We start from the raw sequence: 144,179 nt of genomic DNA on the forward strand, positions 1-144,179 counted from the left end.
ATGGGCGGGCGTTCATTTCCGAAGGCTGGATGTATTTCCAATGGTAGCTGCATTGCCGCAAAACGCCACCGTAGGACACTCAAAAAATTGGCGGTTGTTCATTTCGAACGGCGGGATGTACTTCCAATGGACGCTGCATTGCCGCAAAAATGCCACCTGAGGGCACTCATTAAATTCGCAGGCATTCATTTCCAACGGCTGGATGTATTTACGATGATAGCTGCATTGCCGCAAAAACTCCACCGGAGGACAGTCATTAAATCGGCGGCTGTTAATTTTCAAAGGCTGGATGAATTTCCAAAGGTAGCTACATTGCCGCAAAAACTCCACCAAAAGGTCACTCATTAAATCAGCGGCCGTTCATTTCGAATGGCTAGATGTATTTTCAATGGTAGCTGCATTGCCCCAACAACACCACCGGAAGGCACTCTTTTAGTCGGCAGCCATCCATTTCGAACGGCTGGATGTATTTCCAATGGTAGCTGTATTGGGGCAAAAATGCCAACGGATGGCACTCATTAAATCGGAACCATTGATTTTCAACGGCTCAATGTAATTCCAATGGTAACTGCATTTCCGCAAAACGCCACCGTAGGACACTCAAAAAATTGGCGGTTGTTCATTTCGAACGGCGGGATGTACTTCCAATGGACGCTGCATTGCCGCAAAAACGCCACCTGAGGGCACTCATTAAATTGGCAGGCATTCATTTCCAACGGCTGGATGTATTTCCGATGATAGCTGCATTGCCGCAAAAACTCCACCGGAGGACAGTCATTAAATCGGCGGCCGTTAATTTCCAAAGGCTGGATGAATTTCCAAAGGTAGCTACATTGCCGCAAAAACGCCACCGGAGGGCATTCATTAAATCGGTGGCCGTTCATTTTGAACGGCTGGATGTATTTCCAATGGTAGCTGCATTTCCGCAAACACGCCGCCGAAGTGCACTCATTAAATCGGCAGCTGTTCATTTCCGACGGCTGGATATATTTCCAATGGTACCTGTATTGGGGCAAAAATGCCAACAGAGGGCACTCATTAAATCGGTTGCCGTTAATTTCAAACGGCTCAATGTATTTCCAATGGTAGCTGCATTGCCACAAAAACGCAACCGAAGGGCACTCATTAAATCGGCGGCCGTTCATTTTGAACGGCTTGATGTATTTCCAATGATAGCTGCATTGCCGCAAAAATGCCACTGGAGGAGACTCTTTAAATCGGCGGCTGTTCATTTCCGACGGCTGGATGTATTTCCAATGGTTGCTATATTGGGGCAAAAATGCCAACGGATGGCACTCATTAAATCGAAACCGTTGATTTTCAACGGCTCAATGTAATTCCAATTCTAGCTGCATTGCCACAAAAACGCCAACTGACTGGACTCATTAAATCGGTGGCCGTTCATTTCGAATGGCTGGATGTAATTCCAATGGTAGCTGCATTGCCGCAAACAGGCCACCGGAGGGAGCTCATTAAATGGCGGCCGTTCATTACCATCGGCTCAATGTATTTTTAATGGTAGCTGCATTGCCCAAACAAAGCCACCGGAGGGCACTCATTTAATCGGCGGCTGTTCATTTCCGATGGCTGGATGTATTTCCAATGGTAGCTGTATTGGGGCAAAAATGCCAACGGATGGCACTCAATAAATCGGAACCGTTGATTTTCAACGGCTCAATGTAATTCCAATTGTAGCTGCATTGCCACAAAAACGCCAACTGAGGGGACTCATTAAATCGGTGGCCGTTCAATTCGAATGGCTGGATGTATTTGCAATGGTTGCTGCATTGCCGCAAAAACGCCACCGGAGGGCACTCATAAAAATGGCGGCCGTTTAATTCCAACGGCGGGATTATTTCAAATGGTTGCTGCATTTCCGCAAAAACGCCACCGAAGGGTACTCATTAAATCGGCGGCCGTTCATTTCGAACGGTTTGATATATTACCAATGGTAGCTGCATTGCCGCAAAACGCCACCGTAGGACACTCAAAAAATTGGCGGTTGTTCATTTCGAACGGCGGGATGTACTTCCAATGGACGCTGCATTGCCGCAAAAACGCCACCGGAGGGCACTCATTAAATCGGCGGCGGTTAATTTCAAACGGCTCGATGTATTTCCAATGGTAGCTGCATTGCCGCAAGAACGCCACCGGAGGGCACTCATTAAATCGGCGGTCGTTCATTTCCAACGGCTCGATGTAATTCCAACAGTAGCTGCATTGCCGCAAAAACGCCACCGGAGGGCACTCATTAAGTCGGCGGCCGTTCATTTTGAATGGCTGGATGTATTTCAAATGGTAGCTGCATTGCCGCAAGAACGCCACCGGAGGGCACTCATTCAATTGGCGGCCATTCATTTCCAACGGCTTATTACATTTCCAATGGTAGCTGATTTGGGGCAAAAATGCCAACGGAGGGCAAACATTAAATGGGCGGTTGTTCATTTCCAAAGGCTGGTTGTTATTCCAATGGTAGCTGCATTGCCGCAAAACGCCACCGGAGGACACTCATTGAATTGGCGGTTGTTCATTTCGAACGGCGGGATGTACTTCCAATGGTATTGCTGCAAAAACGCCACCTGAGGGAACTCATTAAATGGGCAGGCGTTCATTTCGAAAGATTGGATGTATTTCCAATGGTAGCTGAATTTCCCTAACAATGCCACAGAGGGCACTCATTATATAGGCGGCCATTTATTTCGAATGGCTGGATGTATTTCCAATGGTAGCTGCATTGCCGCAAAAACACCACGAAAAGGTCACTCATTAAATCAGCGGCCGTTCATTTCGAATGGCTAAGTGTATTTCCAATGGTAGCTGCATTGCCGCAAAAACGCCACCGGAGGGAGCTCATTAAATCGGCGGCCGTTCATTTCCAACAGCTCAATGTATTTTCAATGGTAGCTGCATTGCCCCAACAACACCACCGGAAGGCACTCTTTTAGTCGGCAGCCATCCATTTCGAACGGCTGGATGTATTTCCAATGGTAGCTGCATTGCCACAAAAACGCCAACTGAGGGGACTCATTAAATCGGTGGCCGTTCATTTTGAATGGCTGGATGTATTTCCAATGGTAGCTGCATTGCTGCGAAAACGCCACGGGAGGGAGTTCATTAAATCGGCGGCCGTTCATTTCCAACGGCTCTATGTATTTTCAATGGTAGCTGCATTGCCCAAACAACGCCACCAGAGGGCACTCTTTAAGTCAGCTGCCATTCATTTCGAACGGCTGGATGTATTTGCAATGGTTGCTGCATTGCCGCAAAAACGCCACCGGAGGGCACTCATTAAATTGGCGGCCGTTCAATTCCAACGGCTGGATGTATTTCAAATGGTTGCTGCATTTCCGCAAAAACGCCACCGGAGGATCCTCATTAAATCGGCGGCCGTTCATTTCGAACGGCTGGATGTTATTTCAATGGTAGCTGCATTGCCGCAAAACGCCATCGGAGGACACTCATTGAATTGGTGGTTGTTCATTTCGAACGGCGGGATGTACTTCCAATGGTAACTGCATTGCCGCAAAAATGCCACCTGAGGGAACTCATTAAATTGGCAGGCATTCATTTCCAACGGCTGGATGTATTTCCAATGGTAGTTCTATTTGGGCAAAAATGCCAACGGATGGCACTCATTAAATCGGAGCCGTTCATTTCCAACGGCTCAATGTATTTCCAATGGTAGCTGCATTGCCACAACAACGCCAACTAAGGGGACCCATTAAATCGGTGGCCGTTCATTTTGAATGACTGGATGTATTTCCAATGGTAGCTGCATTGCCGCAAAAAAGCCACTGGAGGGAGCTCATTAAATGGCGGCCATTCATTTCCAACGGCTCAATGTATTTTTAATGGTAGCTGCATCGCCCCAACAATGCCACCGTAGGGCACTCATTAATTCGGCTGCCGTTCATTTCCAACGGCTCATTGTATTTCCGATGGTAGCTGCATTGCCGCAAATACGCCACCCAGGGCACTCATTAAATCGGCTGCCGTTCATTTAAAACGGCTCGATGTATTTCCGATGCTAGCTGCATTTCCGCAAATACGCCACCCAGGGCACTCATTAAATCGGCTGCCGTTCATTTACAACGGCTCGATGTATTTCCAATGGTAGCTGCATTGCTGCAAAAACGCCATCGGAGGGCACTCATTAAATCAAATGCCGTTCATTTCCAACGGCTCGATGTATTTCCATTGGTAGCTGCATTGCCGCAATAATGCAACCGAAGTGCACTCATTAAATCGGTGGGCGTTAATTTCGAACGGCTGGATGTATTTCCAATGGAAGCTGCATTGCCGCAAGAACACCACTGGAGGGCACTCAGTAAATTGGCGGCCGTTCATTTCCAAAGGCTAAATGTATTTTTAAAGCTAGCTAGATTGCCCCAAAAACGCAACCGAAGTGCACTCATTAAATCGGTGGGCGTTAATTTCGAACGGCTGCATGTATTTCCAGTGGTAGATGCATTGCCGCAAGAACGCCACCGGAGGGCACTCATTAAATTGGCGGCCGTTCTTTTCCAACGGCTGGATGTATTTCCAATGGTAGCTGCATTGCCGCAAGAACGCCACCGGAGGGCACTCATTAAATTGGCGGCTGTTCTTTTCGAACAGCTTGACGAATTTCCAATGGTAGTTTCATTGCCCCAAAAACGCCACCGGAGGGCACTCATTAAATCGGCGGCGGTTAATTTGAAACGGCTCGATGTATTTCCAATGGTAGCTGCATTGCCGCAAGAACGCCACCGGAGGGCACTCATTAAATCGGCGGTCGTTCATTTCCAACGGCTCGATGTAATTCCAACAGTAGCTGCATTGCCGCAAAAACGCCACCGGAGGGCACTCATTAAGTCGGCGGCCGTTCATTTTGAATGGCTGGATGTATTTCAAATGGTAGCTGCATTGCCGCAAGAACGCCACCGGAGGGCACTCATTCAATTGGCGGCCATTCATTTCCAACGGCTTATTACATTTCCAATGGTAGCTGCATTGCTGCAAAAACGCCACCAGAGACACTCATTAAAATGGCTGCCATTCATTTTCAACGGCTCGATGTAGTTCCAATGGTAGCTGCATTGCCGCAAAAAGCGACCGGAGGGCAGTCATTAAATCGGCAGATGTTCATTTCCAACAGCTCGATGTATTTCCAATGGTAGCTGCATTGCCGCAAAAACGCCACCGGAGGGCACTCACTAAATCGGCGGGCGTTCATTTCGAATGGCTGGATGTATATCCAATTGTACCTGCATTGCCGCAAAAACGCCACCGGAGAGCACTCATTAAATCGGCGGCTGTCCATTTCGGATGACTGGATGTATTTCCAATGGTAGCTGCATTGCCGCAAAATACCACTATAGGGAATACATTGAATGGGCAGGTGTTCATTTCGAAAGGTTGGATGTATTTCCAATGGTAGCTGCATTGCCACAAAAACGCCACCGGAGGGCACTCATTAATTCGGCGGCCGTTCATTTCAAATGGCTAGATGTATTTCCAATGGTAGCTGCATATCCGCAAAAACGCCACCGCAGGGAGCTTATTAAATCGGCGGCCGTTCATTTCCAACGGCTCAATGTATTTTTAACGGTGGCTGCATTGCCCCAACAACGCCACCGGAAGGCAATCTTTTAGTCAGCAGCCATTCATTTCGAACGGCTGGATGTATTACCAATGGTAGCTGCATTGCCCCAAAAACGCCACCGGAGGGCACTCATTAAATCGGCAGACGTTCATTTCCAACAGCTCGATGTATTACCAATGGTAGTTGCATTGCCCCAAAAACGCCACCGGAGGGCACTCATTAAATCAGCAGCGATTCATTTCCAACTCCTCGATGTATTTCCAATGGTAGCTGCATTGCCGCAAAAACAAAACCGGAGGGCACTCATTAAATCGGCGGCCGTTCATTTCGAATGGCTGGATGTATTTCCAATGGTAGCTGCATTGCCGCAAAAACGCCACCGGAGGGAACTCACTAAATCGGTGGGCGTTGATTTCGAATGGCTGGATGTATTTCCAATGGTAGCTGCATTGCCGCAAAAACGCCACCGGATGGAACTCACTAAATCGGCGGGCGTTCATTTCCAACGTCTCAATGTATTTTCAATGGTAGCTGCATTGCAGGAAAAAGGCAACCGGGGGGCTCTCATTAAATTGGCGGCCGTTCATTTCCAACGGCTGGATGTATTTCCATTGGTAGCTGCATTGCCGCATAAACGCCACCCGAGGGCACTCATTTAATCGGCGGGCGTTCATTTCGAACGGCTGCATGTATTTCCAATGGTAGCTGCATTGCCGCAAAAACGCCACCGGATGGAACTCACTAAATCGGCGGGCGTTCATTTCCAACGTCTCAATGTATTTTCAATGGTAGCTGCATTGCAGGAAAAAGGCAACCGGGGGGCTCTCATTAAATTGGCGGCCGTTCATTTCCAACGGCTGGATGTATTTCCATTGGTAGCTGCATTGCCGCATAAACGCCACCCGAGGGCACTCATTTAATCGGCGGGCGTTCATTTCGAACGGCTGGATGTATTTCCGATGATAGCTGCATTGACGCAAAAACTCCACCGGGGGGCAGTCATTAAATCGGCGGCCGTTATTTTCCAACTGAGGGGACTCATTAAACTGATGGCTGTTCATTTTGAATTGCTGGATGTATTTCAAACGGTAGCTGCAATGACGCAAAAACGCCACCTGAGGGCACTCATTAAATCGGCTGGCATTCATTTCCAACGGCTGGATGTATATCCAATGGTAGCTGCATTGCCACAAAAACGCCACCGGAGGGCAGTCATTAAATCGGCGGCCATTAATTTCCAACGGCTTGATGAATTTCCAATAGTAGCTGCATTGCCGCAAGAACGCCACCGGGGGGCACTCATTAAATCGGCGGCCGTTCATTTTGAACGGCTTGATGTATTTCCTTATGTAGCTGCAATGCCGCAAAAACGCCACCGGAAGGCACTCTTTAAATCGGCGGCTGTTCATTTCCGACGGCTGGATGTATTTCCAATGGTAGCTGTTTTTGGGCAAAAATGCCAACGGATGGCACTCATTAAATGGCGGCCGTTCATTTCCATCGGCTCAATGTATTTTTAATGGTAGTTGCATTGCCCCAACAAAGCCACCGGAGGGCACTCATTAAATCGGCGGCTGTTCATTTCCGACGGCTGGATGTTTTCCAGTGGTAGCTGATTTGGGGCAAAAATGCCAACGGAGGGCAAACATTAAATGGGCGGTTGTTCATTTCCAAAGGCTGGTTGTTATTCCAATGGTAGCTGCATTGCCGCAAAACGCCACCGGAGGACACTCATTGAATTGGCGGTTGTTCATTTCGAACGGCGGGATGTACTTCCAATGGTAACTGCATTGCTGCAAAAACGCCACCTGAGGGAACTCATTAAATGGGCAGGCGTTCATTTCGAAAGATTGGATGTATTTCCAATGGTAGCTGCATTTCCCTAACAATGCCACAGAGGGCACTCATTATATAGGCGGCCATTTATTTCGAATGGCTGGATGTATTTCCAATGGTAGCTGCATTGCCGCAAAAACACCACGAAAAGGTCACTCATTAAATCAGCGGCCGTTCATTTCGAATGGCTAAGTGTATTTCCAATGGTAGCTGCATTGCCGCAAAAACGCCACCGGAGGGAGCTCATTAAATCGGCGGCCGTTCATTTCCAACAGCTCAATGTATTTTCAATGGTAGCTGCATTGCCCCAACAACACCACCGGAAGGCACTCTTTTAGTCGGCAGCCATCCATTTCGAACGGCTGGATGTATTTCCAATGGTAGCTGCATTGCCACAAAAACGCCAACTGAGGGGACTCATTAAATCGGTGGCCGTTCATTTTGAATGGCTGGATGTATTTCCAATGGTAGCTGCATTGCTGCGAAAAGGCCACGGGAGGGAGTTCATTAAATCGGCGGCCGTTCATTTCCAACGGCTCTATGTATTTTCAATGGTAGCTGCATTGCCCAAACAACGCCACCAGAGGGCACTCTTTAAGTCAGCTGCCATTCATTTCGAACGGCTGGATGTATTTGCAATGGTTGCTGCATTGCCGCAAAAACGCCACCGGAGGGCACTCATTAAATTGGCGGCCGTTCAATTCCAACGGCTGGATGTATTTCAAATGGTTGCTGCATTTCCGCAAAAACGCCACCGGAGGATCCTCATTAAATCGGCGGCCGTTCATTTCGAACGGCTGGATGTTATTTCAATGGTAGCTGCATTGCCGCAAAACGCCATCGGAGGACACTCATTGAATTGGTGGTTGTTCATTTCGAACGGCGGGATGTACTTCCAATGGTAACTGCATTGCCGCAAAAATGCCACCTGAGGGAACTCATTAAATTGGCAGGCATTCATTTCCAACGGCTGGATGTATTTCCAATGGTAGTTCTATTTGGGCAAAAATGCCAACGGATGGCACTCATTAAATCGGAGCCGTTCATTTCCAACGGCTCAATGTATTTCCAATGGTAGCTGCATTGCCACAACAACGCCAACTAAGGGGACCCATTAAATCGGTGGCCGTTCATTTTGAATGACTGGATGTATTTCCAATGGTAGCTGCATTGCCGCAAAAAAGCCACTGGAGGGAGCTCATTAAATGGCGGCCATTCATTTCCAACGGCTCAATGTATTTTTAATGGTAGCTGCATCGCCCCAACAATGCCACCGGAGGGCACTCATTAATTCGGCTGCTGTTCATTTCCGACGGCTGGATGTATTTCCAATGGTAGCTGCATTGCCCTAACAACGCCACAGAGGTCAATCATGATATAGGCGGCCATTCATTTCGAATGGCTGGATGTATTCCCAATGGTAGCCACATTGCCGCAGAAACGCAACCGGAGGGCACTTATTAAATAAGCAGCCGTTCATTTCCAACGGCTGGATGTATTTTCAATGGTAGCTGCATTGCCCCAAAATACCACTGGAGGGAACACATTAAAAGGGCAGGCGTTCATTTCGAAAGGCTGGATGTTTTTCCAATGGTAGCTGCATTGCCGCAAAAACGCCACCGGAGGGCACTCATTAATTCGGCGGCTGTTCATTTCGAATGGCTAGATGTATTTCTAATGTTAGCTGCATTGCCGCAAAAACGCCACCGGAGGGAGCTCATTAAATCGGTGGCCATTCATTTCCAACGGCTCAATGTATTTTTAATGGTGGCTGCATTGCCCCAACAACGCCACCAGAGGGCACTCTTTAAGTCAGCTGCCATTCATTTCGAACGGCACGATGTAATTGCAATGGTTGCTGCATTGCCGCAAAAACGCCACCGGAGGGCACTCATTAAATTGGCGGCCGTTTAATTCCAACGGCTGGATGTATTTCAAATGGTTGCTGCATTTCCGCAAAAACGCCACCCGAGGGTACTCATTAAATTGGCGGCCGTTCATTTCGAACGGCTTGATATATTACCAATGGTAGCTGCATTGCCGAAAAACGCCACCGTAGGACACTCAAAAAATTGGCGGTGTTTCATTTTGAACGGCGGGATGTACTTCCAATGGACGCTGCATTGCTGCAAAAACGCCACCTGAGGGCGCTCATTAAATTGGCAGGCATTCATTTCCAACGGCTGGATGTATTTCCGATGATAGCTGCATTGCCGCAAAAATCCACCGGAGGACAGTCATTAAATTGGCGGCCGTTAATTTCGAATGGCTAGATGTATTTCCAATGGTAGCTGCATTGCCGCAAAAACGCCACCGGAGGGAGCTCATTAAATCGGCGGCCGTTCATTTCCAATGGCTCAATGTATTTTCAATGGTAGCTGCATTGCCCCAACAACACCACCGGAAGGCACTCTTTTAGTCGGCAGCCATCCATTTCGAACGGCTGGATGTATTTCCAATGGTAGCTGCATTGCCACGAAAACGCCAACTGAGGGGACTCATTAAATCGGTGGCCGTTAATTTTGAATGGCTGGATATATATCCAATGGTAGCTGCATTGCTGCGAAAACGCCACCGGAGGGAGCTCATTAAATCGACGGCCGTTCATTTCCAACGGCTCTATGTATTTTCAATGGTAGCTGCATTGCCCAAACAACACCTCCAGAGGGCACTCTAAGTCAGCTGCCATTCATTGTGAACGGCTGGATGTATTTGCAATGGTTGCTGCATTGCCGCAAAAACGCCACTGGAGGGCACTCATTGAATTGGCGGCCGTTCAATTCCAACGGCTGGATGTATTTCAAATGGTTGCTGCATTTCCACAGAAACGCCACCGGAGGGTACTCATTAAATTGGCGGCCGTTCATTTTGAACGGCTAAATGTATTACCAATGGTAACTGCATTGCCGCAAAACGCCACCGTAGGACACTCAAAAAATTGGCGGTTGTTCATTTCGAACGGCGGGATGTACTTCCAATGGACGCTGCATTGCCGCAAAAACACCACCTGAGGGTACTCATTAAATTGGCAGGCATTCATATCCAACGGCTGGATGTATTTCCGATGATAGCTGCATTGCCGCAAAAACTCCACCGGAGGACAGTCATTAAATCGGCGGCCGTTAATTTCCAAAGGCTGGATGAATTTCCATAGGTAGCTACATTGCCGCAAAAACGCCACCGGAGGGCACTCATTAAATCGTCGGCCGTTCATCTTGAACGGCTGGATGTTTTTCCAATGGTAGCTGCATTTCCTCAAACACGCCACCGAAGTGAACTCATTAAATCGGCAGCTGTTCATTTCCGACGGCTGGATGTATTTCCAATGGTACCTGTATTGGGGCAAATATGCCAACAGAGGGCACTCATTAAATCGATGGCCGTTAATTTCCAACGGCTCAATGTATTTCCAATGGTAGCTGCATTGCCACAAAAACGCCAACTGAGGGGACTCATTAAACTGGTGGCCGTTCATTTTGAATGGCTGGATGTATTTCCGATGGTAGCTGCATTGCTGCAAAAACGCCACCTGAGGGCACTCATTAAATTGGCGAGCATTCATTTCCAACGGCTGGATGTATATAATAATAATAATAATAATAATAATTTCCTTGTATTGTCATTCTGTGTAACAATGTACACAGAACGAAATGTCGATTGCACCTGACCCGTTGTAGCGAGCCGATGCAGCCGCAGCCAACAGAGGGCGCCGCCGACCACGTTATCCAATGGTAGCTGCATTGCCACAAAAACGCCACCGGAGGAGACTCTTAAAATCGGCGGCTGTTCATTTCCGACGGTTGGATGTATTTCCAATGGTAGCTGTATTGGGGCAAAAATGCCAACGGATGGCACTCAATAAATCGGAACCGTTGATTTTCAACGGCTCAATGTAATTCCAATTGTAGCTGCATTGCCACAAAAACGCCAACTGAGGGGACTCATTAAATCGGTGGCCGTTCAATTCGAATGGCTGGATGTATTTGCAATGGTTGCTGCATTGCCGCAAAAACGCCACCGGAGGGCACTCATAAAAATGGCGGCCGTTTAATTCCAACGGCGGGATTATTTCAAATGGTTGCTGCATTTCCGCAAAAACGCCACCGAAGGGTACTCATTAAATCGGCGGCCGTTCATTTCGAACGGTTTGATATATTACCAATGGTAGCTGCATTGCCGCAAAACGCCACCGTAGGACACTCAAAAAATTGGCGGTTGTTCATTTCGAACGGCGGGATGTACTTCCAATGGACGCTGCATTGCCGCAAAAACGCCACCTGAGGGCACTCATTAAATTCGCAGGCATTCATTTCCAACGGCTGGATGTATTTACGATGATAGCTGCATTGCCGCAAAAACTCCACCGGAGGACAGTCATTAAATCGGCGGCCGTTAATTTTCAAAGGCTGGATGAATTTCCAAAGGTAGCTACATTGCCGCAAAAACGCCACTAAAAGGTCACTAATTAAATCAGCGGCCGTTCATTTCGAATGGCTAGATGTATTTTCAATGGTAGCTGCATTGCCCCAACAACACCACCGGAAGCCACTCTTTTAGTCGGCAGCCATCCATTTCGAACGGCTGGATGTATTTCCAATGGTAGCTGTATTGGGGCAAAAATGCCAACGGATGGCACTCATTAAATCGGAACCGTTGATTTTCAACGGCTCAATGTAATTCCAATGGTAACTGCATTGCCGCAAAACGCCACCGTAGGACACTCAAAAAATTGGCGGTTGTTCATTTCGAACGGCGGGATGTACTTCCAATGGACGCTGCATTGCCGCAAAAACGCCACCTGAGGGCACTCATTAAATTGGCAGGCATTCATTTCCAACGGCTGGAAGTATTTCCGATGATAGCTGCATTGCCGCAAAAACTCCACCGGAGGACAGTCATTAATTTGGCGGCCGTTAATTTCCAAAGGCTGGATGAATTTCCAAAGGTAGCTACATTGCCGCAAAAACGCCACCGGAGGGCATTCATTAAATCGGCGGCCGTTCATTTTGAACGGCTGGATGTATTTCCAATGGTAGCTGCATTTCCGCAAACACGCCACCAAAGTGCACTCATTAAATCGGCAGCTGTTCATTTCCGACGGCTGGATGTAATTCCAATGGTACCTGTATTGGGGCAAAAATGCCAACAGAGGGCACTCATTAAATCGGTTGCCGTTAATTTCCAACGGCTCAATGTATTTCCAATGGTAGCTGCATTGCCACAAAAACGCAACCGAAGGGCACTCATTAAATCGGCGGCCGTTCATTTTGAACTAATTAAATAAGCAGCCGTTTATTTCCAACGGCTGACTGTATTTCCAATGGTAGCTGCATTGCCCCAAAATACCACTGGAGGGAACACATTGAATGGGCAGGCGTTCATTTCCAACGGCTGGATGTATTTCCAATGGTAGCTGCATTGCCGCAAAAACTCCACCGGAGGGCACTCATTGAATTGGGCGCTGTTCATCTCCAAAGGATCGATTTATTTCCAATGGTAGCAGTGTGGCCGCAAAAACGCCACCAGAGGGCACTCATTAAATAGGCGGTTGTTCATTTCAAACGGCGGGATGTACTTCCAAGGGTAGCTGCACTGCCGCAAAAACGCCACCTGAGGGCACTCATTAAATTGGCGGGCGTTCATTTCCAACGGCTGGATGTATTTCCAATGGTAGCTGCATTGCCGCAAAAACGCCACCGGAGGGAGCTCATTAAATCGGCAGCCGTTCATTTCCAACGGTTCAATATATTTCCAATGGTAGCTGCATTGCCCCATCAACGCCAACAGAGGGAACTCTTTAAGTCAGCTGCCATTCATTTCGAAACGGCTGGATGTATTTGCAATGGTAGCTGCATTGCCACAAAAATGCCACCGGAGGGCACTCATTAAATTGGCGGTCGTTCAATTCCAACGGCTGGATGTTTTTCCAATGGTTGCTGCATTTCCGCAAAAACGCCATCAGAGGGCACACATTAAATGGGCGGGCGTTCATTTCGAAAGATTGGATGTATTTCCAATGGTAGCTGCATTGCCCCAACAACACCACAGAGGGCACTCATTATATGGGCGGCCATTCATTTCGAATGGCTGGATGTATTTCCAATGGTAGCTGCATTGCCCCAAAAACGTCACCGGAGGGCACTCATTAAATAAGCAGCCGTTCATTTCCAATGGATGGATGTATTTCCAATGGTAGCTGCATTGCCCCAAAATACCACTGGAGGGAACACATTAAATGGGTAGGCGTTCATTTCGAAAGGCTGGATGTATTTCCAATGGTAGCTGCATTGCCGCAAAAACGCCACCGAAAGGCACTCTTTTAGTCGGCAGCCATTCATTTCGAACGGCTGGATGTAATTCCAATGGTAGCTGCATTGCCACAAAAATGCCAACTGAGGGGACTCTTTAAATCGGCGGCTGTTCATTTCCGACGGTTGGATGTATTTCCAATGGTAGCTGTATTGGGGCAAAAATGCCAACGGATGGCACTCATTAAATCGGAACCGTTGATTTTCAACGGCTCAATGTAATTCCAAATGTAGCTGCATTGCCACAAAAACGCCAACTGAGGGGACTCATTAAATCGGTGGCCGTTCATTTCGAATGGCTGGATGTATTTGCAATGGTTGCTGCATTGCCGCAAAAACGCCACCGGAGGGCACTCATTAAAATGGCGGCCGATTAATTCCAACGGCTGGATCTATTTCAAATGGTTGCTGCATTTCCGCAAAAACGCCACCGAAGGGTACTCATTAAATCGGCGGCCGTTCATTTCGAACGGCTTGATATATTACCAATGGTAGCTGCATTGCCGCAAAAACACCTCCGGAGGGCACACATTAAATGGGCGGGCGTTCATTTCCGAAGGCTGGATGTATTTCCAATGGTAGCTGCATTGCCGCAAAACGCCACCGTAGGACACTCAAAAAATTGGCGGTTGTTCATTTCGAACGGCGGGATGTACTTCCAATGGACGCTGCATTGCCGCAAAAATGCCACCTGAGGGCACTCATTAAATTCGCAGGCATTCATTTCCAACGGCTGGATGTATTTACGATGATAGCTGCATTGCCGCAAAAACTCCACCGGAGGACAGTCATTAAATCGGCGGCTGTTAATTTTCAAAGGCTGGATGAATTTCCAAAGGTAGCTACATTGCCGCAAAAACTCCACCAAAAGGTCACTCATTAAATCAGCGGCCGTTCATTTCGAATGGCTAGATGTATTTTCAATGGTAGCTGCATTGCCCCAACAACACCACCGGAAGGCACTCTTTTAGTCGGCAGCCATCCATTTCGAACGGCTGGATGTATTTCCAATGGTAGCTGTATTGGGGCAAAAATGCCAACGGATGGCACTCATTAAATCGGAACCATTGATTTTCAACGGCTCAATGTAATTCCAATGGTAACTGCATTTCCGCAAAACGCCACCGTAGGACACTCAAAAAATTGGCGGTTGTTCATTTCGAACGGCGGGATGTACTTCCAATGGACGCTGCATTGCCGCAAAAACGCCACCTGAGGGCACTCATTAAATTGGCAGGCATTCATTTCCAACGGCTGGATGTATTTCCGATGATAGCTGCATTGCCGCAAAAACTCCACCGGAGGACAGTCATTAAATCGGCGGCCGTTAATTTCCAAAGGCTGGATGAATTTCCAAAGGTAGCTACATTGCCGCAAAAACGCCACCGGAGGGCATTCATTAAATCGGTGGCCGTTCATTTTGAACGGCTGGATGTATTTCCAATGGTAGCTGCATTTCCGCAAACACGCCGCCGAAGTGCACTCATTAAATCGGCAGCTGTTCATTTCCGACGGCTGGATATATTTCCAATGGTACCTGTATTGGGGCAAAAATGCCAACAGAGGGCACTCATTAAATCGGTTGCCGTTAATTTCAAACGGCTCAATGTATTTCCAATGGTAGCTGCATTGCCACAAAAACGCAACCGAAGGGCACTCATTAAATCGGCGGCCGTTCATTTTGAACGGCTTGATGTATTTCCAATGATAGCTGCATTGCCGCAAAAATGCCACTGGAGGAGACTCTTTAAATCGGCGGCTGTTCATTTCCGACGGCTGGATGTATTTCCAATGGTTGCTATATTGGGGCAAAAATGCCAACGGATGGCACTCATTAAATCGAAACCGTTGATTTTCAACGGCTCAATGTAATTCCAATTCTAGCTGCATTGCCACAAAAACGCCAACTGACTGGACTCATTAAATCGGTGGCCGTTCATTTCGAATGGCTGGATGTAATTCCAATGGTAGCTGCATTGCCGCAAACAGGCCACCGGAGGGAGCTCATTAAATGGCGGCCGTTCATTACCATCGGCTCAATGTATTTTTAATGGTAGCTGCATTGCCCAAACAAAGCCACCGGAGGGCACTCATTTAATCGGCGGCTGTTCATTTCCGATGGCTGGATGTATTTCCAATGGTAGCTGTATTGGGGCAAAAATGCCAACGGATGGCACTCAATAAATCGGAACCGTTGATTTTCAACGGCTCAATGTAATTCCAATTGTAGCTGCATTGCCACAAAAACGCCAACTGAGGGGACTCATTAAATCGGTGGCCGTTCAATTCGAATGGCTGGATGTATTTGCAATGGTTGCTGCATTGCCGCAAAAACGCCACCGGAGGGCACTCATAAAAATGGCGGCCGTTTAATTCCAACGGCGGGATTATTTCAAATGGTTGCTGCATTTCCGCAAAAACGCCACCGAAGGGTACTCATTAAATCGGCGGCCGTTCATTTCGAACGGTTTGATATATTACCAATGGTAGCTGCATTGCCGCAAAACGCCACCGTAGGACACTCAAAAAATTGGCGGTTGTTCATTTCGAACGGCGGGATGTACTTCCAATGGACGCTGCATTGCCGCAAAAACGCCACCGGAGGGCACTCATTAAATCGGCGGCGGTTAATTTCAAACGGCTCGATGTATTTCCAATGGTAGCTGCATTGCCGCAAGAACGCCACCGGAGGGCACTCATTAAATCGGCGGTCGTTCATTTCCAACGGCTCGATGTAATTCCAACAGTAGCTGCATTGCCGCAAAAACGCCACCGGAGGGCACTCATTAAGTCGGCGGCCGTTCATTTTGAATGGCTGGATGTATTTCAAATGGTAGCTGCATTGCCGCAAGAACGCCACCGGAGGGCACTCATTCAATTGGCGGCCATTCATTTCCAACGGCTTATTACATTTCCAATGGTAGCTGCATTGCTGCAAAAACGCCACCAGAGACACTCATTAAAATGGCTGCCATTCATTTTAGAAGGCTCGATGTAGTTCCAATGGTAGCTGCATTGCCGCAAAACGCGACCGGAGGGCAGTCATTAAATCGGCAGATGTTCATTTCCAACAGCTCGATGTATTTCCAATGGTAGCTGCATTGCCGCAAAAAGGCCACCGGAGGGCACTCACTAAATCGGCGGGCGTTCATTTCGAATGGCTGGATGTATATCCAATTGTACCTGCATTGCCGCAAAAACGCCACCGGAGAGCACTCATTAAATCGGCGGCTGTCCATTTCGGATGACTGGATGTATTTCCAATGGTAGCTGCATTGCCGCAAAATACCACTATAGGGAACACATTGAATGGGCAGGTGTTCATTTCGAAAGGTTGGATGTATTTCCAATGGTAGCTGCATTGCCACAAAAACGCCACCGGAGGGCACTCATTAATTCGGCGGCCGTTCATTTCAAATGGCTAGATGTATTTCCAATGGTAGCTGCATATCCGCAAAAACGCCACCGCAGGGAGCTTATTAAATCGGCGGCCGTTCATTTCCAACGGCTCAATGTATTTTTAACGGTGGCTGCATTGCCCCAACAACGCCACCGGAAGGCAATCTTTTAGTCAGCAGCCATTCATTTCGAACGGCTGGACTTATTACCAATGGTAGCTGCATTGCCCCAAAAACGCCACCGGAGGGCACTCATTAAATCGGCAGACGTTCATTTCCAACAGCTCGATGTATTACCAATGGTAGTTGCATTGCCCCAAAAACGCCACCGGAGGGCACTCATTAAATCAGCAGCGATTCATTTCCAACTCCTCGATGTATTTCCAATGGTAGCTGCATTGCCGCAAAAACAAAACCGGAGGGCACTCATTAAATCGGCGGCCGTTCATTTCGAATGGCTGGATGTATTTCCAATGGTAGCTGCATTGCCGCAAAAACGCCACCGGAGGGAACTCACTAAATCGGTGGGCGTTGATTTCGAATGGCTGGATGTATTTCCAATGGTAGCTGCATTGCCGCAAAAACGCCACCGGATGGAACTCACTAAATCGGCGGGCGTTCATTTCCAACGTCTCAATGTATTTTCAATGGTAGCTGCATTGCAGGAAAAAGGCAACCGGGGGGCTCTCATTAAATTGGCGGCCGTTCATTTCCAACGGCTGGATGTATTTCCATTGGTAGCTGCATTGCCGCATAAACGCCACCCGAGGGCACTCATTTAATCGGCGGGCGTTCATTTCGAACGGCTGCATGTATTTCCAATGGTAGCTGCATTGCCGCAAAAACGCCACCGGATGGAACTCACTAAATCGGCGGGCGTTCATTTCCAACGTCTCAATGTATTTTCAATGGTAGCTGCATTGCAGGAAAAAGGCAACCGGGGGGCTCTCATTAAATTGGCGGCCGTTCATTTCCAACGGCTGGATGTATTTCCATTGGTAGCTGCATTGCCGCATAAACGCCACCCGAGGGCACTCATTTAATCGGCGGGCGTTCATTTCGAACGGCTGGATGTATTTCCGATGATAGCTGCATTGACGCAAAAACTCCACCGGGGGGCAGTCATTAAATCGGCGGCCGTTATTTTCCAACTGAGGGGACTCATTAAACTGATGGCTGTTCATTTTGAATTGCTGGATGTATTTCAAACGGTAGCTGCAATGACGCAAAAACGCCACCTGAGGGCACTCATTAAATCGGCTGGCATTCATTTCCAACGGCTGGATGTATATCCAATGGTAGCTGCATTGCCACAAAAACGCCACCGGAGGGCAGTCATTAAATCGGCGGCCATTAATTTCCAACGGCTTGATGAATTTCCAATAGTAGCTGCATTGCCGCAAGAACGCCACCGGGGGGCACTCATTAAATCGGCGGCCGTTCATTTTGAACGGCTTGATGTATTTCCTTATGTAGCTGCAATGCCGCAAAAACGCCACCGGAAGGCACTCTTTAAATCGGCGGCTGTTCATTTCCGACGGCTGGATGTATTTCCAATGGTAGCTGTTTTTGGGCAAAAATGCCAACGGATGGCACTCATTAAATGGCGGCCGTTCATTTCCATCGGCTCAATGTATTTTTAATGGTAGTTGCATTGCCCCAACAAAGCCACCGGAGGGCACTCATTAAATCGGCGGCTGTTCATTTCCGACGGCTGGATGTTTTCCAGTGGTAGCTGATTTGGGGCAAAAATGCCAACGGAGGGCAAACATTAAATGGGCGGTTGTTCATTTCCAAAGACTGGTTGTTATTCCAATGGTAGCTGCATTGCCGCAAAACGCCACCGGAGGACACTCATTGAATTTGCGGTTGTTCATTTCGAACGGCGGGATGTACTTCCAATGGTAACTGCATTGCTGCAAAAACGCCACCTGAGGGAACTCATTAAATGGGCAGGCGTTCATTTCGAAAGATTGGATGTATTTCCAATGGTAGCTGCATTTCCCTAACAATGCCACAGAGGGCACTCATTATATAGGCGGCCATTTATTTCGAATGGCTGGATGTATTTCCAATGGTAGCTGCATTGCCGCAAAAACACCACGAAAAGGTCACTCATTAAATCAGCGGCCGTTCATTTCGAATGGCTAAGTGTATTTCCAATGGTAGCTGCATTGCCGCAAAAACGCCACCGGAGGGAGCTCATTAAATCGGCGGCCGTTCATTTCCAACAGCTCAATGTATTTTCAATGGTAGCTGCATTGCCCCAACAACACCACCGGAAGGCACTCTTTTAGTCGGCAGCCATCCATTTCGAACGGCTGGATGTATTTCCAATGGTAGCTGCATTGCCACAAAAACGCCAACTGAGGGGACTCATTAAATCGGTGGCCGTTCATTTTGAATGGCTGGATGTATTTCCAATGGTAGCTGCATTGCTGCGAAAACGCCACGGGAGGGAGTTCATTAAATCGGCGGCCGTTCATTTCCAACGGCTCTATGTATTTTCAATGGTAGCTGCATTGCCCAAACAACGCCACCAGAGGGCACTCTTTAAGTCAGCTGCCATTCATTTCGAACGGCTGGATGTATTTGCAATGGTTGCTGCATTGCCGCAAAAACGCCACCGGAGGGCACTCATTAAATTGGCGGCCGTTCAATTCCAACGGCTGGATGTATTTCAAATGGTTGCTGCATTTCCGCAAAAACGCCACCGGAGGATCCTCATTAAATCGGCGGCCGTTCATTTCGAACGGCTGGATGTTATTTCAATGGTAGCTGCATTGCCGCAAAACGCCATCGGAGGACACTCATTGAATTGGTGGTTGTTCATTTCGAACGGCGGGATGTACTTCCAATGGTAACTGCATTGCCGCAAAAATGCCACCTGAGGGAACTCATTAAATTGGCAGGCATTCATTTCCAACGGCTGGATGTATTTCCAATGGTAGTTCTATTTGGGCAAAAATGCCAACGGATGGCACTCATTAAATCGGAGCCGTTCATTTCCAACGGCTCAATGTATTTCCAATGGTAGCTGCATTGCCACAACAACGCCAACTAAGGGGACCCATTAAATCGGTGGCCGTTCATTTTGAATGACTGGATGTATTTCCAATGGTAGCTGCATTGCCGCAAAAAAGCCACTGGAGGGAGCTCATTAAATGGCGGCCATTCATTTCCAACGGCTCAATGTATTTTTAATGGTAGCTGCATCGCCCCAACAATGCCACCGGAGGGCACTCATTAATTCGGCTGCTGTTCATTTCCGACGGCTGGATGTATTTCCAATGGTAGCTGCATTGCCCTAACAACGCCACAGAGGTCAATCATGATATAGGCGGCCATTCATTTCGAATGGCTGGATGTATTCCCAATGGTAGCCACATTGCCGCAGAAACGCAACCGGAGGGCACTTATTAAATAAGCAGCCGTTCATTTCCAACGGCTGGATGTATTTTCAATGGTAGCTGCATTGCCCCAAAATACCACTGGAGGGAACACATTAAAAGGGCAGGCGTTCATTTCGAAAGGCTGGATGTTTTTCCAATGGTAGCTGCATTGCCGCAAAAACGCCACCGGAGGGCACTCATTAATTCGGCGGCTGTTCATTTCGAATGGCTAGATGTATTTCTAATGTTAGCTGCATTGCCGCAAAAACGCCACCGGAGGGAGCTCATTAAATCGGTGGCCATTCATTTCCAACGGCTCAATGTATTTTTAATGGTGGCTGCATTGCCCCAACAACGCCACCAGAGGGCACTCTTTAAGTCAGCTGCCATTCATTTCGAACGGCACGATGTAATTGCAATGGTTGCTGCATTGCCGCAAAAACGCCACCGGAGGGCACTCATTAAATTGGCGGCCGTTTAATTCCAACGGCTGGATGTATTTCAAATGGTTGCTGCATTTCCGCAAAAACGCCACCCGAGGGTACTCATTAAATTGGCGGCCGTTCATTTCGAACGGCTTGATATATTACCAATGGTAGCTGCATTGCCGAAAAACGCCACCGTAGGACACTCAAAAAATTGGCGGTGTTTCATTTTGAACGGCGGGATGTACTTCCAATGGACGCTGCATTGCTGCAAAAACGCCACCTGAGGGCGCTCATTAAATTGGCAGGCATTCATTTCCAACGGCTGGATGTATTTCCGATGATAGCTGCATTGCCGCAAAAACTCCACCGGAGGACAGTCATTAAATTGGCGGCCGTTAATTTCGAATGGCTAGATGTATTTCCAATGGTAGCTGCATTGCCGCAAAAACGCCACCGGAGGGAGCTCATTAAATCGGCGGCCGTTCATTTCCAATGGCTCAATGTATTTTCAATGGTAGCTGCATTGCCCCAACAACACCACCGGAAGGCACTCTTTTAGTCGGCAGCCATCCATTTCGAACGGCTGGATGTATTTCCAATGGTAGCTGCATTGCCACGAAAACGCCAACTGAGGGGACTCATTAAATCGGTGGCCGTTAATTTTGAATGGCTGGATATATATCCAATGGTAGCTGCATTGCTGCAAAAACGCCACCGGAGGGAGCTCATTAAATCGACGGCCGTTCATTTCCAACGGCTCTATGTATTTTCAATGGTAGCTGCATTGCCCAAACAACACCTCCAGAGGGCACTCTAAGTCAGCTGCCATTCATTGTGAACGGCTGGATGTATTTGCAATGGTTGCTGCATTGCCGCAAAAACGCCACTGGAGGGCACTCATTGAATTGGCGGCCGTTCAATTCCAACGGCTGGATGTATTTCAAATGGTTGCTGCATTTCCACAGAAACGCCACCGGAGGGTACTCATTAAATTGGCGGCCGTTCATTTTGAACGGCTAAATGTATTACCAATGGTAACTGCATTGCCGCAAAACGCCACCGTAGGACACTCAAAAAATTGGCGGTTGTTCATTTCGAACGGCGGGATGTACTTCCAATGGACGCTGCATTGCCGCAAAAACACCACCTGAGGGCACTCATTAAATTGGCAGGCATTCATATCCAACGGCTGGATGTATTTCCGATGATAGCTGCATTGCCGCAAAAACTCCACCGGAGGACAGTCATTAAATCGGCGGCCGTTAATTTCCAAAGGCTGGATGAATTTCCATAGGTAGCTACATTGCCGCAAAAACGCCACCGGAGGGCACTCATTAAATCGTCGGCCGTTCATCTTGAACGGCTGGATGTTTTTCCAATGGTAGCTGCATTTCCTCAAACACGCCACCGAAGTGAACTCATTAAATCGGCAGCTGTTCATTTCCGACGGCTGGATGTATTTCCAATGGTACCTGTATTGGGGCAAATATGCCAACAGAGGGCACTCATTAAATCGATGGCCGTTAATTTCCAACGGCTCAATGTATTTCCAATGGTAGCTGCATTGCCACAAAAACGCCAACTGAGGGGACTCATTAAACTGGTGGCCGTTCATTTTGAATGGCTGGATGTATTTCCGATGGTAGCTGCATTGCTGCAAAAACGCCACCTGAGGGCACTCATTAAATTGGCGAGCATTCATTTCCAACGGCTGGATGTATATAATAATAATAATAATAATAATAATTTCCTTGTATTGTCATTCTGTGTAACAATGTACACAGAACGAAATGTCGATTGCACCTGACCCGTTGTAGCGAGCCGATGCAGCCGCAGCCAACAGAGGGCGCCGCCGACCACGTTATCCAATGGTAGCTGCATTGCCACAAAAACGCCACCGGAGGAGACTCTTTAAATCGGCGGCTGTTCATTTCCGACGGTTGGATGTATTTCCAATGGTAGCTGTATTGGGGCAAAAATGCCAACGGATGGCACTCAATAAATCGGAACCGTTGATTTTCAACGGCTCAATGTAATTCCAATTGTAGCTGCATTGCCACAAAAACGCCAACTGAGGGGACTCATTAAATCGGTGGCCGTTCAATTCGAATGGCTGGATGTATTTGCAATGGTTGCTGCATTGCCGCAAAAACGCCACCGGAGGGCACTCATAAAAATGGCGGCCGTTTAATTCCAACGGCGGGATTATTTCAAATGGTTGCTGCATTTCCGCAAAAACGCCACCGAAGGGTACTCATTAAATCGGCGGCCGTTCATTTCGAACGGTTTGATATATTACCAATGGTAGCTGCATTGCCGCAAAACGCCACCGTAGGACACTCAAAAAATTGGCGGTTGTTCATTTCGAACGGCGGGATGTACTTCCAATGGACGCTGCATTGCCGCAAAAACGCCACCTGAGGGCACTCATTAAATTCGCAGGCATTCATTTCCAACGGCTGGATGTATTTACGATGATAGCTGCATTGCCGCAAAAACTCCACCGGAGGACAGTCATTAAATCGGCGGCCGTTAATTTTCAAAGGCTGGATGAATTTCCAAAGGTAGCTACATTGCCGCAAAAACGCCACTAAAAGGTCACTAATTAAATCAGCGGCCGTTCATTTCGAATGGCTAGATGTATTTTCAATGGTAGCTGCATTGCCCCAACAACACCACCGGAAGCCACTCTTTTAGTCGGCAGCCATCCATTTCGAACGGCTGGATGTATTTCCAATGGTAGCTGTATTGGGGCAAAAATGCCAACGGATGGCACTCATTAAATCGGAACCGTTGATTTTCAACGGCTCAATGTAATTCCAATGGTAACTGCATTGCCGCAAAACGCCACCGTAGGACACTCAAAAAATTGGCGGTTGTTCATTTCGAACGGCGGGATGTACTTCCAATGGACGCTGCATTGCCGCAAAAACGCCACCTGAGGGCACTCATTAAATTGGCAGGCATTCATTTCCAACGGCTGGAAGTATTTCCGATGATAGCTGCATTGCCGCAAAAACTCCACCGGAGGACAGTCATTAATTTGGCGGCCGTTAATTTCCAAAGGCTGGATGAATTTCCAAAGGTAGCTACATTGCCGCAAAAACGCCACCGGAGGGCATTCATTAAATCGGCGGCCGTTCATTTTGAACGGCTGGATGTATTTCCAATGGTAGCTGCATTTCCGCAAACACGCCACCAAAGTGCACTCATTAAATCGGCAGCTGTTCATTTCCGACGGCTGGATGTAATTCCAATGGTACCTGTATTGGGGCAAAAATGCCAACAGAGGGCACTCATTAAATCGGTTGCCGTTAATTTCCAACGGCTCAATGTATTTCCAATGGTAGCTGCATTGCCACAAAAACGCAACCGAAGGGCACTCATTATATCGGCGGCCGTTCATTTTGAACTAATTAAATAAGCAGCCGTTTATTTCCAACGGCTGACTGTATTTCCAATGGTAGCTGCATTGCCCCAAAATACCACTGGAGGGAACACATTGAATGGGCAGGCGTTCATTTCCAACGGCTGGATGTATTTCCAATGGTAGCTGCATTGCCGCAAAAACTCCACCGGAGGGCACTCATTGAATTGGGCGCTGTTCATCTCCAAAGGATCGATTTATTTCCAATGGTAGCAGTGTGGCCGCAAAAACGCCACCAGAGGGCACTCATTAAATAGGCGGTTGTTCATTTCAAACGGCGGGATGTACTTCCAAGGGTAGCTGCACTGCCGCAAAAACGCCACCTGAGGGCACTCATTAAATTGGCGGGCGTTCATTTCCAACGGCTGGATGTATTTCCAATGGTAGCTGCATTGCCGCAAAAACGCCACCGGAGGGAGCTCATTAAATCGGCAGCCGTTCATTTCCAACGGTTCAATATATTTCCAATGGTAGCTGCATTGCCCCATCAACGCCAACAGAGGGAACTCTTTAAGTCAGCTGCCATTCATTTCGAAACGGCTGGATGTATTTGCAATGGTAGCTGCATTGCCACAAAAATGCCACCGGAGGGCACTCATTAAATTGGCGGTCGTTCAATTCCAACGGCTGGATGTTTTTCCAATGGTTGCTGCATTTCCGCAAAAACGCCATCAGAGGGCACACATTAAATGGGCGGGCGTTCATTTCGAAAGATTGGATGTATTTCCAATGGTAGCTGCATTGCCCCAACAACACCACAGAGGGCACTCATTATATGGGCGGCCATTCATTTCGAATGGCTGGATGTATTTCCAATGGTAGCTGCATTGCCCCAAAAACGTCACCGGAGGGCACTCATTAAATAAGCAGCCGTTCATTTCCAATGGATGGATGTATTTCCAATGGTAGCTGCATTGCCCCAAAATACCACTGGAGGGAACACATTAAATGGGTAGGCGTTCATTTCGAAAGGCTGGATGTATTTCCAATGGTAGCTGCATTGCCGCAAAAACGCCACCGAAAGGCACTCTTTTAGTCGGCAGCCATTCATTTCGAACGGCTGGATGTAATTCCAATGGTAGCTGCATTGCCACAAAAATGCCAACTGAGGGGACTCTTTAAATCGGCGGCTGTTCATTTCCGACGGTTGGATGTATTTCCAATGGTAGCTGTATTGGGGCAAAAATGCCAACGGATGGCACTCATTAAATCGGAACCGTTGATTTTCAACGGCTCAATGTAATTCCAAATGTAGCTGCATTGCCACAAAAACGCCAACTGAGGGGACTCATTAAATCGGTGGCCGTTCATTTCGAATGGCTGGATGTATTTGCAATGGTTGCTGCATTGCCGCAAAAACGCCACCGGAGGGCACTCATTAAAATGGCGGCCGATTAATTCCAACGGCTGGATGTATTTCAAATGGTTGCTGCATTTCCGCAAAAACGCCACCGAAGGGTACTCATTAAATCGGCGGCCGTTCATTTCGAACGGCTTGATATATTACCAATGGTAGCTGCATTGCCGCAAAAACACCTCCGGAGGGCACACATTAAATGGGCGGGCGTTCATTTCCGAAGGCTGGATGTATTTCCAATGGTAGCTGCATTGCCGCAAAACGCCACCGTAGGACACTCAAAAAATTGGCGGTTGTTCATTTCGAACGGCGGGATGTACTTCCAATGGACGCTGCATTGCCGCAAAAATGCCACCTGAGGGCACTCATTAAATTCGCAGGCATTCATTTCCAACGGCTGGATGTATTTACGATGATAGCTGCATTGCCGCAAAAACTCCACCGGAGGACAGTCATTAAATCGGCGGCTGTTAATTTTCAAAGGCTGGATGAATTTCCAAAGGTAGCTACATTGCCGCAAAAACTCCACCAAAAGGTCACTCATTAAATCAGCGGCCGTTCATTTCGAATGGCTAGATGTATTTTCAATGGTAGCTGCATTGCCCCAACAACACCACCGGAAGGCACTCTTTTAGTCGGCAGCCATCCATTTCGAACGGCTGGATGTATTTCCAATGGTAGCTGTATTGGGGCAAAAATGCCAACGGATGGCACTCATTAAATCGGAACCATTGATTTTCAACGGCTCAATGTAATTCCAATGGTAACTGCATTTCCGCAAAACGCCACCGTAGGACACTCAAAAAATTGGCGGTTGTTCATTTCGAACGGCGGGATGTACTTCCAATGGACGCTGCATTGCCGCAAAAACGCCACCTGAGGGCACTCATTAAATTGGCAGGCATTCATTTCCAACGGCTGGATGTATTTCCGATGATAGCTGCATTGCCGCAAAAACTCCACCGGAGGACAGTCATTAAATCGGCGGCCGTTAATTTCCAAAGGCTGGATGAATTTCCAAAGGTAGCTACATTGCCGCAAAAACGCCACCGGAGGGCATTCATTAAATCGGTGGCCGTTCATTTTGAACGGCTGAATGTATTTCCAATGGTAGCTGCATTTCCGCAAACACGCCGCCGAAGTGCACTCATTAAATCGGCAGCTGTTCATTTCCGACGGCTGGATATATTTCCAATGGTACCTGTATTGGGGCAAAAATGCCAACAGAGGGCACTCATTAAATCGGTTGCCGTTAATTTCAAACGGCTCAATGTATTTCCAATGGTAGCTGCATTGCCACAAAAACGCAACCGAAGGGCACTCATTAAATCGGCGGCCGTTCATTTTGAACGGCTTGATGTATTTCCAATGATAGCTGCATTGCCGCAAAAATGCCACTGGAGGAGACTCTTTAAATCGGCGGCTGTTCATTTCCGACGGCTGGATGTATTTCCAATGGTTGCTATATTGGGGCAAAAATGCCAACGGATGGCACTCATTAAATCGAAACCGTTGATTTTCAACGGCTCAATGTAATTCCAATTCTAGCTGCATTGCCACAAAAACGCCAACTGACTGGACTCATTAAATCGGTGGCCGTTCATTTCGAATGGCTGGATGTAATTCCAATGGTAGCTGCATTGCCGCAAACAGGCCACCGGAGGGAGCTCATTAAATGGCGGCCGTTCATTACCATCGGCTCAATGTATTTTTAATGGTAGCTGCATTGCCCAAACAAAGCCACCGGAGGGCACTCATTTAATCGGCGGCTGTTCATTTCCGATGGCTGGATGTATTTCCAATGGTAGCTGTATTGGGGCAAAAATGCCAACGGATGGCACTCAATAAATCGGAACCGTTGATTTTCAACGGCTCAATGTAATTCCAATTGTAGCTGCATTGCCACAAAAACGCCAACTGAGGGGACTCATTAAATCGGTGGCCGTTCAATTCGAATGGCTGGATGTATTTGCAATGGTTGCTGCATTGCCGCAAAAACGCCACCGGAGGGCACTCATAAAAATGGCGGCCGTTTAATTCCAACGGCGGGATTATTTCAAATGGTTGCTGCATTTCCGCAAAAACGCCACCGAAGGGTACTCATTAAATCGGCGGCCGTTCATTTCGAACGGTTTGATATATTACCAATGGTAGCTGCATTGCCGCAAAACGCCACCGTAGGACACTCAAAAAATTGGCGGTTGTTCATTTCGAACGGCGGGATGTACTTCCAATGGACGCTGCATTGCCGCAAAAACGCCACCGGAGGGCACTCATTAAATCGGCGGCGGTTAATTTCAAACGGCTCGATGTATTTCCAATGGTAGCTGCATTGCCGCAAGAACGCCACCGGAGGGCACTCATTAAATCGGCGGTCGTTCATTTCCAACGGCTCGATGTAATTCCAACAGTAGCTGCATTGCCGCAAAAACGCCACCGGAGGGCACTCATTAAGTCGGCGGCCGTTCATTTTGAATGGCTGGATGTATTTCAAATGGTAGCTGCATTGCCGCAAGAACGCCACCGGAGGGCACTCATTCAATTGGCGGCCATTCATTTCCAACGGCTTATTACATTTCCAATGGTAGCTGCATTGCTGCAAAAACGCCACCAGAGACACTCATTAAAATGGCTGCCATTCATTTTCAACGGCTCGATGTAGTTCCAATGGTAGCTGCATTGCCGCAAAACGCGACCGGAGGGCAGTCATTAAATCGGCAGATGTTCATTTCCAACAGCTCGATGTATTTCCAATGGTAGCTGCATTGCCGCAAAAAGGCCACCGGAGGGCACTCACTAAATCGGCGGGCGTTCATTTCGAATGGCTGGATGTATATCCAATTGTACCTGCATTGCCGCAAAAACGCCACCGGAGAGCACTCATTAAATCGGCGGCTGTCCATTTCGGATGACTGGATGTATTTCCAATGGTAGCTGCATTGCCGCAAAATACCACTATAGGGAACACATTGAATGGGCAGGTGTTCATTTCGAAAGGTTGGATGTATTTCCAATGGTAGCTGCATTGCCACAAAAACGCCACCGGAGGGCACTCATTAATTCGGCGGCCGTTCATTTCAAATGGCTAGATGTATTTCCAATGGTAGCTGCATATCCGCAAAAACGCCACCGCAGGGAGCTTATTAAATCGGCGGCCGTTCATTTCCAACGGCTCAATGTATTTTTAACGGTGGCTGCATTGCCCCAACAACGCCACCGGAAGGCAATCTTTTAGTCAGCAGCCATTCATTTCGAACGGCTGGACTTATTACCAATGGTAGCTGCATTGCCCCAAAAACGCCACCGGAGGGCACTCATTAAATCGGCAGACGTTCATTTCCAACAGCTCGATGTATTACCAATGGTAGTTGCATTGCCCCAAAAACGCCACCGGAGGGCACTCATTAAATCAGCAGCGATTCATTTCCAACTCCTCGATGTATTTCCAATGGTAGCTGCATTGCCGCAAAAACAAAACCGGAGGGCACTCATTAAATCGGCGGCCGTTCATTTCGAATGGCTGGATGTATTTCCAATGGTAGCTGCATTGCCGCAAAAACGCCACCGGAGGGAACTCACTAAATCGGTGGGCGTTGATTTCGAATGGCTGGATGTATTTCCAATGGTAGCTGCATTGCCGCAAAAACGCCACCGGATGGAACTCACTAAATCGGCGGGCGTTCATTTCCAACGTCTCAATGTATTTTCAATGGTAGCTGCATTGCAGGAAAAAGGCAACCGGGGGGCTCTCATTAAATTGGCGGCCGTTCATTTCCAACGGCTGGATGTATTTCCATTGGTAGCTGCATTGCCGCATAAACGCCACCCGAGGGCACTCATTTAATCGGCGGGCGTTAATTTCGAACGGCTGCATGTATTTCCAATGGTAGCTGCATTGCCGCAAAAACGCCACCGGATGGAACTCACTAAATCGGCGGGCGTTCATTTCCAACGTCTCAATGTATTTTCAATGGTAGCTGCATTGCAGGAAAAAGGCAACCGGGGGGCTCTCATTAAATTGGCGGCCGTTCATTTCCAACGGCTGGATGTATTTCCATTGGTAGCTGCATTGCCGCATAAACGCCACCCGAGGGCACTCATTTAATCGGCGGGCGTTCATTTCGAACGGCTGGATGTATTTCCGATGATAGCTGCATTGACGCAAAAACTCCACCGGGGGGCAGTCATTAAATCGGCGGCCGTTATTTTCCAACTGAGGGGACTCATTAAACTGATGGCTGTTCATTTTGAATTGCTGGATGTATTTCAAACGGTAGCTGCAATGACGCAAAAACGCCACCTGAGGGCACTCATTAAATCGGCTGGCATTCATTTCCAACGGCTGGATGTATATCCAATGGTAGCTGCATTGCCACAAAAACGCCACCGGAGGGCAGTCATTAAATCGGCGGCCATTAATTTCCAACGGCTTGATGAATTTCCAATAGTAGCTGCATTGCCGCAAGAACGCCACCGGGGGGCACTCATTAAATCGGCGGCCGTTCATTTTGAACGGCTTGATGTATTTCCTTATGTAGCTGCAATGCCGCAAAAACGCCACCGGAAGGCACTCTTTAAATCGGCGGCTGATCATTTCCGACGGCTGGATGTATTTCCAATGGTAGCTGTTTTTGGGCAAAAATGCCAACGGATGGCACTCATTAAATGGCGGCCGTTCATTTCCATCGGCTCAATGTATTTTTAATGGTAGTTGCATTGCCCCAACAAAGCCACCGGAGGGCACTCATTAAATCGGCGGCTGTTCATTTCCGACGGCTGGATGTTTTCCAGTGGTAGCTGATTTGGGGCAAAAATGCCAACGGAGGGCAAACATTAAATGGGCGGTTGTTCATTTCCAAAGGCTGGTTGTTATTCCAATGGTAGCTGCATTGCCGCAAAACGCCACCGGAGGACACTCATTGAATTTGCGGTTGTTCATTTCGAACGGCGGGATGTACTTCCAATGGTAACTGCATTGCTGCAAAAACGCCACCTGAGGGAACTCATTAAATGGGCAGGCGTTCATTTCGAAAGATTGGATGTATTTCCAATGGTAGCTGCATTTCCCTAACAATGCCACAGAGGGCACTCATTATATAGGCGGCCATTTATTTCGAATGGCTGGATGTATTTCCAATGGTAGCTGCATTGCCGCAAAAACACCACGAAAAGGTCACTCATTAAATCAGCGGCCGTTCATTTCGAATGGCTAAGTGTATTTCCAATGGTAGCTGCATTGCCGCAAAAACGCCACCGGAGGGAGCTCATTAAATCGGCGGCCGTTCATTTCCAACAGCTCAATGTATTTTCAATGGTAGCTGCATTGCCCCAACAACACCACCGGAAGGCACTCTTTTAGTCGGCAGCCATCCATTTCGAACGGCTGGATGTATTTCCAATGGTAGCTGCATTGCCACAAAAACGCCAACTGAGGGGACTCATTAAATCGGTGGCCGTTCATTTTGAATGGCTGGATGTATTTCCAATGGTAGCTGCATTGCTGCAAAAACGCCACGGGAGGGAGTTCATTAAATCGGCGGCCGTTCATTTCCAACGGCTCTATGTATTTTCAATGGTAGCTGCATTGCCCAAACAACGCCACCAGAGGGCACTCTTTAAGTCAGCTGCCATTCATTTCGAACGGCTGGATGTATTTGCAATGGTTGCTGCATTGCCGCAAAAACGCCACCGGAGGGCACTCATTAAATTGGCGGCCGTTCAATTCCAACGGCTGGATGTATTTCAAATGGTTGCTGCATTTCCGCAAAAACGCCACCGGAGGATCCTCATTAAATCGGCGGCCGTTCATTTCGAACGGCTGGATGTTATTTCAATGGTAGCTGCATTGCCGCAAAACGCCATCGGAGGACACTCATTGAATTGGTGGTTGTTCATTTCGAACGGCGGGATGTACTTCCAATGGTAACTGCATTGCCGCAAAAATGCCACCTGAGGGAACTCATTAAATTGGCAGGCATTCATTTCCAACGGCTGGATGTATTTCCAATGGTAGTTCTATTTGGGCAAAAATGCCAACGGATGGCACTCATTAAATCGGAGCCGTTCATTTCCAACGGCTCAATGTATTTCCAATGGTAGCTGCATTGCCACAACAACGCCAACTAAGGGGACCCATTAAATCGGTGGCCGTTCATTTTGAATGACTGGATGTATTTCCAATGGTAGCTGCATTGCCGCAAAAAAGCCACTGGAGGGAGCTCATTAAATGGCGGCCATTCATTTCCAACGCCTCAATGTATTTTTAATGGTAGCTGCATCGCCCCAACAATGCCACCGGAGGGCACTCATTAATTCGGCTGCTGTTCATTTCCGACGGCTGGATGTATTTCCAATGGTAGCTGCATTGCCCTAACAACGCCACAGAGGTCAATCATGATATAGGCGGCCATTCATTTCGAATGGCTGGATGTATTCCCAATGGTAGCCACATTGCCGCAGAAACGCAACCGGAGGGCACTTATTAAATAAGCAGCCGTTCATTTCCAACGGCTGGATGTATTTTCAATGGTAGCTGCATTGCCCCAAAATACCACTGGAGGGAACACATTAAAAGGGCAGGCGTTCATTTCGAAAGGCTGGATGTTTTTCCAATGGTAGCTGCATTGCCGCAAAAACGCCACCGGAGGGCACTCATTAATTCGGCGGCTGTTCATTTCGAATGGCTAGATGTATTTCTAATGTTAGCTGCATTGCCGCAAAAACGCCACCGGAGGGAGCTCATTAAATCGGTGGCCATTCATTTCCAACGGCGCAATGTATTTTTAATGGTGGCTGCATTGCCCCAACAACGCCACCAGAGGGCACTCTTTAAGTCAGCTGCCATTCATTTCGAACGGCACGATGTAATTGCAATGGTTGCTGCATTGCCGCAAAAACGCCACCGGAGGGCACTCATTAAATTGGCGGCCGTTTAATTCCAACGGCTGGATGTATTTCAAATGGTTGCTGCATTTCCGCAAAAACGCCACCCGAGGGTACTCATTAAATTGGCGGCCGTTCATTTCGAACGGCTTGATATATTACCAATGGTAGCTGCATTGCCGAAAAACGCCACCGTAGGACACTCAAAAAATTGGCGGTGTTTCATTTTGAACGGCGGGATGTACTTCCAATGGACGCTGCATTGCTGCAAAAACGCCACCTGAGGGCGCTCATTAAATTGGCAGGCATTCATTTCCAACGGCTGGATGTATTTCCGATGATAGCTGCATTGCCGCAAAAACTCCACCGGAGGACAGTCATTAAATTGGCGGCCGTTAATTTCGAATGGCTAGATGTATTTCCAATGGTAGCTGCATTGCCGCAAAAACGCCACCGGAGGGAGCTCATTAAATCGGCGGCCGTTCATTTCCAATGGCTCAATGTATTTTCAATGGTAGCTGCATTGCCCCAACAACACCACCGGAAGGCACTCTTTTAGTCGGCAGCCATCCATTTCGAACGGCTGGATGTATTTCCAATGGTAGCTGCATTGCCACGAAAACGCCAACTGAGGGGACTCATTAAATCGGTGGCCGTTAATTTTGAATGGCTGGATATATATCCAATGGTAGCTGCATTGCTGCGAAAACGCCACCGGAGGGAGCTCATTAAATCGACGGCCGTTCATTTCCAACGGCTCTATGTATTTTCAATGGTAGCTGCATTGCCCAAACAACACCTCCAGAGGGCACTCTAAGTCAGCTGCCATTCATTGTGAACGGCTGGATGTATTTGCAATGGTTGCTGCATTGCCGCAAAAACACCACTGGAGGGCACTCATTGAATTGGCGGCCGTTCAATTCCAACGGCTGGATGTATTTCAAATGGTTGCTGCATTTCCACAGAAACGCCACCGGAGGGTACTCATTAATTTGGCGGCCGTTCATTTTGAACGGCTAAATGTATTACCAATGGTAACTGCATTGCCGCAAAACGCCACCGTAGGACACTCAAAAAATTGGCGGTTGTTCATTTCGAACGGCGGGATGTACTTCCAATGGACGCTGCATTGCCGCAAAAACACCACCTGAGGGCACTCATTAAATTGGCAGGCATTCATATCCAACGGCTGGATGTATTTCCGATGATAGCTGCATTGCCGCAAAAACTCCACCGGAGGACAGTCATTAAATCGGCGGCCGTTAATTTCCAAAGGCTGGATGAATTTCCATAGGTAGCTACATTGCCGCAAAAACGCCACCGGAGGGCACTCATTAAATCGTCGGCCGTTCATCTTGAACGGCTGGATGTTTTTCCAATGGTAGCTGCATTTCCTCAAACACGCCACCGAAGTGAACTCATTAAATCGGCAGCTGTTCATTTCCGACGGCTGGATGTATTTCCAATGGTACCTGTATTGGGGCAAATATGCCAACAGAGGGCACTCATTAAATCGATGGCCGTTAATTTCCAACGGCTCAATGTATTTCCAATGGTAGCTGCATTGCCACAAAAACGCCAACTGAGGGGACTCATTAAACTGGTGGCCGTTCATTTTGAATGGCTGGATGTATTTCCGATGGTAGCTGCATTGCTGCAAAAACGCCACCTGAGGGCACTCATTAAATTGGCGAGCATTCATTTCCAACGGCTGGATGTATATAATAATAATAATAATAATAATAATTTCCTTGTATTGTCATTCTGTGTAACAATGTACACAGAACGAAATGTCGATTGCACCTGACCCGTTGTAGCGAGCCGATGCAGCCGCAGCCAACAGAGGGCGCCGCCGACCACGTTATCCAATGGTAGCTGCATTGCCACAAAAACGCCACCGGAGGAGACTCTTTAAATCGGCGGCTGTTCATTTCCGACGGTTGGATGTATTTCCAATGGTAGCTGTATTGGGGCAAAAATGCCAACGGATGGCACTCAATAAATCGGAACCGTTGATTTTCAACGGCTCAATGTAATTCCAATTGTAGCTGCATTGCCACAAAAACGCCAACTGAGGGGACTCATTAAATCGGTGGCCGTTCAATTCGAATGGCTGGATGTATTTGCAATGGTTGCTGCATTGCCGCAAAAACGCCACCGGAGGGCACTCATAAAAATGGCGGCCGTTTAATTCCAACGGCGGGATTATTTCAAATGGTTGCTGCATTTCCGCAAAAACGCCACCGAAGGGTACTCATTAAATCGGCGGCCGTTCATTTCGAACGGTTTGATATATTACCAATGGTAGCTGCATTGCCGCAAAACGCCACCGTAGGACACTCAAAAAATTGGCGGTTGTTCATTTCGAACGGCGGGATGTACTTCCAATGGACGCTGCATTGCCGCAAAAACGCCACCTGAGGGCACTCATTAAATTCGCAGGCATTCATTTCCAACGGCTGGATGTATTTACGATGATAGCTGCATTGCCGCAAAAACTCCACCGGAGGACAGTCATTAAATCGGCGGCCGTTAATTTTCAAAGGCTGGATGAATTTCCAAAGGTAGCTACATTGCCGCAAAAACGCCACTAAAAGGTCACTAATTAAATCAGCGGCCGTTCATTTCGAATGGCTAGATGTATTTTCAATGGTAGCTGCATTGCCCCAACAACACCACCGGAAGCCACTCTTTTAGTCGGCAGCCATCCATTTCGAACGGCTGGATGTATTTCCAATGGTAGCTGTATTGGGGCAAAAATGCCAACGGATGGCACTCATTAAATCGGAACCGTTGATTTTCAACGGCTCAATGTAATTCCAATGGTAACTGCATTGCCGCAAAACGCCACCGTAGGACACTCAAAAAATTGGCGGTTGTTCATTTCGAACGGCGGGATGTACTTCCAATGGACGCTGCATTGCCGCAAAAACGCCACCTGAGGGCACTCATTAAATTGGCAGGCATTCATTTCCAACGGCTGGAAGTATTTCCGATGATAGCTGCATTGCCGCAAAAACTCCACCGGAGGACAGTCATTAATTTGGCGGCCGTTAATTTCCAAAGGCTGGATGAATTTCCAAAGGTAGCTACATTGCCGCAAAAACGCCACCGGAGGGCATTCATTAAATCGGCGGCCGTTCATTTTGAACGGCTGGATGTATTTCCAATGGTAGCTGCATTTCCGCAAACACGCCACCAAAGTGCACTCATTAAATCGGCAGCTGTTCATTTCCGACGGCTGGATGTAATTCCAATGGTACCTGTATTGGGGCAAAAATGCCAACAGAGGGCACTCATTAAATCGGTTGCCGTTAATTTCCAACGGCTCAATGTATTTCCGATGGTAGCTGCATTGCCACAAAAACGCAACCGAAGGGCACTCATTAAATCGGCGGCCGTTCATTTTGAACTAATTAAATAAGCAGCCGTTTATTTCCAACGGCTGACTGTATTTCCAATGGTAGCTGCATTGCCCCAAAATACCACTGGAGGGAACACATTGAATGGGCAGGCGTTCATTTCCAACGGCTGGATGTATTTCCAATGGTAGCTGCATTGCCGCAAAAACTCCACCGGAGGGCACTCATTGAATTGGGCGCTGTTCATCTCCAAAGGATCGATTTATTTCCAATGGTAGCAGTGTGGCCGCAAAAACGCCACCAGAGGGCACTCATTAAATAGGCGGTTGTTCATTTCAAACGGCGGGATGTACTTCCAAGGGTAGCTGCACTGCCGCAAAAACGCCACCTGAGGGCACTCATTAAATTGGCGGGCGTTCATTTCCAACGGCTGGATGTATTTCCAATGGTAGCTGCATTGCCGCAAAAACGCCACCGGAGGGAGCTCATTAAATCGGCAGCCGTTCATTTCCAACGGTTCAATATATTTCCAATGGTAGCTGCATTGCCCCATCAACGCCAACAGAGGGAACTCTTTAAGTCAGCTGCCATTCATTTCGAAACGGCTGGATGTATTTGCAATGGTAGCTGCATTGCCACAAAAATGCCACCGGAGGGCACTCATTAAATTGGCGGTCGTTCAATTCCAACGGCTGGATGTTTTTCCAATGGTTGCTGCATTTCCGCAAAAACGGCATCAGAGGGCACACATTAAATGGGCGGGCGTTCATTTCGAAAGATTGGATGTATTTCCAATGGTAGCTGCATTGCCCCAACAACACCACAGAGGGCACTCATTATATGGGCGGCCATTCATTTCGAATGGCTGGATGTATTTCCAATGGTAGCTGCATTGCCCCAAAAACGTCACCGGAGGGCACTCATTAAATAAGCAGCCGTTCATTTCCAATGGATGGATGTATTTCCAATGGTAGCTGCATTGCCCCAAAATACCACTGGAGGGAACACATTAAATGGGTAGGCGTTCATTTCGAAAGGCTGGATGTATTTCCAATGGTAGCTGCATTGCCGCAAAAACGCCACCGAAAGGCACTCTTTTAGTCGGCAGCCATTCATTTCGAACGGCTGGATGTATTTCCAATGGTAGCTGCATTGCCACAAAAATGCCAACTGAGGGGACTCTTTAAATCGGCGGCTGTTCATTTCCGACGGTTGGATGTATTTCCAATGGTAGCTGTATTGGGGCAAAAATGCCAACGGATGGCACTCATTAAATCGGAACCGTTGATTTTCAACGGCTCAATGTAATTCCAAATGTAGCTGCATTGCCACAAAAACGCCAACTGAGGGGACTCATTAAATCGGTGGCCGTTCATTTCGAATGGCTGGATGTATTTGCAATGGTTGCTGCATTGCCGCAAAAACGCCACCGGAGGGCACTCATTAAAATGGCGGCCGATTAATTCCAACGGCTGGATGTATTTCAAATGGTTGCTGCATTTCCGCAAAAACGCCACCGAAGGGTACTCATTAAATCGGCGGCCGTTCATTTCGAACGGCTTGATATATTACCAATGGTAGCTGCATTGCCGCAAAAACACCTCCGGAGGGCACACATTAAATGGGCGGGCGTTCATTTCCGAAGGCTGGATGTATTTCCAATGGTAGCTGCATTGCCGCAAAACGCCACCGTAGGACACTCAAAAAATTGGCGGTTGTTCATTTCGAACGGCGGGATGTACTTCCAATGGACGCTGCATTGCCGCAAAAATGCCACCTGAGGGCACTCATTAAATTCGCAGGCATTCATTTCCAACGGCTGGATGTATTTACGATGATAGCTGCATTGCCGCAAAAACTCCACCGGAGGACAGTCATTAAATCGGCGGCTGTTAATTTTCAAAGGCTGGATGAATTTCCAAAGGTAGCTACATTGCCGCAAAAACTCCACCAAAAGGTCACTCATTAAATCAGCGGCCGTTCATTTCGAATGGCTAGATGTATTTTCAATGGTAGCTGCATTGCCCCAACAACACCACCGGAAGGCACTCTTTTAGTCGGCAGCCATCCATTTCGAACGGCTGGATGTATTTCCAATGGTAGCTGTATTGGGGCAAAAATGCCAACGGATGGCACTCATTAAATCGGAACCATTGATTTTCAACGGCTCAATGTAATTCCAATGGTAACTGCATTTCCGCAAAACGCCACCGTAGGACACTCAAAAAATTGGCGGTTGTTCATTTCGAACGGCGGGATGTACTTCCAATGGACGCTGCATTGCCGCAAAAACGCCACCTGAGGGCACTCATTAAATTGGCAGGCATTCATTTCCAACGGCTGGATGTATTTCCGATGATAGCTGCATTGCCGCAAAAACTCCACCGGAGGACAGTCATTAAATCGGCGGCCGTTAATTTCCAAAGGCTGGATGAATTTCCAAAGGTAGCTACATTGCCGCAAAAACGCCACCGGAGGGCATTCATTAAATCGGTGGCCGTTCATTTTGAACGGCTGGATGTATTTCCAATGGTAGCTGCATTTCCGCAAACACGCCGCCGAAGTGCACTCATTAAATCGGCAGCTGTTCATTTCCGACGGCTGGATATATTTCCAATGGTACCTGTATTGGGGCAAAAATGCCAACAGAGGGCACTCATTAAATCGGTTGCCGTTAATTTCAAACGGCTCAATGTATTTCCAATGGTAGCTGCATTGCCACAAAAACGCAACCGAAGGGCACTCATTAAATCGGCGGCCGTTCATTTTGAACGGCTTGATGTATTTCCAATGATAGCTGCATTGCCGCAAAAATGCCACTGGAGGAGACTCTTTAAATCGGCGGCTGTTCATTTCCGACGGCTGGATGTATTTCCAATGGTAGCTATATTGGGGCAAAAATGCCAACGGATGGCACTCATTAAATCGAAACCGTTGATTTTCAACGGCTCAATGTAATTCCAATTCTAGCTGCATTGCCACAAAAACGCCAACTGACTGGACTCATTAAATCGGTGGCCGTTCATTTCGAATGGCTGGATGTAATTCCAATGGTAGCTGCATTGCCGCAAACAGGCCACCGGAGGGAGCTCATTAAATGGCGGCCGTTCATTACCATCGGCTCAATGTATTTTTAATGGTAGCTGCATTGCCCAAACAAAGCCACCGGAGGGCACTCATTTAATCGGCGGCTGTTCATTTCCGATGGCTGGATGTATTTCCAATGGTAGCTGTATTGGGGCAAAAATGCCAACGGATGGCACTCAATAAATCGGAACCGTTGATTTTCAACGGCTCAATGTAATTCCAATTGTAGCTGCATTGCCACAAAAACGCCAACTGAGGGGACTCATTAAATCGGTGGCCGTTCAATTCGAATGGCTGGATGTATTTGCAATGGTTGCTGCATTGCCGCAAAAACGCCACCGGAGGGCACTCATAAAAATGGCGGCCGTTTAATTCCAACGGCGGGATTATTTCAAATGGTTGCTGCATTTCCGCAAAAACGCCACCGAAGGGTACTCATTAAATCGGCGGCCGTTCATTTCGAACGGTTTGATATATTACCAATGGTAGCTGCATTGCCGCAAAACGCCACCGTAGGACACTCAAAAAATTGGCGGTTGTTCATTTCGAACGGCGGGATGTACTTCCAATGGACGCTGCATTGCCGCAAAAACGCCACCTGAGGGCACTCATTAAATTCGCAGGCATTCATTTCCAACGGCTGGATGTATTTACGATGATAGCTGCATTGCCGCAAAAACTCCACCGGAGGACAGTCATTAAATCGGCGGCCGTTAATTTTCAAAGGCTGGATGAATTTCCAAAGGTAGCTACATTGCCGCAAAAACGCCACCAAAAAGTCACTAATTAAATCAGCGGCCGTTCATTTCGAATGGCTAGATGTATTTTCAATGGTAGCTGCATTGCCCCAACAACACCACCGGAAGCCACTCTTTTAGTCGGCAGCCATCCATTTCGAACGGCTGGATGTATTTCCAATGGTAGCTGTATTGGGGCAAAAATGCCAACGGATGGCACTCATTAAATCGGAACCGTTGATTTTCAACGGCTCAATGTAATTCCAATGGTAACTGCATTGCCGCAAAACGCCACCGTAGTACACTCAAAAAATTGGCGGTTGTTCATTTCGAACGGCGGGATGTACTTCCAATGGACGCTGCATTGCCGCAAAAACGCCACCTGAGGGCACTCATTAAATTGGCAGGCATTCATTTCCAACGGCTGGAAGTATTTCCGATGATAGCTGCATTGCCGCAAAAACTCCACCGGAGGACAGTCATTAATTTGGCGGCCGTTAATTTCCAAAGGCTGGATGAATTTCCAAAGGTAGCTACATTGCCGCAAAAACGCCACCGGAGGGCATTCATTAAATCGGCGGCCGTTCATTTTGAACGGCTGGATGTATTTCCAATGGTAGCTGCATTTCCGCAAACACGCCACCAAAGTGCACTCATTAAATCGGCAGCTGTTCATTTCCGACGGCTGGATGTAATTCCAATGGTACCTGTATTGGGGCAAAAATGCCAACAGAGGGCACTCATTAAATCGGTTGCCGTTAATTTCCAACGGCTCAATGTATTTCCAATGGTAGCTGCATTGCCACAAAAACGCAACCGAAGGGCACTCATTAAATCGGCGGCCGTTCATTTTGAACTAATTAAATAAGCAGCCGTTTATTTCCAACGGCTGACTGTATTTCCAATGGTAGCTGCATTGCCCCAAAATACCACTGGAGGGAACACATTGAATGGGCAGGCGTTCATTTCCAACGGCTGGATGTATTTCCAATGGTAGCTGCATTGCCGCAAAAACTCCACCGGAGGGCACTCATTGAATTGGGCGCTGTTCATCTCCAAAGGATCGATTTATTTCCAATGGTAGCAGTGTGGCCGCAAAAACGCCACCAGAGGGCACTCATTAAATAGGCGGTTGTTCATTTCAAACGGCGGGATGTACTTCCAAGGGTAGCTGCACTGCCGCAAAAACGCCACCTGAGGGCACTCATTAGATTGGCGGGCGTTCATTTCCAACGGCTGGATGTATTTCCAATGGTAGCTGCATTGCCGCAAAAACGCCACCGGAGGGAGCTCATTAAATCGGCAGCCGTTCATTTCCAACGGTTCAATATATTTCCAATGGTAGCTGCATTGCCCCATCAACGCCAACAGAGGGAACTCTTTAAGTCAGCTGCCATTCATTTCGAAACGGCTGGATGTATTTGCAATGGTAGCTGCATTGCTACAAAAATGCCACCGGAGGGCACTCATTAAATTGGCGGTCGTTCAATTCCAACGGCTGGATGTTTTTCCAATGGTTGCTGCATTTCCGCAAAAACGCCATCAGAGGGCACACATTAAATGGGCGGGCGTTCATTTCGAAAGATTGGATGTATTTCCAATGGTAGCTGCATTGCCCCAACAACACCACAGAGGGCACTCATTATATGGGCGGCCATTCATTTCGAATGGCTGGATGTATTTCCAATGGTAGCTGCATTGCCCCAAAAACGTCACCGGAGGGCACTCATTAAATAAGCAGCCGTTCATTTCCAATGGATGGATGTATTTCCAATGGTAGCTGCATTGCCCCAAAATACCACTGGAGGGAACACATTAAATGGGTAGGCGTTCATTTCGAAAGGCTGGATGTATTTCCAATGGTAGCTGCATTGCCGCAAAAACGCCACCGAAAGGCACTCTTTTAGTCGGCAGCCATTCATTTCGAACGGCTGGATGTATTTCCAATGGTAGCTGCATTGCCACAAAAATGCCAACTGAGGGGACTCTTTAAATCGGCGGCTGTTCATTTCCGACGGTTGGATGTATTTCCAATGGTAGCTGTATTGGGGCAAAAATGCCAACGGATGGCACTCATTAAATCGGAACCGTTGATTTTCAACGGCTCAATGTAATTCCAAATGTAGCTGCATTGCCACAAAAACGCCAACTGAGGGGACTCATTAAATCGGTGGCCGTTCATTTCGAATGGCTGGATGTATTTGCAATGGTTGCTGCATTGCCGCAAAAACGCCACCGGAGGGCACTCATTAAAATGGCGGCCGATTAATTCCAACGGCTGGATGTATTTCAAATGGTTGCTGCATTTCCGCAAAAACGCCACCGAAGGGTACTCATTAAATCGGCGGCCGTTCATTTCGAACGGCTTGATATATTACCAATGGTAGCTGCATTGCCGCAAAAACACCTCCGGAGGGCACACATTAAATGGGCGGGCGTTCATTTCCGAAGGCTGGATGTATTTCCAATGGTAGCTGCATTGCCGCAAAACGCCACCGTAGGACACTCAAAAAATTGGCGGTTGTTCATTTCGAACGGCGGGATGTACTTCCAATGGACGCTGCATTGCCGCAAAAATGCCACCTGAGGGCACTCATTAAATTCGCAGGCATTCATTTCCAACGGCTGGATGTATTTACGATGATAGCTGCATTGCCGCAAAAACTCCACCGGAGGACAGTCATTAAATCGGCGGCTGTTAATTTTCAAAGACTGGATGAATTTCCAAAGGTAGCTACATTGCCGCAAAAACTCCACCAAAAGGTCACTCATTAAATCAGCGGCCGTTCATTTCGAATGGCTAGATGTATTTTCAATTGTAGCTGCATTGCCCCAACAACACCACCGGAAGGCACTCTTTTAGTCGGCAGCCATCCATTTCGAACGGCTGGATGTATTTCCAATGGTAGCTGTATTGGTGCAAAAATGCCAACGGATGGCACTCATTAAATCGGAACCATTGATTTTCAACGGCTCAATGTAATTCCAATGGTAACTGCATTCCCGCAAAACGCCACCGTAGGACACTCAAAAAATTGGCGGTTGTTCATTTCGAACGGCGGGATGTACTTCCAATGGACGCTGCATTGCCGCAAAAACGCCACCTGAGGGCACTCATTAAATTGGCAGGCATTCATTTCCAACGGCTGGATGTATTTCCGATGATAGCTGCATTGCCGCAAAAACTCCACCGGAGGACAGTCATTAAATCGGCGGCCGTTAATTTCCAAAGGCTGGATGAATTTCCAAAGGTAGCTACATTGCCGCAAAAACGCCACCGGAGGGCATTCATTAAATCGGTGGCCGTTCATTTTGAACGGCTGGATGTATTTCCAATGGTAGCTGCATTTCCGCAAACACGCCGCCGAAGTGCACTCATTAAATCGGCAGCTGTTCATTTCCGACGGCTGGATATATTTCCAATGGTACCTGTATTGGGGCAAAAATGCCAACAGAGGGCACTCATTAAATCGGTTGCCGTTAATTTCAAACGGCTCAATGTATTTCCAATGGTAGCTGCATTGCCACAAAAACGCAACCGAAGGGCACTCATTAAATCGGCGGCCGTTCATTTTGAACGGCTTGATGTATTTCCAATGATAGCTGCATTGCCGCAAAAATGCCACTGGAGGAGACTCTTTAAATCGGCGGCTGTTCATTTCCGACGGCTGGATGTATTTCCAATGGTAGCTATATTGGGGCAAAAATGCCAACGGATGGCACTCATTAAATCGAAACCGTTGATTTTCAACGGCTCAATGTAATTCCAATTGTAGCTGCATTGCCACAAAAACGCCAACTGACTGGACTCATTAAATCGGTGGCTGTTCATTTCGAATGGCTGGATGTAATTCCAATGGTAGCTGCATTGCCGCAAACAGGCCACCGGAGGGAGCTCATTAAATGGCGGCCGTTCATTTCCATCGGCTCAATGTATTTTTAATGGTAGCTGCATTGCCCAAACAAAGCCACCGGAGGGCACTCATTTAATCGGTGGCTGTTCATTTCCGATGGCTGGATGTATTTCCAATGGTAGCTGTATTGGGGCAAAAATGCCAACGGAGGGCACTCATTAAATCGGTGGCCGTTACTTTCCAACGGCTCAATGTATTTCCAATGGTAGCTGCATTGCCACAAAAACGCCAACTGAGGGGATTCATTAAATCGGTGGCCGTTCATTTCGAATGGCTGGATGTATTTCCAATGGTAGCTGCATTGACCCAAAAACGCCACCTGAGAGCACTCATTAAATGGGCGGCTGTTCATTTCGAATGGCTGGATGTATTTCCAATGGTAGCTGCATTGCCGCAAAAACGCCACCGGGGGGGTATCATTCAATCGGCTGCCGTTCATTTCCAACGGCTGGATGTATTTCCAATGGTAGCTGCATTGCCCCAAAATACCACTGGAGGGAACACATTGAATGGGCAGGCGTTCATTTCCAACGGCTGGATGTATTTCCAATGGTAGCTGCATTGCCGCAAAAACTGCACCGGAGGGCACTCATTGAATTGGGCGCTGTTCATCTCCAAAGGCTCGATTTATTTCCAATGGTAGCAGTGTGGCCGCAAAAACGCCACCAGAGGGCACTCATTAAATAGGCGGTTGTTCATTTCAAACGGCGGGATGTACTTCCAAGGGTAGCTGCACTGCCGCAAAAACGCCACCTGAGGGCACTCATTAAATTGGCGGGCGTTCATTTCCAACGGCTGGATGTATTTCCAATGGTAGCTGCATTGCCGCAAAAACGCCACCGGAGGGAGCTCATTAAATCGGCAGCCGTTCATTTCCAACGGTTCAATATATTTCCAATGGTAGCTGCATTGCCCCATCAACGCCAACAGAGGGAACTCTTTAAGTCAGCTGCCATTCATTTCGAAACGGCTGGATGTATTTGCAATGGTAGCTGCATTGCCACAAAAATGCCACCGGAGGGCACTCATTAAATTGGCGGTCGTTCAATTCCAACGGCTGGATGTTTTTCCAATGGTTGCTGCATTTCCGCAAAAACGCCATCAGAGGGCACACATTAAATGGGCGGGCGTTCATTTCGAAAGATTGGATGTATTTCCAATGGTAGCTGCATTGCCCCAACAACACCACAGAGGGCACTCATTATATGGGCGGCCATTCATTTCGAATGGCTGGATGTATTTCCAATGGTAGCTGCATTGCCCCAAAAACGTCACCGGAGGGCACTCATTAAATAAGCAGCCGTTCATTTCCAATGGATGGATGTATTTCCAATGGTAGCTGCATTGCCCCAAAATACCACTGGAGGGAACACATTAAATGGGTAGGCGTTCATTTCGAAAGGCTGGATGTATTTCCAATGGTAGCTGCATTGCCGCAAAAACGCCACCGAAAGGCACTCTTTTAGTCGGCAGCCATTCATTTCGAACGGCTGGATGTATTTCCAATGGTAGCTGCATTGCCACAAAAATGCCAACTGAGGGGACTCTTTAAATCGGCGGCTGTTCATTTCCGACGGTTGGATGTATTTCCAATGGTAGCTGTATTGGGGCAAAAATGCCAACGGATGGCACTCATTAAATCGGAACCGTTGATTTTCAACGGCTCAATGTAATTCCAAATGTAGCTGCATTGCCACAAAAACGCCAACTGAGGGGACTCATTAAATCGGTGGCCGTTCATTTCGAATGGCTGGATGTATTTGCAATGGTTGCTGCATTGCCGCAAAAACGCCACCGGAGGGCACTCATTAAAATGGCGGCCGATTAATTCCAACGGCTGGATGTATTTCAAATGGTTGCTGCATTTCCGCAAAAACGCCACCGAAGGGTACTCATTAAATCGGCGGCCGTTCATTTCGAACGGCTTGATATATTACCAATGGTAGCTGCATTGCCGCAAAAACACCTCCGGAGGGCACACATTAAATGGGCGGGCTTTCATTTCCGAAGGCTGGATGTATTTCCAATGGTAGCTGCATTGCCGCAAAACGCCACCGTAGGACACTCAAAAAATTGGCGGTTGTTCATTTCGAACGGCGGGATGTACTTCCAATGGACGCTGCATTGCCGCAAAAATGCCACCTGAGGGCACTCATTAAATTCGCAGGCATTCATTCCCAACGGCTGGATGTATTTACGATGATAGCTGCATTGCCGCAAAAACTCCACCGGAGGACAGTCATTAAATCGGCGGCTGTTAATTTTCAAAGGCTGGATGAATTTCCAAAGGTAGCTACATTGCCGCAAAAACTCCACCAAAAGGTCACTCATTAAATCAGCGGCCGTTCATTTCGAATGGCTAGATGTATTTTCAATTGTAGCTGCATTGCCCCAACAACACCACCGGAAGGCACTCTTTTAGTCGGCAGCCATCCATTTCGAACGGCTGGATGTATTTCCAATGGTAGCTGTATTGGGGCAAAAATGCCAACGGATGGCACTCATTAAATCGGAACCATTGATTTTCAACGGCTCAATGTAATTCCAATGGTAACTGCATTTCCGCAAAACGCCACCGTAGGACACTCAAAAAAATGGCGGTTGTTCATTTCGAACGGCGGGATGTACTTCCAATGGACGCTGCATTGCCGCAAAAACGCCACCTGAGGGCACTCATTAAATTGGCAGGCATTCATTTCCAACGGCTGGATGTATTTCCGATGATAGCTGCATTGCCGCAAAAACTCCACCGGAGGACAGTCATTAAATCGGCGGCCGTTAATTTCCAAAGGCTGGATGAATTTCCAAAGGTAGCTACATTGCCGCAAAAACGCCACCGGAGGGCATTCATTAAATCGGTGGCCGTTCATTTTGAACGGCTGGATGTATTTCCAATGGTAGCTGCATTTCCGCAAACACGCCGCCGAAGTGCACTCATTAAATCGGCAGCTGTTCATTTCCGACGGCTGGATATATTTCCAATGGTACCTGTATTGGGGCAAAAATGCCAACAGAGGGCACTCATTAAATCGGTTGCCGTTAATTTCAAACGGCTCAATGTATTTCCAATGGTAGCTGCATTGCCACAAAAACGCAACCGAAGGGCACTCATTAAATCGGCGGCCGTTCATTTTGAACGGCTTGATGTATTTCCAATGATAGCTGCATTGCCGCAAAAATGCCACTGGAGGAGACTCTTTAAATCGGCGGCTGTTCATTTCCGACGGCTGGATGTATTTCCAATGGTAGCTATATTGGGGCAAAAATGCCAACGGATGGCACTCATTAAATCGAAACCGTTGATTTTCAACGGCTCAATGTAATTCCAATTGTAGCTGCATTGCCACAAAAACGCCAACTGACTGGACTCATTAAATCGGTGGCCGTTCATTTCGAATGGCTGGATGTAATTCCAATGGTAGCTGCATTGCCGCAAACAGGCCACCGGAGGGAGCTCATTAAATGGCGGCCGTTCATTTCCATCGGCTCAATGTATTTTTAATGGTAGCTGCATTGCCCAAACAAAGCCACCGGAGGGCACTCATTTAATCGGCGGCTGTTCATTTCCGATGGCTGGATGTATTTCCAATGGTAGCTGTATTGGGGCAAAAATGCCAACGGAGGGCACTCATTAAATCGGTGGCCGTTACTTTCCAACGGCTCAATGTATTTCCAATGGTAGCAGTGTGGCCGCAAAAACGCCACCAGAGGGCACTCATTAAATAGGCGGTTGTTCATTTCAAACGGCGGGATGTACTTCCAAGGGTAGCTGCACTGCCGCAAAAACGCCACCTGAGGGCACTCATTAAATTGGCGGGCGTTCATTTCCAACGGCTGGATGTATTTCCAATGGTAGCTGCATTGCCGCAAAAACGCCACCGGAGGGAGCTCATTAAATCGGCGGCCGTTCATTTCGAATGGCTGGATGTATTTCCAATGGTAGCTGCATTGACCCAAAAACGCCACCTGAGAGCACTCATTAAATGGGCAGCTGTTCATTTCGAATGGCTGGATGTATTTCCAATGGTAGCTGCATTGCCGCAAAAACGCCACCGGGGGGGTATCATTCAATCGGCTGCCGTTCATTTCCAACGGCTGGATGTATTTCCAATGGTAGCTGCATTGCCCCAAAATACCACTGGAGGGAACACATTGAATGGGCAGGCGTTCATTTCCAACGGCTGGATGTATTTCCAATGGTAGCTGCATTGCCGCAAAAACTGCACCGGAGGGCACTCATTGAATTGGGCGCTGTTCATCTCCAAAGGCTCGATTTATTTCCAATGGTAGCAGTGTGGCCGCAAAAACGCCACCAGAGGGCACTCATTAAATAGGCGGTTGTTCATTTCAAACGGCGGGATGTACTTCCAAGGGTAGCTGCACTGCCGCAAAAACGCCACCTGAGGGCACTCATTAAATTGGCGGGCGTTCATTTCCAACGGCTGGATGTATTTCCAATGGTAGCTGCATTGCCGCAAAAACGCCACCGGAGGGAGCTCATTAAATCGGCGGCCGTTCATTTCCAACGGCTCAATATATTTCCAATGGTAGCTGCATTGCCCCATCAACGCCAACAGAGGGCACTCTTTAAGTCAGCTGCCATTCATTTCGAAACGGCTGGATGTATTTGCAATGGTAGCTGCATTGCCCCATCAACGCCAACAGAGGGCACTCTTTAAGTCAGCTGCCATTCATTTCGAAACGGCTGGATGTATTTGCAATGGTAGCTGCATTGCCGCAAAAACGCCACCGGAGGGCACTCATTAAATAAGCAGCCGTTCATTTCCAACGGATGGATGTATTTCCAATGGTAGCTGCATTGCCCCAAAATACCACTGGAGGGAACACATTAAATGGGCAGGCGTTCATTTCGAAAGGCTGGATGTATTTCCAATGGTAGCTGCATTGCCGCAAAAACGCCACCGAAAGGCACTCTTTTAGTCGGCAGCCATTCATTTCGAACGGCTGGATGTATTTCCAATGGTAGCTGCATTGCCACAAAAATGCCAACTGAGGGGACTCATTAAATCGGTGGCCGTTCATTTTGAATGGCTGGATGATTTCCAATGGTAGCTGCATTGCTGCGAAAACGCCACCGAAGGGAGTTCATTAAATCGGCGGCCGTTCATTTCCACCGGCTCAATGTATTTTCAATGGTAGCTGCATTGCCCCAACAACGCCACCAGAGGGCACTCTTTAAGTAGCTGCCATTCATTTCGAACGGCTGGATGTATTTGCAATGGTTGCTGCATTGCCGCAAAAACGCCACCGGAGGGCACTCATTAAATTGGCAGCCATTCAATTCTAACGGCTGGATGTATTTAAAATGGTTTCTGCATTTCCGCGAAAACGCCACCGGTGGGTCCTCATTAAATCGGCGGCCGTTAATTTCGAACGGCTGGATGTATTACCAATGGTAGCTGCATTGCCGCAAAAACGCCTCCGGAGGACACACATTAAATGGGCGGGCGTGTATTTCCAATGGCTGGATGCATTTCCAATTGTAGCTGCATTGCCGCAAAATGCCACCGGAGGGCACTCATTAAATTGGGGGTTGTTCATTTCGAACGGCGGGATGTACTTCCAATGTTAGCTGCATTGCCGCAAAAACGCCACCTGAGGGCACTCATTAAATTGGCGCGCAATAATTTCCAACGGCTGGATGTATTTCCAATGGTAGCTGCATTGCTAAAAACGCCACCGGAGGGCAGTCATTAAATCGGCGGCCGTTAAATTCCAACGGCTGGATATATTTCCAATGGTAGCTACATTACCAGAAAATACGCCACCGGAGGGCACTCATTAAATCGGCGGCTGTTCATTTCCGACGGCTGGATGTATTTCCAATGAAGCTGTATTGGGGCAAAAATGCTAACGGAGGGCACTCATTAAATCGGTGGCTTATAATTTCCAACGGCTCAATGTATTTCCAATGGTAGCTGCATTGCCACAAAAACGCCAACTGAGGGCACTGATTAAATCGGTGGCCGTTCATTTCGAACGGCTGGATGTATGCTAATGGTAGCTGCATTGCCGCAAAAACGCCACCGGAGGGCACTCATTAAATCGGCGGCCGTTCATTTTGAATGGCTGGATGTCTTTCCAATGGTAGCTGCATTGCCGCAAAAACGCCACCGGAGGGAACTCATTGGTGGCCGTTGTTTGCCCAATTCCGACTCCCGTACAGAATCCCACCTCTCGCGTGAAAGCACATTCTGCTCCGCTTCCAACAAAAGCGATCGTATTCTATATAAAACGCTTATTAAAACAATAAAGCGAGCTATTCATAACAATGGGGGTTGTCTAGATAACGCGTTTATTTAAACATTAAAGCGTGATCGTATTCTACAAAATGCGTTTGTTCATGCGGATGAAAAAGTCACCAACGTCAATGGACGCTTCCGACAAATGCAATCGTATTCTATATAATACGCTTTTTAAAAAAATAAAGCGAGCTAATTGTAATAATTGGGAGATCCTAGTCTATATAACGCGTGTATTCAAATAATAAAGTGCGATCGTATTCTACAAAATGCGATTGTTATCGTGGATGAAAAATTCACCAACGTCAATGTACGCTATGATTTCCGCAATCACAACTAATTGTACACAAATAGCATTTATTTGATGTACTATAATAGCCTTATGTAATGTCTTTTTTATTGTGAATGAAACCGTGGTTGCATTGGATCCCGCGGTGTAAACAAATGGTTGTTGTTTTTTTCATTTAAAATTGGACTTCCCTGCCTATACTGTTTGCAAAATAAGACACGCTTTAAACCTTATGTTTTGGGGTTTTGGGATCCAACTACAGAGGAATACCTCCACTTTGCGATGTGTTACTGAATAGGTGTTCGACAGATCTAGTTCGTTTTTATTACTACTATTAATAATAATAATAGTAGTATTATGAGAAACGTCTGAAAGTTTTCAAATTCACTGTGCTGACATATTGATGCCACAGAAGGTTACTCTACAAGTTACAAGTCTGTATCTCCAACAGAGTCTATTTTAGCAAGGTAGTCAGATTTTTGCCTGCCCAAATTCCCCCCGCTAACTCCTGAATAAAAACTCCAAATGACCACAAATTCACTGTGATGACTTATTGATGCCACAGGAGGTTGCTCTTGAAAGTACAAGTCTGTATCTCCAACAGAGTATATTTTAGCAGGGGAGTCAGATTTTGGTGGGTATGATGCCTGCCCATCCCCCCCCCTGCTAACTCCTGAATTAAAACTCCAAATGACCCCAAATTCACTGTGCTGACTTATTGATGCCACAGAAGGTTACTCTAGAAATTACAAGTCTGTATCTCCAACAGAGTCTATTTTAGCAGGGGAGTCAGATTTTGGTAGGTAAGATGCCTGCCCATCCCCCCCCCCTGCTAACTCCTGAATTAAAACTCAAAATGACCCCAAATTCACTGTGCTGACTTATTGATGCCACAGAAGGTTACTCTAGAACAGGGGTCGGGAACCTATGGCTGGCGAGCCATATATGGCTCTTTCTATGAGTATCTGTGGCTCAGAGACCAATTTGATTGCATGCAAAATTTCTCCATCTTGTTCAAAACCGGAGTTGTCTATCCTATTCAGGTACACGTAGACCAAATCAAAACTAAATCCGAAGGTAACACTTCACAGTATATATAGGGCACGTTTTTCACTACAATTTACAGTCAAAGTGTCACACAAAAAAAGGGGGAAAAAAAACTCGTTTTGGCTGTACAACGCTAAAGAATCCTTTATTTAAAAGTTCACTATACAATCTGTGTTCAGTGTTCAGATACTTTATGATGAATCCACAGAACTGTAAATACGCCAAAACACCGGAAGAGAACTTAGTCATTTGATTGGGTGAGTGGGAGGGATGGGTGGAGCTATGCAAAAAGTACAAGCATTCCCTCCCATCTCTCGCCAAAGGTAAGCACATAAGGCTCCCTATTCTCAGAATGTTGTGACGTTTTTACAAAATAAATGCTTGCATCTGGTTTTGAAACCAATATGTATGAAAAAAAAAGGTCAAAAGGAGTTGAACCGATCTTGAGTAATTGCAAGAAAGAGACAAGTTTAAAGTGGTCTGTTTGTTGAATTTGGGACAGGGGCTCTGGCATTATTCTCTTTTCATAATTTTTATCAAATCATCAAAAATAAATGTGCTGAAGACTAAGCTTTTGTCTGGGGCGCCAGTTTAGCAATTTAGTAAATTTGTCTTATAATATATGGTGTGGCTCTTTCCCAAAATAAAATTAATATTTTTTGCTTTTATGGCTCTTTGAGTCAAAAAGGTTCCCGACCCCTGCTCTAGAAGTTACAAGTTTGTATCTCCAACAGAGTCTATTTTAGCAGGGGAGTCAGATTTTTTTGCCTGCCCAAATCCTACCACCAATGCTAACTCCTGACTAAAAACTCCAAATGACCCCAAATTCACTGTGCTTACTTATTTATGCCACAGAAGGTTACTCTTCAAGTCACAAGTCTGTATCTCAAACAGGATCTATTTTAGCAGGGGAGTCAGATTTTGGCAGGTAAAATGCCTGCCCAATTTCTCCCCCCCCATGCTAACTCCTGAATTAAACCTCGGAATGACCCCAAGTGTGGTGTCGTGTAATACACTTCCTTTCCTGCGGTGTCGCTGTATACTAATGTGCAGCCTTGTACTTGTGCTTGAGAACTACCGAGGAAGAAGTTAAGTAGACACTCTATGGATGTACCGTCCGTGCCTGTCCTGAATCTATTACTACAATCCTACTACATAAACAACATATCGGCGACGAAGATGACTTGGATCAGAATCTCACAACCACTTGCTTTGCTTGAAACCCCAGGTGAGCGTACAATGTTGTACATCACGTGGATTTAGATGTTCGAAAATTAGCTGCTAGCATTGACTGCAAACAACATACCGGACAAACGAAAACGTGCACTACTGCTGCACTGTTCAGGCACAGAAGGTCAGAGAATTTTTCTTTCCCTTCCCGACACTGGCACTTCTTACAAATCCGCCTGTGATGCGCCAGAAAACTTTCTTTGTACCGAAGATGAATGTCGTGGCTGAGAGTAGCAAGTTCCGTCAGCGTGCTCAGAGACCGGGCGAGACGACTGGTCAGTTCATTGCTGCATTGAGGGAATTAATTACAAACTGTGACTTGGCACGTTTGCTGATGATATGATTAGGGATCAATTCATTGATCGAGGATCAGAGAACGCTTGCATTGCAGCAAAAACGCCACCGGAGGGCACTCATTAAATCGGCAGCCATTCATTTCCAACGGCTGGATCTATTTCCAATGGTAGCTGCATAGCAGCATAAACGCCACCGGAGGGATCTCATTAAATCGGTGGCCATTCATTTCAAACGGCTGGATGTATTTCCAATGGTAGCTGGCATGCCGCAAAAACGCCACCAGAAGGCACTCATCAAATTGGGCGCCGTTGATTTCCAGAGGCTCGATGTATTTCGAATGGTAGCTGCATTGCCGCAAAACGCCACCGAAGGGCACTCATTAAATCCGCGGTTGTTCATTTCGAACGGCGGGATGTACTTTCAATGGTAGCTGCATTGTAGCAAAAACGCCACCTGAGGGCACTCATTAAATCAGCGGTTGTTCATTTCCAGCGGCTGGATGTAATTCCAATGGTAGCTGCATTGCCGCAAAAACGCCACCGGAGGGCACTCATTAAATCGGCGGTTGTTCATTTCGAACGGCGGGATGTACTTCCAATGGTAGCTGCATTGCCGCAAAAACGCCACCTGAGGGCACTCATTAAATTGGCGGGCATTTATTTCCAACGGCTGGATGTATTTCCAATGGTAGCTGCATTGCCGCAAAAACGCCACCGGAGGGCAGTCATTAAATCGGAGGCCGTTAATTTCCAACGGCTGGTTGAATTTCCAATTGTAGCTGCATTGCGGCAAAAACACCACCGGAGGGTACTCATTAAATTGGTGGCCGTTCATTTCGAATGGCTGGATGTATTTCCAATGTTAGCTGCATTGCCGCGAAAACGCAACCGGAGGGAGCTCATTAAATAGCGGCCGTTCATTTCCAACGGCTCAATGTATTTTCAATGCTACCTGCATTTCCCCAACAACACCACCGGAGGGCACTCTTTAAGTCAGCTGCCATTCATTTCGAATGGCTGGATCTATTTCCAATGGCAGCTGCATTGCCGCAAAAACGTTACCGGAGGGCACTCATTAAATCGGCGGCCGTTCATTTCGAACGGCTGGATCTATTTCCAATGGTAGTTGCATTGCCGCAAAGACGCCACCGGAGGGCATACATTACATGGGCGGGCGTTCATTTCGAAAGATTGGATGTATTTCCAATGGTAGCTGCATTGCCCCAAAAATGCCACCGGAGGTACCTCATTATAGAGGCGGCCGTTCATTTCGAATCGCTGGATGTATTTCCAATGGTAGCTGTATTGCCAAAAAACGCCACCGGAGGGCACTCATTAAATAGGCGGCCGTTCATTTCGAAAGCCTGGATGTATTTCCAATGGTAGCTGCATTGCCTCAAAAACGTCACCGGAGGGCACTCATTAAATTGGTGGGTGTTCATTTCCAACAGCTCAATGTAGTTCCAAAGGTAGCTGCATTGCTGCAAAAACGCCACCGGGGGGTCTCATTCAATCGGTTGCTGTTAGTTTCCAACGGCTTGATGTATTTCCAATTGTAGCTGCATTGCAACAAAAACGCCACCGGAGGGAACTCATTAAAACGGCAGCTGTTCATTTCCAACGGCTGGATGTATTTCCAATGGTTGCACAGCATTGCCGCAAAAACTCCACCGGAGGGAACACATTAAATAGGCGGGCGTTCATTTCGAATCGCTGCATGCATTTCCAATGGTAGCTGCATTATCGCAAAAACGCCCCCGAAGGGCACTCATTAAATCGGCGGCCGTTCATTTCGAATGGCTGGATGTATTTCCAATGGTAGCTGCATTGCTGCAAAAATGCCACCGGAGGGCACTCATTAAATCGGCTGCCGTTCATTTCCAACGGATGGATGTATTTCCAATGGTAGCTGCATTGCCGCAAAAATGCCACCGGAGGAAACTGATTAAATTGACGGCCGTTCATTTCGAACGGCTGGATGTATTTCCAATGGTATCTGCATTGCTTCAAAAACGCCAACAGAGGGCACTCATAAAATCGACGGCTGTTTATTTCCAACGGCTGGATGTATTTCCAATGGTCGCTGTATTGCCACAAAACGCCACCGGAGGGCACTCATTAAATCGGCGGTTGTTCATTTCGAACGGCGGGATGTACTTCCAATGGTAGCTGCATTGCCGCAAAAACGCCACCTGAGGGCACTCATTAAATTGGCGGTTGTTCATTTCCAACGGCTGGATGTATTTCCAATGGTAGCTGCATTGCCGCAAAAACACCACCGGGGGCACTAATTAAATCGGCGGCAGTTCATTTTGAATGGCTGGATGTATTTCCAATGGTGGCTGAATTGACGCAAAAACGCCACCTGAGGGCACTCATTAAATCGACGGTTGTTCATTTCCAACGGCTCAATGTATTTCCAATGGTAGCTGGCATGCCGCAAAAACGCCACCAGAAGGCACTCATCAAATTGGGCGCCGTTGATTTCCAGAGGCTCGATGTATTTCGAATGGTAGCTGCATTGCCGCAAAACGCCACCGAAGGGCACTCATTAAATCCGCGGTTGTTCATTTCGAACGGCGGGATGTACTTTCAATGGTAGCTGCATTGTAGCAAAAACGCCACCTGAGGGCACTCATTAAATCAGCGGTTGTTCATTTCCAGCGGCTGGATGTAATTCCAATGGTAGCTGCATTGCCACAAAAACGCCACCGGAGGGCACTCATTAAATCGGCGGTTGTTCATTTCGAACGGCGGGATGTACTTCCAATGGTAGCTGCATTGCCGCAAAAACGCCACCTGAGGGCACTCATTAAATTGGCGGGCATTTATTTCCAACGGCTGGATGTATTTCCAATGGTAGCTGCATTGCCGCAAAAACGCCACCGGAGGGCAGTCATTAAATCGGAGGCCGTTAATTTCCAACGGCTGGTTGAATTTCCAATTGTAGCTGCATTGCCGCAAAAACACCACCGGAGGGTACTCATTAAATTGGTGGCCGTTCATTTCGAATGGCTGGATGTATTTCCAATGTTAGCTGCATTGCCGCGAAAACGCAACCGGAGGGAGCTCATTAAATAGCGGCCGTTCATTTCCAACGGCTCAATGTATTTTCAATGCTACCTGCATTTCCCCAACAACACCACCGGAGGGCACTCTTTAAGTCAGCTGCCATTCATTTCGAATGGCTGGATCTATTTCCAATGGCAGCTGCATTGCCGCAAAAACGTTACCGGAGGGCACTCATTAAATCGGCGGCCGTTCATTTCGAACGGCTGGATCTATTTCCAATGGTAGTTGCATTGCCGCAAAGACGCCACCGGAGGGCATACATTACATGGGCGGGCGTTCATTTCGAAAGATTGGATGTATTTCCAATGGTAGCTGCATTGCCCCAAAAATGCCACCGGAGGTACCTCATTATAGAGGCGGCCGTTCATTTCGAATCGCTGGATGTATTTCCAATGGTAGCTGTATTGCCAAAAAACGCCACCGGAGGGCACTCATTAAATAGGCGGCCGTTCATTCCGAAAGCCTGGATGTATTTCCAATGGTAGCTGCATTGCCTCAAAAACGTCACCGGAGGGCACTCATTAAATTGGTGGGTGTTCATTTCCAACAGCTCAATGTAGTTCCAAAGGTAGCTGCATTGCTGCAAAAACGCCACCGGGGGGTCTCATTCAATCGGTTGCTGTTAGTTTCCAACTGCTTGATGTATTTCCAATTGTAGCTGCATTGCAACAAAAACGCCACCGGAGGGAACTCATTAAAACGGCAGCTGTTCATTTCCAACGGCTGGATGTATTTCCAATGGTTGCACAGCATTGCCGCAAAAACTCCACCGGAGGGAACACATTAAATAGGCGGGCGTTAATTTCGAATCGCTGCATGCATTTCCAATGGTAGCTGCATTATCGCAAAAACGCCCCCGAAGGGCACTCATTAAATCGGCGGCCGTTCATTTCGAATGGCTGGATGTATTTCCAATGGTAGCTGCATTGCTGCAAAAATGCCACCGGAGGGCACTCATTAAATCGGCTGCCGTTCATTTCCAACGGATGGATGTATTTCCAATGGTAGCTGCATTGCCGCAAAAATGCCACCGGAGGAAACTGATTAAATTGACGGCCGTTCATTTCGAACGGCTGGATGTATTTCCAATGGTATCTGCATTGCTTCAAAAACGCCAACAGAGGGCACTCATAAAATCGACGGCTGTTTATTTCCAACGGCTGGATGTATTTCCAATGGTCGCTGTATTGCCACAAAACGCCATCGGAGGGCACTCATTAAATCGGCGGTTGTTCATTTCGAACGGCGGGATGTACTTCCAATGGTAGCTGCATTGCCGCAAAAACGCCACCTGAGGGCACTCATTAAATTGGCAGTTGTTCATTTCCAACGGCTGGATGTATTTCCAATGGTAGCTGCATTGCCGCAAAAACACCACCGGGGGCACTAATTAAATCGGCGGCAGTTCATTTTGAATGGCTGGATGTATTTCCAATGGTGGCTGAATTGACGCAAAAACGCCACCTGAGGGCACTCATTAAATCGACGGTTGTTCATTTCCAACGGCTCAATGTGTTTCCAATGGTAGCTGCATTGCCGCAAAAACGCCACCGGAGGGTTATCATTAAATCGGTGGGCATTCATTTCCAAATACTGAATGTATTTCCAATGTTAACTGCATTGCCGCAAAAACGCCACTGAGGGCATTCATTAAATTGGCGTCCGTTCATTTCCAACGGCTCAATGTATTTCCAATGGTAGCTGCATTGCCGCAAAAACACCACCAGAGAGCACTCATTAAATCGGTGGGCGTTCATTTCCAACGGCTCAATGAATTTCCAATGGTAACTGCATTGCCACAAAAATGCCACCAGGGGGCACTCATTCAATTGGCTGCCGTTCATTCCGAACGGCTGGAGGTATTTCAGTTGGTAGCTGCATTGCCGCATAATGCCACCGGAGGGCACTCATTAAATCGGCGGTTGTTCATTTCGAACGGCGGGATGTACTTCCAATAATAATAATAATAATAATAATTTCCTTGTATTGTCATTCTGTGTAACAATGTACACAGAACGAAATGTCGATTGCACCTGACGTTGTAGCGAGCCGATGCAGCCGCAGCCAACAGAGGGCGCCGCCGACCACTTTTTAAGTCTTAGGAATGACTCGGCCGGGGCGCGAACCACCGACCTCCCAGTCTCAAAGCGGGCGCCTTACCATCTAGGCTACTGAGCTGGTATAGCTGCATTGCCGCAAAAACGCCACGGGAGGGCACTCATTAAATCGGCGGGCGTTCATTTCAAGCGGCGGGATGTACTTCCAATGGTAGCTGCATTGCCGCAAAAACGCCACCGGAGGGCACTCATTAAATCGGTGGCCGTTAATTTCCAACGGCTCAATGTATTTCCAATGGTAGCTGCATTGCCGCAAAAACGCAAATTGAGGGCACTCATTAAATTGGTGGCCGTTCATTTCGAATGGCTGGATGTATTTCCATGGTAGCTGCATTGCCGCAAAGACACCACCGAGGGCACTCATTAAATAGGCAGGCGTTCATTTCCAACAATTCAATGTATTTCCAATGGTATCTGCATTGCCGCAAAAACGCCACCGGAGGGAACTCATTAAATCGGCGGCCGGTCATTTCCAACGACTCAATGTATTTCCAACGGTAGCTGCATTGCCGCAAAGACGCCACCTGAGGGCACTCATTAAATCGGTCGCCGTTCTTTTCGAACCGCTCAATGTGTTTCCAAACGTAGCTGCATTGCCGCAAAAACGCCACCTAAGGGCACTCATTAAATCGGCGGTTGTTCATTTCCAACGGCAGGATGTATTTCCAATGGTAGCTGCATTGCCGCAAAAACGCCAATGGAGGGCAGTCATTAAATCGGCAGCCGTTCATTTCCAACGGCTCAATGTATTTCCAATGGTTGCTGCATTGCCCCAAAAACGCCAACTGAGGGAACTCATTAAATCGGCAGACGTTCATTTCGAATGGCTGGATGTATTTCAGATGGTAGCTACATTGCCGCAAAAACGCCACCTGAGGGAGCTCATAAGTCGGCAGACGTTCATTTCCTACGGCTCAATGTATTTTCAATGGTAGCTGCATTGCCTCAAAAACGCCATCGGAGGGCACTCATTAAATAGGCGGCTGTTCGGTTTCAAACGGCTGGATGTATTTCCAATGGTAGCTGCATTGCTGCAAAAATGCCACCGGAGAGCACTCATTAAATCAGTGGGCGTTCATTTCCAACAGTTCAATGTATTTCCAATGGTAGCTGCATTGCCACAAAAACTTCACCGGGGGGCACTCATTCAATTGGCTGCCGTTCATTTCGAACGGCTGGAGGTATATCAGTTGGTAGCTTCATTGCCGCAAAATGCCACCGGAGGGCACTCATTAAATCGGCGGTTGTTCATTTCGAACGGCGGGATGTACTTCCAATGGTAGCTGCATTGCCGCAAAAACGCCACCTGAGGGCACTCATTAAATTGTCGGTTGTTCATTTCCAGCGGCTGGATGTATTTCCAATGGTAGCTGCATTGCCGCAAAAACGCAACGGAGGGCATTTATTTAATTGGCTGTCATTGATTTCCAACGGCTCAATGTGTTTCCAATGATAGCTGCATTGCCGCAACAAGGCCACCGGTGGGCACTCATTAAATCGGCGGCCGTTCATTTCCAACGGCTTAATGTATTTCCAATGGTAGCTGCATTGCCACAAAAACGCCACCGGAGGGCACTTATTAAATCGGCCGCCCTTCATTTCCAAAGGCTCAATATATTTCCAATGGTAGCTGCATTGCAACAAAAACACCACCGGAGGCACTATTAAATCGGCAGCCGTTCATTTCAAACGGCTGGATGTATTTCCAATGGTAGCTGCATTGCCACAAAAACGCCAATGGAGGGCAGTCATTAAATCGGCAGCCGTTCATTTCCAACGGCTCAATGTATTTCCAATGGTAGCTGCATTGCCCCAAAAACGCCAACTGAGGGAACTCATTAAATCGGCAGACGTTCATTTCGAATGGCTGGATGTAATTCAGATGGTAGCTACATTGCCGCAAAAACGCCACCTGAGGGAGCTCATAAGTCGGCAGACGTTCATTTCCTACGGGTCAATGTATTTTCAATGGTAGCTGCATTGCCTCAAAAACGCCATCGGAGGGCACTCATTAAATAGGCGGCTGTTCGGTTTCAAACGGCTAGATGTATTTCCAATGGTAGCTGCATTGCTGCAAAAATGCCACCGAGAGCACTCATTAAATCAGTGGGCGTTCATTTCCAACGGTTCAATGTATTTCCAACGGTAGCTGCATTGCCACAAAAACTTCACCGGGGGGCACTCATTCAATTGGCTGCCATTCATTTCGAACGGCTGGAGGTATATCAGTTGGTAGCTGCATTGCCGCAAAATGCCACCGGAGGGCATTTATTTAATTGGCTGTCATTGATTTCCAACGGCTCAATGTGTTTCCAATGATAGCTGCATTGCCGCAACAAGGCCACCGGGGGGCACTCATTAAATCGGCGGCCGTTCATTTCCAACGGCTCAATGTATTTCCAATGGTAGCTGCATTGCCACAAAAACGCCACCGGAGGGCACTTATTAAATCGGCCGCCTTTCATTTCCAAAGGCTCGATATATATCCAATGGTAGCTGCATTGCAACAAAAACACCACCGGAGGCACTATTAAATCGGCAGCCGTTCATTTCAAACGGCTGGATGTATTTCCAATGGTAGCTGCATTGCCGCAAAAACGCCACCGGGGGCTCTCATTAAATCGGCGGCAGTTCATTTTCAATGGCTGGATGTGTTTCCAATGGTAGCTGCATTGCCTCAAAAACGCCACCGGAGGGTTCTCATTAAATCGGTGGGCATTCATTTCCAAAAGCTGAATGTATTTCCGATGTTAGCTGCATTGCCGCAAAAACGCCACCGAGGGCATCTATTAAATTGGCGGCCGTTCATTTCCAACGGCTCAATGTATTTCCAATGGTAGCTGCATTGCCGCAAAAATGCCACCGGAGGGCACTGATTAAATCGGCCGCCTTTCATTTCCAAAGGTTAGATATATTTCCAATGGTAGCAGCATTGCCCCAACAACGCCACCGGAGGGCACTCTTTAGGTCAGCGGCTATTCATTTCGAGCGGCTGGATGTATTTCCAATGGTAGCTGCATTGCCGCAAAAACACCACCGGAGATTAATCATTAAATCGGCAGCCGTTCATTTCGAACGGCTGAATGTATTTCAAATGGTAGCTGCATTAGCGCAAAAACGCCACCAGAGAGCACTCATTAAATCGGTGGGCGTTCATTTCCAACGGCTCAATGTATTTCCAATGGTAGCTGCATTGCCACAAAAATGCCACCAGGGGGCTCTCATTCAATTGGCTGCCGTTCATTTCGAACGGCTGGAGGTATTTCAGTTGGTAGCTGCATTGCCGCTTAATGCCACCGGAGGGCACTCATTAAATCGGCGGTTGTTCATTTCGAACGGCGGGATGTACTTCCAATGGTAGCTGCATTGCCGCAAAAACGCCACCGGAGGGCACTCATTAAATCGGCGGGCGTTCATTTCAAGCGGCGGGATGTACTTCCAATGGTAGCTGCATTGCCGCAAAAACTTCACCGGAGGGCACTCATTAAATCGGTGGCCGTTAATTTCCAACGGCTCAATGTATTTCCAATGGTAGCTGCATTGCCGCAAAAACGCAAACTGAGGGCACTCATTAAATTGGCGGCCGTTCATTTCGAATGGCTGGATGTATTTCCAATGGTAGCTGCATTGCCGCAAAGACGCCACCTGAGGGCACTCATTAAATCGGTCGCCATTCTTTTCGAACGGCTCAATGTGTTTCCAATGGTAGCTGCATTGCCGCAACAACGCCACCGGGGGGCACTCATTAAATCGGCGGCCGTTTATTTTGAATGGCTGGATGTATTTCCAATGGTGGCTGAATTGCCGCAAAAACGCCACCAGGGGCACTCATTAAATAGGCAGGCGTTCATTTCCAACAATTCAATGTATTTCCAATGGTATCTGCATTGCCGCAAAAACGCCACCGGAGGGAACTCATTAAATCGGCGGCCGGTCATTTTGAATGGCTGGATGTATTTCAGATGGTAGCTACATTGCCGCAAAAACGCCACCTGAGGGAGCTAATAAGTCGGCAGACGTTCATTTCCTACGGCTCAATGTATTTTCAATGGTAGCTGCATCGCCGCAAAAACGCCATCGGAGGGCACTCATTAAATAGGCGGCTGTTCGGTTTCAAACGGCTGGATGTATTTCCAATGGTAGCTGCATTGCTGCAAAAATGCCACCGGAGAGCACTCATTAAATCAGTGGGCGTTCATTTCCAACGGTTCAATGTATTTCCAATGGTAGCTGCATTGCCACAAAAACTTCACCGGGGGGCACTCATTCAATTGGCTGCCGTTCATTTCGAACGGCTGGAGGTATATCAATTGTTAGCTGCATTGCCGCAAAATGCCACCGGAGGGCACTCTTAAATCGGCGGTTGTTCATTTCGAACGGCGGGATGTACTTCCAATGGTAGCTGCATTGCCGCAAAAACGCCACCTGAGGGCACTCATTAAATTGGCGGTTGTTCATTTCCAACGGCTGGATGTATTTCCAATGGTAGCTGCATTGCCGCAAAAACGCCACCTGAGGGTACTCATTAAATCGACGGTTGTTCATTTCCGACGGCTGGATGTATTTCCAATGGTAGCTGAATTGCCGCAAAAACGCAACCGGAGGGCACTCATTAAATTGGCGGCCGTTCATTTCGAAAGGCTGGATGTATTTCCAATGGTAGCTGCATTGCAGCAAAAACGCAACGGAGCGCATTTATTTAATTGGCTGTCATTGATTTCCAACGGCTCAATGTGTTTCCAATGATAGCTGCATTGCCGCAACAAGGCCACCGGGGGGCACTCATTAAATCGGCGGCCGTTCATTTCCAACGGCTCAATGTATTTCCAATGGTAGCTGCATTGCCGCAAAAACGCCACCTGAGGGCACTCATTAAATTGGCGGTTGTTCATTTCCAACGGCTGGATGTATTTCCAATGGTAGCTGCATTGTCGCAAAAACGCCACCTGAGGGTACTCATTAAATCGACGGTTGTTCATTTCCGACGGCTGGATGTATTTCCAATGGTAGCTGAATTGCCGCAAAAACGCAACCGGAGGGCACTCATTAAATTGGCGGCCGTTCATTCCGAACGGCTGGAGGTATTTCAGTTGGTAGCTGCATTGCCGCATAATGCCACCGGAGGGCACTCATTAAATCGGCGGTTGTTCATTTCGAACGGCGGGATGTACTTCCAACAATAATAATAATAATAATAATTTCCTTGTATTGTCATTCTGTGTAACAATGTACACAGAACGAAATGTCGATTGCACCTGACCCGTTGTAGCGAGCCGATGCAGCCGCAGCCAACAGAGGGCGCCGCCGACCACTTTTTAAGTCTTAGGAATGACTCGGCCGGGGCGCGAACCACCGACCTCCCAGTCTCAAAGCTGGCGCCTTAACATCTAGGCTACTGAGCTGCTATAGCTGCATTGCCGTAAAAACGCCACGGGAGGGCACTCATTAAATCGGCGGGCGTTCATTTCAAGCGGCGGGATGTACTTCCAATGGTAGCTGCATTGCCGCAAAAACGCCACCGGAGGGCACTCATTAAATCGGTGGCCGTTAATTTCCAACGGCTCAATGTATTTCCAATGGTAGCTGCATTGCCGCAAAAACGCAAATTGAGGGCACTCATTAAATTGGTGGCCGTTCATTTCGAATGGCTGGATGTATTTCCATGGTAGCTGCATTGCCGCAAAGACACCACCGAGGGCACTCATTAAATAGGCAGGCGTTCATTTCCAACAATTCAATGTATTTCCAATGGTATCTGCATTGCCGCAAAAACGCCACCGGAGGGAACTCATTAAATCGGCGGCCGGTCATTTCCAACGACTCAATGTATTTCCAACGGTAGCTGCATTGCCGCAAAGACGCCACCTGAGGGCACTCATTAAATCGGTCGCCGTTCTTTTCGAACGGCTCAATGTGTTTCCAAACGTAGCTGCATTGCCGCAAAAACGCCACCTAAGGGCACTCATTAAATCGGCGGTTGTTCATTTCCAACGGCAGGATGTATTTCCAATGGTAGCTGCATTGCCGCAAAAACGCCAATGGAGGGCAGTCATTAAATCGGCAGACGTTCATTTCCTACGGCTCAATGTATTTTCAATGGTAGCTGCATTGCCTCAAAAACGCCATCGGAGGGCACTCATTAAATAGGCGGCTGTTCGGTTTCAAACGGCTGGATGTATTTCCAATGGTAGCTGCATTGCTGCAAAAATGCCACCGGAGAGCACTCATTAAATCAGTGGGCGTTCATTTCCAACAGTTCAATGTATTTCCAATGGTAGCTGCATTGCCACAAAAACTTCACCGGGGGGCACTCATTCAATTGGCTGCCGTTCATTTCGAACGGCTGGAGGTATATCAGTTGGTAGCTTCATTGCCGCAAAATGCCACCGGAGGGCACTCATTAAATCGGCGGTTGTTCATTTCGAACGGTGGGATGTACTTCCAATGGTAGCTGCATTGCCGCAAAAACGCCACCTGAGGGCACTCATTAAATTGTCGGTTGTTCATTTCCAGCGGCTGGATGTATTTCCAATGGTAGCTGCATTGCCGCAAAAACGCAACGGAGGGCATTTATTTAATTGGCTGTCATTGATTTCCAACGGCTCAATGTGTTTCCAATGATAGCTGCATTGCCGCAACAAGGCCACCGGGGGGCACTCATTAAATCGACGGCCGTTCATTTCCAACGGCTCAATGTATTTCCAATGGTAGCTGCATTGCCACAAAAACACCACCGGAGATTAATCATTAAATCGGCAGCCGTTCATTTCGAACGGCTGAATGTATTTCAAATGGTAGCTGCATTAGCGCAAAAACGCCACCAGAGAGCACTCATTAAATCGGTGGGCGTTCATTTCCAACGGCTCAATGTATTTCCAATGGTAGCTGCATTGCCACAAAAATGCCACCAGGGGGCTCTCATTCAATTGGCTGCCGTTCATTTCGAACGGCTGGAGGTATTTCAGTTGGTAGCTGCATTGCCGCTTAATGCCACCGGAGGGCATTCATTAAATCGGCGGTTGTTCATTTCGAACGGCGGGATGTACTTCCAATGGTAGCTGCATTGCCGCAAAAACGCCACCGGAGGGCACTCATTAAATCGGCGGGCGTTCATTTCAAGCGGCGGGATGTACTTCCAATGGTAGCTGCATTGCCGCAAAAACTTCACCGGAGGGCACTCATTAAATCGGTGGCCGTTAATTTCCAACGGCTCAATGTATTTCCAATGGTAACTGCATTGCCGCAAAAACGCAAACTGAGGGCACTCATTAAATTGGCGGCCGTTCATTTCGAATGGCTGGATGTATTTCCAATGGTAGCTGCATTGCCGCAACAACGCCACCGGGGGGCACTCATTAAATCGGCGGCCGTTTATTTTGAATGGCTGGATGTATTTCCAATGGTGGCTGAATTGCCGCAAAAACGCCACCAGGGGCACTCATTAAATAGGCAGGCGTTCATTTCCAACAATTCAATGTATTTCCAATGGTATCTGCATTGCCGCAAAAACGCCACCGGAGGGAACTCATTAAATCGGCGGCCGGTCATTTTGAATGGCTGGATGTATTTCAGATGGTAGCTACATTGCCGCAAAAACGCCACCTGAGGGAGCTAATAAGTCGGCAGACGTTCATTTCCTACGGCTCAATGTATTTTCAATGGTAGCTGCATCGCCGCAAAAACGCCATCGGAGGGCACTCATTAAATAGGCGGCTGTTCGGTTTCAAACGGCTGGATGTATTTCCAATGGTAGCTGCATTGCTGCAAAAATGCCACCGGAGAGCACTCATTAAATCAGTGGGCGTTCATTTCCAACGGTTCAATGTATTTCCAATGGTAGCTGCATTGCCACAAAAACTTCACCGGGGGGCACTCATTCAATTGGCTGCCGTTCATTTCAAACGGCTGGAGGTATATCAGTTGTTAGCTGCATTGCCGCAAAATGCCACCGGAGGGCACTCTTAAATCGGCGTTTGTTCATTTCGAACGGCGGGATGTACTTCCAATGGTAGCTGCATTGCCGCAAAAACGCCACCTGAGGGCACTCATTAAATTGGCGGTTGTTCATTTCCAACGGCTGGATGTATTTCCAATGGTAGCTGCATTGCCGCAAAAACGCCACCTGAGGGTACTCATTAAATCGACGGTTGTTCATTTCCGACGGCTGGATGTATTTCCAATGGTAGCTGAATTGCCGCAAAAACGCAACCGGAGGGCACTCATTAAATTGGCGGCCGTTCATTTCGAAAGGCTGGATGTATTTCCAATGGTAGCTGCATTGCAGCAAAAACGCAACGGAGGGCATTTATTTAATTGGCTGTCATTGATTTCCAACGGCTCAATGTGTTTCCAATGATAGCTGCATTGCCGCAACAAGGCCACCGGGGGGCACTCATTAAATCGGCGGCCGTTCATTTCCAACGGCTCAATTTATTTCCAATGGTAGCTGCATTGCCACAAAAACGCCACCGGAGGGCACTTATTAAATCGGCCGCCTTTCATTTCCAAAGGCTCGATATATATCCAATGGTAGCTGCATTGCAACAAAAACACCACCGGAGGCACTATTAAATCGGCAGCCGTTCATTTCAAACGGCTGGATGTATTTCCAATGGTAGCTGCATTGCCGCAAAAACGCCACCGGGGGCTCTCATTAAATCGGCGGCAGTTCATTTTCAATGGCTGGATGTGTTTCCAATGGTAGCTGCATTGCCTCAAAAACGCCACCGGAGGGTTCTCATTAAATCGGTGGGCATTCATTTCCAAAAGCTGAATGTATTTCCGATGTTAGCTGCATTGCCGCAAAAACGCCACCGAGGGCATCTATTAAATTGGCGGCCGTTCATTTCCAACGGCTCAATGTATTTCCAATGGTAGCTGCATTGCCGCAAAAATGCCACCGGAGGGCACTGATTAAATCGGCCGCCTTTCATTTCCAAAGGTTAGATATATTTCCAATGGTAGCAGCATTGCCCCAACAACGCCACCGGAGGGCACTCTTTAGGTCAGCGGCTATTCATTTCGAGCGGCTGGATGTATTTCCAATGGTAGCTGCATTGCCGCAAAAACACCACCGGAGATTAATCATTAAATCGGCAGCCGTTCATTTCGAACGGCTGAATGTATTTCAAATGGTAGCTGCATTAGCGCAAAAACGCCACCAGAGAGCACTCATTAAAACGGTGGGCGTTCATTTCCAACGGCTCAATGTATTTCCAATGGTAGCTGCATTGCCACAAAAATGCCACCAGGGGGCTCTCATTCAATTGGCTGCCGTTCATTTCGAACGGCTGGAGGTATTTCAGTTGGTAGCTGCATTGCCGCTTAATGCCACCGGAGGGCATTCATTAAATCGGCGGTTGTTCATTTCGAACGGCGGGATGTACTTCCAATGGTAGCTGCATTGCCGCAAAAACGCCACCGGAGGGCACTCATTAAATCGGCGGGCGTTCATTTCAAGCGGCGGGATGTACTTCCAATGGTAGCTGCATTGCCGCAAAAACTTCACCGGAGGGCACTCATTAAATCGGTGGCCGTTAATTTCCAACGGCTCAATGTATTTCCAATGGTAGCTGCATTGCCGCAAAAACGCAAACTGAGGGCACTCATTAAATTGGCGGCCGTTCATTTCGAATGGCTGGATGTATTTCCAATGGTAGCTGCATTGCCGCAACAACGCCACCGGGGAGACTCATTAAATCGGCGGCCGTTTATTTTGAATGGCTGGATGTATTTCCAATGGTGGCTGAATTGCCGCAAAAACGCCACCAGGGGCACTCATTAAATAGGCAGGCGTTCATTTCCAACAATTCAATGTATTTCCAATGGTATCTGCATTGCCGCAAAAACGCCACCGGAGGGAACTCATTAAATCGGCGGCCGGTCATTTTGAATGGCTGGATGTATTTCAGATGGTAGCTACATTGCCGCAAAAACGCCACCTGAGGGAGCTAATAAGTCGGCAGACGTTCATTTCCTACGGCTCAATGTATTTTCAATGGTAGCTGCATCGCCGCAAAAACGCCATCGGAGGGCACTCATTAAATAGGCGGCTGTTCGGTTTCAAACGGCTGGATGTATTTCCAATGGTAGCTGCATTGCTGCAAAAATGCCACCGGAGAGCACTCATTAAATCAGTGGGCGTTCATTTCCAACGGTTCAATGTATTTCCAATGGTAGCTGCATTGCCACAAAAACTTCACCGGGGGGCACTCATTCAATTGGCTGCCGTTCATTTCGAACGGCTGGAGGTATATCAGTTGTTAGCTGCATTGCCGCAAAATGCCACCGGAGGGCACTCTTAAATCGGCGGTTGTTCATTTCGAACGGCGGGATGTACTTCCAATGGTAGCTGCATTGCCGCAAAAACGCCACCTGAGGGCACTCATTAAATTGGCGGTTGTTCATTTCCAACGGCTGGATGTATTTCCAATGGTAGCTGCATTGCCGCAAAAACGCCACCTGAGGGTACTCATTAAATCGACGGTTGTTCATTTCCGACGGCTGGATGTATTTCCAATGGTAGCTGAATTGCCGCAAAAACGCAACCGGAGGGCACTCATTAAATTGGCGGCCGTTCATTTCGAAAGGCTGGATGTATTTCCAATGGTAGCTGCATTGCAGCAAAAACGCAACGGAGGGCATTTATCAAATTGGCTGTCATTGATTTCCAACGGCTCAATGTGTTTCCAATGATAGCTGCATTGCCGCAACAAGGCCACTGGGGGGCACTCATTAAATCGGCGGCCGTTCATTTCCAACGGCTCAATGTATTTCCAATGGTAGCTGCATTGCCGCAAAAACGCCACCTGAGGGCACTCATTAAATTGGCGGTTGTTCATTTCCAATGGCTGGATGTATTTCCAATGGTAGCTGCATTGCCGCAAAAACGCCACCTGAGGGTACTCATTAAATCGACGGTTGTTCATTTCCGACGGCTGGATGTATTTCCAATGGTAGCTGAATTGCCGCAAAAACGCAACCGGAGGGCACTCATTAAATTGGCGGCCGTTCATTCCGAACGGCTGGAGGTATTTCAGTTGGTAGCTGCATTGCCGCATAATGCCACCGGAGGGCACTCATTAAATCGGCGGTTGTTTATTTCGAACGGCGGGATGTACTTCCAACAATAATAATAATAATAATAATTTCCTTGTATTGTCATTCTGTGTAACAATGTACACAGAACGAAATGTCGATTGCACCTGACCCGTTGTAGCGAGCCGATGCAGCCGCAGCCAACAGAGGGCGCCGCCGACCACTTTTTAAGTCTTAGGAATGACTCGGCCGGGGCGCGAACCACCGACCTCCCAGTCTCAAAGCGGGCGACTTACCATCTAGGCTACTGAGCTGGTATAGCTGCATTGCCGCAAAAACGCCACGGGAGGGCACTCATTAAATCGGCGGGCGTTCATTTCAAGCGGCGGGATGTACTTCCAATGGTAGCTGCATTGCCGCAAAAACGCCACCGGAGGGCACTCATTAAATCGGTGGCCGTTAATTTCCAACGGCTCAATGTATTTCCAATGGTAGCTGCATTGCCGCAAAAACGCAAATTGAGGGCACTCATTAAATTGGTGGCCGTTCATTTCGAATGGCTGGATGTATTTCCATGGTAGCTGCATTGCCGCAAAGACACCACCGAGGGCACTCATTAAATAGGCAGGCGTTCATTTCCAACAATTCAATGTATTTCCAATGGTATCTGCATTGCCGCAAAAACGCCACCGGAGGGAACTCATTAAATCGGCGGCCGGTCATTTCCAACGACTCAATGTATTTCCAACGGTAGCTGCATTGCCGCAAAGACGCCACCTGAGGGCACTCATTAAATCGGTCGCCGTTCTTTTCGAACGGCTCAATTGTTTCCAAACGTAGCTGCATTGCCGCAAAAACGCCACCTAAGGGCACTCATTAAATCGGCGGTTGTTCATTTCCAACGGCAGGATGTATTTCCAATGGTAGCTGCATTGCCGCAAAAACGCCAATGGAGGGCAGTCATTAAATCGGCAGCCGTTCATTTCCAACGGCTCAATGTATTTCCAATGGTTGCTGCATTGCCCCAAAAACGCCAACTGAGGGAACTCATTAAATCGGCAGACGTTCATTTTGAATGGCTGGATGTATTTCAGATGGTAGCTACATTGCCGCAAAAACGCCACCTGAGGGAGCTCATAAGTCGGCAGACGTTCATTTCCTACGGCTCAATGTATTTTCAATGGTAGCTGCATTGCCTCAAAAACGCCATCGGAGGGCACTTAGGCGGCTGTTCGGTTTCAAACGGCTGGATGTATTTCCAATGGTAGCTGCATTGCTGCAAAAATGCCACCGGAGAGCACTCATTAAATCAGTGGGCGTTCATTTCCAACAGTTCAATGTATTTCCAATGGTAGCTGCATTGCCACAAAAACTTCACCGGGGGGCACTCATTCAATTGGCTGCCGTTCATTTCGAACGGCTGGAGGTATATCAGTTGGTAGCTTCATTGCCGCAAAATGCCACCGGAGGGCACTCATTAAATCGGCGGTTGTTCATTTCGAACGGCGGGATGTACTTCCAATGGTAGCTGCATTGCCGCAAAAACGCCACCTGAGGGCACTCATTAAATTGTCGGTTGTTCATTTCCAGCGGCTGGATGTATTTCCAATGGTAGCTGCATTGCCGCAAAAACGCAACGGAGGGCATTTATTTAATTGGCTGTCATTGATTTCCAATGGCTCAATGTGTTTCCAATGATAGCTGCAATGCCGCAACAAGGCCACCGGGGGGCACTCATTAAATCGGCGGCCGTTCATTTCCAACGGCTCAATGTATTTCCAATGGTAGCTGCATTGCCACAAAAACGCCACCGGAGGGCACTTATTAAATCGGCCGCCCTTCATTTCCAAAGGCTCGATATATTTCCAATGGTAGCTGCATTGCAACAAAAACACCACCGGAGGCACTATTAAATCGGCAGCCGTTCATTTCAAACGGCTGGATGTATTTCCAATGGTAGCTGCATTGCCGCAAAAACGCCAATGGAGGGCAGTCATTAAATCGGCAGCCGTTCATTTCCAACGGCTCAATGTATTTCCAATGGTAGCTGCATTGCCCCAAAAACGCCAACTGAGGGAACTCATTAAATCGGCAGACGTTCATTTCGAATGGCTGGATGTATTTCAGATGGTAGCTACATTGCCGCAAAAACGCCACCTGAGGGAGCTCATAAGTCGGCAGACGTTCATTTCCTACGGGTCAATGTATTTTCAATGGTAGCTGCATTGCCTCAAAAACGCCATCGGAGGGCACTCATTAAATAGGCGGCTGTTCGGTTTCAAACGGCTAGATGTATTTCCAATGGTAGCTGCATTGCTGCAAAAATGCCACCGAGAGCACTCATTAAATCAGTGGGCGTTCATTTCCAACGGTTCAATGTATTTCCAATGGTAGCTGCATTGCCACAAAAACTTCACCGGGGGGCACTCATTCAATTGGCTGCCGTTCATTTCGAACGGCTGGAGGTATATCAGTTGGTAGCTGCATTGCCGCAAAATGCCACCGGAGGGCATTTATTTAATTGGCTGTCATTGATTTCCAACGGCTCAATGTGTTTCCAATGATAGCTGCATTGCCGCAACAAGGCCACCGGGGGGCACTCATTAAATCGGCGGCCGTTCATTTCCAACGGCTCAATGTATTTCCAATGGTAGCTGCATTGCCACAAAAACGCCACCGGAGGGCACTTATTAAATCGGCCGCCTTTCATTTCCAAAGGCTCGATATATATCCATTGGTAGCTGCATTGCAACAAAAACACCACCGGAGGCACTATTAAATCGGCAGCCGTTCATTTCAAACGGCTGGATGTATTTCCAATGGTAGCTGCATTGCCGCAAAAACGCCACCGGGGGCTCTCATTAAATCGGCGGCAGTTCATTTTCAATGGCTGGATGTGTTTCCAATGGTAGCTGCATTGCCTCAAAAACGCCACCGGAGGGTTCTCATTAAATCGGTGGGCATTCATTTCCAAAAGCTGAATGTATTTCCGATGTTAGCTGCATTGCCGCAAAAACGCCACCGAGGGCATCTATTAAATTGGCGGCCGTTCATTTCCAACAGCTCAATGTATTTCCAATGGTAGCTGCATTGCCGCAAAAACACCACCGGAGATTAATCATTAAATCGGCAGCCGTTCATTTCGAACGGCTGAATGTATTTCAAATGGTAGCTGCATTAGCGCAAAAACGCCACCAGAGAGCACTCATTAAATCGGTGGGCGTTCATTTCCAACGGCTCAATGTATTTCCAATGGTAGCTGCATTGCCACAAAAATGCCACCAGGGGGCTCTCATTCAATTGGCTGCCGTTCATTTCGAACGGCTGGAGGTATTTCAGTTGGTAGCTGCATTGCCGCTTAGTGCCACCGGAGGGCACTCATTAAATCGGCGGTTGTTCATTTCGAACGGCGGGATGTACTTCCAATGGTAGCTGCATTGCCGCAAAAACGCCACCGGAGGGCACTCATTAAATCGGCGGGCGTTCATTTCAAGCGGCGGGATGTACTTCCAATGGTAGCTGCATTGCCGCAAAAACTTCACCGGAGGGCACTCATTAAATCGGTGGCCGTTAATTTCCAACGGCTCATTGTATTTCCAATGGTAGCTGCATTGCCGCAAAGACGCCACCTGAGGGCACTCATTAAATCGGTCGCCATTCTTTTCGAACGGCTCAATGTGTTTCCAATGGTAGCTGCATTGCCGCAACAACGCCACCGGGGGGCACTCATTAAATCGGCGGCCGTTTATTTTGAATGGCTGGATGTATTTCCAATGGTGGCTGAATTGCCGCAAAAACGCCACCAGGGGCACTCATTAAATAGGCAGGCGTTCATTTCCAACAATTCAATGTATTTCCAATGGTATCTGCATTGCCGCAAAAACGCCACCGGAGGGAACTCATTAAATCGGCGGCCGGTCATTTTGAATGGCTGGATGTATTTCAGATGGTAGCTACATTGCCGCAAAAAGGCCACCTGAGGGAGCTAATAAGTCGGCAGACGTTCATTTCCTACGGCTCAATGTATTTTCAATGGTAGCTGCATCGCCGCAAAAACGCCATCGGAGGGCACTCATTAAATAGGCGGCTGTTCGGTTTCAAACGGCTGGATGTATTTCCAATGGTAGCTGCATTGCTGCAAAAATGCCACCGGAGAGCACTCATTAAATCAGTGGGCGTTCATTTCCAACGGTTCAATGTATTTCCAATGGTAGCTGCATTGCCACAAAAACTTCACCGGGGGGCACTCATTCAATTGGCTGCCGTTCATTTCGAACGGCTGGAGGTATATCAGTTGTTAGCTGCATTGCCGCAAAATGCCACCGGAGGGCACTCTTAAATCGGCGGTTGTTCATTTCGAACGGCGGGATGTACTTCCAATGGTAGCTGCATTGCCGCAAAAACGCCACCTGAGGGCACTCATTAAATTGGCGGTTGTTCATTTCCAACGGCTGGATGTATTTCCAATGGTAGCTGCATTGCCGCAAAAACGCCACCTGAGGGTACTCATTAAATCGACGGTTGTTCATTTCCGACGGCTGGATGTATTTCCAATGGTAGCTGAATTGCCGCAAAAACGCAACCGGAGGGCACTCATCAAATTGGCGGCCGTTCATTTCGAAAGGCTGGATGTATTTCCAATGGTAGCTGCATTGCAGCAAAAACGCAACGGAGGGCATTTATTTAATTGGCTGTCATTGATTTCCAACGGCTCAATGTGTTTCCAATGATAGCTGCATTGCCGCAACAAGGCCACCGGGGGGCACTCATTAAATCGGCGGCCGTTCATTTCCAACGGCTCAATGTATTTCCAATAGTAGCTGCATTGCCGCAAAAACGCCACCGGAGGGCACTCATTAAATCGGCCGCCTTTCATTTCCAAAGGCTCGATATATTTTCAATGGTAGCTGCATTGCAACAAAAACACCACCGGAGGCACTATTAAATCGGCAGTCGTTCATTTCAAACGGCTGGATGTATTTCCAATGGTAGCTGCATTGCCGCAAAAACGCCACCGGGGGCACTCATTAAATCGGCGGCAGTTCATTTTGAATGGCTGGATGTGTTTCCAATGGTAGCTGCATTGCCTCAAAAACGCCACCGGAGGGTTCTCATTAAATCGGTGGGCATTCATTTCCAAAAGCTGAATGTATTTCCAATGTTAGCTGCATTGCCGCAAAAACGCCAACGAGGGCATCTATTATATTGGCGGCCGTTCATTTCCAACGGCTCAATGTATTTCCAATGGTAGCTGCATTGCCGCAAAAATGCCACCGGAGGGCACTGATTAAATCGGCCGCCTTTCATTTCCAAAGGTTAGATATATTTCCAATGGTAGCAGCATTGCCCCAACAACGCCACCGGAGGGCACTCTTTAGGTCAGCGGCTATTCATTTCGAGCGGCTGGATGTATTTCCAATGGTAGCTGCATTGCCGCAAAAACACCACCGGAGATTAATCATTAAATCGGCAGCCGTTCCTTTCGAACGGCTGAATGTATTTCCAATAGTAGCTGCATTAGCGCAAAAACGCCACCAGAGAGCACTCATTAAATCGGTGGGCGTTCATTTCCAACGGCTCAATGTATTTCCAATGGTAGCTGCATTGCCACAAAAATGCCACCAGGGGGCTCTCATTCAATTGGCTGCCGTTCATTTTGAACGGCTGGAGGTATTTCAGTTGTTAGCTGCATTGCCGCTTAATGCCACCGGAGGGCACTCATTAAATCGGCGGTTGTTCATTTCGAACGGCGGGATTTACTTCCAATGGTAGCCGCATTGCCGCAAAAACGCCACCAGAGAGCACTCATTAAATCGGTGGGCGTTCATTTCCAACGGCTCAATGTATTTCCAATGGTAGCTGCATTGCCCCAAAAACGCCAACTAAGGGGACCCATTAAATCGGTAGATGTTCATTTCGAATGGCTGGATGTATTTCAGATGGTAGCTACATTGCCGCAAAAACGCTACATGAGGGAGCTCATAAGTCGGCAGACGTTCATTTCCTACGGCTCAATGTATTTTCAATGGCAGCTGCATTGCCGCAAAAACGCCATCGGAGGGCACTCATTAAATAGGCGGCTGTTCGGTTTCAAACGGCTGGATGTTTTTCCAATGGTAGCTGCATTGCTGCAAAAATGCCACCGGAGAGCACTCATTAAATGAGTGGGCGTTCATTTCCAACGGTTCAATGTATTTCCAATGGTAGCTGCATTGCCACAAAAACTTCACTGGGGGCACTCATTCAATTGGCTGCCGTTCATTTCGAACGGCTGGAGTTATATCAGTTGGTAGCTGCATTGCCGCAAAATGCCACCGGAGGGCACTCATTAAATCGGCGGTTGTTCATTTCGAACGGCGGGATGTACTTCCAATGGTAGCTGCATTGCCGCAAAAACGCCACCTGAGGGCACTCATTAAATTGGCGGTTGTTAATTTCCAACGGCTGGATGTATTTCCAATGGTAGCTGCATTGCCGCAAAAACGCCACCTGAGGGTACTCATTAAATCGACGGTTGTTCATTTCCGACGGCTGGATGTATTTCCAATGGTAGCTGAATTGCCGCAAAAACGCAACGGAGGGCATTTATTTAATTGGCTGTCATTGATTTCCAACGGCTCAATGTGTTTCCAATGATAGCTGCATTGCCGCAACAAGGCCACCGGGGGGCACTCATTAAATCGGCGGCCGTTCATTTCCAACGGCTCAATGTATTTCCAATGGTAGCTGCATTGCCGCAAAAACGCCACCGGAGGGCACTCATTAAATCGGCCGCCTTTCATTTCCAAAGGCTCGATATATTTCCAATGGTAGCTGCATTGCAACAAAAACACCACCGGAGGCACTATTAAATCGGCAGCCGTTCATTTCAAACGGCTGGATGTATTTCCAATGGTAGCTGCATTGCCGCAAAAACGCCACCGGGGGCACTCATTAAATCGGCGGCAGTTCATTTTGAATGGCTGGATGTGTTTCCAATGGTAGCTGCATTGCCGCAAAAACGCCACCGGAGGGTTCTCATTAAATCGGTGGGCATTCATTTCCAAAAGCTGAATGTATTTCCAATGTTAGCTGCATTGCCGCAAAAACGCCAACGAGGGCATCTATTAAATTGGCGGCCGTTCATTTCCAACGGCTCAATGTATTTCCAATGGTAGCTGCATTGCCGCAAAAATGCCACCGGAGGGCACTGATTAAATCGGCCGCCTTTCATTTCCAAAGGTTAGATATATTTCCAATGGTAGCAGCATTGCCCCAACAACGCCACCGGAGGGCACTCTTTAGGTCAGCGGCTATTCATTTCGAGCGGCTGGATGTATTTCCAATGGTAGCTGCATTGCCGCAAAAACACCACCGGAGATTAATCATTAAATCGGCAAACGTTCCTTTCGAACGGCTGAATGTATTTCCAATAGTAGCTGCATTAGCGCAAAAACGCCACCAGAGAGCACTCATTAAATCGGTGGGTGTTCATTTCCAACGGCTCAATGTATTTCCAATGGTAGCTGCATTGCCACAAAAATGCCACCAGGGGGCTCTCATTCAATTGGCTGCCGTTCATTTTGAACGGCTGGAGGTATTTCAGTTGGTAGCTGCATTGCCGCTTAATGCCACCGGAGGGCACTCATTAAATCGGCGGTTGTTCATTTCCAACGACTCAATGTATTTCCAATGGTAGCTGCATTGCCACAAAAACGCCACCGGGGGGCACTCATTCAATTGGCTGCCGTTCATTTCGAACGGCTGGATGTATTTCAGTTGGTAGCTGCATTGCCGCAAAATGCCACCGGAGGGCACTCATTAAATTGGAGGTTGTTCATTTCCAATGGCTCGATGTATTTCCAATGTTAGCTGCATTGCCGCAAAAACGCCACCAGAGAGCACTCATTAAATCGGTGGGCGTTCATTTCCAACGGCTCAATGTATTTCCAATGGTAGCTGCATTGCCCCAAAAACGCCAACTGAGGGAACTCATTAAATCGGTAGACGTTCATTTCGAATGGCTGGATGTATTTCAGATGGTAGCTACATTGCCGCAAAAACGCCACCTGAGGGAGCTCATAAGTAGGCAGACGTTCATTTCCTACGGCTCAATGTATTTTCAATGGAAGCTGCATTGCCGCAAAAACGCCATCGGAGGGCACTCATTAAATAGGCGGCTGTTCGGTTTCAAACGGCTGGATATATTTCCAATGGTAGCTTCATTGCTGCAAAAATGCCACCGGAGAGCACTCATTAAATCAGTGGGCGTTCATTTCCAACGGTTCAATGTATTTCCAATGGTAGCTGCATTGCCACAAAAACTTCACCGGGGGGCACTCATTCAATTGGCTGCCGTTCATTTCGAACGGCTAGAGGTATATCAGTTGGTAGCTGCATTGCCGCAAAATGCCACCGGAGGGCACTCATTAAATCGGCGGTTGTTCATTTCGAACGGCGGGATGTACTTCCAATGGTAGCTGCATTGCCGCAAAAACGCCACCTGAGGGCACTCATTAAATTGGCGGTTGTTCATTTCCAACGGCTGGATGTATTTCCAATGGTAGCTGCACTGCCGCAAAAACGCCACCTGAGGGTACTCATTAAATCGACGGTTGTTCATTTCCGACGGCTGGATGTATTTCCAATGGTAGCTGAATTGCCGCAAAAACGCAACTGGAGGGCACTCATTAAATTGGCGGCCGTTCATTTCCAACGGCTCAATGTATTTCCAATGGTAGCTGCATTGCCGCAAAAATGCCACCGGAGGGCACTGATTAAATCGGCCGCCTTTCATTTCCAAAGGTTAGATATATTTCCAATGGTAGCAGCATTGCCCCAACAACGCCACCGGAGGGCACTCTTTAGGTCAGCGGCTATTCATTTCGAGCGGCTGGATGTATTTCCAATGGTAGCTGCATTGCCGCAAAAACACCACCGGAGATTAATCATTAAATCGGCAGCCGTTCATTTCGAACGGCTGAATGTATTTCCAATGGTAGCTGCATTAGCGCAAAAACGCCACCAGAGAGCACTCATTAAATCGGTGGGCGTTCATTTCCAACGGCTCAATGTATTTCCAATGGTAGCTGCATTGCCACAAAAATGCCACCAGGGGGCTCTCATTCATATGGCTGCCGTTCATTTCGAACGGCTGGAGGTATTTCAGTTGGTAGCTGCATTGCCGCTTAATGCCACCGGAGGGCACTCATTAAATCGGCGGTTGTTCATTTCGAACGGCGGGATGTACTTCCAATGGTAGCTGCATTGCCGCAAAAACGCCACCGGAGGGCACTCATTAAATCGGCAGGCGTTCATTTCAAGCGGCGGGATGTACTTCCAATGGTAGCTGCATTGCCGCAAAAACTTCACCGGAGGGCACTCATTAAATCGGTGGCCGTTAATTTCCAACGGCTCAATGTATTTCCAATGGTAGCTGCATTGCCGCAAAAACGCAAACTGAGGGCACTCATTAAATTGGCGGCCGTTCATTTCGAATGGCTGGATGTATTTCCAATGGTAACTGCATTGCCGCAAAAACGCCACCGAGGGCACTCATTAAATAGGCATGCGTTCATTTCCAACAATTCAATGTATTTCCAATGGTATCTGCATTGCCGCAAAATGCCACCAGAGAGCACTCATTAAATCGGTGGGCGTTCATTTCCAACGGCTCAATGTATTTCCAATGGTAGCTGCATTGCCCCAAAAACGCCAACTGAGGGAACTCATTAAATCGGTAGACGTTCATTTCGAATGGCTGGATGTATTTCAGATGGTAGCTACATTGCCGCAAAAACGCCACCTGAGGGAGCTATTAAGTCGGCAGACGTTCATTTCCTACGGCTCAATGTATTTTCAATGGCAGCTGCATTGCCGCAAAAACGCCATCGGAGGGCACTCATTAAATAGGCGGCTGTTCGGTTTCAAACGGCTGGATGTATTTCCAATGGTAGCTGCATCGCTGCAAAAATGCCACCGGAGAGCACTCATTAAATCAGTGGGCGTTCATTTCCAACGGTTCAATGTATTTCCAATGGTAGCTGCATTGCCACAAAAACTTCACCGGGGGGCACTCATTCAATTGGCTGCCGTTCATTTCGAACGGCTGGAGGTATATCAGTTGGTAGCTGCATTGCCGCAAAATGCCACCGGAGGGCACTCATTAAATCGGCGGTTGTTCATTTCGAACGGCGGGATGTACTTCCAATGGTAGCTGCATTGCCGCAAAAACGCCACCTGAGGGCACTCATTAAATCGACGGTTGTTCATTTCCGACGGCTGGATGTATTTCCAATGGTAGCTGAATTGCCGCAAAAACGCAACCGGAGGGCACTCATTAAATTGGCGGCCGTTCATTTCGAATGGCTGGATGTATTTCCAATGGTAGCTGCATTGCCGCAAAAACGCAACGGAGGGCATTTATTTAATTGGCTGTCATTGATTTCCAACGTCTCAATGTGTTTCCAATGATAGCTGCATTGCCGCAACAAGGCCACCGGGGGGCACACATTAAATCGGCGGCCGTTCATTTCCAACGGCTCAATGTATTTCCAATGGTAGCTGCATTGCCGCAAAAACGCCACCGGAGGACACTCATTAAATCGGCCGCCTTTCATTTCCAAAGGCTCGATATATTTCCAATGGTAGCTGCATTGCAACAAAAACACCACCGGAGGCACTATTCAATCGGCAGCCGTTCATTTCAAACGGCTGGATGTATTTCCAATGGTAGCTGCATTGCCGCAAAAACGCCACCGGGGTCACTCATTAAATCGGCGGCAGTTCATTTTGAATGGCTGGATGTGTTTCCAATGGTAGCTGCATTGCCGCAAAAACGCCACCGGAGGGTTCTCATTAAATCGGTGGGCATTCATTTCCAAAAGCTGAATGTATTTCCAATGTTAGCTGCATTGCCGCAAAAACGCCACCGAGGGCATCTATTAAATTGGCGGCCGTTCATTTCCAACGGCTCAATGTATTTCCAATGTTAGCTGCATTGCCGCAAAAACGCCACCGAGGGCATCTATTAAATTGGCGGCCGTTCATTTCCAACGGCTCAATGTATTTCCAATGGATAGATGGATAGATAGATAGATAGATAGATAGATACTTTATTCATCCCCGAAGGGAAAGTAGCAGCATTGCCCCAACAACGCCACCGGAGGGCACTCTTTAGGTCAGCGGCTATATTCATTTCGAGCGGCTGGATGTATTTCCAATGGTAGCTGCATTGCCGCAAAAAAACCACCGGAGATTAATCATTAAATCAGCAGCCGTTCATTTCGAACGGCTGAATGTATTTCCAATGGTAGCTGCATTAGCGCAAAAACGCCACCAGCGAGCACTCATTAAATCGGTGGGCGTTCATTTCCAACGGCTCAATGTATTTCCAATGGTAGCTGCTTTGCCACAAAAATGCCACCAGGGGCCTCTCGTTCAATTGGCTGCCGTTCATTTCGAACGGCTGGAGGTATTTCAGTTGGTAGCTGCATTGCCGCTTAATGCCACCGGAGGGCACTCATTAAATCGGCGGTTGTTCATTTCGAACGGCGTGATGTACTTCCAGTGCTAGCTGCATTGCCGCAAAAACGCCACCGGAGGGCACTCATTAAATCGGCGGGCGTTCATTTCAAGCGGCGGGATGTACTTCCAATGGTAGCTGCATTGCCGCAAAAACGCAACCGGAGGGCACTCATTAAATTGGCGGCCGTTCATTTCGAATGGCTGGATGTATTTCCAATGGTAGCTGCATTGCCGCAAAAACGCAACGGAGGGCATTTATTTAATTGGCTGTCATTGATTTCCAACGTCTCAATGTGTTTCCAATGATAGCTGCATTGCCGCAACAAGGCCACCGGGGGGCACACATTAAATCGGCGGCCGTTCATTTCCAACGGCTCAATGTATTTCCAATGGTAGCTGCATTGCCGCAAAAACGCCACCGGAGGACACTCATTAAATCGGCCGCCTTTCATTTCCAAAGGCTCGATATATTTCCAATGGTAGCTGCATTGCAACAAAAACACCACCGGAGGCACTATTAAATCGGCAGCCGTTCATTTCAAACGGCTGGATGTATTTCCAATGGTAGCTGCATTGCCGCAAAAACGCCACCGGGGGCACTCATTAAATCGGCGGCAGTTCATTTTGAATGGCTGGATGTGTTTCCAATGGTAGCTGCATTGCCGCAAAAACGCCACCGGAGGGTTCTCATTAAATCGGTGGGCATTCATTTCCAAAAGCTGAATGTATTTCCAATGTTAGCTGCATTGCCACAAAAACGCCACCGAGGGCATCTATTAAATTGGCGGCCGTTCATTTCCAACGGCTCAATGTATTTCCAATGTTAGCTGCATTGCCGCAAAAACGCCACCGAGGGCATCTATTAAATTGGCGGCCGTTCATTTCCAATGGCTCAATGTATTTCCAATGGATAGATAGATAGATAGATAGATAGATAGATAGATAGATAGATAGATACTTTATTCATCCCCGAAGGGAAAGTAGCAGCATTGCCCCAACAACGCCACCGGAGGGCACTCTTTAGGTCAGCGGCTATATTCATTTCGAGCGGCTGGATGTATTTCCAATGGTAGCTGCATTGCCGCAAAAAAACCACCGGAGATTAATCATTAAATCAGCAGCCGTTCATTTCGAACGGCTGAATGTATTTCCAATGGTAGCTGCATTAGCGCAAAAACGCCACCAGCGAGCACTCATTAAATCGGTGGGCGTTCATTTCCAACGGCTCAATGTATTTCCAATGGTAGCTGCTTTGCCACAAAAATGCCACCAGGGGCCTCTCATTCAATTGGCTGCCGTTCATTTCGAACGGCTGGAGGTATTTCAGTTGGTAGCTGCATTGCCGCTTAATGCCACCGGAGGGCACTCATTAAATCGGCGGTTGTTCATTTCGAACGGCGTGATGTACTTCCAGTGCTAGCTGCATTGCCGCAAAAACGCCACCGGAGGGCACTCATTAAATCGGCGGGCGTTCATTTCAAGCGGCGGGATGTACTTCCAATGGTAGCTGCATTGCCGCAAAAACTTCACCGGAGGGCACTCATTAAATCGGTGGCCGTTAATTTCCAACGGCTCAATGTATTTCCAATGGTAGCTGCATTGCCGCAAAAACGCAAACTGAGGGCACTCATTAAATCGATCGCCATTCTTTTCGAACGGCTCAATGTGTTTCCAATGGTAGCTGCATTGCCGCAACAACGCCACCGGGGGGCACTCATTAAATCGGCGGCCGTTTATTTTGAATGGCTGGATGTATTTCCAATGGTGGCTGAATTGCCGCAAAAACGCCACTGAGGGCACTCATTAAATAGGCAGGCGTTCATTTCCAACAATTCAATGTATTTCCAATGGTATCTGCATTGCCGCAAAAACGCCACCGGAGGGAACTCATTAAATCGGCGGCCGGTCATTTCCAACGACTCAATGTATTTCCAATGGTAGCTGCATTGCCACAAAAACGCCACCGGGGGGCACTCATTCAATTGGCTGCCGTTCATTTCGAACGGCTGGATGTATTTCAGTTGGTAGCTGCATTGCCGCAAAATGCCACCGGAGGGCACTCATTAAATTGGAGGTTGTTCATTTCCAATGGCTGGATGTATTTCCAATGGTAGCTGCATTGCCGCAAAAACGCCACCAGAGAGCAGTCATTAAATCGGTGGGCGTTCATTTCCAACGGCTCAATGTATTTCCAATGGTAACTGCATTGCCACAAAAATGCCACCAGGGGGCACTCATTCAATTGGCTGCCGTTCATTCCGAACGGCTGGAGGTATTTCAGTTGGTAGCTGCATTGCCGCATAATGCCACCGGAGGGCACTCATTAAATCGGTGGTTGTTCATTTCGAACGGCGGGATGTACTTCCAATGGTAGCTGCATTGCCGCAAAAACGCCACCAGAGGGCACTCATTAAATCGGCGGGCGTTCATTTCAAGCGGCGGGATGTACTTCCAATGGTAGCTGCATTGCCGCAAAAACGCAAACTGAGGGCACTCATTAAATTGGTGGCCGTTCATTTCGAATGGCTGGATGTATTTCCATGGTAGCTGCATTGCCGCAAAGACGCCACCTGAGGGCACTCATTAAATCGGTCGCCTTTCTTTTCGAACGGCTCAATGTGTTTCCAATGGTAGCTGCATTGCCACAAAAATGCCACCAGGGCGCTCTCATTCAATTGGCTGCCGTTCATTTAAACGGCTGGAGGTATTTCAGTTGGTAGCTGCATTGCCGCTTAATGCCACCGGAGGGCACTCATTAAATCGGCGGTTGTTCATTTCGAACGGCGGGATGTACTTCCAATGGTAGCTGCATTGCCGCCAAAACGCCACCGGAGGGAGCTCATTAAATCGGCGGGCGTTCATTTCAAGCGGCGGGATGTACTTCCAATGGTAGCTGCATTGCCGCAAAAACTTCACCGGAGGGCACTCATTAAATCGGTGGCCGGTAATTTCCAACGGCTCAATGTATTTCCGATGGTAGCTGCATTGCTGCAAAAACGCAAACTGAGGGCACTCATTAAATTGGCGGCCGTTCATTTCGAATGGCTGGATGTATTTCCAATGGTAGCTGCATTGCCGCAAAGACGCCACCTCAGGGCACTCATTAAATCGGTCGCCGTTCTTTTCGAACGGCTCAATGTGTTTCCAATGGTAGCTGCATTGCAGCAACAACGCCACCGGGGGGCACTCATTAAATCGGCGGCCGTTTATTTTGAATGGCTGGATGTATTTCCAATGGTGGCATAATTGCCGCAAAAACGCCACCGAGGGCACTCATTAAATAGGCAGGCGTTCATTTCAACAATTCAATGTATTTCCAATGGTATCTGCATTGCCGCAAAAACGCCACCGGAGGGAACTCATTAAATCGGCGGCCGGTCATTTCCAACGACTCAATGTATTTCCAATGGTAGCTGCATTGCCACAAAAACGCCACCGGGGGGCACTCATTCAATTGGCTGCCGTTCATTTCGAACGGCTGGATGTATTTCAGTTGGTAGCTGCATTGCCGCAAAATGCCACCGGAGGGCACTCATTAAATTGGAGGTTGTTCATTTCCAATGGCTGGATGCAATTCCAATGGTAGCTGCATTGCTGCAAAACGCCACCGGATTGCACTCATTAAATCGGCGGTTGTTTATTTCCAACGGCAGGATCTATTTCCAATGGTAGCTGCATTGCCGCAAAAACGCCACCGGAGGGCACTCATTAAATCGGCGGGCGATCATTTCGAGCGGCGGGATGTACTTCCATTGGTAGCTGCATTGCCGCAAAAACGCCACCGGAGGGCACTCATTAAATCGGTGGCCGTTAATTTCCAACAGCTCAATGTATTTCCAATGGTAGCTGCATTGCCGCAAAAACGCAAACCGAGGGCACTCATTAAATTGGCGGCCGTTCATTTCGAATGGCCTGATGTATTTCCAATGGTAGCTGCATTGCCGCAAAGACGCCACCCGAGGGCACTCATTAAATCGGTCGCCGTTCATTTAGAACGGCTCAATGTGTTTCCAATGGTAGCTGCATTGCCGCAAAGACGCCACCTGAGGGCACTCATTAAATCGGTCGCCGTTCATTTAGAACGGCTCAATGTATTTCCAATGGTGGCTGAATTGCCGCAAAAACGCCACCGAGGGCACTCATTAAATAGGCAGGCGTTCATTTCCAACAATTCAATGTATTTCCAATGGTATCTGCATTGCCGCAAAAACGCCACCGGAGGGAACTCATTAAATCGGCGGCCGTTTATTTCCAACGACTCAATGAATTTCCAATGGTAGCTGCATTGCCACAAAAACGCCACCGGGGGGCACTCATTCAATTGGCTGCCGTTCATTTCGAACGGCTGGATGTATTTCAGTTGGTAGCTGCATTGCCGCAAAATGCCACCGGAGGGCACTCATTAAATTTGAGGTTGTTCATTTCCAATGGCTGGATGCAATTCCAATGGTAGCGGCAATGCCGCAAAACGCCACCGGATTGCACTCATTAAATCGGCGGTTGTTCATTTCGAACGGCGGGATGTACTTCCAGTCGTAGCTGCATTGCCGCAAAAACACCACCTAAGGGCACTCATTAAATCAGCGGTTGTTCACTTCCAACGGCAGGATGTATTTCCAATGGTAGCTGCATTGCCGCAAAACGCCACCGGAGGGCACTCATTAAATCGGCGGGCGATCATTTTGAGCGGCGGGATGTACTTCCAATGGTAGCTGCATTGCCGCAAAAACGCCACCGGAGGGAACTCATTAAATCGGTGGCCGTTAATTTCCAACGGCTGAATGTATTTCCAATGGTAGCTGCATTGCCGCAAAAACGCCAACTGAGGGAACTCATTAAATCGGTGGCCCTTCATTTCGAATGGCTGGATGTTTTTCCAATGGTAGCTGCATTGCCGCTAAAACGCCACCTGAGGGAGCTCATAAGTCGGCGGCCGTTCATTTCCAACGGCTCAATGTATTTTTTAATGGTAACTTCATTGCCGCAAAAACGCCACCGGAGGGCACTCATTAAATCGTCGGCCGTTAATTTCCAACAGCTGGATGTATTTCCAATGGTAGCTGTATTGCCGCAAAAACGCCATCGGAGGGCACTCATTAAATAGGCGGCTGTTCGGTTTCAAACGGCTGGATGTATTTCCAATGGTAGCTGCATTGCTGCAAAAATGCCACCGGAGGGCATTCATTAAATCGGTGGCCGTTAATTTCCAACGGCTCAATGTATTTCCAATGGCAGTTGCAGTGCCGAAAATCCCCAACTGAGTGCACTCATTAAATCGGCGGCTGTTCATTTCCAACGGCTCAATGTATTTTCAATGGTAGCTGCATTGCCCCAACAATGCCACCGGAGGGCACTCTTTAAGTCAGATGCCATTCATTTCGAACGGCTGGATGTATTTTCAATGGTAGCTGCATTGCCGCAAAAACGCCACCGGAGGGTTCTCATTAAATCGGCGGCCGTTCATTTCGAACGGCTGGATGGATTTCCAATGCTAGCTGCATTGCCGCAAAAACGCCACCGGAGGGCACTCATAAATCGGTGGCCGTTCATTTCCAACGGCTGAATGTATTTCCAATGTTAGCTGCATTGCCGCAAAAACGCCACCAAGGGCATTTCTAAATTGGCAGCCTTTCATTTCCAACGGCTCAATGTGTTTCCAACGGTAGCTGCATTGCCGCAAAAAACGCCACCGAGGGGCACTCATTAAATTGGCGGCCGTTCATTTTGAATGGCTGGATATATTTCCTATGGTGGCTGAATTGCTGCAAAAACGCCACCGAGGGCACTCATTGAATTGGCAGGCGTTCATTTCCAACAATTCAATGTATTCCCAATCGTAGCAGCATTGCCGCAAAAACGCCACCGGAGGGAACTCATTAAATTGGCGGCCGTTCATTTCCAACGGCTCAATGTATTTTCAATGGTAGCTGCATTTCCCCAACAACGCCACTGGAGGGCACTCTTTAAGTCAGCGGCCATTCATTTCGAACGGCTGGATGTATTTCCAATGGTAGCTGCATTGCCCCAACAACGCCACCGGAGGGCACTCTTTAAGTCAGCGGCCATTCATTTCGAACAGCTGGATGTATTTCCAATGGTAGATGCATTGCGGCAAAAACGCCACCGAAGGGCATTCATTAAATCGGCAGCCGTTCATTTCGATTGGCTGGATGTATTTTCAATGGTAGCTGCATTGCCGCAAAAACGCCACCGGAGGGTTCTCATTAAATCGGTGGGCCTTCATTTCCAACGGCTGAATGTATTTCCAATGTTAGCTGCATTCCCGCAGAAACGCCACCGAGGGCATTCATTAAATTGGCGGCCGTTCATTTCCAACGGCTCAATGTTTTTCCAATGGTAGCTGCATTGCCGCAAAAACGCCACCAGAGGGCACTCATTAAATCGGCCGCCTTTCATTTCCAAAGGTTCGATGTATTTCCAATGGTAGCTGCATTGCCGCTAAAACGCCACCGGGGGGCAGTCATTAAATCGGCGGCCCTTCATTTTGAATGGCTCGATGTATTTCCAATGCTGGCTGAATTGCCGCAAAAACGCCACCGGAGGGCACTCATTGAATTGGCAGGCGTTCATTTCCAACAATTCAATGTATTTCCGATGGGTAGCTGCATTGCCGCAAAAACGCCACCGGAGGGAACTCATTAAATCGGTGGCCGTTCATTTCCAACGGCTCAATGTATTTTCAATGGTAGCTGCATTGCCCCAACAACGCCACTGGAGGGCACTCTTTAAGTCAGCGGCCATTCATTTCGAACGGCTGGATGTATTTCCAATGGTAGCTGCATTGCCGCAAAAACGCCACCGGAGGGCATTCGTTAAATCGGCAGCCGTTCATTTCGAACGGCTGGATGTATTACCAATGCTAGCTTCATTGCCGCTGTAGGAGAAAATGTAGGTTCGATAATCTTTTAAGTCTTCTTTCGTGATTGAATTAAGTACATCGGAAACCAGCCATGAGGGGGAGCCTTTTATTTCGTCATCCCAAAAGAACTCAGAGAACTCCAGACATAACAATGCTTTTATAGCTTCAGTTTGAGTACAACCCATAAGTGGCCCTAGTCCTCAGTAATCAACAAGGAAGATGCTGTCGTACCCTTATTAGGACATGTTGTTCGCCTCAGTTTGCTCAGAGAGTCCTTGAAGAAGGGCCTTGCAGGTCTCATGCCCTTTTAGGGAAACTCAACTGTCTTGCCAAGGATCTTCTCGAATGATGTCAACATTCCCTCACTACTGAAAGCAATGTAAGCAAGTCTTTCTACATTTCTAAATGTATGCAACTCTATTCTACAAATGCAAGTCTATTTTCCACAACACCGCAAAAATGCCACCGGAGGGCACTCATTAAATCGGCGGCTGTTCATTTCCAACGGCTGGATGTATTTCCAATGGTAGCTGCATTGCCGCAAAAATGCCACCGGAGGGCACTCATTAAATCGGTGGCCGTTAATTTCCATTGGCTCAATGTCTTTCCAATGGTAGATGCATTGCCACAAAAACGCCAACTGAGGGGACACATTAAATCGGTTGCCGTTCATTTCCAACGGCTGGATGTATTTCCAATGGTAGTTGCATTGCCGCAAAAACGCCACCTGGGCGCTGTTCATTTCGAACGGCTTGATGTATTTCCAATGGTAGCTGCATTGCTGCAAAAACGCCACCGGAGGGTACTCATTAAATCGGCGGCTGTTCATTTCCAATGGGCGGATGTATTTCCAATGGTAGCTGCCTTGCTGCAAAAACGCCATCGAGGGCATTCATTAAATAGGCGGTCGTTCATTTCCAACTTCTCATTGTATTTCCAATGGTAGCTGCATTGCTGCAAACACGCAACCGGAGACACTCATTAAATCGGCTGCCGTTCATTTCCAACGGCTCGATGTAGTTCCAATGGGTGCTGCATTGCCCCAAAAACGCCACTGGAGGGAACTCGTTAAATTGGCGACCGTTCATTTCCAATGACTCATTGTATTTCCAATGGTAGCTGCATTGCTGCAAAAACGCAACCGGAGACACTCATTAAATCGGCTGCTGTTCATTTCCAACAGCTTGATGTATTTGTTAGCCCATTTGTAGCAATGACAATAAAGGTATGTTCTATTCTATTCTATTCTATTTCCAATGGTAGTTGCATTGCCGCAAAAAGCGACCGGAGGGATCTCATTAAATCGGCGGCCGTTCATTTCCAACGGCTCGATGTATTTCCAATGCTAAGTGCATTGCTGCAAGAATGCCACCGGAGGGCACTCATTAAATCGGCGGCTGTTCATTTCGAACAGCTGGTTGTATTGTAGCTGCATTGCCGCAAAAACGCCACCGGAGGGCACTCATTAAATCAGCGGCCGTTCATTTCGAATGGCTGGATGTATTTCCAACGGTAGCTGCATTGCCGCAAAAATGCCACTGGAGGGCACACCTTTTAATCGGCGGCCGTTCATTTCCAACGGCTGGATGTAGTTCCAATGGTAGTTGCATTGCCGCAAATACGCCACCTGGGTGCTCATTAAATCTGCGGCTGTTCATTTCGAACGGCTTGATGTATTTCCAATGGTAGCTGCATTGCTGCAAAAACGCCACCGGAGGGTACTCATTAAATCGGCGGCTGTTCATTTCCAATGGGCGGATGTATTTCCAATGGTAGCTGCCTTGCTGCAAAAACGCCATCGAGGGCATTCATTAAATAGGCGGCCGTTCATTTCCAACTGCTCATTGTATTTCCAATGGTAACTGCATTGCTGCAAAAACGCAACCGGAGACACTCATTAAATCGGCTGCCGTTCATTTCCAACGGCTCGATGTAGTTCCAATGGGTGCTGCATTGCCCCAAAAACGCTACTGGAGGGAACTCATTAAATTGGTGACCGTTCATTTCCAATGATTCATTGTATTTCCAATGGTAGCTGCATTGCTGCAAAAACGCAAGCGGAGACATTCATTAAATCGGCTGCCGTTCATTTCCAACAGCTTGATGTATTTCCAATGGTTGTTGCATTGCCGCAAAAAGCGACCGGAGGGATCTCATTAAATCGGCGGCTATTCATTTCCAACGGCTCGATGTATTTCCAATGCTAAGTGCATTGCTGCAAGAATGCCACCGGAGGGCACTCATTAAATCGGCGGCTGTTCATTTCGAACAGCTTGACGTATTTCCAATGGTGGCTTCATTGCCCCAAAAACGCCACCGGAGGGATTTCATTAAATCGGCGGACGTTCATTTCCAACAGCTCATTGTATTTCCATTGGTAGCTGCATTTCCTCAAAAACGCCACCGAGGGCACACATTTATTCGGCGGCCGTTCATTTCCAACGGCACGAAGTATTTCCAATGGTAGTTGCATTGCCCCAAAGACGCCACCGGAGGGCATTCATTAAATCGGTGGCTGTTCATATCCAACGGCTCATTGTATTTCCAATGGTAGCTGCATTGCCGCAAAAACGCCACCGGAGACAGTCATTAAATCGGCTTCCGTTCATTTTCAACGGCTGGATGTATTTCCAATGGTAGCTGCATTGCCGCAAAAATGCCACCGGAGGGAACTCATTAAATCGGCAGCTGTTCATTTCGAACAGCTTGACGTATTTCCAATGGTGACTTAATTGCCGCAAAAACGCCACCGGTGGGCACTCATTAAATCGGCGGCCGTTCATTTCCAACGGCTCGATGTATTTCCAATGGTAAGTGCATTGCCGCATGAACGCCACCGGAGGGCACTCATTAAATCGGGGGCTGTTCATTTCGAACAGCTCGATGTATTTCCAATGGTAGCTAAATTGCCGCAAGAACGCCACCGGAGGGCACTCATTAAATCGGCGGCTGTTCATTTCGAACAGCTTGACATATTTCCAATGGTGGCTTCATTGCCCCCAAAACGCCACCGGAGAGCACTCATTAAATCGGCGGCGGTTCATTTCCAACGGCACGAAGTATTTCCAATGGTAGTTGCATTCTCCCAAAAACGCCACCGGAGGGCACTCATTAAATCGGTGGCTGTTCATATCCAACGGCTCATTGTATTTCCAATGGTAGCTGCATTGCCGCAAAAACGCCACTGGAGACAGTCATTAAATCGGCTTCCGTTCATTTTCAACGGCTGGATGTATTTCCAATGGTAGCTGCATTGCCGAAAAAACGCCACCGGAGGGCACTCATTAAGTAGGCGGCAGTTGTTGTGCCCAAATCCGACTCCTGTGCAAATTCCTCCCCCCCTTCGCGTGAACGCGCATTCTGCTGCGCTTCCAACAAAAGCGATCGTATTCTATATAAAACGCTTATTAAAACAATAAAGCGAGCTAATTATAACAATTGGGAGATCCTTGTCAATATAACGCGTTTATTTAAACAATAAAGCGCTATTGTATTCTACAAATTGCGTCCGTCAACGCGGATGCAAAAGTTACAATTGTAAATGTACACTTCCGACAAAAGCGATCGTATTCTATATAATACGCTATTTTAAAAAATAAAGTGAGCTAATCATAACAATTGGGAGATCCTAGTCTATATAACGTGTTTATTCAAACAATAAAGTGCGATCGTATTCTACAAAATGCGTTTGTTAACGCAGATGAAAAATTCACCAACGTCAATGTACGCCAGACCTGGGCACTCCGGTCCTGGAGGGCCATATGTTCTGCATGATTTTTGAGGTTTCTCTGATCCAATACAGGGGATTCCAATCACCAGTATCGTTAACGAGCACTTGCTAGCTTGCTAACGAGGTTATAATTTGTATCACCTGAGTTAAAGAAGAGCAAACTTCAAAATCTGGCAGGACGTATGCCCCTCCAGGACCGGAGTGCCCAGGTCTGATATACGCTCACATTTAGGCCAATCCCCTAAAATAGTTTAAAAAAACTGTAGGAGCTAAGAATCACACTATCACAGCAAAGACACTCCGCAATCATTTTGTCTCGGGCTTAAAATGACACAAAGATTTCCCTTTCCATTTCTGAGTTCCGTCCAAAATGTTCCCTTTTTTTTTTGTCCAAGCAATTTGTACTGAAAAAATATTTGACCAAAAAGACCAACATTTAGCACTTTTGAGGTAAAATATTTTATTTAAGTTTATAAGTGCTCCATATGTGTATGTAGATAGATGGATAGACTGGCTGGCTGGCTGGCTGGCTGGCTGCTAGACAGACAGATAGAAAGACAGACAGATAGAAAGACAGATGGACAGACGGACAGACGGACGGACGGATGGACAGGCACATAGATTGACAGACATATACAAAGATTGACGGACAGACAGACACAAAATAGCCCTTCTAGAGGGACGTGTCCCTGAGCTAGAGCAGTTTAAAAGGAAAATGTTAGGTGCCGCGGACACCACTGCTAGCGTGGGTTGTAGCGAACCTGCTAGTCCGGTTAGCATTAGCCCTAAACGGCATGCTAATCGAGGTTAGCCAATCCAGTCACATAATAAGTTCAGCCCCCTAGCTAGTCCCACTCCACCCCGGTCTACTGGAGCCCGCACCCTAGTTATAGGTGACTCCATCACCCGTAACATAAAGATTAGCACCCCAGCCACAATTATGTGTATATCTGGGGCCAGAGCACCCGACATTGAGGCTAATTTGAGGGAGCTGACATGCAAATCTAGACACCAGGACAGGGCTAGCTACACCGATATAGTCATTCACGTCGGCTCTAATGATACTAAAATGAGGCAATCTGAGATTACAAAGGAAAATATTGCTAGGACCTGTAATCTCGCCAGAAAGATGACTCTGCATCTGTAATTGTCTCTGGCCCCTTGCCTGCGAGAGGCAATGATGAGAGGTTTAGCAGACTAGTCTCACTAAACCGGTGGCTGGCAAGTTTCTGTAGTCAGCAGGGATTTAGGTATGTGGATAACTGGCCTGCTTTCTGGGGCCGACCTGACCTGCTTAGGAGAAACGGCCTTCACCCTAACTGGGAAGGTGCTCTCACTCTTTCTAAAAATATATTACTGTTTAAGCCTTCCATGACAGGGTACACTAGTGCAGGCCAGGTCACAGGTGATGAACCTGAGTGAACCTGTGATCACAGGTGTGGAGTCTGTATTGCTAGGGCTAACTAGCGCTATGCTAGATTCACATAGTTTTTGTAGTTTAGAGCGTTCCATTGCCTGCACCACACACCCTGAACTGTACTGTGTTCAATAGCATCTTCTTCTGTGCTTCTTACCTCTGATTTTCCCTTGTTAGGTGAGGAGGGAGAAGAAATAACATTATTTTCTACCACTAGTCATCCTGCTACTCCACCTGTCAACAATATTCCTGTGGTATGGAATTCGGGCCGCATCTGCCGCCATGCAAAGCACAAGACGCAGGACTGGCAGTATAATCCTGTGGAGGTTACCACCAAGGTAACCATAAGGTTCAAAACTCGGGAAAGTGCTCAGCTCAGTCCACAGTGCTGAAGCTTGGCCTTCTGAATATTAGATCACTAGCCTCCAAAGCTTTACTTGTCAACGACCTTATTAATGAAAACAATCATAAACTTGTTGGCCCTTGTGAGACCTGGTTAAAACCAAATGAGTTTGTAGTGTTAAATGAGGCTTCTCCCTCTAACTTTGTCGGAAAGTAAGTTGAAATTTACTCCTGGTACCCCTACTGTTATTAAAACGTTTTAAGCACTTGTTATGAGGTCTTTTATGTCAACACCAATTTATGTAGTTGTTGTGTATCGCCCACCCTGACCATACTTAAATTTTTTGGATGAATTTTCGGAACTGTTAGTAACTTATGCGGACAATGTTGTAATTATTGGTGATTTTAATGTTCACATAAAATCAAATTCACTTGCAAATTCTTTTAAGTCACTGATTGATACATTTGGTTTCAATCAAATAGTTGATGTGCCCACTCATAAAGATGGGAACACTCTAGATCTTGTTCTGACCCGGGGCGTAGTAGCCTCAAATGTTACAGTGTTACCTTATCCTAATGCCATCTCTGATCACGATCTTGTTAAGTGAGAGGTGCTGTTCAATGTTTACAGTAATAAGGAAAATTTAGGTTTTAGCAGTCGCAATATCCGCCCTGCAGTGGGATTAACTTTAAAAGAACTATTACCTACGGTAACTGCAGCCTTCCCTTCGTACACTGGGTCTGTTGACTCACTCACAAACAACTTTAATACTGCTTTGGTTAATGTTCTTGTTTCTGTGGCGCCCCTAAGGCATACATTTCGACCTAAGAAGCATACACCTTGGTTTACTGAAGAAACCAGGTCACTCAAACAAGGTTGCAGGAAACTTAAACGAAATTGACGCACTACAAAGCTGGAGGTCTTCCGACTGGCCTGGTGTGACAGCTTGCTGAAATATAAAGTAGCTCTTGCCTCAGCTAAAGCATCGTTTTTCTCTAAGATTATCGTTATACATAAGAGTAATCTGAAATTTTTGTTTGTCACAATTGCGAAACCTTCCAGACAACAACTTAACCCAAATAGCTCTACTTATTCTGCTGATGACTTTATGGAATGTTTTAATAGAAATATTCAACTCATTAGGAATGAAATTTTAAATGTACGCTCTACAACCTCGTCCTACCTCAAAAATGTGGAGGTGTTAAGAAAGGAATGTGTCGGCGGTTGTTTAGAAACATTCTCCAGTTTCAATGATTTGTCCTTTGATAGTCTAACACAGATGGTTAGTAGGGCCAAACAAACTACTTGCCTGCTTGATCCGTTTCCAGTTTCATTGGTGAAGGATCTGTTTGGGATCTTAGGACCATCAGTTTAAAATATTATTAATATATCGCTATCCTTGGGTATTATTCCTTTAGCTTTCAAGTCTGCCGTCATTAAACCCTTGCTTAAGCAACCTAACCTTGATCCAGAAAGCCTAGGTAATTATAGGCCAGTGTCAAATCTGCCATTTTTACTTGAAAAGGTCGTTGCACAGCAGCTAAATGACTTCGTGTCAGAAAATACCCTCTTTTGAACTGGCCAGTCAGCATTTAGGGCAAATCACTCTTCTGAGACAGCCCTGGCTAAAGTAACCAATGATCTCCTTTTAGCAATATATTCCGGTGCCTCATCAATGTTACTGCTACTGGATCTCAGTGCTGCTTTTGATACTGTCGACCACAACATATTGCTTGTTCGTCTGGAATGCATTGGTATCTCAGGAACTGTACTCTGGTGTTTTAGGTCCGACCTGTCAGACAGGATGCAACGTGTTAACTAAGGCAATCTGACCTCTAAACACTCTGATGTCCCCTGTGGAACACCACTTGGTGACATTATCTGCAAGTATAATCTTAGTTTCCATTTCTATGCAGATGGCACTCAACTGTATGTGCCACTGGAGACAACTGGACAGTTAAATTTTCAAAATCTGGAGGCTTGCCTTACTGAGATTCAAAGATGGATGTCACTTATTTTTTTGCGCCTTAACCGAGAAAAAAACTGAAATGTCGATTATTGGTCCAGCTCACTGTTGTGAGTTTTTTTTTCAAACACTGCCCTGAACCTAGACAAATGTAATATCACCCATAGTGACTCGGGTCAAAAATCTAGGTGTTATATTTGATCCTAATCCGTCGTTTCAGTCACACGTGAAAAATATTACTAGAATAGTTTTCTACCACCTCCGTAATATTGCGAAGATTCGTTTGATGCTGTCCAAATCAGATGCAGAGGTTTTAATTCATGCGTTTATTACTTCTCGGCTTGATGACTGTAATGCAGGGGTCGGGAACCTTTTTGACTCAAAGAGCCATAAAAGCAAAAAATATTAATTTTATTTTGGGAAAGAGCCACGCCATATATTATGAGACAAATGTACTAAATTGCTAAACCCGCACCCCAGACAAAAGCTTAGTCTTCAGCACATTTATTTTTGATGATTTGATAAAAATTATGAAAAGAGAATAATGCCAGAGCCCCTGTCCCAAAATCAACAAACATACCACTTGTCTCTTTCTTGCAATTACTCAAGATCGGTTAAACTCCTTTTGACCCTTTTTTTCATATATATTGGTTTCAAAACCAGATGCAAGCAGTTATTGTGTAAAAACGTCACAACATTCTGCAAATAGGGAGCCTGATGAGCTCACTTTTGGCACAGACAGCGTAGGGCGAGAGATGGGAGGGAGTGCTTGCACTTTTTGCATAGCTCCACCCATCCCTCCCACTCACCCAATCAAATGACTAAGTTCTCTTCCGGTGTTTTAGCGTATTTACAGTTCTGTGGATTCATCATAAGGTATCTGAACACTGAACACAGATTATATAGTGAACTTTTATATAAAGGATTCTTTAGCGTTGTAAAACCAAAACGAGTTTTTTTTCCCCCTTTTTTTGTGTGTTACTTGACTGTAAATTGTAGTGAAAAACGTGCCCTATATATACTGCAAAGTAATATCCTGTTATTTAGCTTTGGTTTGGCTTTGCGTGTATCAAAATAGGATAGACAACTCAAGTTTTAAGCAAGATGGAGAAATTTTGCATGCAATCAAATTTGTCTCTGAGCCACAGATACTCATAGAAAGAGCCATATATGGCTCGTGAGCCATAGGTTCCCGACCCCTGCTGTAATGTATTGCTTTCTGGTCTCCCCATGTCTAGGTTCAGAATGCGGCAGCTAGACTTTTGACTAAGACGAAAAAGTTTGAGCATATTACTCCTGTATTGGCCAACTTACACTGGCTCCCAGTCCACTTAAGATGTGACATTAAGGTTCTCTTATTAACATACAAATGTTTGCATGGACTTGCACCCTCTTATCTGATTTGATTTCCCCCTATGTTCCTGCACGGAGTCTCCTCTCGGAAAATGCCGGTTTACTTGTGACTCCGAGAGCCAAGAAGTCTGCAGGCTTGAGAGCGTTCTCCATCCGGGCCTCGGTGCTATTGAATGCCCTGCCTCCGGAGATAAGATCTGCAACCTCAATGGAAGTTTTTAAATCAAGGCTTAAGACACACTTCTTTTCCAAAGCTTATGATTGATGCCCACCTCATATTCTGTACTGTCCTGTCTTTTTCCGACTGCCTGGCTGGTGGTGATACGAAGGAGAAGGACGATTTGAGATGAGTCAGTGGACCAGCGTTTGACCTGAAGCATGTCAACGCCTGCATTGACCAGCTGGCAGAGATGGGAAGCTGCGTCGTGGCCGTCATAGACTTTCTGGACTAATTTACAGGCTGGGGGCGTCGTTGCTGTCATGCACTTTCCGGACAAATTTTCAACATGTTACCTAGTGTTTACTATGTTTGTGTACTGTAATGCTAAATCTAATTCACCCTGGTCATCCTGAAAGGGGGATTACCACTTGTGAGGTCCCATCTCAAGGTTTCTCTTTTTCCTCACGCTGAGGTTTTGAGTTGTTCCTTGCCCGCATGTTGGTTTAAGATCAGGTAATTAGTTTTGATTGCTTCAGCAAGGCACGATTACATTGCCAAGTGCTGTAAGCACAGGGCAATGTAGTTGTGCTTGCAACTATTATAATCCTCCGAGATATTATTATTATATCTATCTTCTTCCGCCGACTTTTAACGGGGAACTCCTCCCAGAGCTTTTAGAATACCCCATCGATTCATATATCAAAAATTTCGGCCCGACCGGGACTCTTGTTGTGTGTCTATTCACAGCGATAGGAGTCCCCATCCGGAATAATGGGTTTTGAAATTCTCCCATCCGTAATACATGGGCCCATTCATTTCTATGGGTAGTCATGGAAACGAGGGCTTTTCCAGACGGTAGTCATAGTAAGCAGGGACTGTCCAGGGTGGCCCGACCCAAATTTCCTTTAACCATGGGTAAATGGTGAATTCCTAAGAGTGGATGCTAGCGAGAGGATGCTAACTATGTGCGCCGCTAGCAAAGTGTTGGGCTGGCATAGCCAGCCACAACATTAGCGCAAGCTAGCTGTAAACACTGTTGGTGATCAGTTGCCAGCCCAAGTATTAGCGATGAGAGGTTGATGCTATGCTTACTAATGCTAGCAGTAAAAACTGTTGGTGACAAGTTGGGCTGGCTAAGCCAGCCCAAGTATTCGCTCAAGCTAGCTGTAAACACTGCCAGCAATGGGTTAGGCTGGCACAGCCAGCCCAAGTATTAGCGCAAGCTAGCTGTAAACACTGTCGGCAATGCTAACTTCTTCATAGTAAAATTTTTTGGTAATTTTGGCTACATTTTAACGACTTCATATTTACAACTTATGCTAATGGCCTCATGTTAATGAGTTATGCTAACAGGTACATTTTAAAAAGTGATGCTAACGGCTAAATGCCAACTTTTTCATGCTAAAATTTTTTGGTAAAGGCAATATTTTAATGACTTCATATTTACAAATTATGCCAATGGTCTCATGTTCACTGCAAAAATTGAAAGTATGGACTAGTGTAATTTACTTGAATTCAGTGTATTTATCTGATCACAATTTTTTGGGACTTATTTACTTATTCAGGCTGAAGATAGTTAAGATACTATCACTTGTTTCAAGAAAATTAATATTGTGCCAACTAACTTATATTATTCAAGTAATTGTAAGCAAATGTATCTTAAATTGTCGAAGAGATAGCCTAGAGGCATATTAACAACTCAGCTTAAGGATATTTTTTACTTGTTTCAAGACTCACATCAACTTGTTTTAAGAATGGAACCCAACTCATTGAGATAATGTAAGAATTGATTTTATGAATCATCATATGTATTCATTTACTCAGGTACAATTCAGTGTCGCAGTGTGAATGGTTGTTTGTCTGTTTGTGTTAGCCATGTGATGAGGTGGCGACTCAACCAGGGTGTACCCTGCCTTACGCCCGAGGTAAATGGGATAGGCTCCAGCCCTCCCACCCGTGACCCCGAAAGGGACAAAGCGGTAGAAGATGGGTGGATGGATGGACAATTTAGTGTTCAATATTAAACCTTTTACTCTTGGTACGATGTTTTAAGAATAGACATTAGCCAGTTAAGGTAGCAGGTGTAGCCTTAACTATAAAGCAATGTGGGAAACAATGTCTAGTCTGTAAATGTCACTAAACTTAAACATGATTTTATCAATTTAGTCGACCATTAACAATAACAAAGCATGAACTTTTCTCAAAACACTGTGGGGAATACCTCAACTACTTTAAGTTATAGCTATGGTTACATGTTTGGTAGACGCCTTCATCCAACATGACATACCCATCAAAACACCAATATAATGTTAAAAAAAAAATAATCAGGAGATTTGTGTAAGAGGTCCTTAAGTTTGATTGGCTTGTAGGCACAACAGCACTCATGCAGTTTCCATCTTAATCCCCAGCTCTGCATTTCACCACATGGTTTGTTCACATATTTACATTGTATCCGCTTGGCAGGGGCTAAACACACACAAATATCTTGCCAATCACATGCACAAAGTGGCAACATAGAACGAACATGTTAAAATTGCATAGAATCACATTTAATTCTGCGTCCAAAGTCCGGAGCCAGCTAGGCCTTGCTCATACAGATAGCCCCCACAAACCTCAGTCCAAATATCAAATATATTTAGTGTTTGTCAAAATGTAAACTCATGCATAAATGAGCACAATTTCTGCCGTTCATAATGTGTCATTTTAAACACTCGAATTCAAGAGCACACCAGTTAAGTCATATTTTCTAAAAACGTATATCTTTTCATTAAATGGTGCAAAGTGGTATGCAGTGTAATCAGCTAATTTCTCCAAATCTATGAACTCTGTTGCCAGGGCAGCATTTGGTACAGCGATTTCATAAGACAATAAATCTCGAATGAAATCCAATGTATCATATATTTGATATTCGCAACAAAATAAAGATGAATCTACAACAAAAATATTATTTATCAAACCTAAAAGTAAGAAGCGTGTCTTTTGAATCCGTGATGATGAAAGTATTATTATTTAGTTATTGCGGTTAATGGGGACCAAAACCACCCCCAAAAATTGAAAATCCGCGAAGTAGCGACGCCCCTTCCAAAATGCTTGAAAAAATAAAAATAAAATAATATATATATTTTTTTATTATTTTATTTTATTATTATTTTTTAGACCTGCAAAGCTCTGAACCTGCGAACGTGGAACCACGAAGTAGCGACGCCCCTTCAAAAATGCTTTAAAAAAAAATATATATATATATATACATATATATATATATATATATATATATATATATATATATATATACATAGATATATAGATATATAGATATATAGATATATATATATAGATATACACGGGGGGACAGACATCTCACTCGCTCATTCACACCTAGGGACAATTTGGACTGGCCAATTCACCTGAAATGCATGTTTTTGGAATGTGGGAGGAAACCGGAGTGCCCGGAGGAAACCCACGCAAGCAGTGGGAGAATATACAAACTCCGCACAGGAAGTCTGGAGCTGGATTTGAACCCACGCAGGAGGTTCCCATGACTTGCCGCGCATATATATATATATATATATATATATATATATATATATATATATATATATGTATACCGTATTTTCCGCACTATAAGGCACGATGTGTTAAGAATAGACATTTAAGCCTTTATTTTTTTTTAAAGCTGACCATGCGCCTTATAATACAGTGCGCCTTATTTATTGATCAATATTAGTTCGCAAAGTCTTGCAACTAACTTGCAGCCGCCAACTAGTTTTCCCCCGAACATCAAGTAGTCCGCGGTGTATGCTGAGATTTATTTACCGGCGTTTCATTGGCTAACCAATGTGTCAATCGTCATTTGAATCGATCACTATTGGCCAAAGTTATTCGGAGGTCAAGGGGCGGATCCTTTTTATCATTTACAGGCTAGCATTGGCTTAAACGGCAAAACAAAGCCTGCAATTGGCCAAAAAAGATGCGTCAATCATCAGTTGAATCGATCACTATTGGCTAAAGTTATTCGGAGGTCAAGAGGCGGATCCTTTTTATCATTTACAGGCTGGCATTGGCTTTCACGGCTGAACAAAGCCTGCATTTGGCCGAAAAAGATGAATTTGTATAGCACGTGGCTGACGGCATACAGAAAGCATTTTTTACTATACTGTATTTGTAAATATTTTATTCTGGATTTACTACATTCACGGATATAAGAGGACCACGGCTGCACATTATCATGAACACAACGACTTCGGTGAGCTACTCCGGCTATATATCTTGTTTCAGACTGAACTAGATTTTTCTGTGATAAGCGGTGCAGATAATGGATGGAATAGAGTGTCTATTTTTAAATTAAACTCAATTCCAAGTGTTTATTGTCATATGCACAGTAAAGTTGCGAGTGAAAAAGAAAATATAAACTAGGGAATGGTTGGCATTTCTTGAATCCCAAGACTTTAACCTTCTGAATGATGGAACGATGCATTTGAGTGACATCGTACGGACACAGCATCCGCACGTGTTCTCGACACGTATTTGCGTCTTTGCAAGCTTTGGGAATATTAAGGGGGTAATAAGTTGGACTGAACTATCTGACTGTTTTGTCCACGTTCCCATTGTAGCGCCTTATAATCGGGTGCGTCTTATGTATCTCAAAAATAGGACCAAAAACTATTTTTTCGGGGTGCACCCTATAACCCGGTGCGCCTTATAGTGCGGAAAATACGGTATATATAAATACAGTGCATCCGGAAAGTATGCACAACGCTTCACTTTTTCCACATTTTGTTATGTTACAGCCTCATTCCAAATTGTATTAATTTAATCTCTTATCTAAAAATTCTACACAAAACTTTTTTTTAAAACTTTTTTTGAATTTTTTAAAAATAGAAATCTCAGAAATCACATTTACATAAGTATTCACAGCCTTTGCCATGAAGCTCAAAATTGAGCTCAGGTGCATCTTTTTTCGACTGATCATCCTTGAGATCTTTCTACAGCTTAATTGGAGTCCACCTGCAGTAAATTCAGTTGATTGGACATGATTTGGAAAGGCACACACCTGTCTATATAAGGTCCCACAGTTGAGTGTGCATGTCAGAGCACAAACACCAAGCATGAAGTCAAAAGAACTGTCTGCAGACCTGCGAGACAGGATTGTCCTGAGGCACAAATCTGGGGAGGGATACAAAAAAAATTCTGATGCTTTGAAGGTCCCAATGAGCACAGTGGCCTCCATTTTTTGTAAATGAAAGACATTTGGAACCACCAGGACTCTTCCTAGAGCTGGCCGGCCTTTCTAAACTGAGCGATCGGGGAAGAAGGGCCTTAGTCAGGGAGGTGACCAAGAACCCGATGGTCACTCTGTCAGAGCTCCAGCGTTCCTCTGTGGAGAGAGGAGAGCCTTCCAGATGGACAACCATCTCTGCAGCAATCCACCAATCAGGCCTGTATGGTAGAGTTGCCAGACGAAAGCCACTCTTTAGTAAAAGAAACATGGAAGCCCGTCTGGAATTTGCCAAAAAGCACCTGAATGACTCTCGGACCATGGGAAACAAAATTGTCTGGTCTGATGAGACAAAGATTGAACTCTTTGGTGTGAATGCCAGGCGCCATGTTTGGAGGAAACCAGGCACCGCTCATCACCAGGCCAATACCATCCCTACAGTGAAGCATGGTGGTGGCAGCATCATGCTGTGGGGATGTTTTTCAGCAGCAGGAACTGGCAGACTAGTCAGGGTAGAAGGAAAAATGAATGCATATAGAGATATTCTGGATGAAAACCTGCTCCAGAGCGCTCTTGACCTCAGGCTGGGGCGAAGGTTCATTTTTCAGCAGGACAACGACCCAAAGCACACAGCCAAGATCTCAAAAGATTGGCTTCAGAACCACTCCGTGAATGTCCTGGAGTGGCCCAGCCAGAGTCCAGACTTGAATCCGATCGAACATCTCTGGAGAGATCTGATAATGGCTGTGCACAAACGTCTCCCATCCAACCTGACTGAGCTTGAGACTGTATTTGCTGCCAAAGGTGGATCAACAAAGTATTAAGCAAAGGCTGTGAATACTTATGTAAATATGATTTCTTAGTTTTTCTATTTTTAATAAATTCAAAAAAAAACTTTTTCACATTGTCATAATGGAGTATTTTGTGTAGAATTTTGAGATAAGAGATTAAATTAATACAATTTGGAATGAGGCTGTAACATAACAAAATGTGGAAAAAGTGAAGCACTGTGAATACTTTCCGGATGCACTGTACATATATGCTTTATATATATAAAGCACGGTGGGGCAGTGGTTAGCGCATGTGCGGCACAGTTCAAGTCATGGGAACCTCCTGCGTGGGTTCAAATCCAGCTCCAGACTTCCTGTGCGGAGTTTGTATGTTCTCCCCCTGCTTGCGTGGGTTTCCTCTGGGGACTCCGTTTTCCTCCCACATTCCAAAAACATGCATTTCATGTGAATTGGTCCAAATTGTCCCTAGGTGTGAAAAGAGCGAGTGAGATGTCTGTCCCCGTGTGCCCTGCGATTGGCTGGCAACCAGTTCAGGGTGACCCCTGCCCACTGCCCGGAGATGGCTGGGATGGGCTCCAGCCCCCCCGCGACCCTAATGAGGATAAGCGGTACGGCTAATGAGATGAGATATATATGAGATATAAATATATATATATATACAAATATAATTTATATTATTTTTTTAGACCCGCGAAGCTCTGAACCCGCGAACGTCAAACCGCGAGTAGTAGTAAGTAAGTAGCGAGGTCCCACTGTACTCTAATCAAATCGAGTTTGGTTGTGTTGATGGTGTCGTCGTCGTTAAGTCACTCAAGGCGCATAAGGTAATCCATAGTAGCGCCAGACTCGCTCGTGGGAGGCTCCGTAGTTCTCCGAAGGAGAGGGGGCTGCAACTGTCCTGTGCCGCCAGGCCTGACGGGGTGCGACCCAAGCAAACCAAGCAGACGAAGCCTCTAAAGTCCTTAGTACGTTCGGACAGGGCGGTGCATGATTTATGGAAGCCCCTTGGGCAGATAGCACAGGTGATTGGGGTGTGGTCGGAGTGAATGGTTCGAAAGCACCACTGGCATTTGGACTGGAGGCCAGGATTGCTCTCGAAGTCGCCCGCCCTAAGAAGAACAGAGAGAGGAGAGTAGAAGAGAGAGAAAGAGAGGGACAGATAGAAAGAGAGAAAGACAGACAGAGTAAAACGCAAAAAGGGGGAAAAGAGAGTGAGAGAGGTGGGGAGAGAGTAGGAAAGAGAGGGATAGAGAAAATGAGAGACAAGAGTGTAAAGGGGGAAGAGAGAAAAGGAGAGACAAAGAAGGAGAGAGGACCAAGAAAGAAAGAAAGAGCGAGTCTGAGTGGACTGAGTTGGATTCGTAAGGCTCCCCCTGGAGAGAGCCCTTCGCAGGACACCACGGGAAGGTTCCTAGTCTTTGTCCTCTGTTGATGGTGTTGCACACGTTAGGTGCTAGTTTCCGCCTTTTTCGCGCTGGAGAATTTTATATCAAAACAATAGGGATGCCATTTTCAATGCAAGTGACTGACCCGTACAGTGTTCTAACTAAAACTGGATAGTCTTTACTTCGAAACACAAATGTAATATTTATAAATGAGAACACTATATTTTTCCCCTGAGATAGTTCATAGATTTTGTTTAATAATTGTATATTGCGTTCCTTTATATGGTTCCGCCCATTTATTCAGACCTACTTGGACTCGCTTATACAACCCCAACGTTCGACGAACTCCATTCGGTATTTTGACTTCGAGAGAAGTGAAAACACTTTTACAATTAAAAGGTTTGTATTGTCTTAACATTTAACAAGAAACAATGTGATTAAAAATAAAATATTATACTTAACGGTATTTATGCAAAGTTAACGGTTTAAATCAATGATCGTTTTGTAAGGGGTTAGCTCGAGTTTTAAGCTAACCCCTTAAAAAACGGTCGTTGATTTAAACCGTTAACTATGGAATTGAGCTAACCCCTTACAAAATGGTCGTTGATTTAAACTGTTAACTATAATATATAACGTTAAAACTAGTCCACATTACGACAAGAGCCTGTACTAATCTAAGCGACCAGGATTACATGTTACACAGTTTCTCTCTTTGTTCAGCATGAATATAAATTCATATACAGTATCCAGACATGCATATTCTGATTTTGCAAAACATCAGGACTCCATGCAAAACGCAGGGGGCTACACCAGCAAGGGGAAAAAAAGAGACGCCTTGAGTTTGGCATCACAGAGAAAGAAGATGAGGGGGATTTTGACTCCAGCACTTTCACTGTCATTGTCTCCCCAATCTGAAGTAGCACCATCAGCAGCCCAGAAAGTGAAGGGGACCCCCAAGTCATAACCAGCACTCCAGCAAAACAAGCTGATGCTTAGTTTCCGCCTTTTTCGCGCTGGATAATTCCATATCAAAAAAATAGGGATGCCATTTACAATGCAAGTGGCTGACCCGTACAGTGTCCTAACTAAAACTGGATAGTCTTTACTTCGAAACACAAATTTAATATTTATAAATGAGAACACTATATTTTTTCCCTGAGATAGTTCATAGATTTTGTTTAATAATTGTATATTGCGTTCCTTTATATGGTTCCGCCCATTTATTCGGAAATACTTGGACTCGCTCACACTACCTCAACGTTCGACGAACTCCATTCGGTATTTTGACTTGGAGAGAAGTGAAAATACTTTTACAATTAAAAGGTTTGTATTGTCTTAACATTTAACAAGAAACAATGTGATTAAAAGTAAAATATGATTCTTAACGGTATTTATGCGTAGTTAACGGTTTAAATCAATGACCATTTTGTAAGGGGTGAGCTCAAGTTTTAAGCTAACCCCTTAATAAACGGTCGTTGATTTAAACCGTTAACTATGGAATTGAGCTAACCCCTTACAAAATGGTCGTTGATTTAAACTGTTAACTATAATATATAACGTTAAAACTAGTCAACATTACGACAAGAGCCCTGTACTAATCTAAGCGACCAGGATTACATGTTACACAGTTTCTCTCTTTGTTCAGCATGAACATAAATTCATATACAGTATCCACACATGCATATCCTGCTTTTGCAAAACATCAGGACTCCACGCAAAACGCAGGGGGCTACACCGGCAAGGGGAAAAAAAGAGACGCCTTGAGTTTGGCGCCACAGAGAAAAGATGAGGGGGATTTTGACTCCAGCATTTTCACTTTCATTGTCTCCCCAAGCTGCAGTAGCACCATCAGCAGCCCAGAAAGTGAAGGGGACCCCCAAGTCATAACCAGCACTCCAGCAAAACAAGCTGATGCTCTCTGTAATTTTATAAAACAAAATGTAGCATTCACAATGGAGTAGACCCATTCATTGAAATTACACAAAATACAAGATAAATCAGCACTGCACATAGTTCTACTTCTTTTAGGAGGGCACAGACAACATCTCCAGCTTTTATTGAAATTTTCAACTGGTGGGCTGAACAGAAACAAGAAAAAGCAGAAAAGGACAAGGCCAGGCACCACAAAACTCTCATAAATACTATTGTTTTACAGGGGGGTGAAAATGTTGACCTTGTAATGTTTGCCTTTTCCTGTTTCTAATCAAGTAATATTAATGAATGTCTTCATTAGCTGTAGTGGACATTTTGTCTTTGTTCCAGTAGAAACAATAGCATGAATAACATTAGCAAGAAGCAAATAATTTTGACCTCAACTGTGTTGTGATATTTTCTTTTACCTTTTTAGAATGTAGGCAGGACAGCCGCATGGCCATATCGCAATACCAAACAGAACAGAGCTGATGTGGCACAACTTCTTGACCTTGAGTTTGAGGGGAAGAGGGCCTTCATTGATTCGGACACAATAAGGGAACAAGACAGACCGGCAAAAATATTGAAGGCATATCCATGCTTTCGAGATATTGATCATGTAAGTATGATCACAATTCACACTTTGATTCAGTTGAACAGTGAAATTGTTCTTTTGAACATTGGGTGCATACTGCTTTGATACATTAAATAGCTGTTTCAGACCCCATTTCCATGCAGGAAAACCTTTCATGTATTTTCTCTGAAAAATGAAAATGAGCAATCTGGTTTTATTTCTGCATGTAGACAGGGAAAACAGCATTTATGCATTGTGGTGTGATTTTTCCTTCTTTAGAATATCTGATAGTCCATCTGTTTCGCATGTTATTTGCAACACACCTGTCTATTAGCGTTTTATCATCAGTGTGAATAGAATTATTTTCACAAATGGAGGAGGGGAAGGGGAACATAGTTTTTCAGAATACCTCTCTACATATAATTGTTGTTTTCAAGTGATGCTTTAACTACTATGTGTTGGATATTTCCATACAACACTTCTTTGTGTCTTCCCCACCAAAGGTTCTTGATGAACTAAGACGAATAATAGACAACAACAACTCCAACTACGTGCAAGAGCTGAGGGAGCGGTGGCTCGAATTCAAATCTAGATTATGCCTCTATGGGGTTTACAAGAGGGCAATGAAACCTCCAATGTCACTTTCAGCTGGTAAGAACAGCCAACATAATACCAATAGAATCTGTATCCTTGTTTGTTTCTGTATACTGAGAGACAAATATTTGATTTGATTTTTTTTTTTTTTAGAAGAGCAAGCAATAAACCTCTTGACCATGCTGCTCATTCATGTTCTTCTGGTAAGTCACAAACTTTTACATAAGTGCATACTAAACTTTCTCAAATATGGCTGCTCCTTTTGTTGGTCCTCTATTCTGTTCATACTAAATTGTCATGTTTAGTCGGGGAATGGAGGGATGTGATTGCTGTCCTACTGATGTTGTGTTTTTCTGTTAAGCCCACAGAGGACCCCGAGACGTTCCTGAACAGAAGGCCACTCACCACACCACTCCTTTTGGTGGATGAAAATCTCGACTCCTTTCTCTGCCTTGGAACCGAAGCAATCCCATCACCCAAAAGGTACCTAGGGGATGCAGTATTCTACATAATTGCATACTATTATGTATTAAATATGACCTACCCTAAATGTGTGGCCTCTGTTCTTTCCCTTCTACAAACTGAGGTCCTGGGGGACTCAATCCATGACAAAGATGCCACACCAGCTTTCAAACGAGCAAGAAGTGATTGGATGGCCTTTTTTGCATAACTTTGTATAATGCTGCCTCCCCTCGGGAACACACCCACACACCCATCCATGGACGTACTTTGAGAACTTTTTCTGTTATAAACATTTGTGACCCCTTACGCTTTGGCCTCTCAGTCTCCCTGTAAGTGTGTGTTTTAATTGCCTTGTTTTGAGTTTAAGCATTGATTTAAAAAAAACAACCCAACTGATGTTCTTAAAATTAGACAAAAAAGAATGTTTGCAGTTCTCTTTTAGAAATTGGTAACTTGCACTCTATATTCTGTAGGCAAAAAAATGTGTTGTCTGTTTGACAGTTCACTGATACATGTGTAAGTGATAACTTTGATTTAGATTCAGATTCAGATCTACTTTATTGTCATTCTAGTACACGTGTATACAGAACGAAATGTCGATGCATCTGACCCCCACAGATTTACAGTTCGCCAACAAACGTTTCAAGATCTTGTCAAGAAAATGAGTATTTTTGTTACTGGTATGTCAATTGTGTTTTGTGATAATGACAAAGGTTTGTGGTTTGCCAATAAAATGGTAATTTTCACATTAAAACTATTTTTGCATTTGTATAGTATATCGAAACGTAGAGAATTTCTTGAAACAAGACTTCCTCGCCTAAGATTTTTATTACTTATTACAAGCAAATGTATCTTGTTTTTGACCCATTTTCTAATTTATTTTCAACTTAATACAAGAATATTGATCTTGTTGTAACCTTCATGCTAACTACTTTTGAGCAATCCTGGCTTAAACCCAGTTTGTTTCTAAACAATAATTCTCCAAAACAAGCACAAATATCTTAAAATGAGACAAAAAAAAAAATTGACAAGTACACTTAATAGTATTACTGCATATAATAACATTTTTAGGTATCTTATTTTCTTTTTTTTTTTTCTTGTTTCAAGAAAACTTTATGAGTCGGATTTTCTTGCTGCACTGGCAGATAATTTTGCTTGAAACAAGTAAATTTCCTGCAATAGTGGCTAGATTTTCTTGTTTTTTTAGAGGCAGTTTTTGCAGTGTTGACGAGTTATGTTAATGGGTAACTGCTAAAGAGTGATTCTAACGGCTAAATGCTAACTTCATGCAAAAAGATTTTGGTAATGGCAATATTGTAACGAATTAATATTTAAAAATTATGCTAATGGCCTCATTTGATGAGTTATGTTAACGGATACATGCTAAAAAGTGATGCTAAAGGCTAAATGCTAACTTCTTCATGCTGCAAAATTATTCTAATGCTAACATGCTAACGACTCAGCAAATTGAATGGGCTCAATGCATTCCGGATGGGCCAATTAAAATCGAACGGCCCATTCTATTTGAACATGTATATTTCAAAAGTTTTTAAAGTGTAATAACAGTGTTATTACTATGGTTTTTACCATGAATGTGTTTTTTAGACCTCCACAAGGCATATCCTTGTTGCTAACGGTTGTGGGCCCATCTCAAATGAACTTGCCAGTACCGGTGTGGGGGGGCAGAGTCCCCCCACATAACCAAGTAAAAAATAACAGAAACATCTCTCTGAGCTAAAAACTTTATGCTAACTCATAATGCTAACAACCGGGGTTATATATACATACCGGGATCATCTTCCAGATCAATCACAACTCTTACAATTGCCGCGGGAATTGTCTAGTTGTGTAATTGTAATCCTGTGCAGTCCTTGTCATGATTGCCGAAGTGAAGACACCTGTGGCAATCGTTTGGCACGCCGGAGCGCGCTCTCTAATTTGCCGACGTTCACTTCTTAACCAGTCAGCGTCCAGACAAGGACGTCCGATTGTACTCCTGTGTTCCTGTGTGTTTCGCCAGATTAGCAAGTACCAAAGACTACTCTCCTGTTTTGATTCCTGCCTTCGGTTCCGACCTGTTTCTGCCCCATGTTTACGAGCTACTCTCCTGCCCTGGCCATCGACCTCCCCGCTAAGACGTATTGATTCTGCCTACCTGTCACGGGACTGCCGTCCGTCCAATCGCTGCGAGCCTTCAGCTCCCGCTAAGAGAAGTGCGACTTCCGCATCACGAAGCGACCTGCTCCCCACAATCAACGATCACTGGATCGTGGGTGCCAGCTTACATCTCTTTTCAAATAAAACTTAGAAACTAACGCAATTGGGTTCCCGTCTCCGTTCCTGGTTCCTGACAGTCCTTTGAGACATTTTTGTGATTAAGGGCTTTATAAATGAATCTGACTTGACTCGACAAGGCTTAAAACACACTTATATTATAAATTATAAGAATGACCTATATACCATTTTGACAGTATCTGTGTACTGTTTGTTAATGCTACATCCATTGCAACCCGGTCAACCTTTTTATTTTAAATTTTTATTCTTCATTATATATTGTACTTTTCTTTTTTTAAATAAAAAAAAATTAACGTGACAATTTGTTAATGCAACATCCATTACAGCCTCGTCATTCTGGAAGGGGGATTACCTCATTTGCGGTACCTTCTCAAGGTTTCTTCATTTTCCTCATGCTGAGATATTTGAGTTTTTCCTTGCCCTAATGGATGTTTAAATCAGATGGTGCAATGATAGTCTGTATTTTGCAATAGTCTGATCTCTGCAGCCCTTTGAGACTACTTATGATTAAGGTATATACAAAAAACATTACTTGGCCAGCCATCTCCGGGCAATGGGCAGGAGACACCCAGAACTGGTTGCCAGCCAATCACAGGGCACACAGGGACAGACAACTCATTCGCTCATTCACACCTAGGGACAATTTGGACCGGCCAATTCACCTGAAATGCATGTTTGGGTGTAAATTACTGTTCGATTACATTCCCAACAAATACAAAGACTGAATGGTTTAAGTTGTATTACATTCCCAAAAAATGAAGACGAAGTGGTTTTGGTAAATCGAAATGACGGTTAAACCCGGAGCAGTCGAGGCGACGTAGGTACACCCCCATTTCATGTTTTCCCTTTATTTTTTAGATTTGTTGGGTTGGTGATCGTTTGTATGTGATTTATTGATCGAATCATATGACAGATGTATCGCAAAATAGTCAGTAGAACAACGCAGACACATCTGGGTCATGCTCAGACCTGAGTCTCATAGGAGCAGTGTCATTTGGGTGCCCTAAGCACAAATGCTTTATGGTGCCCCCCATCACCACCACACAAAAAAATTGAAATTGAAGTTCTCAGTGCAATTTTTTTATTCACAAAACACCGCAACAAACACGAGAATTAAATGAGAAATGTTCCTTGTGTTTCTTTTGGATTAATAGGGTGAGGACGTTTTCATTTGTTATTTTTAAAATATTGTTTTAACATGCTTTGTATGTGATTTGTGTTAGTAATTTAGTGCTGTTAAAATAACGCCCAACTATCTGAGTTTGAGAGCTTTGTTTAGAAAAATGTGATTACCAAACTGTTTAATCTTTTTTTAAATTTCTGTTTTGTTTTTACAATTCGGTTGTATTCTTGCTTTAAAAAAAAAAATCTAATACGCAGAATAGTTTTCATATTATAGGGCGGTCGCGTGAGACCCGCATCTAAGAGGCCAGTGCGCCGGAGCGGTCACATCTAATAGGCCATATGAGCCAGTGTTATGCCGAGAAATGCATCCCTGCCGAGATTTGCATCCTCTCGCTACCATATCCATTTTTACCTCGTTTTATCTCACTTTTATATCACTTTTCGGGAATGTAGTGGCGAATATATAACCAAAACCTCTTTGTCTTGCATTTGTTGGGAATGTAATACAACTTAAAGCATTCCGTCTTTGTGTTTGTTGTGAATGTAATCGAACGGTAATGCACACCGTATACAATACACTTTTGAGCAGGTAACATGTTTATTTTGCCTTTTTCTATTCAAATCGCTTGTATTTAAACTGTTATGCCCTCTATTATAAAGCTTATTTCAGCATAATAAGCTTTACTGTAGAGTGCATAACAGTTCTCAAAAGTGACTCAAAAGTACCAGGGTTGCTGGGGTGCTCGAACCCCCCCCAACTATCTTTTAGTAGTGGGCAGAGAAAACTATGAACTGATGGCTAGCCAAATTGCATGTCACAGAATCAAGAAACTCACTCACTCATTTACATCTAGGGACAATTTGGACCGGCGAACTAACTATGCATGCATGTCTTTGGAATATGGGAAACCAGAGTGCCTAGGGAGAATATGCAAACCCCGCGGCACCTGGACTTGAACCCTAAATCTCCGCACTGTGGGTTGTACGCTAACCGCCCACTTGCTGTGCCGCCTCTAAAAAAAAAAAACTGCGCTGATTAAACATTCCACTTGTCATGGTCGCCTTGGCGACCGGTCTGCCCCGCCCCCTGGGCCCAGCTGAAGCAGTTCAACTAATCGAGTGTCTGCTATTTAAGGCTGGATTGTGGGCTTTGCGGGTGCGGGCTCATTACATATACACACTCCCGGTCTGTTATGCCTTGTCCTGTTTTAGTTTAAAACATTGTCCGTTCTGTTATGCCTTGTCCTGTTTAGTTGGGTTGGAAGAATCAACTGTTTTTTTCGTCATGTCCCAGAGTTTTGGACAACTTTTATTTTGTTAAATAAAACTTTTGGATCGTTACGCAATTGAGTTCTCCCTTCCTGCCTCCTGCCTCCGTTCTGGTCCGATCATTCCTTCCACTCCACTCCGTCTCGTGACAGAATGAGCCCGCCAACATTTGAACTCAGCGAACGATCCCTGCGCGATTTGGGGAGAGCTGGAGGACGCCGTTTGGCAAGCAGAGGTAACCTTCCCTGCCCGTTCGAACCACGGCCCGCCCGTCGTGGCCATTGCTGTGCCTCGAATGGGGTCCCGGGAAGAATTGACGCCTGCCTGTTCGACTCTCATGCCTGCCTGCCCGACTCCCGTGCCGATTGCCTGCTATTCCGTCTCCCCTGCGTGCCAGTCCGACTCCGACTCCGCGGCCTGCCAGTCCGACTCCGACTCCGTGGCCTGCCAGTCCGACTCCGACTCCGCGGCCTGCCAGTCCAACTCCGACTCCGCGGCCTGCCAGTCCGACTCCGACTCCGACGCCTGCCAGTCCGACTCCGACGCCTGCCAGTCCGACTCCGACTCTGCCGCCTGCCAGTCCGACTCCGACTCTGCCGCCTGCCAGTCCGACTCCGACTCTGCCGCCTGCCAGTCCGACTCCGACTCTGCTGCCTGCCAGTCCGACTCCGACTCTGCTGCCTGCCAGTCCGACTCCGTCTCTGCTGCCTGCCAGTCCGACTCCGACTCCGCGGCCTGCCTGCCTGTTCGACTCTCCGGTCTGCCTGCCTGTTCGACTCTCCGGCCTGCCTGCCTGTTCGACTCCCTTGTTTGTCTGTCTGTTTTCGCCTGTCCAGTTTGCCCGCCGGACCCCCCCTGCCGAGCGCCGATTCCGATCCGCCCGACGCAGATGGCGCCTGCCTCTCCCCGTTCCTGCGTGTTCGGAGGAGGGAGCGGGGTTGCCCCAATCGTGAGCGTCGAACCATTCCGGGGCGCGAGGTAGTAATTTTTTTTTTCTTTTTGGGACCTCGGGAGCTGTCCCTTAAAGGGGGGGCTCTGTCATGGTCGCCTTGGCGACCGGTCTGCCCCGCCCCCTGGGCCCAGCTGAAGCAGTTCAACTAATCGAGTGTCTGCTATTTAAGGCTTGATTGTGGGCTTTGCGGGTGCGGGCTCATTACATATACACACTCCCGGTCTGTTATGCCTTGTCCTGTTTTAGTTTAAAACATTGTCCGTTCTGTTATGCCTTGTCCTGTTTAGTTGAGTTGGAAGAATCAACTGTTTTTTTCGTCATGTCCCAGAGTTTTGCACAACTTTTATTTTGTTAAATAAAACTTTTGGATCGTTACGCAATTGAGTTCTCCCTTCCTGCCTCCTGCCTCCGTTCTGGTCCGATCATTCCTTCCACTCCACTCCGTCTCGTGACACCACTGGTCCTGTCCCCTAGATGTTGCTGTCATGTGTAGTGCAGACAGAAATGAGTCCCAGGAAGACTACAAACTACGTAGAAGGAATGGGAGCAAAAAAACACCTATTTTCCTTCAGCATTTCTCAAGGAAAGTCAAAAAGTAGGGAATATATATATTAGACATATTTTTTGTACCACTCGTTTGGTGAGTGAGTCCCTTAAGCACACCATTGCATCATTTCCTGAGATTCGGCCTGCAACCTCAGTGGAACTGTTTAAATCTAGTTTTAAACACACAATTCTATTCTCTAGTTTATGAATGACCTTTTTATCCTGTTGACAACTTCAGTGTATTATTTGTTATTGCAACATCCATTGCGGCCTGGTCATCCTGGAAGGGGGATTACCTCATGTGCAGTATCTTCTCAAGGTTTCTTTATTTTTGAGTTTTTCCTTGCCCTCATGTAGGTTTTAGATCAGGGGATGGTGTCGTAATAGTCTGGTTTGCAATAATCGGTGGTCTGTGCAGCTCTTTGAGACTCCTTATCATCATAGATCAAGGGTTATACAAACAAACATGACTTGAGTTGACTATGTTCTGTCTTGGGTAAGTACAGCCTGAGCGCGCCCGTCCATCTCTCTCCAGACCAACAGGTGTTTCCACCAAGCAGTAAATATTACACACTGTCCCTTTAAAATATTTCAAAAAGGTAATCACCTTTTGGCTGACAAAGCATTGACTTTTCTGTACTTTCGGGTTGAGTGCCATCTTGTGGGATTTTTCCCGTACTGCAGGTCTGATTGTAAATACATTGAGCCTTTGAAATGGATGGGCGTCTTAACGAGTGCCCTCCGGTGGCGTTTTTGCGGTACTGCCGCTCACAGAAACACAATGGAGTTGAATGTGTCTCAAGTTTTTTCACACTGTCCCTTTAAGTTCTGACTAAACGTGACTGTTTTCAACGGTTCCGAGGGCTGCAATTAAAAATGCTTAGAGTCAATTTACGTAAAATTACTTCTTTTTATTTACAGATTGTCCCTTTATGTCCGAGGCAAGCAGGGGCATTTCTGAGGCACTGCAACCTGAAATTTGAAAAAACGCTTTGAGCCAAAGTCATTAAATGGGTTTCACGTTTTTCCACTCACTGTGCCTTTAATTTTTGACAAAACTTGGCTGTTTCAACTGTTCTGCAGGCAGTAATAAAAACAAAACCCTATGAGTCAATTTAAATAAAAATACTTTTTTCAATTTAAACATTGTCTCTTTATGGCTGACAAAGCATTGACTTTTCTGATACAAATTCTCCCATACAAATGAATTGGCACCTATTTAACAGTGTTGCACTTTTGGGTTGAGTGCCATCTTGTGGGATTTTTGCCGTACTGCAGCTCCCGTTGTAAATACATTGAGCCGTTGGAAAAGAATGGGCGCCTATTTAACGAGGGCCTTCCGGTGGCGATATTGCGGTGCTGCAGCTCACATTAGAAAAATGCTTTGAGACAATGGAGTTGAATGTGTCTCAAGTTTTTTCACACACTGTCCCTTTAAATTCTGACAAAACTTGGCTGCTTTTAAGGGTTCTGTGGGCACAAATTAAATACAATTTGAGTCAATATAATTTCATGGGACTCAGGTTTGTTCACACGGTGTCCCTTTATGGATAACACCCTTGTGCCCGCCAATAGTGGATGTTCCCGGCTTGTGTTTGGGAACTTGTCGGCCGAACTCCGGAGCTTGTGTTTGCGGACTTGTGCCCGCCACTAGTGAATGTAGACCTGGCTTGTGTTTGGGGACGAGTGGGCCGAGCACCGGGTCTTGAGTTTGGGGACTGGTGCCCGCCACCAGTGGATGTTTTCCCGGCTTGTGTTTGGGGACTAGTGGGCCGAACCCCGGGCTGGTGTTTGAGGACTTGTGCCTGCCACCAGTGGATGTTTTATTATGCAATTCTCAGCCTGAAACGCTCACAGAAACAATCATTTAATAATGACAATAACTTTGTAACCATACATACTAGAATCATAAATCTTGCTTTCCCGGGTTAGAAAACTTGTGAATTGTATATATTTAGTGCAGGAATGGTGGAAAATTTCTACTCTTTTAGTTATGCAAACTTTTAAAAAAGTGTGTCTGGCATCCTAAATACCGCTTTATTATGCGTTTCTCAGCTTGAAACTTCGAAAATAACATCATTTAATAATGACAACAACTTTGTAACCATACATGCCACAATCATAAAACTTGCTTTCCTGGGTAGGAAAACCTGAAAATGGTATATATTTAGTGCAGGAATGGTGGAAAATTTTAACTTTTTTAGTTATGCAAACTTTTAAAAAAGTGTTACTGGCATCCGAAATACCTCTTTATAATGCGTTTTTCAGCTTGAAACTCCAAAAATAACATCATTTAACAATGACGATAACTTTGTAACCGTACAAGCTAGAATCATTGAACTTGCTTTCCCGGGTTGGAAAACTTGTGAATTTTATATATTCTGTGCAGGAATGGTGTAAAAAGTTCAACTTTTTAATTATGCAAATTTAAAAAAATGTGACTGGCAAACTAAATACTGCTTTATTATGCGTTTCTCAGCCTAAAATGTTTTAAAATATCATCATTTAATAATGACGATAACTTTGTAAACGTTGTGACTTTTTTTCAAAATCCCCCGATAGAAATGAATTGGCACGTTAACGGTGTTGTACTTTCGGGTTGAGTGCCATCTTGTGGGATTTTTCCCGTACTGCAGGTCCTATTGAAAACACATTGTGCCTTTGGAAATGAATGGGTGTCTATTTAACGAGTTTCCTCCGGTGGCGTTTTTGCGGTACTGCAGCTCACAGAAACACTTTAAGAAAATTGAGTTGAATGTTTCTCAAGTTTTTTCGGACTGTCCCTTTAAGTTCCGACTAAACTTGACTGTTTTCAACGGATCTGAGGGCTGCAATTAAAAATGCTCAGAGTCAATTTACGTAAAATTACTTCTTTTTATATACACATTGTCCCTTTATGTCGAGGCAAGCAGGGGCATTTCTGAGGCACTGCAACCTGAAATTTGAAAAAACGCTTTGAGCCAAAGTCATTAAATGGGTTTCACGTTTTTTCACTCACTGTGCCTTTAATTTTTGACAAAACGTGGCTGTTTCAACTGTTCTTCATGCAATAGTAAAAACAAAACCTTATGATTCAATGTAAATAAAAAGCCTTTTTTTCAATTTAAACACTGTCTCTTTATGGCTGACAAAGCATTGACTTTTCTGATACAAATGCTCCCATACATATGAATTGGCACCTATTTGACGGTGTTGCACTTTTGAGTTGAGTGCCATCTTGTGGGATTTTTGCCGTACTGCAGCTCCCGTTGTAAATACATTGAGCCATTGGAAATGAATGGGCGCCTATTTAACGAGGGCCCTCCGGGTGCGATATTGTGGTACTGCAGCTCACATTAGAAAAATGCTTTGAGACAATGGAGTTGAATGTGTCTCAAGTTTTTTCACACACTGTCCCTTTACATTCTGTCAAAACTTGGCTGCTTTTAAGGGTTCTGTGGGCACAAATTAAATACAATTTGAGTCAATATAATTTCATGGGACTCAGGTTTGTTCACACGGTGTCCCTTTATGGATAACACTCTTGTGCCCGCCAATAGTGGATGTTCCCGGCTTGTGTTTGGGAACTTGTCGGCCGAACTCCGGGGCTTGTGTTTGGGGACTTGTGCCCGCCACTAGTGGATGTAGACCTGGCTTGTGTTTGGGGACAAGTGGGCCGAGCACCGGGTCTTGAGTTTGGGGACTGGTGCCCGCCACGAGTGGATGTTTTCCCGGCTTGTGTTTGGGGACTAGTGGGCCGAACCCCAGGCTGGTGTTTGCCCGCCACTTGTGGATGTTTTATTATGCATTTCTCAGCCTGAAACGCTCAAAGAAACAATAATTTAATAATGACAATAACTTTGTAACCATACATACTAAAATCATAAATCTTGCTTTCCCGGAAAACTTGTGAATTGTATGTATTTAGTGCAGGGATGGTGGAAAATTTCAACTCTTTTCCTTATGCAAACTTTTAAAAAAGTGTGTCTGGCATCCTAAATACCGCTTTATTATGCGTTTATCAGCTTGAAACTTCGAAAATAACATCATTTAATAATGACAACAACTTTGTAACCATACATGCCAGAATCATAAAACTTGCTTTCCTGGGTAGGAAAACCTGAAAATGGTATATATTTAGTGCAGGAAATTTTTTGGTTTGAACAAATTTATTGACACTAAAAACAGAAAACAATCATGACAATCTCAACAGCAATTAAGCACATTCACAATATTATATTCCAATATTACGTTTTTAACAGCAAACACAAAGTGAGGTTTGAACAAACCTTCTCGAAAATCAAACATATTCACAATTTCATTATACAACATCTTTGTTAGTGTCAATAGATCCGTCCAGGCCAAAGTCGATTGTCCTCGGTCTGAACAAATCCACTGACACCAACAGCAGCAAAACACAGCCATCAAGCATATTCACAATTTAGTGCAGGAATGGTGGAAAATTTTAACTTTTTTCGTTATGCAAACTTTTAATAATGTGTGACTGGCATCCTAAATACCTCTTTATAATGCGTTTTTCAGCTTGAATCTCCAAAAATAACATCATTTATAATGACAATAACTTTGTAACCGTACAAGCTAGAATCATTGAACTTGCTTTCCCGGGTTGGAAAACTTGTGAATTTTATATATTCTGTGCAGGAATGGTGTAAAAAGTTCAACTTTTTAGTTATGCAACTTTTAAAAAAATGTGACTGGCAAACTAAATACTGCTTTATTATGCGTTTCTCAGCCTAAAATGTTTTAAAATATCATCATTTAATAATGACGATAACTTTGTAACCGTTGTGACTTTTTTTCAAAATCCCCCGATAGAAATGAATTGGCACCTTAACGGTGTTGTACTTTCGGGTTGATTGCCATCTTGTGGGATTTTTCCCGTACTGCAGGTCCTATTGTAAATACATTGTGCCTTTGGAAATGAATGGGTGTCTATTTAACGAGTTCCCTCCGGTGGCGTTTTTGCGGTACTGCAGCTCACAGAAACACTTTAAGAAAATTGAGTTGAATGTTTCTCAAGTTTTTTTGGACTGTCCCTTTAAGTTCTGATTAAACTTGACTGTTTTCAACGGATCTGAGGGCTATAATTAAAAATGCTCAGAGTCAATTTACGTAAAATTACTTCTTTTTATATAAACATTGTCCCTTTATGTCGAGGCAAGCAGGGGCATTTCTGAGGCACTGCAACCTGAAATTTGAAAAAACGCTTTGAGCCAAAGTCATTAAATGGGTTTCACGTTTTTTCACTCACTGTGCCTTTAATTTTTGACAAAACGTGGCTGTTTCAACTGTTCTTCATGCAATAGTAAAAACAAAACCTTATGATTCAATGTAAATAAAAAGACTTTTTTTTTAAATTTAAACACTGTCTCTTTATGGCTGACAAAGCATTGACTTTTCTGATACAAATGCTCCGATACATATGAATTGGCACCTATTTGACGGTGTTGTCTTTTTGAGTTGAGTGCCATCTTGTGGGATTTTTGCCGTACTGCAGCTCCCGTTGTAAATACATTGAGCCATTGGAAATGAATGGGCGCTTATTTAACGAGGGCCCTCCGGTGGCGATATTGTGGTACTGCAGCTCACATTAGAAAAATGCTTTGAGACAATGGAGTTGAATGTGTCTCAAGTTTTTTCACACTCTGTCCCTTTAAATTCTGTCAAAACTTGGCTGCTTTTAAGGGTTCTGTGGGCACAAATTAAATACAATTTGAGTCATTATAATTAATATAACTTTTTGAGTTATGCAAGTTTTCATAAAAGTGTGACTTGCAGGCTGGAAAGCCCATTTTTAAGCTTATCTGCGCCTGAAACGTCCGAAAAAGCAATCATTTAATAATGACAATAACTTTTGAACCATGCATGCTAGAATCATAATTCTTGCTTTCCTGGGTTGGAAATCTTCTGAATTTTCTATATTTAGTGCAGATTTGGTGAAAAAAGCTCAACTTTTTGAGTTATGCAAGTTTTCATAAAAGTGTGACTTGCAGGCTGGAAAGCCCATTTTTAAGCTTATCTGCGCCTGAAACGTCCGAAAAAGCAATCATTTAATAATGACAATAACTTTGGAACCATGCATGCTAGAATCATAATTCTTGCTTTTCTAGGTTGGAAATCTTCTGAATTTTCTATATTTAGTGCAGATTTGGTGAAAAAAGCTCAAGTTTTTGAGTTATGCAAGTTTTCATAAAAGTGTGACTTGCAGGCTGGAAAGCCCATTTTTGCACTTCTCTGAGCCTAAAACGTCCGAAAAAGCAATCATTTAATAATGACAATAACTTTTGAACCATGCATGCTAGAATCATAAATCTTGCTTTCCTGGGTTGGAAATCTTCTGAATTTTCTATATTTAGTGCAGATTTGGTGAAAAAAGCTCAACTTTTTGAGTTATGCAAGTTTTCATAAAAGTGTGACTTGCAGGCTGGAAAGCCCATTTTTAAGCTTATCTGCGCCTGAAACGTCCGAAAAAGCAATCATTTAATAATGACAATAACTTTTGAACCATGCATGCTACAATCATAATTCTTGCTTTCCTGGGTTGGAAATCTTCTGAATTTTCTATATTTAGTGCAGATTTGGTGAAAAAAGCTCAACTTTTTGAGTTATGCAAGTTTTCATAAAAGTGTGACTTGCAGGCTGGAAAGCCCATTTTTAAGCTGATCTGCGCCTGAAACGTCCGAAAAAGCAATCATTTAATAATGACAATAACTTTGGAACCATGCATGCTAGAATCATAATTCTTGCTTTTCTAGGTTGGAAATCTTCTGAATTTTCTATATTTAGTGCAGATTTAAAAAAGCTCAAGTTTTTGAGTTATGCAAGTTTTCATAAAAGTGTGACTTGCAGGCTGGAAAGCCCATTTTTGCACTTCTCTGAGCCTAAAACGTCCGAAAAAAGCAATCATTTAATAATGACAATAACTTTTGAACCATGCATGCTAGAATCATAAATCTTGCTTTCCTGGGTTGGAAATCTTCTGAATTTTCTATATTTAGTGCAGATTTGGTGAAAAAAGCTCAACTTTTTGAGTTATGCAAGTTTTCATAAAAGTGTGACTTGCAGGCTGGAAAGCCCATTTTTAAGCTTATCTGCGCCTGAAACGTCCGAAAAAGCAATCATTTAATAATGACAATAACTTTTGAACCATGCATGCTAGAATCATAATTCTTGCTTTCCTGGGTTGGAAATCTTCTGAATTTTCTATATATAGTGCAGATTTGGTAAAAAAAACTGAACTTTTTGAGTTATGCAAGTTTTCATAAAAGTGTGACTTGCAGGCTGGAAAGCCCATTTTTAAGCTTATCTGCGCCTGAAACGTCCGAAAAAGCAATCATTTAATAATGACAATAACTTTGGAACCATGCATGCTAGAATCATAATTCTTGCTTTTCTAGGTTGGAAATCTTCTGAATTTTCTATATTTAGTGCAGATTTGGTGAAAAAAGCTCAAGTTTTTGAGTTATGCAAGTTTTCATAAAAGTGTGACTTGCAGGCTGGAAAGCCCATTTTTGCACTTCTCTGAGCCTAAAACGTCCGAAAAAGCAATCATTTAATAATGACAATAACTTTTGAACCATGCATGCTAGAATCATAAATCTTGCTTTCCCGGGTTGGAAATCTTCTGAATTTTCTATATTTAGTGCAGATTTGGTGAAAAAAGCTCAACTTTTTGAGTTATGCAAGTTTTCATAAAAGTGTGACTTGCAGGCTGGAAAGCCCATTTTTGCACTTCTCTGAGCCTAAAACGTCCGAAAAAGCAATCATTTAATAATGACAATAACTTTTGAACCATGCATGCTAGAATCATAAATCTTGCTTTCCTGGGTTGGAAATCTTCTGAATTTTCTATATTTAGTGCAGATTTGGTGAAAAAAAGCTCAACTTTTTGAGTTATGCAAGTTTTCATAAAAGTGTGACTTGCAGGCTGGAAAGCCCATTTTTAAGCTTATCTGCGCCTGAAACGTCCGAAAAAGCAATCATTTAATAATGACAATAACTTTGGAACCATGCATGCTAGAATCATAATTCTTGCTTTTCTAGGTTGGAAATCTTCTGAATTTTCTATATTTAGTGCAGATTTGGTGAAAAAAGCTCAACTTTTTGAGTTATGCAAGTTTTCATAAAAGTGTGACTTGCAGGCTGGAAAGCCCATTTTTAAGCTTATCTGCGCCTGAAACGTCCCGAAAAAGCAATCATTTAATAATGACAATAACTTTTGAACCATGCATGCTAGAATCATAATTCTTGCTTTCCTGGGTTGGAAATCTTCTGAATTTTCTATATTTAGTGCAGATTTGGTGAAAAAAGCTCAACTTTTTGAGTTATGCAAGTTTTCATAAAAGTGTGACTTGCAGGCTGGAAAGCCCATTTTTAAGCTTATCTGCGCCTGAAACGTCCGAAAAAGCAATCATTTAATAATGACAATAACTTTGGAACCATGCATGCTAGAATCATAATTCTTGCTTTTCTAGGTTGGAAATCTTCTGAATTTTCTATATTTAGTGCAGATTTGGTGAAAAAAGCTCAAGTTTTTGAGTTATGCAAGTTTTCATAAAAGTGTGACTTGCAGGCTGGAAAGCCCATTTTTAAGCTTATCTGCGCCTGAAACGTCCGAAAAAGCAATCATTTAATAATGACAATAACTTTTGAACCATGCATGCTAGAATCATAATTCTTGCTTTCCTGGGTTGGAAATCTTCTGAATTTTCTATATTTAGTGCAGATTTGGTGAAAAAAGCTCAACTTTTTGAGTTATGCAAGTTTTCATAAAAGTGTGACTTGCAGGCTGGAAAGCCCATTTTTAAGCTTATCTGCGCCTGAAACGTCCGAAAAAGCAATCATTTAATAATGACAATAACTTTGGAACCATGCATGCTAGAATCATAATTCTTGCTTTCCTGGGTTGGAAATCTTCTGAATTTTCTATATTTAGTGCAGATTTGGTGAAAAAAGCTCAAGTTTTTGAGTTATGCAAGTTTTCATAAAAGTGTGACTTGCAGGCTGGAAAGCCCATTTTTGCACTTCTCTGAGCCTAAAACGTCCGAAAAAGCAATCATTTAATAATGACAATAACTTTTGAACCATGCATGCTAGAATCATAAATCTTGCTTTCCTGGGTTGGAAATCTTCTGAATTTTCTATATTTAGTGCAGATTTGGTGAAAAAAGCTCAACTTTTTGAGTTATGCAAGTTTTCATAAAAGTGTGACTTGCAGGCTGGAAAGCCCATTTTTAAGCTTATCTGCGCCTGAAACGTCCGAAAAAGCAATCATTAATAATGACAATAACTTTTGAACCATGCATGCTAGAATCATAATTCTTGCTTTCCTGGGTTGGAAATCTTCTGAATTTTCTATATTTAGTGCAGATTTGGTGAAAAAAGCTCAACTTTTTGAGTTATGCAAGTTTTCATAAAAGTGTGACTTGCAGGCTGGAAAGCTCATTTTTAAGCTTATCTGCGCCTGAAACGTCCGAAAAAGCAATCATTTAATAATGACAATAACTTTGGAACCATGCATGCTAGAATCATAATTCTTGCTTTTCTAGGTTGGAAATCTTCTGAATTTTCTATATTTAGTGCAGATTTGGTGAAAAAAGCTCAAGTTTTTGAGTTATGCAAGTTTTCATAAAAGTGTGACTTGCAGGCTGGAAAGCCCATTTTTGCACTTCTCTGAGCCTAAAACGTCCGAAAAAGCAATCATTTAATAATGACAATAACTTTTGAACCATGCATGCTAGAATCATAAATCTTGCTTTCCTGGGTTGGAAATCTTCTGAATTTTCTATATTTAGTGCAGATTTGGTGAAAAAAGCTCAACTTTTTGAGTTATGCAAGTTTTCATAAAAGTGTGACTTGCAGGCTGGAAAGCCCATTTTTAAGCTTATCTGCGCCTGAAACGTCCGAAAAAGCAATCATTTAATAATGACAATAACTTTTGAACCATGCATGCTACAATCATAATTCTTGCTTTCCTGGGTTGGAAATCTTCTGAATTTTCTATATTTAGTGCAGATTTGGTGAAAAAAGCTCAACTTTTTGAGTTATGCAAGTTTTCATAAAAGTGTGACTTGCAGGCTGGAAAGCCCATTTTTAAGCTGATCTGCGCCTGAAACGTCCGAAAAAGCAATCATTTAATAATGACAATAACTTTGGAACCATGCATGCTAGAATCATAATTCTTGCTTTTCTAGGTTGGAAATCTTCTGAATTTTCTATATTTAGTGCAGATTTGGTGAAAAAAGCTCAAGTTTTTGAGTTATGCAAGTTTTCATAAAAGTGTGACTTGCAGGCTGGAAAGCCCATTTTTGCACTTCTCTGAGCCTAAAACGTCCGAAAAAGCAATCATTTAATAATGACAATAACTTTTGAACCATGCATGCTAGAATCATAAATCTTGCTTTCCTGGGTTGGAAATCTTCTGAATTTTCTATATTTAGTGCAGATTTGGTGAAAAAAGCTCAAGTTTTTGAGTTATGCAAGTTTTCATAAAAGTGTGACTTGCAGGCTGGAAAGCCCATTTTTGCACTTCTCTGAGCCTAAAACGTCCGAAAAAGCAATCATTTAATAATGACAATAACTTTTGAACCATGCATGCTAGAATCATAATTCTTGCTTTCCTGGGTTGGAAATCTTCTGAATTTTCTATATTTAGTGCAGATTTGGTGAAAAAAGCTCAACTTTTTGAGTTATGCAAGTTTTCATAAAAGTGTGACTTGCAGGCTGGAAAGCCCATTTTTAAGCTTATCTGCGCCTGAAACGTCCGAAAAAGCAATCATTTAATAATGACAATAACTTTGGAACCATGCATGCTAGAATCATAATTCTTGCTTTTCTAGGTTGGAAATCTTCTGAATTTTCTATATTTAGTGCAGATTTGGTGAAAAAAGCTCAAGTTTTTGAGTTATGCAAGTTTTCATAAAAGTGTGACTTGCAGGCTGGAAAGCCCATTTTTGCACTTCTCTGAGCCTAAAACGTCCGAAAAAGCAATCATTTAATAATGACAATAACTTTTGAACCATGCATGCTAGAATCATAATTCTTGCTTTCCTGGGTTGGAAATCTTCTGAATTTTCTATATTTAGTGCAGATTTGGTGAAAAAAGCTCAACTTTTTGAGTTATGCAAGTTTTCATAAAAGTGTGACTTGCAGGCTGGAAAGCCCATTTTTAAGCTTATCTGCGCCTGAAACGTCCGAAAAAGCAATCATTTAATAATGACAATAACTTTGGAACCATGCATGCTAGAATCATAATTCTTGCTTTTCTAGGTTGGAAATCTTCTGAATTTTCTATATTTAGTGCAGATTTGGTGAAAAAAGCTCAAGTTTTTGAGTTATGCAAGTTTTCATAAAAGTGTGACTTGCAGGCTGGAAAGCCCATTTTTGCACTTCTCTGAGCCTAAAACGTCCGAAAAAGCAATCATTTAATAATGACAATAACTTTTGAACCATGCATGCTAGAATCATAAATCTTGCTTTCCTGGGTTGGAAATCTTCTGAATTTTCTATATTTAGTGTAGATTTGGTGAAAAAAAGCTCAACTTTTTGAGTTATGCAAGTTTTCATAAAAGTGTGACTTGCAGGCTGGAAAGCCCATTTTTAAGCTTATCTGCGCCTGAAACGTCCGAAAAAGCAATCATTTAATAATGACAATAACTTTTGAACCATGCATGCTAGAATCATAAATCTTGCTTTCCTGGGTTGGAAATCTTCTGAATTTTCTATATTTAGTGCAGATTTGGTGAAAAAAGCTCAACTATTTGAGTTATGCAAGTTTTCATAAAAGTGTGACTTGCAGGCTGGAAAGCCCATTTTTAAGCTTATCTGCGCCTGAAACGTCCGAAAAAGCAATCATTTAATAATGACAATAACTTTGGAACCATGCATGCTAGAATCATAATTCTTGCTTTTCTAGGTTGGAAATCTTCTGAATTTTCTATATTTAGTGCAGATTTGGTGAAAAAAGCTCAAGTTTTTGAGTTATGCAAGTTTTCATAAAAGTGTGACTTGCAGGCTGGAAAGCCCATTTTTGCACTTCTCTGAGCCTAAAACGTCCGAAAAAGCAATCATTTAATAATGACAATAACTTTTGAACCATGCATGCTAGAATCATAAATCTTGCTTTCCTGGGTTGGAAATCTTCTGAATTTTCTATATTTAGTGCAGATTTGGTGAAAAAAGCTCAACTTTTTGAGTTATGCAAGTTTTCATAAAAGTGTGACTTGCAGGCTGGAAAGCCCATTTTTAAGCTTATCTGCGCCTGAAACGTCCGAAAAAGCAATCATTTAATAATGACAATAACTTTGGAACCATGCATGCTAGAATCATAATTCTTGCTTTTCTAGGTTGGAAATCTTCTGAATTTTCTATATTTAGTGCAGATTTGGTGAAAAAAGCTCAAGTTTTTGAGTTATGCAAGTTTTCATAAAAGTGTGACTTGCAGGCTGGAAAGCCCATTTTTGCACTTCTCTGAGCCTAAAACGTCCGAAAAAGCAATCATTTAATAATGACAATAACTTTTGAACCATGCATGCTAGAATCATAAATCTTGCTTTCCTGGGTTGGAAATCTTCTGAATTTTCTATATTTAGTGTAGATTTGGTGAAAAAAAGCTCAACTTTTTGAGTTATGCAAGTTTTCATAAAAGTGTGACTTGCAGGCTGGAAAGCCCATTTTTAAGCTTATCTGCGCCTGAAACGTCCGAAAAAGCAATCATTTAATAATGACAATAACTTTTGAACCATGCATGCTAGAATCATAATTCTTGCTTTCCTGGGTTGGAAATCTTCTGAATTTTCTATATTTAGTGCAGATTTGGTGAAAAAAGCTCAACTTTTTGAGTTATGCAAGTTTTCATAAAAGTGTGACTTGCAGGCTGGAAAGCCCATTTTTAAGCTTATCTGCGCCTGAAACGTCCGAAAAAGCAATCATTTAATAATGACAATAACTTTGGAACCATGCATGCTAGAATCATAATTCTTGCTTTTCTAGGTTGGAAATCTTCTGAATTTTCTATATTTAGTGCAGATTTGGTGAAAAAAGCTCAACTTTTTGAGTTATGCAAGTTTTCATAAAAGTGTGACTTGCAGGCTGGAAAGCCCATTTTTGCACTTCTCTGAGCCTAAAACGTCCGAAAAAGCAATCATTTAATAATGACAATAACTTTTGAACCATGCATGCTAGAATCATAAATCTTGCTTTCCTGGGTTGGAAATCTTCTGAATTTTCTATATTTAGTGCAGATTTGGTGAAAAAAGCTCAACTTTTTGAGTTATGCAAGTTTTCATAAAAGTGTGACTTGCAGGCTGGAAAGCCCATTTTTAAGCTTATCTGCGCCTGAAACGTCCGAAAAAGCAATCATTAATAATGACAATAACTTTTGAACCATGCATGCTAGAATCATAATTCTTGCTTTCCTGGGTTGGAAATCTTCTGAATTTTCTATATTTAGTGCAGATTTGGTGAAAAAAGCTCAACTTTTTGAGTTATGCAAGTTTTCATAAAAGTGTGACTTGCAGGCTGGAAAGCTCATTTTTAAGCTTATCTGCGCCTGAAACGTCCGAAAAAGCAATCATTTAATAATGACAATAACTTTGGAACCATGCATGCTAGAATCATAATTCTTGCTTTTCTAGGTTGGAAATCTTCTGAATTTTCTATATTTAGTGCAGATTTGGTGAAAAAAGCTCAAGTTTTTGAGTTATGCAAGTTTTCATAAAAGTGTGACTTGCAGGCTGGAAAGCCCATTTTTGCACTTCTCTGAGCCTAAAACGTCCGAAAAAGCAATCATTTAATAATGACAATAACTTTTGAACCATGCATGCTAGAATCATAAATCTTGCTTTCCTGGGTTGGAAATCTTCTGAATTTTCTATATTTAGTGCAGATTTGGTGAAAAAAGCTCAACTTTTTGAGTTATGCAAGTTTTCATAAAAGTGTGACTTGCAGGCTGGAAAGCCCATTTTTAAGCTTATCTGCGCCTGAAACGTCCGAAAAAGCAATCATTTAATAATGACAATAACTTTTGAACCATGCATGCTAGAATCATAATTCTTGCTTTCCTGGGTTGGAAATCTTCTGAATTTTCTATATTTAGTGCAGATTTGGTGAAAAAAGCTCAACTTTTTGAGTTATGCAAGTTTTCATAAAAGTGTGACTTGCAGGCTGGAAAGCCCATTTTTAAGCTTATCTGCGCCTGAAACGTCCGAAAAAGCAATCATTTAATAATGACAATAACTTTGGAACCATGCATGCTAGAATCATAATTCTTGCTTTTCTAGGTTGGAAATCTTCTGAATTTTCTATATTTAGTGCAGATTTGGTGAAAAAAGCTCAAGTTTTTGAGTTATGCAAGTTTTCATAAAAGTGTGACTTGCAGGCTGGAAAGCCCATTTTTGCACTTCTCTGAGCCTAAAACGTCCGAAAAAGCAATCATTTAATAATGACAATAACTTTTGAACCATGCATGCTAGAATCATAAATCTTGCTTTCCTGGGTTGGAAATCTTCTGAATTTTCTATATTTAGTGCAGATTTGGTGAAAAAAGCTCAAGTTTTTGAGTTATGCAAGTTTTCATAAAAGTGTGACTTGCAGGCTGGAAAGCCCATTTTTGCACTTCTCTGAGCCTAAAACGTCCGAAAAAGCAATCATTTAATAATGACAATAACTTTTGAACCATGCATGCTAGAATCATAAATCTTGCTTTCCTGGGTTGGAAATCTTCTGAATTTTCTATATTTAGTGCAGATTTGGTGAAAAAAGCTCAACTTTTTGAGTTATGCAAGTTTTCATAAAAGTGTGACTTGCAGGCTGGAAAGCCCATTTTTAAGCTTATCTGCGCCTGAAACGTCCGAAAAAGCAATCATTTAATAATGACAATAACTTTTGAACCATGCATGCTACAATCATAATTCTTGCTTTCCTGGGTTGGAAATCTTCTGAATTTTCTATATTTAGTGCAGATTTGGTGAAAAAAGCTCAACTTTTTGAGTTATGCAAGTTTTCATAAAAGTGTGACTTGCAGGCTGGAAAGCCCATTTTTAAGCTTATCTGCGCCTGAAACGTCCGAAAAAGCAATCATTTAATAATGACAATAACTTTGGAACCATGCATGCTATAATCATAATTCTTGCTTTTCTAGGTTGGAAATCTTCTGAATTTTCTATATTTAGTGCAGATTTGGTGAAAAAAGCTCAAGTTTTTGAGTTATGCAAGTTTTCATAAAAATGTGACTTGCAGGCTGGAAAGCCCATTTTTGCACTTCTCTGAGCCTAAAACGTCCGAAAAAGCAATCATTTAATAATGACAATAACTTTTGAACCATGCATGCTAGAATCATAAATCTTGCTTTCCTGGGTTGGAAATCTTCTGAATTTTCTATATTTAGTGCAGATTTGGTGAAAAAAGCTCAACTTTTTGAGTTATGCAAGTTTTCATAAAAGTGTGACTTGCAGGCTGGAAAGCCCATTTTTATGCTTATCTGCGCCTGAAACGTCCGAAAAAGCAATCATTTAATAATGACAATAACTTTTGAACCATGCATGCTAGAATCATAATTCTTGCTTTCCTGGGTTGGAAATCTTCTGAATTTTCTATATTTAGTGCAGATTTGGTGGAAAAAGCTCAACTTTTTGAGTTATGCAAGTTTTCATAAAAGTGTGACTTGCAGGCTGGAAAGCCCATTTTTGCACTTCTCTGAGCCTAAAACGTCCGAAAAAGCAATCATTTAATAATGACAATAACTTTTGAACCATGCATGCTAGAATCATAAATCTTGCTTTCCTGGGTTGGAAATCTTCTGAATTTTCTATATTTAGTGCAGATTTGGTGAAAAAAGCTCAACTTTTTGAGTTATGCAAGTTTTCATAAAAGTGTGACTTGCAGGCTGGAAAGCCCATTTTTAAGCTTATCTGCGCCTGAAACGTCCGAAAAAGCAATCATTTAATAATGACAATAACTTTTGAACCATGCATGCTAGAATCATAATTCTTGCTTTCCTGGGTTGGAAATCTTCTGAATTTTCTATATTTAGTGCAGATTTGGTGAAAAAAGCTCAAGTTTTTGAGTTATGCAAGTTTTCATAAAAGTGTGACTTGCAGGCTGGAAAGCCCATTTTTGCACTTCTCTGAGCCTAAAACGTCCGAAAAAGCAATCATTTAATAATGACAATAACTTTTGAACCATGCATGCTAGAATCATAAATCTTGCTTTCCTGGGTTGGAAATCTTCTGAATTTTCTATATTTAGTGCAGATTTGGTGAAAAAAGCTCAACTTTTTGAGTTATGCAAGTTTTCATAAAAGTGTGACTTGCAGGCTGGAAAGCCCATTTTTAAGCTTATCTGCGCCTGAAACGTCCGAAAAAGCAATCATTTAATAATGACAATAACTTTTGAACCATGCATGCTAGAATCATAATTCTTGCTTTTCTGGGTTGGAAATCTTCTGAATTTTCTATATTTAGTGCAGATTTGGTGAAAAAAGCTCAAGTTTTTGAGTTATGCAAGTTTTCATAAAAGTGTGACTTGCAGGCTGGAAAGCCCATTTTTGCACTTCTCTGAGCCTAAAACGTCCGAAAAAGCAATCATTTAATAATGACAATAACTTTTGAACCATGCATGCTAGAATCATAAATCTTGCTTTCCTGGGTTGGAAATCTTCTGAATTTTCTATATTTAGTGCAGATTTGGTGAAAAGAGCTCAACTTTTTGAGTTATGCAAGTTTTCATAAAAGTGTGACTTGCAGGCTGGAAAGCCCATTTTTAAGCTTATCTGCGCCTGAAACGTCCGAAAAAGCAATCATTTAATAATGACAATAACTTTTGAACCATGCATGCTAGAATCATAATTCTTGCTTTCCTGGGTTGGAAATCTTCTGAATTTTCTATATTTAGTGCAGATTTGGTGAAAAACGCTCAACTTTTTGAGCTATGCAAGTTTTCATAAAAGTGTGACTTGCAGGCTGGAAAGCCCATTTTTAAGCTTATCTGCGCCTGAAACGTCCGAAAAAGCAATCATTTAATAATGACAATAACTTTGGAACCATGCATGCTAGAATCATAATTCTTGCTTTTCTAGGTTGGAAATCTTCTGAATTTTCTATATTTAGTGCAGATTTGGTGAAAAAAGCTCAAGTTTTTGAGTTATGCAAGTTTTCATAAAAGTGTGACTTGCAGGCTGGAAAGCCCATTTTTGCACTTCTCTGAGCCTAAAACGTCCGAAAAAGCAATCATTTAATAATGACAATAACTTTTGAACCATGCATGCTAGAATCATAAATCTTGCTTTCCTGGGTTGGAAATCTTCTGAATTTTCTATATTTAGTGCAGATTTGGTGAAAAAAGCTCAACTTTTTGAGTTATGCAAGTTTTCATAAAAGTGTGACTTGCAGGCTGGAAAGCCCATTTTTAAGCTGATCTGCGCCTGAAACGTCCGAAAAAGCAATCATTTAATAATGACAATAACTTTTGAACCATGCATGCTAGAATCATAATTCTTGCTTTCCTGGGTTGGAAATCTTCTGAATTTTCTATATTTAGTGCAGATTTGGTGAAAAACGCTCAACTTTTTGAGTTATGCAAGTTTTCATAAAAGTGTGACTTGCAGGCTGGAAAGCCCATTTTTAAGCTTATCTGCGCCTGAAACGTCCGAAAAAGCAATCATTTAATAATGACAATAACTTTGGAACCATGCATGCTAGAATCATAATTCTTGCTTTTCTAGGTTGGAAATCTTCTGAATTTTCTATATTTAGTGCAGATTTGGTGAAAAAAGCTCAAGTTTTTGAGTTATGCAAGTTTTCATAAAAGTGTGACTTGCAGGCTGGAAAGCCCATTTTTGCACTTCTCTGAGCCTAAAACGTCCGAAAAAGCAATCATTTAATAATGACAATAACTTTTGAACCATGCATGCTAGAATCATAAATCTTGCTTTCCTGGGTTGGAAATCTTCTGAATTTTCTATATTTAGTGCAGATTTGGTGAAAAAAGCTCAACTTTTTGAGTTATGCAAGTTTTCATAAAAGTGTGACTTGCAGGCTGGAAAGCCCATTTTTAAGCTTATCTGCGCCTGAAACGTCCGAAAAAGCAATCATTTAATAATGACAATAACTTTTGAACCATGCATGCTAGAATCATAATTCTTGCTTTCCTGGGTTGGAAATCTTCTGAATTTTCTATATTTAGTGCAGATTTGGTGAAAAAAGCTCAACTTTTTGAGTTATGCAAGTTTTCATAAAAGTGTGACTTGCAGGCTGGAAAGCCCATTTTTAAGCTTATCTGCGCCTGAAACGTCCGAAAAAGCAATCATTTAATAATGACAATAACTTTGGAACCATGCATGCTAGAATCATAATTCTTGCTTTTCTAGGTTGGAAATCTTCTGAATTTTCTATATTTAGTGCAGATTTGGTGAAAATAGCTCAAGTTTTTGAGTTATGCAAGTTTTCATAAAAGTGTGACTTGCAGGCTGGAAAGCCCATTTTTGCACTTCTCTGAGCCTAAAACGTCCGAAAAAGCAATCATTTAATAATGACAATAACTTTTGAACCATGCATGCTAGAATCATAAATCTTGCTTTCCTGGGTTGGAAATCTTCTGAATTTTCTATATTTAGTGTAGATTTGGTGAAAAAAGCTCAACTTTTTGAGTTATGCAAGTTTTCATAAAAGTGTGACTTGCAGGCTGGAAAGCCCATTTTTAAGCTTATCTGCGCCTGAAACGTCCGAAAAAGCAATCATTTAATAATGACAATAACTTTTGAACCATGCATGCTAGAATCATAATTCTTGCTTTCCTGGGTTGGAAATCTTCTGAATTTTCTATATTTAGTGCAGATTTGGTGAAAAAAGCTCAACTTTTTGAGTTATGCAAGTTTTCATAAAAGTGTGACTTGCAGGCTGGAAAGCCCATTTTTAAGCTTATCTGCGCCTGAAACGTCCGAAAAAGCAATCATTTAATAATGACAATAACTTTGGAACCATGCATGCTAGAATCATAATTCTTGCTTTTCTAGGTTGGAAATCTTCTGAATTTTCTATATTTAGTGCAGATTTGGTGAAAAACGCTCAACTTTTTGAGTTATGCAAGTTTTCATAAAAGTGTGACTTGCAGGCTGGAAAGCCCATTTTTAAGCTTATCTGCGCCTGAAACGTCCGAAAAAGCAATCATTTAATAATGACAATAACTTTGGAACCATGCATGCTAGAATCATAATTCTTGCTTTTCTAGGTTGGAAATCTTCTGAATTTTCTATATTTAGTGCAGATTTGGTGAAAAAAGCTCAAGTTTTTGAGTTATGCAAGTTTTCATAAAAGTGTGACTTGCAGGCTGGAAAGCCCATTTTTAAGCTTATCTGCGCCTGAAACGTCCGAAAAAGCAATCATTTAATAATGACAATAACTTTGGAACCATGCATGCTAGAATCATAATTCTTGCTTTTCTAGGTTGGAAATCTTCTGAATTTTCTATATTTAGTGCAGATTTGGTGAAAAAAGCTCAAGTTTTTGAGTTATGCAAGTTTTCATAAAAGTGTGACTTGCAGGCTGGAAAGCCCATTTTTGCACTTCTCTGAGCCTAAAACGTCCGAAAAAGCAATCATTTAATAATGACAATAACTTTTGAACCATGCATGCTAGAATCATAAATCTTGCTTTCCTGGGTTGGAAATCTTCTGAATTTTCTATATTTAGTGCAGATTTGGTGAAAAAAGCTCAACTTTTTGAGTTATGCAAGTTTTCATAAAAGTGTGACTTGCAGGCTGGAAAGCCCATTTTTAAGCTTATCTGCGCCTGAAACGTCCGAAAAAGCAATCATTTAATAATGACAATAACTTTTGAACCATGCATGCTAGAATCATAATTCTTGCTTTCCTGGGTTGGAAATCTTCTGAATTTTCTATATTTAGTGCAGATTTGGTGAAAAACGCTCAACTTTTTGAGTTATGCAAGTTTTCATAAAAGTGTGACTTGCAGGCTGGAAAGCCCATTTTTAAGCTTATCTGCGCCTGAAACGTCCGAAAAAGCAATCATTTAATAATGACAATAACTTTGGAACCATGCATGCTAGAATCATAATTCTTGCTTTTCTAGGTTGGAAATCTTCTGAATTTTCTATATTTAGTGCAGATTTGGTGAAAAAAGCTCAAGTTTTTGAGTTATGCAAGTTTTCATAAAAGTGTGACTTGCAGGCTGGAAAGCCCATTTTTGCACTTCTCTGAGCCTAAAACGTCCGAAAAAGCAATCATTTAATAATGACAATAACTTTTGAACCATGCATGCTAGAATCATAAATCTTGCTTTCCTGGGTTGGAAATCTTCTGAATTTTCTATATTTAGTGCAGATTTGGTGAAAAAAGCTCAACTTTTTGAGTTATGCAAGTTTTCATAAAAGTGTGACTTGCAGGCTGGAAAGCCCATTTTTAAGCTTATCTGCGCCTGAAACGTCCGAAAAAGCAATCATTTAATAATGACAATAACTTTTGAACCATGCATGCTAGAATCATAATTCTTGCTTTCCTGGGTTGGAAATCTTCTGAATTTTCTATATTTAGTGCAGATTTGGTGAAAAAAGCTCAACTTTTTGAGTTATGCAAGTTTTCATAAAAGTGTGACTTGCAGGCTGGAAAGCCCATTTTTAAGCTTATCTGCGCCTGAAACGTCCGAAAAAGCAATCATTTAATAATGACAATAACTTTGGAACCATGCATGCTAGAATCATAATTCTTGCTTTTCTAGGTTGGAAATCTTCTGAATTTTCTATATTTAGTGCAGATTTGGTGAAAATAGCTCAAGTTTTTGAGTTATGCAAGTTTTCATAAAAGTGTGACTTGCAGGCTGGAAAGCCCATTTTTGCACTTCTCTGAGCCTAAAACGTCCGAAAAAGCAATCATTTAATAATGACAATAACTTTTGAACCATGCATGCTAGAATCATAAATCTTGCCTTCCTGGGTTGGAAATCTTCTGAATTTTCTATATTTAGTGTAGATTTGGTGAAAAAAGCTCAACTTTTTGAGTTATGCAAGTTTTCATAAAAGTGTGACTTGCAGGCTGGAAAGCCCATTTTTAAGCTTATCTGCGCCTGAAACGTCCGAAAAAGCAATCATTTAATAATGACAATAACTTTTGAACCATGCATGCTAGAATCATAATTCTTGCTTTCCTGGGTTGGAAATCTTCTGAATTTTCTATATTTAGTGCAGATTTGGTGAAAAAAGCTCAACTTTTTGAGTTATGCAAGTTTTCATAAAAGTGTGACTTGCAGGCTGGAAAGCCCATTTTTAAGCTTATCTGCGCCTGAAACGTCCGAAAAAGCAATCATTTAATAATGACAATAACTTTGGAACCATGCATGCTAGAATCATAATTCTTGCTTTTCTAGGTTGGAAATCTTCTGAATTTTCTATATTTAGTGCAGATTTGGTGAAAAAAGCTCAAGTTTTTGAGTTATGCAAGTTTTCATAAAAGTGTGACTTGCAGGCTGGAAAGCCCATTTTTGCACTTCTCTGAGCCTAAAACGTCCGAAAAAGCAATCATTTAATAATGACAATAACTTTTGAACCATGCATGCTAGAATCATAAATCTTGCTTTCCTGGGTTGGAAATCTTCTGAATTTTCTATATTTAGTGCAGATTTGGTGAAAAAAGCTCAACTTTTTGAGTTATGCAAGTTTTCATAAAAGTGTGACTTGCAGGCTGGAAAGCCCATTTTTAAGCTTATCTGCGCCTGAAACGTCCGAAAAAGCAATCATTTAATAATGACAATAACTTTGGAACCATGCATGCTAGAATCATAATTCTTGCTTTTCTAGGTTGGAAATCTTCTGAATTTTCTATATTTAGTGCAGATTTGGTGAAAAAAGCTCAACTTTTTGAGTTATGCAAGTTTTCATAAAAGTGTGACTTGCAGGCTGGAAAGCCCATTTTTAAGCTTATCTGCGCCTGAAACGTCCGAAAAAGCAATCATTTAATAATGACAATAACTTTTGAACCATGCATGCTAGAATCATAATTCTTGCTTTCCTGGGTTGGAAATCTTCTGAATTTTCTATATTTAGTGCAGATTTGGTGAAAAAAGCTCAACTTTTTGAGTTATGCAAGTTTTCATAAAAGTGTGACTTGCAGGCTGGAAAGCCCATTTTTAAGCTTATCTGCGCCTGAAACGTCCGAAAAAGCAATCATTTAATAATGACAATAACTTTGGAACCATGCATGCTAGAATCATAATTCTTGCTTTTCTAGGTTGGAAATCTTCTGAATTTTCTATATTTAGTGCAGATTTGGTGAAAAAAGCTCAAGTTTTTGAGTTATGCAAGTTTTCATAAAAGTGTGACTTGCAGGCTGGAAAGCCCATTTTTAAGCTTATCTGCGCCTGAAACGTCCGAAAAAGCAATCATTTAATAATGACAATAACTTTGGAACCATGCATGCTAGAATCATAATTCTTGCTTTCCTGGGTTGGAAATCTTCTGAATTTTCTATATTTAGTGCAGATTTGGTGAAAAAAGCTCAACTTTTTGAGTTATGCAAGTTTTCATAAAAGTGTGACTTGCAGGCTGGAAAGCCCATTTTTAAGCTTATCTGCGCCTGAAACGTCCGAAAAAGCAATCATTTAATAATGACAATAACTTTGGAACCATGCATGCTAGAATCATAATTCTTGCTTTCCTGGGTTGGAAATCTTCTGAATTTTCTATATTTAGTGCAGATTTGGTGAAAAAAGCTCAAGTTTTTGAGTTATGCAAGTTTTCATAAAAGTGTGACTTGCAGGCTGGAAAGCCCATTTTTGCACTTCTCTGAGCCTAAAACGTCCGAAAAAGCAATCATTTAATAATGACAATAACTTTTGAACCATGCATGCTAGAATCATAATTCTTGCTTTCCTGGGTTGGAAATCTTCTGAATTTTCTATATTTAGTGCAGATTTGGTGAAAAAAGCTCAACTTTTTGAGTTATGCAAGTTTTCATAAAAGTGTGACTTGCAGGCTGGAAAGCTCATTTTTAAGCTTATCTGCGCCTGAAACGTCCGAAAAAGCAATCATTTAATAATGACAATAACTTTGGAACCATGCATGCTAGAATCATAATTCTTGCTTTTCTAGGTTGGAAATCTTCTGAATTTTCTATATTTAGTGCAGATTTGGTGAAAAAAGCTCAAGTTTTTGAGTTATGCAAGTTTTCATAAAAGTGTGACTTGCAGGCTGGAAAGCCCATTTTTGCACTTCTCTGAGCCTAAAACGTCCGAAAAAGCAATCATTTAATAATGACAATAACTTTTGAACCATGCATGCTAGAATCATAAATCTTGCTTTCCTGGGTTGGAAATCTTCTGAATTTTCTATATTTAGTGCAGATTTGGTGAAAAAAGCTCAACTTTTTGAGTTATGCAAGTTTTCATAAAAGTGTGACTTGCAGGCTGGAAAGCCCATTTTTAAGCTTATCTGCGCCTGAAACGTCCGAAAAAGCAATCATTTAATAATGACAATAACTTTTGAACCATGCATGCTACAATCATAATTCTTGCTTTCCTGGGTTGGAAATCTTCTGAATTTTCTATATTTAGTGCAGATTTGGTGAAAAAAGCTCAACTTTTTGAGTTATGCAAGTTTTCATAAAAGTGTGACTTGCAGGCTGGAAAGCCCATTTTTAAGCTGATCTGCGCCTGAAACGTCCGAAAAAGCAATCATTTAATAATGACAATAACTTTGGAACCATGCATGCTAGAATCATAATTCTTGCTTTTCTAGGTTGGAAATCTTCTGAATTTTCTATATTTAGTGCAGATTTGGTGAAAAAAGCTCAAGTTTTTGAGTTATGCAAGTTTTCATAAAAGTGTGACTTGCAGGCTGGAAAGCCCATTTTTGCACTTCTCTGAGCCTAAAACGTCCGAAAAAGCAATCATTTAATAATGACAATAACTTTTGAACCATGCATGCTAGAATCATAAATCTTGCTTTCCTGGGTTGGAAATCTTCTGAATTTTCTATATTTAGTGCAGATTTGGTGAAAAAAGCTCAAGTTTTTGAGTTATGCAAGTTTTCATAAAAGTGTGACTTGCAGGCTGGAAAGCCCATTTTTGCACTTCTCTGAGCCTAAAACGTCCGAAAAAGCAATCATTTAATAATGACAATAACTTTTGAACCATGCATGCTAGAATCATAATTCTTGCTTTCCTGGGTTGGAAATCTTCTGAATTTTCTATATTTAGTGCAGATTTGGTGAAAAAAGCTCAACTTTTTGAGTTATGCAAGTTTTCATAAAAGTGTGACTTGCAGGCTGGAAAGCCCATTTTTAAGCTTATCTGCGCCTGAAACGTCCGAAAAAGCAATCATTTAATAATGACAATAACTTTGGAACCATGCATGCTAGAATCATAATTCTTGCTTTTCTAGGTTGGAAATCTTCTGAATTTTCTATATTTAGTGCAGATTTGGTGAAAAAAGCTCAAGTTTTTGAGTTATGCAAGTTTTCATAAAAGTGTGACTTGCAGGCTGGAAAGCCCATTTTTGCACTTCTCTGAGCCTAAAACGTCCGAAAAAGCAATCATTTAATAATGACAATAACTTTTGAACCATGCATGCTAGAATCATAAATCTTGCTTTCCTGGGTTGGAAATCTTCTGAATTTTCTATATTTAGTGTAGATTTGGTGAAAAAAAGCTCAACTTTTTGAGTTATGCAAGTTTTCATAAAAGTGTGACTTGCAGGCTGGAAAGCCCATTTTTAAGCTTATCTGCGCCTGAAACGTCCGAAAAAGCAATCATTTAATAATGACAATAACTTTTGAACCATGCATGCTAGAATCATAATTCTTGCTTTCCTGGGTTGGAAATCTTCTGAATTTTCTATATTTAGTGCAGATTTGGTGAAAAAAGCTCAACTTTTTGAGTTATGCAAGTTTTCATAAAAGTGTGACTTGCAGGCTGGAAAGCCCATTTTTAAGCTTATCTGCGCCTGAAACGTCCGAAAAAGCAATCATTTAATAATGACAATAACTTTGGAACCATGCATGCTAGAATCATAATTCTTGCTTTTCTAGGTTGGAAATCTTCTGAATTTTCTATATTTAGTGCAGATTTGGTGAAAAAAGCTCAAGTTTTTGAGTTATGCAAGTTTTCATAAAAGTGTGACTTGCAGGCTGGAAAGCCCATTTTTGCACTTCTCTGAGCCTAAAACGTCCGAAAAAGCAATCATTTAATAATGACAATAACTTTTGAACCATGCATGCTAGAATCATAAATCTTGCTTTCCTGGGTTGGAAATCTTCTGAATTTTCTATATTTAGTGCAGATTTGGTGAAAAAAGCTCAACTTTTTGAGTTATGCAAGTTTTCATAAAAGTGTGACTTGCAGGCTGGAAAGCCCATTTTTAAGCTTATCTGCGCCTGAAACGTCCGAAAAAGCAATCATTTAATAATGACAATAACTTTGGAACCATGCATGCTAGAATCATAATTCTTGCTTTTCTAGGTTGGAAATCTTCTGAATTTTCTATATTTAGTGCAGATTTGGTGAAAAAAGCTCAAGTTTTTGAGTTATGCAAGTTTTCATAAAAGTGTGACTTGCAGGCTGGAAAGCCCATTTTTGCACTTCTCTGAGCCTAAAACGTCCGAAAAAGCAATCATTTAATAATGACAATAACTTTTGAACCATGCATGCTAGAATCATAAATCTTGCTTTCCTGGGTTGGAAATCTTCTGAATTTTCTATATTTAGTGTAGATTTGGTGAAAAAAAGCTCAACTTTTTGAGTTATGCAAGTTTTCATAAAAGTGTGACTTGCAGGCTGGAAAGCCCATTTTTAAGCTTATCTGCGCCTGAAACGTCCGAAAAAGCAATCATTTAATAATGACAATAACTTTTGAACCATGCATGCTAGAATCATAATTCTTGCTTTCCTGGGTTGGAAATCTTCTGAATTTTCTATATTTAGTGCAGATTTGGTGAAAAAAGCTCAACTTTTTGAGTTATGCAAGTTTTCATAAAAGTGTGACTTGCAGGCTGGAAAGCCCATTTTTAAGCTTATCTGCGCCTGTAACGTCCGAAAAAGCAATCATTTAATAATGACAATAACTTTGGAACCATGCATGCTAGAATCATAATTCTTGCTTTTCTAGGTTGGAAATCTTCTGAATTTTCTATATTTAGTGCAGATTTGGTGAAAAAAGCTCAAGTTTTTGAGTTATGCAAGTTTTCATAAAAGTGTGACTTGCAGGCTGGAAAGCCCATTTTTGCACTTCTCTGAGCCTAAAACGTCCGAAAAAGCAATCATTTAATAATGACAATAACTTTTGAACCATGCATGCTAGAATCATAAATCTTGCTTTCCTGGGTTGGAAATCTTCTGAATTTTCTATATTTAGTGCAGATTTGGTGAAAAAAGCTCAACTTTTTGAGTTATGCAAGTTTTCATAAAAGTGTGACTTGCAGGCTGGAAAGCTCATTTTTAAGCTTATCTGCGCCTGAAACGTCCGAAAAAGCAATCATTTAATAATGACAATAACTTTGGAACCATGCATGCTAGAATCATAATTCTTGCTTTTCTAGGTTGGAAATCTTCTGAATTTTCTATATTTAGTGCAGATTTGGTGAAAAAAGCTCAAGTTTTTGAGTTATGCAAGTTTTCATAAAAGTGTGACTTGCAGGCTGGAAAGCCCATTTTTGCACTTCTCTGAGCCTAAAACGTCCGAAAAAGCAATCATTTAATAATGACAATAACTTTTGAACCATGCATGCTAGAATCATAAATCTTGCTTTCCTGGGTTGGAAATCTTCTGAATTTTCTATATTTAGTGCAGATTTGGTGAAAAAAGCTCAACTTTTTGAGTTATGCAAGTTTTCATAAAAGTGTGACTTGCAGGCTGGAAAGCCCATTTTTAAGCTTATCTGCGCCTGAAACGTCCGAAAAAGCAATCATTTAATAATGACAATAACTTTTGAACCATGCATGCTACAATCATAATTCTTGCTTTCCTGGGTTGGAAATCTTCTGAATTTTCTATATTTAGTGCAGATTTGGTGAAAAAAGCTCAACTTTTTGAGTTATGCAAGTTTTCATAAAAGTGTGACTTGCAGGCTGGAAAGCCCATTTTTAAGCTGATCTGCGCCTGAAACGTCCGAAAAAGCAATCATTTAATAATGACAATAACTTTGGAACCATGCATGCTAGAATCATAATTCTTGCTTTTCTAGGTTGGAAATCTTCTGAATTTTCTATATTTAGTGCAGATTTGGTGAAAAAAGCTCAAGTTTTTGAGTTATGCAAGTTTTCATAAAAGTGTGACTTGCAGGCTGGAAAGCCCATTTTTGCACTTCTCTGAGCCTAAAACGTCCGAAAAAGCAATCATTTAATAATGACAATAACTTTTGAACCATGCATGCTAGAATCATAAATCTTGCTTTCCTGGGTTGGAAATCTTCTGAATTTTCTATATTTAGTGCAGATTTGGTGAAAAAAGCTCAAGTTTTTGAGTTATGCAAGTTTTCATAAAAGTGTGACTTGCAGGCTGGAAAGCCCATTTTTGCACTTCTCTGAGCCTAAAACGTCCGAAAAAGCAATCATTTAATAATGACAATAACTTTTGAACCATGCATGCTAGAATCATAAATCTTGCTTTCCTGGGTTGGAAATCTTCTGAATTTTCTATATTTAGTGCAGATTTGGTGAAAAAAGCTCAACTTTTTGAGTTATGCAAGTTTTCATAAAAGTGTGACTTGCAGGCTGGAAAGCCCATTTTAAGCTTATCTGCGCCTGAAACGTCCGAAAAAGCAATCATTTAATAATGACAATAACTTTTGAACCATGCATGCTAGAATCATAATTCTTGCTTTCCTGGGTTGGAAATCTTCTGAATTTTCTATATTTAGTGCAGATTTGGTGAAAAAAGCTCAAGTTTTTGAGTTATGCAAGTTTTCATAAAAGTGTGACTTGCAGGCTGGAAAGCCCATTTTTGCACTTCTCTGAGCCTAAAACGTCCGAAAAAGCAATCATTTAATAATGACAATAACTTTTGAACCATGCATGCTAGAATCATAATTCTTGCTTTCCTGGGTTGGAAATCTTCTGAATTTTCTATATTTAGTGCAGATTTGGTGAAAAAAGCTCAACTTTTTGAGTTATGCAAGTTTTCATAAAAGTGTGACTTGCAGGCTGGAAAGCCCATTTTTAAGCTTATCTGCGCCTGAAACGTCCGAAAAAGCAATCATTTAATAATGACAATAACTTTGGAACCATGCATGCTAGAATCATAATTCTTGCTTTTCTAGGTTGGAAATCTTCTGAATTTTCTATATTTAGTGCAGATTTGGTGAAAAAAGCTCAAGTTTTTGAGTTATGCAAGTTTTCATAAAAGTGTGACTTGCAGGCTGGAAAGCCCATTTTTGCACTTCTCTGAGCCTAAAACGTCCGAAAAAGCAATCATTTAATAATGACAATAACTTTTGAACCATGCATGCTAGAATCATAAATCTTGCTTTCCTGGGTTGGAAATCTTCTGAATTTTCTATATTTAGTGTAGATTTGGTGAAAAAAAGCTCAACTTTTTGAGTTATGCAAGTTTTCATAAAAGTGTGACTTGCAGGCTGGAAAGCCCATTTTTAAGCTTATCTGCGCCTGAAACGTCCGAAAAAGCAATCATTAATAATGACAATAACTTTTGAACCATGCATGCTAGAATCATAATTCTTGCTTTCCTGGGTTGGAAATCTTCTGAATTTTCTATATTTAGTGCAGATTTGGTGAAAAAAGCTCAACTTTTTGAGTTATGCAAGTTTTCATAAAAGTGTGACTTGCAGGCTGGAAAGCTCATTTTTAAGCTTATCTGCGCCTGAAACGTCCGAAAAAGCAATCATTTAATAATGACAATAACTTTGGAACCATGCATGCTAGAATCATAATTCTTGCTTTTCTAGGTTGGAAATCTTCTGAATTTTCTATATTTAGTGCAGATTTGGTGAAAAAAGCTCAAGTTTTTGAGTTATGCAAGTTTTCATAAAAGTGTGACTTGCAGGCTGGAAAGCCCATTTTTGCACTTCTCTGAGCCTAAAACGTCCGAAAAAGCAATCATTTAATAATGACAATAACTTTTGAACCATGCATGCTAGAATCATAAATCTTGCTTTCCTGGGTTGGAAATCTTCTGAATTTTCTATATTTAGTGCAGATTTGGTGAAAAAAGCTCAACTTTTTGAGTTATGCAAGTTTTCATAAAAGTGTGACTTGCAGGCTGGAAAGCCCATTTTTAAGCTTATCTGCGCCTGAAACGTCCGAAAAAGCAATCATTTAATAATGACAATAACTTTTGAACCATGCATGCTACAATCATAATTCTTGCTTTCCTGGGTTGGAAATCTTCTGAATTTTCTATATTTAGTGCAGATTTGGTGAAAAAAGCTCAACTTTTTGAGTTATGCAAGTTTTCATAAAAGTGTGACTTGCAGGCTGGAAAGCCCATTTTTAAGCTGATCTGCGCCTGAAACGTCCGAAAAAGCAATCATTTAATAATGACAATAACTTTGGAACCATGCATGCTAGAATCATAATTCTTGCTTTTCTAGGTTGGAAATCTTCTGAATTTTCTATATTTAGTGCAGATTTGGTGAAAAAAGCTCAAGTTTTTGAGTTATGCAAGTTTTCATAAAAGTGTGACTTGCAGGCTGGAAAGCCCATTTTTGCACTTCTCTGAGCCTAAAACGTCCGAAAAAGCAATCATTTAATAATGACAATAACTTTTGAACCATGCATGCTAGAATCATAAATCTTGCTTTCCTGGGTTGGAAATCTTCTGAATTTTCTATATTTAGTGCAGATTTGGTGAAAAAAGCTCAAGTTTTTGAGTTATGCAAGTTTTCATAAAAGTGTGACTTGCAGGCTGGAAAGCCCATTTTTGCACTTCTCTGAGCCTAAAACGTCCGAAAAAGCAATCATTTAATAATGACAATAACTTTTGAACCATGCATGCTAGAATCATAATTCTTGCTTTCCTGGGTTGGAAATCTTCTGAATTTTCTATATTTAGTGCAGATTTGGTGAAAAAAGCTCAACTTTTTGAGTTATGCAAGTTTTCATAAAAGTGTGACTTGCAGGCTGGAAAGCCCATTTTTAAGCTTATCTGCGCCTGAAACGTCCGAAAAAGCAATCATTTAATAATGACAATAACTTTGGAACCATGCATGCTAGAATCATAATTCTTGCTTTTCTAGGTTGGAAATCTTCTGAATTTTCTATATTTAGTGCAGATTTGGTGAAAAAAGCTCAAGTTTTTGAGTTATGCAAGTTTTCATAAAAGTGTGACTTGCAGGCTGGAAAGCCCATTTTTGCACTTCTCTGAGCCTAAAACGTCCGAAAAAGCAATCATTTAATAATGACAATAACTTTTGAACCATGCATGCTAGAATCATAAATCTTGCTTTCCTGGGTTGGAAATCTTCTGAATTTTCTATATTTAGTGTAGATTTGGTGAAAAAAAGCTCAACTTTTTGAGTTATGCAAGTTTTCATAAAAGTGTGACTTGCAGGCTGGAAAGCCCATTTTTAAGCTTATCTGCGCCTGAAACGTCCGAAAAAGCAATCATTTAATAATGACAATAACTTTTGAACCATGCATGCTAGAATCATAATTCTTGCTTTCCTGGGTTGGAAATCTTCTGAATTTTC

The 144,179-nt window shown here is 44.2% G+C and overlaps 1 protein-coding gene and 1 pseudogene across 2 annotated transcripts; both read left to right on the top strand.

Annotated features, from left to right (window-relative positions):
* Positions 1-52,425: 52,425 nt before the first annotated feature.
* On the top strand, positions 52,426-108,103 carry LOC148345735 (uncharacterized). 2 transcript variants are annotated; one of them, XM_088325805.1, is made up of 7 exons: positions 52,426-52,539; positions 92,773-92,933; positions 106,156-106,338; positions 106,797-106,944; positions 107,041-107,090; positions 107,249-107,370; positions 107,474-108,103. In XM_088325805.1, exons 1-7 carry the CDS (start codon positions 52,491-52,493, stop codon positions 107,565-107,567), a joined length of 807 nt encoding a protein of 268 aa, XP_088181931.1. In that variant the 5' UTR covers positions 52,426-52,490; the 3' UTR covers positions 107,568-108,103. The 2 variants fall into 2 exon arrangements, with proteins under 2 accessions (XP_088181931.1, XP_088181932.1); XM_088325806.1 differs by having other exon boundaries at positions 107,044-107,090.
* LOC148345736 (uncharacterized) lies at positions 92,946-95,603 on the top strand (annotated as a pseudogene).
* Positions 108,104-144,179: the final 36,076 nt, after the last annotated feature.

Source organism: Urocampus carinirostris, unplaced genomic scaffold (assembly GCF_059441175.1).
Source record: "Urocampus carinirostris isolate Australia breed hairy pipefish unplaced genomic scaffold, RoL_Ucar_1.0 HiC_scaffold_27, whole genome shotgun sequence".
NCBI lineage: Eukaryota > Metazoa > Chordata > Actinopteri > Syngnathiformes > Syngnathidae > Urocampus > Urocampus carinirostris.

Coding starts and splice junctions, on each gene's coding strand:
- LOC148345735 (XM_088325805.1), top strand. CDS start 52,491: ATGACTTGGATCAGAATCTCACAACCACTTGCTTTGCTTGAAACCCCA. Junction 52,540..92,772: donor TGCTTTGCTTGAAACCCCAG/GTGAGCGTACAA, acceptor TTCCCTTGTTAG/GTGAGGAGGGAGAAGAAATA. Junction 106,945..107,040: donor TCCAATGTCACTTTCAGCTG/GTAAGAACAGCC, acceptor TTTTTTTTTTAG/AAGAGCAAGCAATAAACCTC.